The following is a 144,179-nucleotide window of genomic DNA, read 5'->3' as shown; positions in this document are numbered from 1 at the left end:
TGTATTTCAATTCTGAAGTTGAAGTCCACTCTTTGCCTATAAAAGGGTGTGGCTGCTTCTTATACAAGTAGAATCAAGAAGAAGGGTCTTATAAGTGGGCTAAGAGTATTATTTCTCTAGGTTTCTCGTAATCTCTCTACTTTTTCAAGTATTTAATAAAAGTTTTCTATTTCCATACAGACTTTGTCTATTGTCTTTTAATTTTTTGGACGATCTACGAATAGTGATATAAGCAGAAGTAATATTCATCAAGAGCAAGAAATTACGCTTTCTACTCATTGAAAGGTTTGAAAAGTATTCGCAGCAGATGAAGCAATGTGGGTATGAAAAAGTAAAATCTTAAGATAATTTTCTAAATAATCAGTATTTCTTTTATAGCAAATATTCTTATTCTAATTATTTAAAAAAAAAATTTACATCATATATAAAAAATATTATTTTATTTAATATCATCGTCATATTATCATGCCTAATTATTAGTGCGCCATTACAAGTCATAAAAATGATGAAATGTAACGTCACCCTTAAATTTAACTTTAGACTGTTTGGAAACTGTACACATTATCAACAACTCAATCACATTTTGTTCCCTTTTTAAAGAGCCTAATGTCCCTATCAATGTTGTCAAAACAAAAAGAAATGGCATAGCTTTTCAGAACATGAAGTGTTGATGACAGACGAGTTGAGTGAATGTGTACTTCACAACACTCATAACATAAGCCTTCATTAAATTCACATAATAGAGAATAGCAAATATTGGCACATGTGTCATTGTGTTGCTTCTTTTTTTTTTTTAAGAACGAAACCAGCCATGTATTATATCTTAAGTATTTGAAGTTACATTTTTGGCCAGATTATGTGTTGGCTGAATAACATGTCTATCAACTTTACAAATATGAGCATGATTCAAACATTGTGCATAAGCTAGAATATCATGAACAAGAGTACTAACATGCCAATCCTCTTGGCATTGGGGATGTTGAAACATGTGAACCAAAACCTAACAGTCAGTGTACACACATATATTTTTCAAGCCTTGTTGTACAACCCATCGGATGGCATTCAAACACACATGTGCTTCAGCTAGTAAGGCATGTGATAAGAATGGTTTCACCATAGCCTGCCTTTTAATCAACTGATGCTGGTTGTCCAAGCAAATCCACCCAATTCCTATGTGATCGGTTGGTGATTTCCATGAGCCATCTATGATAAAGTGCCAAACATCAAAAACACTGCGGGTGTCTATAACATTCTACAAAATACAAAATTTAGAGGTATTAGTGCCATGATTTTCAAAAATAGAGCAAGTGCCATTATCTTTTTTAATAAGACATGAGGACATATGAAAGAGTTTCCTGGCCTCCTCTAAGGTGTTGCCAACATTCGGGCCAATGTGCTGGAAAATCACCCGATTTCTTTGTAGCCAAATGGCCCATAGAATGGCAACCGAGTGGATAACTATTTGAGTGTCATGAACTTGTTCAATCCAATCAGAAAACCATTGAAAGAAAGATACCGGTACACAGATTCGAATATCCAGACCCAAAGGTAAGCCCCTCCATACTCGTTGTACCCACTCACATTCAAAAAATACATGTTCAATTGTCTCCTCCTCATTATGACATCGGGCGCATCTAGTACTAACATGGACTCCACGTTTTTTTAATTCCCATTGTACAGGAAGAATTTGGTGGAGACATTTCTAAATGAAGACAAACCATTATGGATGTAAGCCTATTTTCCATAACTTCTTCCATACCCCTTGAGTAGAACAAGTCCTATAAAACATAGGGTAAGTACAATCAAGGCCTATTTATACCCAGATTTTACAGAATAAACACTGTTTTTAACGGGACTCCAAACTAGTCTATCGTCACAAGGACAATTGGGTATGTGAATCGACATAATAGCACGAGAGCAAGCTACTGGGAAAAACAATCGTAGAAAGTTTTCTCTCCAACAGCCTTGATCCCTGTCAATAAGATATGCAACCCACATATCCGGAAGAAGTCTTGTGATTTCCCTTCCTCGCAAGGGGTTGAGCATAGATGGAATCCATTGATATTCGAAAGGCTGAATTTGTTGTCCATTCCCCATTACCCAATAAAGACCCGACTTCAGTAAATCCCTACCCTATATGATACTGCGCCACCCCCAAGAAGCAGTGGAACTTAAAGTAACATGAAGGAGAGATTGTCTATGACAGTACTTACTCATTAAGACCCATGTCAATAACCCATTTGGATTAGAAATCAACCGCTACGCTTGTTTTGCAAGTAGGGCTTGATTGAAACACATTAAATCCCTAAAACCTAAATGTGACAACTCTCACCACTGTTTACTGATAATACCACTGATTACTGCTAAATTGTGACTGAACATGATTAAGTAACTGATTTGACTGATATTCTGAACTAATTGATTGAGTGTATTAGTTTAAACGCATTTCTATCTGTTTGACTATTAATTGATCTATTCATGTTTTAAGTGTCGAACTGTGAATTGAAGGCCTTATCGGCGGCCGAATCCAGAACTGATTAGTGTTTTGTGTTAATTAGAATTAATGTGATTTTATGGTAAATTTAGTTGAAATTTGATTTGGTATGATTAAATTGGATTAAATAAGCTAAATTACATTAGTTGGACTTATCTACCATTTTGCCACTTAGTGGGCCACTACCTAAGACAATGTTGAAGCTTTATTACACTTGATCACACATCACTCTTCAGCCATATTGAGGCCATTTCGAGAGAGAGAGTGAGAATAGGGAGAATTGGTTTCAACTAGGAGATTACTTGGAGAATTAGAAGATTTGAAGGAACTTGCAAAATTTGAGCTTCTATACCTTGAATTAAAGACTTGAGGTAGGAGACTCACCCTTTTAATTGTGAGTTTGAGTTGTTCTTGCATGATTCATGGTAAGGTTAGTGATTTAAGGCATGAATTAGCTTAATATGTTGAATTGAGTAGGAATTCATGCATGAATGTATAAATTGTTGAGTTTTGAGGTTGATTTCATGGAAATCCTCACATGCATGTCCATGTTCTAGCTTTGGTCCATGATTTCAGCATGTTTTTGGAAGGATTGACTCATTTGTTCTTGTATTAGAAGCTTTGAAGTTGATTAAATTCATGCATGTTGCATGTACTTCATGTTCTTGAAGTTTTGTTTGGAAATAGGTTCAATTGAACTACCTTTGGGCTTTGATTTTGCAAATTGATCTTTAAAACATGTCATATTATGAGTTTTAAAGTGTTTTCCAGAAAATTAGCCCAAAAGGATCAAATTTGATGCTTTAAATGTTGAGTTTCATGCTTGGAGACAAATCTGGAAATTCCAGATTTTGGATCCACGCTTGAGCGAGGAACTCCACGCTTGAGTGTACACTCTGAGTTCATGCAGTCCGCTCGAGCAGGGAAAGTAACGCTCGAGCGTGAAATGCGTGTATCCAGTACTTTGCATGTGTTTACAGTCCGCTCGAGCGAGGGAATGCACACTCAAGCGAGGACTTGTGTCTCACGCTCGAGCGGGGTCGAGCGCCCATCGAGCGTGAATTTCATGCATCCAGTACTTTTGCAGTCCGCTCGAGCGAGGAAAGTCATGCTCGAGCGTAGCTCTTTTTTCTGCATGTCCGCTCGAGCGGAGAAAGCCACGCTCGAGCGGGACCCCTGTTTCAGCAAAAATTTGAAAAGTGTTTTAAAGTGCATCTTTGCATCCTCATTCCATCCTATGCATTTCCAGGCCTAGTTTAAGGCATCTTAATGAGGATAGTGCTATAGAACCACACCGAGTCAATATAGGGACTAAGTTATTGTTTCCCAAATGTGCAACTTAGTGTGTGTTCATCCTGTAACTGTGTAGGGTTGGCATTCGAGGACGCTCACTAGCCTATCTGTAGCCCAGAACTCTATGAGTAACAATGTTGTAAAGATATATTCAATCATGAATATTTTCTGAATGACCAACTGTACTGCTTTCTGAAATGATATTTCTTACGGAATGAATGTTTGTCCTATTTGCGAACTGTATTCGTGGCATCCATAACAATTTACTGTTACTGTACTGTTACTGCTACTGTTACAGAGATCTCTGTCGGTTCCCATGTAGGGGTGTACACGGTCCGGATTGGTTCGGTTCTGTGAAAATCCAAGAACCGAACCAATCCTAACGGTTCTGTGATTTTGAGAACCAGACCAGACCGTTACACTTGTAAAACCGGACCAGAACCAAACCGAAAAAACGGTTCGGTTTCGGTTTAGTTTACAGTTCCAAAAATTTCTATTTACAAGAATAAATTGTTAATATTAGCAAAATAATTACTCAAACTAATTACATTTAACTCATGATAAAAACTAATAATATTAAGGCATTACTTAATATTACATATCTATACCATCCTAATATCATTAAAATTATAAAAAATCAATTAATAAAAATAAAACTTGATATTATATATATATATATATATATATCTTTTAAAATTCAGTTCGGTTCGAACCGTGGTTTTTTCATAAAATCCATTAACCGAACCGTTTTTACGGTTCTCATATTTCTTAATCCGAAACCGAACCAATTCTTAATAGAACCGAACCAAACCGTACGATTCGGTCTGGTTCGGTCCGGATTACCGGTTTGAACAGATTTTCGAACAGCCCTATTCCCATGTTGGAACCACTACTGTTTACTGATATGATGGCCATCAACTGACTGTTCGGTCCGTTAAGACCTACTGTACTGTTTTGTTATGGGATGTACCACATATGACTGCTATGACTGAATGACTAATATACTATTATAACTGACTGTTTTAAATACTGAAAGGACATTCATTCTTATCCTCTTTACGCATATGTTATTCACTGGGCTTTAGCTCACTATTTATATATATATATGTAGGTGTCCAGGCATCGGATCGAAGCTAGGAGCGTTGGGTTTAACTCCCTTTTTGTCAAACCAACCACTATGCCTCACTGAGAGGTTCCAAGTCCTTCAAACTAGGGCTTTTTGGGGTGTTTTAGTTCATCCTTTCTGTCTCTGTTTTTGTATAGACTGACTGTACCTGTACTGTACTGTTCTAATAGGGATTAGGTCCCTGTCCTGGATGATTGTATATGTATGTATATACTGTTTTGGTTCTGAATGTGAATATGTATGAAAAGTCTTTTTTTGCATACAGACTGTCACAGCTCATTGGACATCTTTTATTACTATTTTGGCTTCCGCCAGCCCCTGTACTCTGTATTACTGTTATTACTGTTAAGCAGGTCTTTGGTAATCACGGATTACTGGTCGGTTACAGTGCTAATAGGGGCGGGTTTGGGTCGTGACACCAAACCACCCCAATCTTTTGGGAAGCATAAACGCATCCATTTTTTCCAGTAAATTCCCCCCTCACCATTGGACTTCCATAGGAAATTTCTGATTATGTTAGAAAGTTTGTTCAGAAAGGTGTTTGGCATTCGGAATACCGACATTAAGTATACCGATATCGAGTGCAACATATGTCTAACCAAAACCCCTCTCCCTGCAAAGTTTAACATCTTACATTTCCATCCTTGAAGTTTAGTTGTTATTTTTTCTAAAATGGAATTGAAAATAACCCCTTTGGATCGGCCCATAAAACCCAAGTTGGCTCCCAAATTGTAACAACCCTCATACTGTTTACTGATTAATGACTAAATGATTACCGTTAATCATTGATTACTGCGAAATGGAACTGATAATGACTGATAATTGAACTGACTAAAGTACTGAACTGACTGACCGAAATTGAAACTGAATTGAATGAATACATCTGTTTGAACTGCATTCTATCTGTTGATTGTTTATTCGATCTGTTCGTATTTTAGTGTTTAAACTGCTAATTGAAGGCCTTATCAGCGGCCGAATCCGAAACCGATTAGTGTTCTATGACCCTCGTAATTTATGTGATTTTATGGTATATTTATCTGAATATTGATTAGGTATGATTAAATTAGATTAAAATGAGTTAATTGCAATAGTTGCCTTATTTACCTTATTGCCATTGTTAGTGGGCCCTTATTATAACATATTAGAGCCTTGGTATGCTTGAATCAAACTTTTTGCTCAGCTCCTTTCTTGCTTTTGCCGACTAGAGGGAGAGAGTTAAGGGAGAGAGTTAGATTTCACCTCTTTTGGCTTGGTTTTGCTTGGAAATTGAAGAAATTGTTAAGGAGATTGCATATTTGAGCTCCCTTCTTGAACTACAAGACTAAAGGTAGCTCCATTGTCTTCTTGTTCATGTTTTGAGTTGATTCTTGCATGGTATAGAGCTAAGTTGAAGTCTAGAGCCACCCTATGGCTCAAATTGCTATGTTGAAGCTTAATTGTTGCATGCATGTACATATATTGAAGTTTTGAGGTGGTAGTTCATCATACCTCACATGCATGTCCATCTTTTGGTCATACTCCATGAGTTCATCTTGTTTTTGAAGGCTTGAGCTCTTTTGAAACAGCATTAAAGCTTTGAAAATGATTTAAGATCATGCATGTCATGTTTGAAGATTATTCTTGAAAATGATTTGAAATTGGGTTTGAATTAAACACCCTTGGGCTTTGATTTCTCAAATTGAGCTTTGAACCACGTTATTCTATGTGTTTATAAATGTTTTCCAGAAAATGAGCCCAAGAGGATCGGTCTTGATGCATTTAAACTTGAGTTTGAGCTTGGAGGTGCAATCTGGGTTTTCCAGATTTCGCACTTCCGCTCGAGCGGGGAAAGTTACGCTCGAGCGTGGAATCCGAGCAACCAGCATCTGTCTGCACTGTTTTGCAGTCCGCTCGAGCGGAGGATTGGGAGCTCGAGCGGAGTCATGTCTCAAGCTCGAGTGGGCGTCGAGCGGAGATTTTACCCATCCAGTACTTTTACGGTACGCTCGAGCGGAAAAGTTTACGCTCGAGCGTGTACCTTTGTTTGCCTGTACGCTCGAGCGTGGAAACCTGCGCTCGAGCGGGACTTTGTTTTTCTGAAAATCCTGAAAATGCTTTTAAATGTGCATCTTTGCATCCTCATCCCATCCTAGGCATTCTTAGGCCTAGTTTAAGGCATCTTAATGAGGATATAGATGTAGAACACACCAAGGCAAATTAGGGATTAAGTTATGATATTTCCCAACTGTGTAGCTTAGTGTGTGTTCAACCTGTGAACTGTGTAGGGTTGGCAACTGGGGAGACCCGCTCTAGCATACTGTAGCCCAGAACTCTGTGAGTAACAATTGTGTAAAGATATGTTCAACTGATTATCTTTTGAATACTGAACTGAACTGTTTACTGAACTGGTATTATTTACTGAATGAATGTATGTCCTTTATTTCTGAACTGTACTGTGGCATCCTTAGTACCTACGGTTTACTGTTACTGTTACTGTTACTGTTACTGTTACAGAGATCTCTGTCGGTTCCCTTGTGGAACCACTACTGTTTACTGACTGATGGCCATCATTACTGTTCGGTCTTTTAAGACCTACTGTTACTGTTATGCCAATGGATGTACCACATATGACTGTTTACTGTACTGAACAACTGAAATACTGATTGAATTGAACTGTTTTCATTACTGTAAGGACATTCATTCTAAACCCCTTTACGCATTATGTTATTCACTGGGCTTTAGCTCACTGTTTATATATATATATATAGGTGCTCAGCCACCAGATCGGAGCTAGGAGCGTGGGTTAGACTCCAGTTTTGTCAAGCCAGCCTTTGTGCCTCACTGCGAGGTTCCGAGCCTATCTGTTAAGGCTTAGGGGTGTTTTACAATTCCCCCTTCTGCACTGTCTTACTGTTCTGTAATAACTGAATGGATTGTATAGACTGACTGCTTACCGTACTGTTATCAGGGGATTAGGTCCCCGTACTGTGTGACTGTAAACTTTGTATAGACTGTACTGTTGTACGTGAATGCATGAAAAATCTTTTTGGCATACAGACTGTCCCAGCTCAATGGGCACTATTTATTTACTGTATTGGCTTCCGCCAGGCCCTGTACTCTGTTTTACTGTATTACTGTTCTGCAGGCCTTCGGTAATCTCGGATTACTGGCCGGTTACGGTGCTAAACCCATAGGGCCGGGTTTGGGTCGTGACAGAGTGGTATCAGAGCGATACTTACCACGAGTTATACCGCACACACGTGTCCAAATGAGCTATAGGGTGTCCTAGAAAAGTGATTAGGGCATCACATGAGCATGAAAAGCGTATGGTTATGTTATAACTGAATATCTGCTAATGTGGTAAACTGTTAAACAAATGACTGCTTATGTTTAAAAACTGTTCTAACTGCTTATAGTGAAATGGATAATGCAACCAATGCAAAGGAACCTGAATCCTCATCTACTGAGGCAAGAATGGAAAGAATGGAAAGAATGATGGAACTGATAACTGCTAGACTTGATCAACAGAACCAACAGCCTCCTCCTCCTCCGGTTCAATCGGAACCTAATGTTAATGTGAATGATGGGGATATTATTGCTCTCATCCATAAATTCAGCAAGATGAAACCGCCATCCTTTCAGGGAGGCCTCGAACCGTTAAAGGCTGAAGCTTGGGTGCTTGAGACAGAAAAATTATTTGAAGTGTTTCCGTGCTCGGAAGCGAATAAAGTATTGCTAGCTACCTTCACCCTACAAGAAGAAGCTAGAAGGTGGTGGATGTTGATCCGCGATACAAATACTGTTATGACTTGGGCTCAGTTCAAGGAGTCCTTCTTTGAAAAGTATTTCCCTCAGTGTGTCAGGGATAGAAAAGTGACTGAATTTGAGCAGCTGAAGCAGGGCACAATGTCCGTTGCAGAGTATGAAACCAAATTTACTGAACTTGCCCGTTATGCACCGTACATGGTGGATACTGAATATAAGAAGGCCAGAAAATTTGAAGGTGGCCTTAATGTGGCAATACTTGACCGAATAAATGTTTTGAAATTACCGACTTTTGTGGGTGTTCTCGACCGGGCATTGATGGCCGAGTCGAACATTGCAGCAGTGAAACAATCTGAAACACCAACAACTGAATGACATGGTAAAAGGCAGGGTTTCAAATTTAAGAAGGGCAAGCACAACCCAGCCAACAAGAAACAGAATACGGGGTCAACGACTAGCCCCAGCCAAGGGAGTGGATTTATTCCACCCTGCTCTGTATGTGGTAACAAGCATAAAGGGATTTGTCACAAATTATCTGGAGCCTGTTACAGGTGTGGCAAGGTGGGCCACATGGTTAAAGATTGTCCTTCTGCTCCTCAGGGCAATAGCAAAGCTGCAGCCAGCGGCGCAGCATCAAACGCTCCACCAAAACCGAACCCTAAAGCTACCGGGAAAGAGCCTGTGAGGCAAGGCCGAGTGTTCGCACTAGTACCGGGAGATGTGCAGAATACCGAGACCGTTGTGTCAGGTATTCTCTCTATCTGTACTCAAAATGCATATGTACTGATTGATTCGGGGTCTACGCATTCATATGTGTCGCATGCCTTTTCACGAAAATTGAATAGACCCTTGGAACCCATGAACTATCTGTTAGCTGTATCATCACCCGTAGGAGGATCTATGACCTGTGCATATATGTACCCCGCATGTGAAATCATTGTTGGGGATATGCATCTGTTTATTGATTTACTGCCATTGAACATTGATCATTTTGATGTAATACTGGGGATGGATTGGTTACAGAAATATCATGCCACTATTGACTGTGTGACGAAACAAGTAGTTTTCCGTCCACCTGGTTTACCTGAATTCGTGTTTAATGGGGTTGGAGTAGTACCTCCCCCATATCTGATTTCATCTGTGAAAGCTGGTAAACTGATTAGAAAGGGATGTAAAGGGTATCTGTGTTCTGTATTGACTGTGCCTATTGATGATAATACTAATGTGGACTGTATTCCTATAGTCAGAGAATTCCCAGACGTTTTTCCAGAAAATTTGCCAGGGGATTTGATTGACAGGGAGATCGAATTCACCGTGGATGTGATTCCCGGAACACAGCCAGTTTCGAAAGCTCCTTACAGAATGGCCCCAACTGAACTGAAAGAATTGAAAGTACAACTGCAGGAACTGCTGGATAAGAAGTTTATCAGACCTAGCACTTCGCCATGGGGTGCTCCTGTTTTGTTTGTCAAGAAGAAAGATGGCTCACTGAGACTGTGCATTGACTACCGTGAGCTGAACAAGGTAACTGTAAAGAATAAATACCCATTACCACGTATTGATGATTTATTTGACCAGTTACAGGGTGCACAAGTGTTTTCCAAAATCGATCTCAGATCGGGGTATCATCAACTGAAGGTTAAACCAGGAGACATTGATAAAACTGCTTTTAGAACGAGGTATGGCCATTATGAATTTCTAGTTATGCCTTTTGGAGTCACGAACGCACCAGCTGCTTTTATGGACCTCATGAACAGAATTTTTAAACCATACCTTGATGACTTTATTGTTGTATTTATCGATGACATATTGATTTACTCCGAAAGTGTAGAACAACATGAACATCATCTGAGACTTGCCCTGCAAACCTTAAGAGAACAGAAACTGTATGCTAAACTGTCTAAATGTGAATTTTGGCTTGACCATGTTATGTTTTTGGGGCATGTTGTTAGCAAAGATGGGATTTCTGTTGATCCGCAGAAAATTGAAGCCGTAGTGAACTGGCCTAGACCAACAAATGTGACTGAAGTCCGAAGCTTTTTGGGATTGGCTGGATATTACAGAAGATTTGTCAAAGACTTCTCCAAAATTGCCCTACCATTGACTCAGTTAACTCAAAAGGGGACATCATTTAACTGGACTGATCAAAGAGAATCTGCTTTCCAGGAGTTGAAAACTCGACTTGTGACTGCACCAGTTTTGACCTTACCATCAGGTACGGATGGTTATACTGTATATAGTGATGCTTCTCATAAGGGGTTGGGATGTGTTTTAATGCAGAATGGGAAAGTTATTGCTTATGCTTCCCGTCAACTGAGACCGCATGAAAAGAACTACCCGACCCATGATCTGGAACTTGCTGCAGTAGTATTGCACTGAAAATCTGGCGTCACTATCTGTACGGGGTGACATGTGAAGTATACACCGACCACAAGAGTTTAAAATATTTCTTCACACAGAAAGAACTGAACATGAGACAGCGGAGATGGCTAGAACTGATTAAAGATTATGACCTACAGATATTGTACCATCCGGGAAAAGCCAATACCGTTGCCGATGCATTGAGCCGGAAATCGATTAGAAACTTAGCCTGTTTGCTTACCGGACAGAAAGAGTTGCTTTGTGACCTTGAAAAATCTGAAATTGAAATTGTTTTGAGAGAACAAGGTGGAACCTTAGCTGCTATTTCTGCTCAACCGGCACTGATTGAAGAGATTAAAGAGAAACAGCAACTGGATGACTTCTTGAAGAAGATCATCGAAGAAAGAGAATCTAAACCGAGACCGGGATTCAAATTTGAGAATAATGTACTGAAATTTCAAGAAAGACTGTGTGTACCAAATGATACTGAACTGAAAAGAAGAGTTCTGCAAGAAGGCCACAATTCGAAATTGTCTATCCATCCGGGGAATACGAAAATGTACCAAGATCTGAAACAGAATTTCTGGTGGCCGGGAATGAAGAAAGAAATTGCTGATTTTGTATCCAAATGTCTTCATTGCCAACAGGTCAAAGCTGAACATCAACGACCTGCCGGATTACTGCAACCCTTACCCATACCGGAATGGAAATGGGAGCATATCACGATGGATTTCATTGTGGGATTGACTCGCTCCAGAAAAGGTATGGATTCAATTTGGGTTATTGTTGATAGACTAACCAAATCTGCTCACTTCTTACCTGTCAAGACAATCTATAATGCGGACAAATTGGCTGTTATCTATATTGATGAAATTGTTAGACTGCATGGAGTGCCTGTGTCTATTGTTTCTGACAGGGATTCGAAGTTTACATCGAGGTTTTGGCAAAGCCTACAGACTGCATTGGGTACTGAATTGAGGCTGAGTAGTGCCTATCATCCTCAGACAGATGACCAGTCAGAAAGGACCATCCAAACTCTGGAGGATTTACTGAGAATGTGTGTCCTTGATTGTCAGGGAGACTGGGAAAGTCATCTGCCATTAGTTGAATTCGCCTACAACAATAGCTACCATTCGAGTATTGGTATGGCGCCTTTCGAGGCATTGTATGGTAGAAAATGTAGATCTCCGATTTGCTGGGCAGAAGTCGGAGATGGGCCTTTGCTTGGGCCCGAAATTGTATATGAAACGACTGAGAAAGTGAAACTGATACAGCAAAGACTGAAAACTGCACAGAGTAGACAGAAAAGTTATGCAGATGTCAGAAGACGGGACAGAGAGTATGAAGTGGGTGATCACGTTTTTGTGAAAGTGACACCAATGAAAGGCCAGACTCGTTTTGGAGTCAAAGGCAAGTTAGCACCGAGATACGTCGGACCATACGAGATCATTGAGAAAATCAATCCGGTGGCGTATCAAGTTGCGCTTCCTCCTGAAATGGAGCATATGCATAACGTCTTCCACATCTCTATGTTGAGAGACTACCTTCGGGATCCTTTCCATGTAATAGAGCCTACTCGTGTAGTGCTGAGTGATGACTACACTTACGAGGAACGGCCTATACAGATTGTTAACAGACGGATCAAGAAACTGAGGAACAAAGAGATCCCGCTAGTGAAAGTTGACTGGCAGAACCATGGTGGTGTGTATGCCACTTGGGAAAGGGAAGATGACATGGCCAAAAGATATCCTGAACTGTTTCCACTGAATCCTGTTTTCTTCCAGAATGAAGGTAACTCGAGTTTAGAGGACTAAACTCTTTTTAAGGAGGGGAGACTGTAACAACCCTCATACTGTTTACTGATTAATGACTGAATGATTACCGTTAATCATTGATTACTGCGAAATGGAACTGATAATGACTGATAATTGAACTGACTAAAGTACTGAACTGACTGACCGAAATTGAAACTGAATTGAATGAATACATCTGTTTGAACTGCATTCTATCTGTTGATTGTTTATTCGATCTGTTCGTATTTTAGTGTTTAAACTGCTAATTGAAGGCCTTATCGGCGGCCGAATCCGAAACCGATTAGTGTTCTATGACCCTCGTAATTTATGTGATTTTATGGTATATTTATCTGAATATTGATTAGGTATGATTAAATTAGAATAAAATGAGTTAATTGCAATAGTTGCCTTATTTACCTTATTGCCATTGTTAGTGGGCCCTTATTATAACATATTAGAGCCTTGGTATGCTTGAATCAAACTTTTTGCTCAGCTCCTTTCTTGCTTTTGCCGACTAGAGGGAGAGAGTTAAGGGAGAGAGTTAGATTTCACCTCTTTTGGCTTGGTTTTGCTTGGAAATTGAAGAAATTGTTAAGGAGATTGCATATTTGAGCTCCCTTCTTGAACTACAAGACTAAAGGTAGCTCCATTGTCTTCTTGTTCATGTTTTGAGTTGATTCTTGCATGGTATAGAGCTAAGTTGAAGTCTAGAGCCACCCTATGGCTCAAATTGCTATGTTGAAGCTTAATTGTTGCATGCATGTACATATATTGAAGTTTTGAGGTGGTAGTTCATCATACCTCACATGCATGTCCATCTTTTGGTCATACTCCATGAGTTCATCTTGTTTTTGAAGGCTTGAGCTCTTTTGAAGCAGCATTAAAGCTTTGAAAATGATTTAAGATCATGCATGTCATGTTTGAAGATTGTTCTTGAAAATGATTTGAAATTGGGTTTGAATTAAACACCCTTGGGCTTTGATTTCTCAAATTGAGCTTTGAACCACGTTATTCTATGTGTTTATAAATGTTTTCCAGAAAATGAGCCCAAGAGGATCGGTCTTGATGCATTTAAACTTGAGTTTGAGCTTGGAGGTGCAATCTGGGTTTTCCAGATTTCGCACTTCCGCTCGAGCGGGGAAAATTACGCTCGAGCGTGGAATCCGAGCAACCAGCATCTGTCTGCACTGTTTTGCAGTCCGCTCGAGCGGAGGATTGGGAGCTCGAGCGGAGTCACGTCTCAAGCTCGAGCGGGCGTCGAGCGGAGATTTTACCCATCCGGTACTTTTACGGTACGCTCGAGCGGAAAAGTTTACGCTCAAGCGTGTACCTTTGTTTGCCTGTACGCTCGAGCGTGGAAACCTGCGCTCGAGCGAGACTTTGTTTTTCTGAAAATCCTAAAAATGCTTTTAAATGTGCATCTTTGCATCCTCATCCCATCCTAGGCATTCTTAGGCCTAGTTTAAGGCATCTTAATGAGGATATAGATGTAGAACACACCAAGGCAAATTAGGGATTAAGTTATGATATTTCCCAACTGTGTAGCTTAGTGTGTGTTCAACCTGTGAACTGTGTAGGGTTGGCAACTGGGGAGACCCGCTCTAGCATACTGTAGCCCAGAACTCTGTGAGTAACAATTGTGTAAAGATATGTTCAACTGATTATCTTTTGAATACTGAACTGAACTGTTTACTGAACTGGTATTATTTACTGAATGAATGTATGTCCTTTATTTCTGAACTGTACTGTGGCATCCTTAGTACCTACGGTTTACTGTTACTGTTACTGTTACTGTTACTGTTACAGAGATCTCTGTCGGTTCCCTTGTGGAACCACTACTGTTTACTGACTGATGGCCATCATTACTGTTCGGTCTTTTAAGACCTACTGTTACTGTTATGCCAATGGATGTACCACATATGACTGTTTACTATACTGAACAACTGAAATACTGATTGAATTGAACTGTTTTCATTACTGTAAGGACATTCATTCTAAACCCCTTTACGCATTATGTTATTCACTGGGCTTTAGCTCACTATTTATATATATATGTAGGTGCTCAGCCACCAGATCGGAGCTAGGAGCGTGGGTTAGACTCCAGTTTTGTCAAGCCAGCCTTTGTGCCTCACTGCGAGGTTCCGAGCCTATCTGTTAAGGCTTAGGGGTGTTTTACAATTCCCCCTTCTGCACTGTCTTACTGTTCTGTAATAACTGAATGGATTGTATAGACTGACTGCTTACCGTACTGTTATCAGGGGATTAGGTCCCCGTACTGTGTGACTGTAAACTTTGTATAGACTGTACTGTTGTACGTGAATGCATGAAAAATCTTTTTGGCATACAGACTGTCCCAGCTTAATGGGCACTATTTATTTACTGTATTGGCTTCCGCCAGGCCCTGTACTCTGTTTTACTGTATTACTGTTCTGCAGGCCTTCGGTAATCTCGGATTACTGGCCGGTTACGGTGCTAAACCCATAGGGCCGGGTTTGGGTCGTGACACAAATAAATGACCGAGTGAGTCCCAACTTTAACACATAAAATTGATTGTAGACTCTGTTTATCTAATTCCGTCATATTTGGGCTCGGGAAAATTTTCGACTTGTGAAAGTTAAGACGAAGCCCTGTTTGTGAGCAAAAAGCATTCAAAAACCATCTTAAACACCATACATGGGATAACTCAAAGGTTTGAAAAATGAAACAGTCATTTGCAAATAAGAGATGATTTACGGGGGGAGGGGGGGCTTGTTTACAAATAGCTATCCCTTTACATATTCCTTGATTTTCAAGGTGAGCAAAACCATCCGATAAAGCTTGCATTACCAATAAAAACAAATAAGGAGACAACGGATCCCCTTGCCCAAGGCCTGCTGATGGATGGAAAAAATCAGAGCGACTCCCATTAATTAATACAAAAAAGGAAACAGTAGAGACACATTGTTCAATCAACCTAATCCAGTGTTGAGAAAACGCCATTCTTCGCATGATCGCAAATAAAAACTCCCAACTAACTCTGTCATAGGCCTTGTTCATGTCAAGTTTCATTCCAAAAATAGACTTTCTACCCTTTTTGTTTTTTTAAATATATTCTACAAGTTCATGTGCCAATAAAATATTGTCAGAGATCAACCGCCCCTTTGAAAACACACTTTGATTAGTAGATATCAAGTCAGGCAGAATTTCTCGAAGTCTATTTGATAGAACTTTGGCCTCGATTTTATATAACACGTTGCACAGACTTATTGGACGGTAATCGTTTACAGTGAGTGGAACCTTCTTCTTGGGTATTAAACATAAAAATGTTGAATTTAAAGACCGAATTAAGTTTCCAGTATTTAGAAAATTAAGCACACACTCACCCACGGATTGACCCACTTCATCCTAGTATGATTGGTAAAAACCCGCTATAAACCCGTCAAGTCCAGGAGTCTTTAATTTTCCCATTTGAAAAACTGCGTTTTTGATCTCCACCATTGAAAACGGTTGATCAAGTGTCCCAATTTGTTCAGTATTTAAATGACTTTTGACAACATTTAAAATATTAAAATGAGGAGGGAAAAAACCTGGAGTCGGGACATCCCCACACAAAGTTAGAATATATATATCCCGTTCTACACGTATTTATATATGAATTAAATGGGAAATATTTAGGTCTATTTTGGCAATTTTAGCTTTTATAGCCTTTTTTATTTTTTGATTTTTTTAGGTCTCGTCACATCTCTATTTTTTTATATATTTTTAAAAAAAAAATAAAAAAATAAAATCAACTTTTAACATACTTCCTAAAACAACCCATCATATGTACTTTATAACTAAATAAAAAAATAATATAACTCTATACTTTTTGAGTTATAACTAAAATAAAAATAAAAATAAAAAATTATAACCAAATATTACATGAGTCATAATTAAAATAATGTCATAACTAGAAAAGAAAATTAATCATAACTAAAGAAGAAAAGAACTAGAGGTGCATGTGATACATCTCTTTCATGGAATGTGCATAGTAGAATTTCTCATAATACATACTTTTAAAAGGTGTATATCATATATCCCAATTATAATCTTTGTTGTATTTAGTTATTATCTATTATGATGTTAATTATAAATTATTGTGATGTTATAAATGTCTTAGCTATGACTTTTTATAATTAGTATTTGGCTATGACCAAATAATTCTTTGGTTATGCCTTATTTAGTTATGATATTTGATTATAACACATTATAATATTAGTTATAACTTAATTATCACGTATTCTAATTATAATTTTAATTATGACTAAAAACGTTACTTGTTAATGCATCAAAGGTATTTTTGGTTATGGTCCTTTTTATTGTAACATTATTATTGGTTGATGGGGGGTTCCGTACATGAATATTGTTTATCAAAAGCACTCAAAAGAATGAAAATAATAATAATAATAATAATAATAATAATAATAATAATGTTATATGTATCAATTAATGGATAAATTAGTGTACTAACAGATGATGTTGCATCATTTGTATGATTTTGGATATTTGTAACTTATATAATAAATATAATCAATAATAATATTATAACACTAGTTGGTATACTAGTGTGTACACTAATTGGTGCATATAGCACCACCGAAAAAAAAGTATTATATAATAAATAGTTTAAATTCATTTTAAAATAGTAAACATTGGAAATGGGATCTTTAGCACAGCAGTGATTGTCGTGTCTCAATTTAACATGTATTATGAGCTTATTTTTATGATATGAACCATTTATGTTGTAGGGTTTATTGAGTACTTCATGCCTACCAAAAATCATATTAATCGGATATCAATAAATATATGATTGATAATCAAAAAAATAAATAATAAGTTTTGCTTTTGCGAAATAGCATAAAAAATATGCATTTCGATCATATAATTATTGATATCCGATTAATATGATTTTTAGTAGGCATGAAATACTCAACAAACCTTACAAAATGAACGGTTCGAATTATAAAAATAAGCACATAATATATCTCAAATTGAAGTACAACAGTCACTGTTATGCTTTTAGCACTGCAGTGACCCATCTCCGAAAAGATTATATGAATTTGGGCCACGAAATAAATATAGGCCACGTATTAATTTTTCTATTTAACTTTTTCCATTGTTCAATCACTATATACATAGACAATTACATTTTTTTTTTTAATTTCCTATTTGCTGTGTGGGAAAAAATCTATCACACTGGATGGATGATGAACAGAAGATAATAACTGAAATTAATATCAAAATACTCTTTTGCAGACCTGCAAGTACACAGGGTGAATCCTCAGCTTTGGGTGCACACTCATATCATATGCCCAGCTCAAGAGTATATATATAGCAATGATAGCATGCTTTGAAGGCGTTTTCGTTTTCAAGGTATTTTCTTATAAAAGGTGCTTTCGGTCCGCTCCCTCCCGTTATCACCGATCAGTTATTTAGATTTCGTTGGGATAAATTTTTTAACTCTTAAGTTTTTGATTTTTTGTTTTTTTTTTCTTATTTTAGCTTGGTTAGAGTTCTACTTGGGATAAATTTTTTACATTTTTTTTAATTGATTTGATGGTTGTGAGAGAAAAAATAAAATGATTGTAATTTTAATGCGACATTTTGTCTTATTTCGACTTTTTAACCTATTTTGTTTTTTTTAAGGCTAAATTAGCTCAACCCATTTGCCAAACAATGCCTTAGGATAGGATTCTATTTGTCAATGTTGTATTATTAATTTATTACATAATCTTTGCAATTACAATAATTGGGAAAGATTGTGGTACACACCCCTCAACAAATGTGTATTATATGCACCTTATAATTAAAAAAAAATGGCAATATTTTAAGCTGTGCTTTGTGTGAGTTTCAAATCAAGTTTTCACCCTTATATTTGAATGCTATGTTTGGTTTGAGTTTTCAAATTATGATTTCAAATCAATTTCAAAACACATTTAAAAACATGTTTGGTAAATCAGGCAATTTTTAAATTTTTGGTCTATCCGGTCGTCCGTCCGTATATCCTCCTGGATGTCCAGTTGGTCGTCCGACAGGTTGATTGGAATAATATATATATATATATATATATATATATTTTGTAATTGTCAATCGCCACCTGTTATTTGCAAATATATATATATATATATATTTGTTTTTGATATTTTTTAAATATTCAAATTATTTTTTAGACCAAAATGACAAATTCTTTTTTTGAATTGAATTTTAAAAAGAGTTTGGTTATAAGTTTTGAATATTATTTTCAATATAGTTTTGAGTATTGTGTTTGGTTATGAGTTATAAGTTTTTGAATTAAGTTTTGAAAATTCTTTTCAAAACTCATGACCAAACAACTTTTTTCATTTCATATGTCACATCAAAAATTCAAAACACAATTCAAAACTCATAACCAATCAAATTTTATCTTTTCAAATCATAATTCCAAAACTCACAAACTCAAAATACAACTCTATTTTCAAATCATAATTCTAAAACTCTACCAAACACTGTAATAACCCGACCCTCTTATGTGCTTTCCATCTCTAGTTTTATGAGAAATTATATGTTTAATATGAAATTTCATGCAAAGTTATGCTTACATTTGGGAATAGTTGAATTATGGTTATCTACCTGTTGTTTATTGAAATATATTTGTTAAAATTAAATTGTTAACTTGACAATTTAAGGCCGTAGAGGCGTAATAGATTGAAATTGAGTATGGGAACATGCTAATGGGAATTTTTAGAGCCACTTGGAAAACTTAATTAAAAATCTATTTTGTCTGAATCGTTAAGGCTCATTTGGCTAGGATAGAAGCTAAACTTATATAAGTGATATATAGGCCCTTTCCTTGTACTCATTCTTTGAAATATAAGTGGAGTGGGAAATTTAGAAAACTTGGTAGAAGGAAGAAAGGAAGGGAGAAGAGGGAAGTCAACAAATTTGGGGATTAAGAAACTTGTCAGGAGTAATTGAAGAATTCAACTTCAAGTGAGTATAGATCCTTGGTACACTCTCAATTCCTCTTAAATTGACTTGAATTAAACTTTGTATAGAAGTATTCTTCCTCCATGAAAGCTAGGGTTTGTTTGGATACATGATCATGTACCTCTTGAATGTGTAAGCTAGCAACATAATCACTTGATTTCTCTATGCTTTGCCTAGTCTCACTCTTTTATGTGTTTGAATTCATATCAATGAATAGCTAAGCATTTGTACATATATATCTACATAGTGAGCGTGAGAAATCATGGAAATTTGAAGTATAAAAAGCCAAAGAGCTAGAATCACATGTTTATGTGTTGTTATGTCATGTTTTAATGCCAATCTATCTTGAGTTTGGCTATAAAACTACCCCCTTGTGCCCTAGGAGTTTTGAAGATTTGGACTGAAAAACAGGGCAAACGACCGCACGTGCGGGGCTCATGGCCGCATGTACGGGAGGCACAGCCGCACGTGCGAGGCTTACAGCCGCATGTGTGGAAAACAGGGCAGAAGGGTAAGGGCATTCTGCTAAAAAGACACGTGTGGCCCGCACGTGCGGCCCGCACGTGCGGTCAACCTTCCCGCACGTGCGGCCCAAGCTGGAAAATTTCGCGATCTTCTCTCGCTCTTCCCGACCTCTTAAAAATATGGTTATGTCCATTTAATGCTTCCATGATGCACTTAATTACGTGAAGCATAGCGAATTAAATAAGAGAAATAAGAAGAAAAGTGATGTACTAATAATTTATATGCCTTGTGTAGGGCATCCGTAGGAAGGAACCGACATCCACCCACATCACTGTGAGTGATAGTAGCTTACTAAACACTTAGTTCATGTTTTGTATTTATAAATGTTATTTACGACCCAATTCACTGGGTGAGTGCATTATGTTTTATGTAATGTCTACGAAATATATATATATATATATATATGTTTAAACCCCAGCATATGAGGTATGGACTCGAGGCCGTTCTGTTTTGTTACTATAATGGGCCCAAGGTCGTTCCGTAGTTTGTTGGGCCTAAGGCCGTTTTGTTACTATAATGGGCCCGAGGCCGTACTGTAGTTTGTTGGGCCTTAGGCCGTTTTGTTACTATAATGGGCCCGAGACCGTTCTGTAGTTTGTTGGGCCTAAGGCCGTTTTGCTACTATGATGGGCCTAAGGCCATTCTGTACTCGGTTGGGCTTGAGGCTGTTTTGTCGTATGTGAATCCAAGACCGTTCAGAAAAGGGAAATATGGCTAGGCATATGATTTGAGAAACGCACTATTAATTTATGTTCATACTTTGAATTTGTTATACTACTATCATTCATTGAGCCTTGCTCACTTTACTTTTCTGAATATATTGTAGGTGACCAGCTTGTGGATCAACCCTAGGCTAGCCCAGAAGCCTGTAGCTAAACCTATTTTGTTAGTCACTCAAAGTGACTCTTTTGTCTCATATTGGTCAATCTCTACGGTGAACTGTTTTGTTGTAAGTTTAAGGAACAATAGGCATGTGTATAAAAGTTGGTGATGCTTAACTATCAAGGTGTTTTTCTTTGCATTATGTATTATGAAATGTTCATGTAATGTTATATATACGTATGGCAAAGCAACATGATCTTGGCATTTAGACACAGGTCAATGAATGTTTGTTCTTTTATTGTTTTGCTTCCGTTTAAGCCCCGAGGTTAAGTGCTATTAAAGTAACTAAGTTTAGGCCTCATGTGAGGCTGGTCATGTCCAAACTATTAGGGGCTGGTTTGGGTCATGACAAACACTATCTTATGCTTTTTTTAAGTCATAACTATACAATAAAAATTAAAATTAAAATTAAAAAAAAAAGGTCATAACATGAGGCATAACTAACGATCTCATGAGTCATAATTAAAATAATATCATAACTAAAGAAAAAAAATAACATAATTTAGACGTGTCTATAGTAGAATTCTCCATTGTGGGAAAGCATTTTGTGAGTGACAGCACGTGGCTAAGGTAATGTCGAAGTATCATCCGAGGTGCCATATGGCTTGGTCATACTTGCTGAGATGATCTCGGCTAGGCTGAGGTTATTTGCGGAGATGCCAGAATTTGAGGTATCCGGATAAGGGACAAGAGTCCTAAAACAGGGGAGGGTCTCGGTTAAGATAAGGATAAGGGTCATGAAGAGTTTATCACTATCTAGCCGAGAGTCAAGGATGAGCATTGAGCCTGAGTGCACTGATGTGAGGCTTCTAAAGGGATCAGGTCTTTGCTGGTTATAAAAACAAGGCACCCTCGTGAGTCTAAGGTAAGTTATTTCTTGTGAGTTTAAGTACTATTTACTATCTGTGAGAAATATTGTTTACTAACTTGATCGTCGGAGTGCCTCCAGGTGGACGAACCACCGCTGGATTCTCACCTTTTTGTTACAAGTTGTTGGGCTTAATTTATTCTTCCGGTGCTCTCCAGTTGAATTCCCCTTTTAGTTATGTGGTCAAAAATCAGCACCCACAATTTGTCCTTTGGGGACATAGCATCGAATTGGTTCTATAAGTTGCCGAAAGGAACTGTGAAGAATTGGGAAGGCCTGACCGAGATGTTTGTGGCCAGGTTTGTTACGAACAAATCGTAGCCACTATAAGGGTAGATTCCTTATTGGCTTTGAAGATCAACGATGGCAAAGGCCTCAGGGCTTACGCCAAAAGATACTATGAGGTGTACAACCGGATTCCGGGTCATAACCAAGAGTTGGCGGTCATGTCTTTCAAGAACGGCCTGAATGATAAATGATCGCTTCGAAATTCATTCGCAAAGACCTTACCGAAGAACATGGAAGAGCTCATGGCACGGATTGAGAAGTATGCTAGAGTGGAAGAAGACACATAAGGAATGGCGACATCCAAGCCAGAAAGGAGAAACAGCTCACCGAAATGAGGCCGAGGGAATACCGGTGCTGATAGGCAGAAAATAGGAGCACTAGTTATGCATAGCGAATTGGTTTATCAGCCAAAGTTTTGATAAATGCAAACCATTTTTTCAATTGTTAAAGAAGGCCACAGATTTTTTGTGGACAAATAAGTGCGAAGTCGCTCTGGCTGACTTGAAAAAGTACTTGGCAACAGCTCCAGTATTGTCAAATCTGGTAGCATGAGAGGAATTGTACTTGTACCTGGCAGTTTCGGACCACACTGTGAGTGCGGTGGTAATCTGAGAAGATGAGGGAGAGTAGAAGGCAGTTTATTACATGAGCAAAACCCTGGCAAGTGCCAAAACCAGATACTTGCCTATGGAGAAGTTAACATTGGCCCTGGTAATGGCCTCGAAAAAATTAAACCACTACTTTCAAGCCCACAGGATTGTGGTACTGACAGAGCGTCCCCTAAAGTCTCTGCTGCAGAATGGGGACTTGACAGGCGGAGTAGCCAAATAGGCAATGGTGCTAGGCCAATACGACTTGGAATTCAGGCCTAGAACAGCAATCAAGGGTCAAGTTCCGGCCGACTTTGTGGTTGCGTTCACTCCAAGAGCGATCCCTAGGAAGGCTTCGGTGAGCCACAGCTTGGGATGTCCAGAAGAACAAGAAGAAACCCAACCGGGGCCAAAGAACTCCACACCAGCAGAGCAGAATGAAGAAGAGAAACCAAAACCTTGCGATATCTACATTGGAGACTCCTTCCGGCTCTTCGTCAACGGTAGCTCAAACCGACAGGGAGCGGGGCAGGAGTAGTGTTGGTATCACCGGAGGGGTGAATAATATAGTAGTCAATTTGTTTGGGGCTCAAAGCCTCAAATAATGAAGCGGAGTATGAGGAGCTGATTGCAGGATTGAAACTAGCAGCAGCTATGAAAGCCAAGGAGGCGGTAATCTTTTGTGACTCCTAACTTATTGTGAATCAAGTGATGGGCGAATATGCAGCCCAGGATAAGAGGATGATAGCCTATGTCAAGGAGGTTGTCAAGTTGTTAAGATATTTCCAGAACTGCCGGGTGTAGCAAGTTTGCCGAGATGATAACAGTCATGCCAGCGCACTTGCTAACCTCACCAGCACAATGAAGTTCGGTAAGGCAAGGACAATAATTGTGGATTATCTATCAGGCCCATGTATAGAACCCCTATTAACCGAGTATAAAGTGATGCATGTGGAGATGGGTCCAAGCTGGATAGACACCATAGTTGTGTTCCTCAGAGATGGTAGGTTGCCAGTAGATAAAAAGGAAGCACACAAGATTTGATTAAAGCCGGCCAGGTTTTGCTTGTTATCAAAAGGCCATTTCTACAGAAGGTCCTCACTAGGCCTCTTTTGAGATATGTGGATCCATCCCTGGTTCAGGACTTTCCCTATGAGATCCATGAAGGTGTATGCCGAAGCCATACAGGGGGCAAATCACTTGCTCATAGGGCAATATCTCAAGGATACTAGTGGCCCTACATGTAGAAGGATGCTAAAGCCTATATAAGGAAATGCAGAAAATGTCAGAGGTTTGCACTATTGATACACCAACTAGCCGTAGATCTGAATCCAATATCCAGTCCCTAGCCATTTGCCCAGTGGGGCATGGATCTTGTTGGGCAACTGGCCCAGGCAACTGGACAGAGGAAGTTCTTGCTGGTAGCAACTGATTATTTTACGAAGTGGGTAGAGGCTGAACCCCTGACCAAAATCCGAGATTTGGATGTGAAGAATTTCATCTGGAAGAACATAATTATTAGGTTTGGGATCCCAAGAGCCATTGTGCCAGATAATGGCACCCAGTTTGACAGTAAGCTGATCAAAAACTTCTATGCAAAATACAAGATCAAAAACTATTATTCGACTCCTAGCTTTCCCCAAAGCAATGGACAGGTAGAAACATCCAACAAGACCATCTTGGATAGGATCAAGAAGAGGCTGGAAGCTGCCAAGGGCAAGTGGGTTGAGGAATTGCCTAGTGTCTTGTGGGCATATCGAACTGTGCCAAGAAGATCAACTGGAGAGTCCCCATTTGCCATGGCATATGGCACTGAAACAGTGTAGCTCGAATTTTCATGCCCCCTTTCGGAAGACGAATAAGCCCTACAGTATCGGACTCTCGCGGTTTTGAATCTGATCTCACAAGTGCAATGTGAAATAGATAAACACCAAAGAGTCCCAATCCAACAAATCTTTTGGAAAATCGGTTTTGAATCAAATTGCCAAAAATGGACTACTTTTCCAGATACAAAGTCGTCACCTAAATATTTTTGAAAAATTTAGAAAACCCATGACTTGTGCCAAAGGCCACATGTCCGTCATCACCAAGACTGTCTCGACTCGGGAACTTACGTACGAGAGGGGAAGGTTATGAATTGAGCACCCCCACTCACCCAATCAAAGATTGGCCTCTACTAATCATGCTATGAATCTTATCTACATTATATGCTCTTGTTCTGATTATTAGGCTAGCATTACTATGTGATGCGCACACACAAAAGTATAGACTAATTTGTAAAAATTGGAACACTTTGATTTCATGTTTGTTTTGAAAAGAGTTTGTGCCACTTGACAAAGTGGGCTTAAATGTACATGAATCAAATCATTCCAATTCAAGCAATTAGCCTTCATCCACAGGCATGCAAACAGTTTATCAAGCAATTAGCCTCATGGCAAGCATGCTAAACATGGCAACAATCACATGCATGCGATACGTTAAAGCGCGTAAAGGCTTATCTAGTACTCCAAGCCAAAAGAGAAATGAGTTATAAAAATGCATGATTCCTAACTATGCAATATGACTAATGCAACGTATGCAAAAATGCAACTAATAGGTTCGGCTACTAATATGGCATATGAATCAAGTTGATAGCATGCGGTCTAAGCACGTATTAAAAGAAGTATTTAAACTAACAATGCAAGTTAGAATGATGAACCTCAGTGCATGCAATACAAATGGATGCGCAAACATGAAGTATGCTAAGCAAAACATGATGTCCCTAAACTAACCATCATAAGCTAATAAATAAAAGGAAGAAGACGTGGGGTTGGAAGGCATACATATTATTACAACATTGCACCCTCACACAAGAAGGTCCAAATGAACTAACTAGCTAACTAATTAAAGCTAAGCTAATTAAGCTAACTATTTAACTAATTATTACAATAAATTAATGAACTATTCTAGCTAATTAAAATAATTAGAACACTTTTATAAAATCAACTAGCTACAACAAATTAATTACAATAAATATCTAAGTTAAATATTTGAACTTAAACAAGCTCGGTACGTGAGGAATGCTCATACACATGCTCGGTTTCCACCTGAAAATACCACTATTTTGCTTCCAGAAAGCCTCTATTGCACAGTAGAACACTTACGCCTTTGTCCACTTCTAGAATGTCTCTGCTCTGCTCAAAAAACACACTGCTGGATTTTGCATTGGTGGCCGACCAGCTAGAAGTGATGGCCTATCGTCCACCAGCGATGGCCTACCGTCCACCAAAGGTGGCCTGCCAGCCATAGAAAGTGGCCTACCGGCCACTGCTGCATAGTTCATCTTGCTACAACAGAGAACAAACAGAGCATGCACAGGATATTCTCAAGAATTTGTTTGCACAATTCACCCCTCCTTATCATGAACAGATCAAATAAGAGACAAAACTTGGTCCACAAACCATCAACTTAAGCAATTTCATTGCATGATGGCTTATGAACCAAAGTGTGCAAGTTCAATAAATGCAACAAAATAAGACTGTAACCTCCTCCCTTTCATGAATTGATTAAAGGAAGCAGTGACCTTGGAAACTTGAATCATTTCATCACTAATGAGTATGAAATGCCTCAAGCTTCCATGTGTTCAATTAACGTCCGATTGAACACAACCAAATTCTTATCTTGTATCATTTTAATCATATTTTAATTACTTCTTTTTAATTACCAACCATCCTTTAATTCATTGAGTCCAATGGTGAGTTTAAGTCCTCTAATGGAAAAATGGCTCAAATCAAGTGTTTATTTGAGCATGAAAGAGACATCATACCGTTGGTAATGAAACTCCAAAGGGATTAAACCATTAAGCATGGCATCTCAATCCCATGTTTAAACAAACAAGTAAGTTGAAACCATTTTCAAAGCAAAACAAAAGCCAAGAAAGGAGAGAGGTTGTAGAGATGATTAAGAGTGATCACAAGTATGGAAAGCCATAAATAAATGCAATCAACTCAAATAAGATGGTGTCTAAGGCCTAAAACACCAAACCCATGAGGATAATTACACTATAAGCATGCAAAACAAAGCTCAAACAAAACTATCAACCAAAAATAGTGGTAAAACAGTCTAAAAATAGTCCTAAAACATGCTGGAATTAAGACCAAAAAAAAAAAAGAAAAGCTTGATTAATAAGCTAAAACATAGCACAACGTAAACACACAAGGAGGGGAGGCTAACCCCTTAAAATATGGACTTTAAACCATGATTTCAACCACTGAAACAACTCTGAAAATTAGTGTTTAAAATCTCAAAAAAAGATAGTGTGAGTGTGGAAAACACAAGAGTAAAGGCCTTCAAAACAAGGTGTGAAGAAGGGTGAACCACCCCTCAACCTTTATTGGTCTTAAAACCCAAGTTTCAGTCCAAAAATATAGAGTTTTTATAGCTCAAAAAAGTTGGAAAATAGCAAGAAAAAGAGTAGTTAAAGCAAGTAAAGAGGCAAAGCCTTATACCTCTTGAAGAGGAAATCAATTCCAAGCAATAAAACCAAGCAAACACACCCTCAAGAGCTCCAACAAAGCTCAAAGACACCTCAGCTCAAATATAGAGTGGTTTGGTTAAGAGTGTATAGGCAAAGGTTAAGGATATGTTGGCAAAAGTGTAGAAATTTACAAGAGAGAGAGAGAGAGAGAGAGAGAGAGAGAGAGAGAGAGAGAAAGAGCATTATAGAGAGAGAGGAAAAATATTGCTCCAAAATTTTTCTAACCTTAAAACATGAGTGGGAGGCCCTCTATATGTAGAGAACATGAATCTCCCTTAAGAAGATCCAACCATACACGTGGGAGCAGATGCAAGCATCTGTGCAAACAGCTGGCACAACTATCACAAAATATCTGCAAAAGACATTGATGACAGGCCGGCCATCACCGATGGCCAGCAGGCCACATTAGTGGCCGGCAACCAAGAGCAATGGCCGACAGCCCATAGAGGTGGCCGGCAAGCCACCAGAGGTTGCAGGCTTGAAGATCACTGGGTTTGGTCTAAAAACAAGGCAATTGGGGTGTAGAGTTTGAAAGGCTCAAAGATGTGGCATTCCACTGAGGACTTTAAGCACTTGACAAGCATACAAATTCATCATTGGGTGTGTAAGCAATGACGTCCAAGTCGTAAGGGCCGTCAAAAATGGAGTGTCTACAGTTGCCCCCCTTTGATAGATCTCAAAGTCATAAAATGACATAAGTGAATGTCAAAGCCCGAAGACGACCCATTTTGACAAGGCCTTAAGACTTGGGCAAACGAACAAAATGCAGATGCAGTTGGTTGAACCTGAGGGTTGCCTACGTATCCCGTTGCAAGAAATCAAACCAGTGTAGTTCAGGGGCAGGATACAAATGATATACAATGCAACAAAACAATGTAATGAAATCAAGGAAATGATATACAATGTAATGAAATCATCAAACCACAAGTAGTGCAAAACACACGAATACCATAAAGGAATAGAGATGCAAAGCAAACTACGTTTTATATAGAAAAGAAGTGGACACAGCCAAACGACGCCTAGCATAGGCTAAATGCCTACATCGGCTAAATGCCTACATCTTCAATACTGGCCTCAGCGCAGCATGGATGCTTACACATAATAGAACCATGTTTTAACATGAAAGGGGTGCAGACATCTCCAAAACTATGTTTTTCGTAGAAAGAGAAAGAGTACAAGTAATTGGGTGGTATGATATAAGTGAGAAATGATCTGCTGTGGAAAGATAATGATCCTAATTGTTGTATGCAACAAAATAAAGTACAATGCAATGGATGCAGTGAATAAGAGGCGTAGGTCGAACCACATCTTACCAAGAAAAGGCATGGACACAAAACAAACCATGTCTAACATAGAAAAAGTGCTGACACACTCAATAGTGACCTCAACACAGCATGGGTACTTACACATGACAGAACCATGTTTCAACAAGGGAAAGATGTGAGCACATGTCGAACTAAGCTTAACATGGAAAGGATACATGCGAGAAAATGATATTATGTAATGGATAAAATGGATAGTGTAGTAGATGCATGCAATAAGTTTTATATGTAATGCGATGGATGTAATAGATAATAAAATACGATGTAGCAGCTAGGAAGTGAAAGTACCTTATAGGGGCAATTGGCGATGACTCACCTTATGCTACTGGGGATCTTCCTCTTCTGCATCTGGCATTTCCAAACCACAAGTACTACTTTTCTCCCTAGCTATGTTGGCAACTTTCCCCATTCTCCAACAGGGTGATAGACTAGGTTGGTTCAGTATCCAGAATTGAGGCGCGTACAAGCTACCTTAACCTATGGTTGCTAGCCGAGGATACACCCTTGGGTATTTAAACCAAACTCTAGTCTCAAAAATTCCGAACCTTTGCGTTCTAGGCCTCGGCCACTCGAACTTTACTTTCCACCGTCTCAGTTGATCTCCTAGGCACTCATCGCAAACACAGTCAGATGGCTATACCAGACCGCCTGAAGTCGTTCGGGCATGACAAACACCAAAGGAATTGCACCTTTAAAGGATTTAAGGTCTCCTAGACCTTGTGAGTGCACAAGACAGTACGATACAGGGTGCACAGGATAGCGCGATACAAATGATGCGCAAGATAGCACGATACAAATGATGCACAAGATAGCACGATACAAAGGATGCACAAGATAGCACGATACAAAGGATGTGCAAAATAGCGCGATACAAAGGATGTGCAAGATAGCGTGATACAAAGGATGTGCAAGATAGCGTGATACAAAGGATGTGCAAGATAGCGTGATACAAATGATGTGCAAGATAGTGCGATGGTAGAGTTGAACTAAGTTTGTGATCTTTCCAATTGAAACATGGCGAGTAACTTAGACTTGCCATGATGGCAAAATTGAACTAAGTTTGATCTGGACAGATTGCAAAAGACATCGGGGTAGAAAACCTTGACCAAAATTGTCTAAGTCAGACTCTGGCAACAATAGTTGATATGTCCTTAATGTGAACATAAATGGTACTTAGGTTCACATTAGGGGGCATGAAGTGGGAATGAGCATAACACTTGTAAAATTTTTGAAATAATTTTGCAAGTTGAAGTTATCTGAGATCATTTATAGGTGGAACTATTCGAGATAAGTTAATCTGAGATGAGAGTACTATACTGTACCCAAAATATCTTTGTCCGAGATACCCTGCCAAGGCCCTAGACTTGGAAGGGTGAAGTCTTGCTAGAAGACAGCAAGTACAAATAAAGAAACAACACTTGTGAAAATTTGATGAAATATTTGTAAGTGTTGTTTGGTCGAGATAAATAGTAATAGTTGTTACCTGAGGTGATTAGTATGTTCAAATCCGAGGTGTAAATGTATCCAAGGTCTGGGGACTCGAGATGAGGAGCCAAGTTGCCAGACTTGAAAGGATCAGAAAAATTCTAAGTATGAAACAATATGCAAGGCATAAAGCAAAAAGGCAATGAGCACACATGGAAGGCATCTAACACTTAGAAGGAAAAAGAAGATTGGCATTCACAGAAACAACTTGTTTAAAAAACGCACATCAGCCTGGCATAAAAGATAACTTGTTCAACTACACAAGATGGTACTTCGGCTTGACAAAATAGAAAAATGTTCAACACAAAAAGATTACAATTACTGAAAAAAGGAAAGTAAAAAAGTAAAGAAAAAAAATCCTAAGCACTGGAATCAATGGCGTTGATCTCGGATTGCTCAACCTTGACTATTGGCGTTGTGTCGGCCTCGGCTGGCAATGTTGCCTCCTTCTCCGCCGCTATCTCGGCATCTATCTCAAGCAATGTTTGGTCCAAGTTCTTCTCGGCAGTCTTGACCTCGGTCTCAGGACTGGCTTTGGGAGAGGGACTTTTGGAGACCTCCACTTCCGCATCCTAAGTCAAGTCCAAGACTTGATCATTCGGAGTAAGAGACTTGGCCCCAGTAGCAACCTCTACCTCTTCATTAGCCTTTTCAGCCTCAGCTTCCTCCTCTTCAGCTTCGTCGTCAGATTGATTAGAAGAGGGAGGGAAAGGCATGTTGAGGAGCTTGTTGAGGGTTGTCGTCCAACCGAGGTAATAACCTTTATTGCAAGCTTGGTTGACTTGGGCTTTATAGGCATCGCGCACATCGACATGACCTTCGACATAGGCCTTTTCATCGGCCGCTTTAATCTCGGCTTCCTTCGATGGCCTCCTTAAGCTTGGCCTCAGCCTCTACTGCTCTGACCTCGACAGCTATAGCGTCAGCCTTGGCAGCTTCAGCAGCGACCTCGGCAACCTCGGCTTTGTTTTGAGCAACCTTAGTAGCCTTGGCCTTATCCAGCAAACTTCAATTGCTGGTCTCAACCTGGTTGAGTGAAGAGAGAAGTTTGGAAGCTTCTTCAGTCTTCTTCACCAACTCCTTTTTTATCATCTCGGTCTTGATCGCGTAAGAATGTGCATGTTGGATGGCCTGCAAGGAACAAAACGGATAAGTAAAATTTGGCTAAGTGTTGGAAAGCTAAAGTGGAAACAATAAGAAACCTACCAAGACAAAGTGTTGCATCATGAGGGCGAAGTTTTCATACTCATGAAGCTCAATCATGTGGTTCATATCGGCTGAAAGGAGCACAGCCATAGACAGAGCAGCGTCGACCTCTACGCTTTTGATCACGCTATCACCGACTCTTAGAAGTCGAAACCATCACCTCGGAGGCCCAAGTCTAATCGTAGGGGAAGCCCCTACCACCCTCTAAGCAATCAAACCTCGGCTTCTTCGATGGTGGGGCATCAAATGTTGCGGCCTCGAATGGCCTCTTCTTAGGTTTGGCCAATTTTGATATTGGCATAGAGTCCTCTGGATCCTTCTCAAATTCAGAAGGAATTTGAGTCACTGTGGCCTTAGCCTTGGCCTTCTTCATTCAATTTGGCTTGGGCTGGGATTGAGAAGGGAAGGGTTGGACCGTTATAACCCTTGGGATATCGACTAGGAGGTCCTCGGCAACAGTTGGTTTGCGCCCAATTTCTTCAGTTGTTGTAGTAACTATAACTCTCGTGCCAAAGTTGATGGCAAGAAAAACAATGAGAGGATTGGCTGGGTCGTAAGCCGATGCCTCCGAATCTCAGCGTCTTCGACTTTGTGTTCTGCCGGTAGGGCCGTTGAGAACTCGGCAACGGTGTTGGCGCTGAGATGGCGAAATAAGTTGTAATAACTGATGTGGATGGCTGGTCCACTAGATCCGATGAAAAGGCTTGATCTGGCCTTGGTGAAGAGGTAGTTGGTTGAGTGGCTACTGAAGTCTTGCTTCTTCTGAGAGTGTCGGGCAAAGAACTTTGGTAGGTTGGTATGTAGTTGAGCAGCAGTGGGGCTTTGTGTCTCTCAATTGGCAGGTTCAGAAGCCTCTTGAGATCTCGGTTGGGTGTGTAGGATTCCTGAAACGAATTGCTCGGTTGAGGAAAAACTGTAAAAACAGAAAAAATGACATTAAGCTTCAGAACAGATATACAATATAGATGCAAAGGCTCAAAAGAATTACACTCGTGCAAAGTTCTTACCCTCATCCTCTCTAAAAACTCCTTGACGCAGAGCAAAGAGGTGAAGATCATCATCAGGTGCAAATTTTCAATTGCCCGAGACAATCAGGTAGTCATCTTCCATATCTTTGTTAAAGTCTGGGAGGTCAGCTATGAGTTCGTAGGCGGTGGATCTGGGCTTGAGATAGTACATGTAGCCACTGGCTGACTTAAGGCCACACGTGGTGTAACAGAATTGGATGTTGGCTAGGGTAATCCTAGTGTTTTCTCGACGTACCAATTTGACTATGCCATTGAAAACCCTAAATGAGTTGATGGCTAATTGTATGGGGTTAAGTTTGTAGTAATGCAAGACTTCTCGAAAAAGAATGTTTAAAGGAAGCCGAAAGTCCACACTCAATAAAGGCGACTACAAGGAATGGCATGTAGTCCTTCCCAGGTATAATAAAATCTTCATTCCCAGCCAACCTGAGATGAACGTCGTCTGGGATGGAGAATTCCTGGTGAAAGTATTCTAGTTTGGTCGGGGTATCCACCCTCTGCCTAAACATGTCCATGATATCGACTTAAATTGTTTTGTGTTGGATTTCAGAGAAAAGAAACCGATATGGGTTTGAGAACCTCGACTAAACCCTAAACAAGCACTAGGGTGAGGATTTTTGAAGATTTAAGGGGAAATTTGTTTCAGTTTTCCTAAATGTATAGTTTCTAGGCAAATCCCAAACCTAATTCTATGGAAAAACAAGAATCAAATGCAAAGATCTAAAAACAAGCAAGGAAAACAGAAAAGGAACATGATTCAGAATCAAGAAAGCAACAAAGAAAAGCAACAATGTGAAAAGCATAGTGGTGAGAAATGAAGATCCAAGAGCACGAAAAGTTACAAATCTGCAAGGCAATGTGAAAGAACCACAAGCAGTACAAGTAAATAAATTCAGGAACAAGAGCTAAGTCGCGATATCTAAAGCATGAAAAATGGCAAGCAAATCAGGCGACTCGCAATTAGTGTGGAATTTGATACAAGGAACAGCGGGAGTGTGCAAATAGTTCACAACAACAACATATTCGAGAACAGTATAAGACTGAAATTAAAAAAGAAGAAATTAATAAATTACTGAATGCGGTTGACAATAGGGACGCTGGAGTGAGGTTCGCCGAACTCAGTTAAAAGGTAGAATGGCGACATTGTGTGAATCACCAGAGGAGGTAAACGTAGCAATTGCAAAACTTTGAAGGTATGAAAATGGGGGATTGAAACACTTTAGAGAGAGAAAGTCTGAGTAGAGAGAGACAATGCGAGAATGAGAAGTAAAGGGGTGAAGAGAGAGAATTTGGAGTTTTGTCAAAATTCGAAAAGGCGGCAAACCATAATGAATTGGCCTTGGGCGACGTGCTGGTCAAACGACGTGGCCAGAAGCAACGCGATTTGATAGCGCGTGTCAGGTACGAGCCAATAGGACAGGGACACGTGGAGGAAACAGTTGAAAAGACTATGCGTGACAGCTCATGCATAGTTGGAACTCTTGAAATTATTGAAGTAATGAGGCAATAACCTCGGCTTGAAGGGCGATCTCCGTCGAGACACCTAAACAACTTGATTCTTAGTTCTTGACACTTGATAAAGTGGGCAACTTACTCCTGATTACTTGAAAACCAATGAGTCATGATCTCGGTCAAAGTAATGAATGCATGTTTGATCTGACATGCTGAATGGACAGATTATGTAAGTTTCATCACCTCAGGTTGCCGAGGTAATAGAACCTAGGGGGCAGTTGTGGGGAACTATTTTGTGAGTGACAGCACGTAACTAAGGTGATGCCAAAGTGTCAGCCGAGGTGCCACGTGGCTTGGTCATGCTTGTCGAGATGATCTCGACTAAGCCGAGGTTATCTGCGAAGATGTCGGAATCCGAGGTATCCGGACAAGGGACAAAAGTCCTAGAACAGGGGAGGCTTTCACTTAGGATAAGGATAAGGCTCATGAAGAGTTTATCCCTATCTAGCTGAGAGTCTAGGATGAGCTTGAGCCTGAGTCCACTGAAGTGAGGCTTCTAAAATGATCAGGTCACTGCTGGTTATAAAAGCAAGACACCCTCATGGGTCTGAAGTAAGTTATTTCTTGTGAATTAAAGTACTATTTTCTATCTGTGAGAGATATTGTTTACTGACTTGATCATCAAAGTGCCCCCAGGTGGATGAACTACTGCCGGATTCTCACCTTCTTGTTACAAGTTGTTGGGCTTAATCTATTCTGCTAGTACTCTCTAGCTGAGTTCACATTTTGGTTGTGTGGTCAAAAACCAACATCCATATCCACAATAATGACATATATATATATATATATATATATATTCAATTTCACGTGAACAACTAGGGTTGTTAAACCAATTAAGTTACTATTCGTGTTCAACTTGTTAAAAATTCATTTGAAATTAACTCATTATATAAATAAGTCAAGCTTAAACACAATTTTAAACTCGTCAAGTTTGAACAATTTACTGCTCAGTTCGATAAGCTTATATGCACTATAAAAAAAATAAAAAAAAATAAAGTTACTCGAGCTCAACTCGTATTCGGCTCGTTATGTAAACAAGTAAAGTTTAAACACAATTTTAATTTGTTAAATTATCAAATTAAAATTGAACAACTTACAACTTGACTCGATTCCACACATAAACACAAAGACGGGTGCATCACATATATTTTACTTTCATTACATTTACATCTCTTTCCAAAAACTTAATTGAAATTCAATAGCTAAAACTTATCTAATATCACATTTGATGTAATATTATTGACTTTTTTTTCTTTTTCTTTTTCTTAATCTTTCATTTATTTATTATTATTATTATTTTGAAATTTGGACAAAACCGCTCTATTGGATTCTTCTTTGATAAAAATGACCACTCATAAATTTTTTTTCATAAACCCTCTCACCTAGAGGCCCGTACCTGATAGAGGACACATAAATATTTTTTTATTTCTTCTTGGACAATCTTTCCTTTTCATATATACGTGAGAGATTTGAGTGAGACGTTCGCCTTCTAAACCGAAATCAACCAACTTCTCAAGCTCATTATCAACACTTTCTACAGCAACAAGGTGATTTTCCTTCGTGAACTCATCAGCAACTCCTCTAATATAACTAGTCTTAATCCTCTCTCTCTCTATCTATTCTAACTCGTATGTTCTTAGAATGGGACTTAAATTTCTGACTTTCTTAATTTGATTGTGGTGTGTAGGCATTGGATAAGATTCAATTTGAGAGCTTGACAAACAAGTCCAACAAGACACTCTCTATCATCTACAGCGGTATCGAAATGACCACTCTCTAATCACACATTTGAGAGGTTTGATCTTATTACTGTTACAGGCCACTATGTACTCTTCTTTGTTGGATAACACTACACATGTATCCCTATTGTTGATTTGAATTGTTATTTATTGATTATCGTTGATTTGTTTGTAAACTTATAGGGAAAGAACTCGTAAAATTTCCTTCAGTTAATATTTTTTTTTTTTGTTAAAGGCAATAAAGTATTACTCTAATAGTCAATAATATTTTATTGTGAAACAAAATAAATTATTACTATTAAACAGAGTAAAATGTTACCTTTACATCAATTTTGACAATAAATTTAAAAAAATAATAATAATAATTTCATAGTCTACTTGGATTGTGTTTAATAAATCTTGATGAGAGGATTTTAAAAATATTAATTTTATTAAAAATTAATAACTAGATTAAAAATTATATCATTTTAAAGTTTAAAATATTAAATTAATCACTTAAGATATTTTGATAATAGTATTGTGTTAGATTTTTCAAAAAAAAAAAAAAAATTGTACTCGTCCTTAATTCATGTTTTATTATAATAGGATTTTGACTAAATCTTTCTTCTTCTTCTTTTTTTTTTTTTTTTTTTTTTTTCTTTTTTCTTTAAATTCAATTGGAAGGATATAAATTACAAACATGAATTACAATAAGCTAGCATTCAATTATCAAAGAAAGCATAATACAAGCATCTCATGAGAATTACATAAAATTGGAGATTAAATTTTTGAAACGCAAACTATTTAACAACTTATTTTTTTAAATTAATGCTTCTATTTTTCAGTTTTCCTTTTGCTAAAATACCTCGTATATCCTGTAAAATGTCAAGGGAACTCATTGTTGAACTTCAATCGATAAAACGATATCTCTAAGGTATTCATTCTTCAAATTTAACAAACTAGATTCCATATGACCATATGCATAGATTCCATAGGCTACTGAGAAATCATCACATGATAGTTTTTGTTATCTCCTTCAATTTATTCAAAATGTTTCTCTTTTCTCTTCTCCGTTATGCAAAAGCTTTGTCTAGATAATAATTTCTAGAATTCTAATATATGATATATGTCTTTATTATAGAGCTTGGATTCTTTCTAGTTGGTTGCGCAGTCAAGTTCAAAAATTGTAAGAGTGGAGCTCACTGTTGTGGAGTCCACTCCACTGTGAGATCCAAGTGCTTTTATAAAATAGATTCAAGTCATAGTTGCACAAAATCTCCCCTACCAAAGTGCTTGTATATCCGTGTGTACATGTTTCAACTCTATCATTCTAAAGAATAATATTAACTTTTCCAAAAACGAATCATTAAACATATAAATCACACTGATGCACGCTACATCACATTGGCAACAAGGATCGGAAAATGAGACTAAAACTTTTTGACTTGGACAAGTGCTCCTTGCTTCATTCCAGATTCAAGCATTGCCTCCAGAACAGCAACATCCCTAGCACCTTCCACGTAAGAGCAGCGAGGTTCTGCTTCATAGCTACCCTCCTGCAACCAAATAGTGAGTATATAGGATCAGAATATGGTACTCTCTGTAACCAGACATCAGCAAATTGCAGCCCAACAGAAGAAATCAGAGTTTTCGAGTGTTAGAAGCGCTCAAGGGTAAATAGAAATTTCATTTTGGAGATGAAATGTGACAATAAGAATAGCTAAGTCACTAAATAGAACAGATGTCTGATTAGTAGAAGAAGGTGAAACTTGGAAATCAAACCCTGGAAAGGTGCATAAAAACCTAGCAAAAAAACATATAAACGTAAAAGCAGTTGTATGGACAAGCTATTATTTATTCAAAGATTTGAGGTGGGAAAAAACCAGGAGATGAACTGCTTTGGAGCCAGTCAAGATTTCAGTTTTGTAGGTCACTAATTTATCTACGTTCACAAAATAGATATCACAAAACAATTTCATGAAATCATGCAGTTAAACAGGCAAGTTACTGAAGAAATGGCAACTAATCAATTTATCAGCACATCTATAGAAGCATTTAAAATTTGAAGTACCTTAAGAATGGCCTGGGAGACATCACTTAAAAAAGTTTTTAATTCTTCAGTCACCCCACTGAATGGAAAGAAGGAGCATTTGGTTTGCCCATCAGAAGTATAGAGTGACACCTGTAATATTATTGTGAGAGAATGGAAGGTAATGATTTCTCAATCAAATCAATGATTCAGGAAGTTCTAAATTGCCACATATATAAGTTCCTTCATAGGATAAGAGGATTACTGAGTATCCATGTTTTCCGTCTCTATTTCCTCGCTCAACTTGCAAAGTACCTTTTAAGCCAACGACTCGCCAGAATATCTACAGGTACTAAACAATATAAGTGAATAAAGCATAATAATGGCATCTTTAGAAGATATGAAGTATTATTTTAGCATGGCACATGCCTTCGGTGCTCTTGAAGATACCGCCATGACAAAAACCCCAGAGCAACCATTCTCCAGCTGACTAGAGAGGCAACAAAAATTCCAAACTATCAATTTTCAGATTTCAAATCATATCAGTATTCTTAGTAAAATGAACACCATGTTTTAGAACTTACAATACAGAGGAGATATTATCTGGTGGAGGCAAAGTCGAATCTACGTGAGAAGTGAAAGCTGACACCGACTTAACCTCACATCCAACAATCTGTTTTACATGATGAGGAAAAATCACATTATGATCCAGATTATGGCCAAAGCCATGCATGCTAATGTTATTTACTAATCAATAGTCAAGCTTGATACTGGAATTAGGTTTTGTGTCATTAAGAATTTAGAGGATTTATGTCGCAAGATTTTAATACGTCACAAATTGTTTGAAAACAGCAGAATCAGTACAGCTGCTTCAAAATCATTGGGTTGGTATCCATAAATGTTGCCAGACTTATGTTGTTTCTTTTTTGTTTTACAAGAAACTCACTTCACAAAGAAAAAAATTCAAACCCAGACCAATTTTCTGGGATGCTCGGATGCTTTTATGTTTTTTTGAAATTTGAAAAATGAAGTTGCATCTTATAGTGAATTATGATTTTTTAACTTTTACCCTATCTCATACACCAGCAATATTCAACCACTCCGAAAATAGCAGCTTATATCACCATACTGCACACTGCTTACCCCCAGTTGTAATAACAGGACCTAGTTTAAGGTTGCTAGCTGAGAGCAAAGCATTTCAATCCATGGTGTAACGTCCAGGTCTATACCCGACCCACTTAAGTTCTTTGGATCAATTGTATTTGCACCTACCATCTTAGAGGTTGAATTACTTCTCTTTATTGTTGTCATTGTTGCTACTGTCACACAAATCATCCTGAGTTTGAGATTTGTTGATTTGGGTTGTAAAGCGTGAACTTGGGGGCAAAAGGTTGAATTTTCTAGGTTGGTTGCTCCACTTCGATTAATTTGAATTCTTTAGCAGTGTCTAGCAATCGCTTCAATTGAACAAAATTTGAAATTTCAGGCAGTACCTAGTGGTTGTTAAGTGATCGATCCCCTTTGAAGTGATCAATCGCTTGGGTTAGTGTGATTGATCACTTTATCAAGAATTACTTAAGTGCTTGTTTTCTTTTTTCCCGCTCACTTTTCTTCCCTCTTTCTGATCTTTCCTCTCTTCCTTCTCTCTACTTTCTCTTTCTAAAATTAGTGTTTGTAACTCCATTAAAGCCTTGAACTAAGGTTCCTAGAGTGTAAGTTTGCCAAAAAACTCAAGAACAAAGATTGTAGAACACATCAAGAGCTTCATTTTCATCGGATTCAATTTTCAATCCAATCACTTTGGATTCTAGGGCTTTTTCTCCTCTTCACCTTTGAGGTAGGGATTTTCTTATTTAAATGAGTTGTATATGGTGTATACGTGGTACTTTCAATATATGAATTTTGAGGGTAAAAATGTAGAGATTTTGATATGGTTGTTACATTGAGATTTGAAGTCTCCATAATTGTGTGTGAGGAAATGAGGAACTTGGACACTACACAATCATATAGAGCATACACAACCATTGCTCACACAATAGTCATCAGTTGATCTAACAGGTGGAGGCATTATTGTGATTGTGGGTTCATGACGTGGTAGGGAAAGTGAATTTGTAGACATCAAGGAGACCCGACAGACTGGAAGATTGGAGCTAAGGAGCTACTCTGGGTATGAGTAGATTGGATCTGTTGGGTAATGTGGATCCAGTAAAGTACTGGACATTAACCACTGGCCCGCGATAGATATTTTTGTATTTCATAGTTCTGGCATGTTGCCCAAATACTATGTATTTATAGTTGAAGTGTCGCATCTCTTGGTATTGTATCATAACTCTTTTTGGATCACAGTGACATTCCAGCAACCGTGGACATGGTAGCATTATTTTTAGGGTGAACCCAGTAAACCTTTGAGTTCTTGTGTGCTTGATTTTGATTCTTGTTTTATTTCTATTTGTGTCTCGTGTCTCACTGATCCTAGTTAGGTGTATCACTTAACAAGATGATGGTCTGGGAGGTCTTGTAACTTGTTCTTCATTTGCCTTACTAGTGGAATCGTATGTTGGTTTTTACATTCAAGTTTGAAAGGATTTTCCACTATAAAGCCTTTGTCTCCTTTGTATGTGTGAATGCTTGGATATCATGATCACTGAATTTGTGGAACAAATCTTTTATAGAATACATCTTCAATCATAAAGTCGTGAAATTAACATTAATTGAAAAGCTCAGTCCACACTTCTCCTTAAAACCTAGGTATTAAGGAGAAGGAAATTGGAGCCTTATAACCAGCACAGATGGAGCAATTCCAGGCGATACGGGACACATTTTAACGCACCCTCCTGAATCACAACATACAGTAACCGTACAAATAGCACACCAGCCACAAGCCCAACCAAGCTCTGATACCAAGTTGAATTTTGTAACAAGGCAACAAGTTTGAATATGGAGAGATAATAGAGACCCCCCCAAAAAAAAAAAGAGTACAAAGGTTTAACGTGGTTCAGCCAATATTAGCCTACATCCACACATACAAAGCCCTATGGGCTACGTCTTTCATTCACTCAACTTAATACTCTTGTTTACATGAGAAACCATATTTATAGAATGGGAGATACAATCAAATCCCTTCAGTTAAGAAATTGAAATAAATCAAAGATACAAAAAAATCATAATAAGAACAAATTATGGGATCTCCATATATTCTGATATCTTCCATATTTTTTAATATGTTTGACAATATTATATTATCTCTAACACTCTCCCTTAAGTTGGAACATGGAATGGTTAAAGTGAAGTGTCCAACTTGAACCTGAAAATATGATGATCATTGCAAACAACGACAATGAAGTTGCCAAGAGACAATAACAATTGTAATCACTCCCTTCAATGACAACTTCAAAGAACATAGACAAGGAATCAACATCTTGCAACAAAGAAGAAACGTGCATGGAATTAGTCCCGATGGCACCAAGAGAAACCAACCGAGAGAGAGAAAGCAACAAGGCCGAAGCAACGACAAATCACAACAAACAGAAAAGCCGAAAAAATAGCGTCCCACAAAGAATGCTACTGAACACAATGGTGGCCTAAAAACAAAAAAGAACCAAATATGTACTTACCACATCAACACGAGGATCCTAAAAGGGTAGAGAAGTAGTCGGAAAACTCAGCGTATCACAGAACAATGCTACCGAACACACCGGTAGCCCCGAAACAAGTAAAAATCACAAAATTTTCTTATCACATCAGCAAACTATTGGTCGACTTAGGAAGAGAGAAAAACATCTTGATAACAAAAAAAATGTGGAATAAGAAAGCACTCTAGAGAGAAACAAGCCTAGGGTTTGGTAGGCTCTGATATCAAATTGAAAAGCCTAGCCCTCACTTCACCTTAAAACCTAGGTTAAGGATATTGGAATTAGAGCCTTATAACCACCACAGATAGGGCAACTCCAGGCAATGTGAGACACATTCCAACAACGTTCCTTGAAATAATTTGTTTTATTTTTAAAATGGAAAATGCTATCCATACATAAAATTCATACAAAAGAAATCACAAGAATGATGTGGCAATGCAATTTCAGTTAAAAGGAATAGCTTACCATCCTCAAACCAGCAATGAAATGTACCCCCATATCTAGAATGAAACCCCCCTGCCAAAATATAGGGAGAAAATATTAGCTTAAGATTATCCGAATAGGCTCTTTGAGTTGGACAACATAGTAGAAGAATTGGTTATGTAATTAGGTTAATAATCCAAACAAACAAGATTCTTTAATATTCGGACTTAAAAGAAAAACTTCACAGGAAAAAGTACACTATATTACTTATACTGACCACAATTAAATGATATAAAACCTAACTGTTTTGCCTCAATAAACATGAACATCATGATTACAGGTGGATGCATTCTCTCAGGGATGGATTCTGCTGCAACCTTAATATTGTAACATTTTAGTTCAGCACCTGGGAGTATCTCAACATAAAATATATAATCACTGTAACATCAAGAAGTAGCTTTGTATAATATTGATCCATCCAGGCATATGACAAATCTCCTTTTGCCGCTTAAAGAACAAACAAATGTGATGAGTTTTACAATGAAAGACATACAGAAAAATTGCGCCTCCAAGAGCTTGAGAAGTAAGGATTTGAACTATTCATTGATCCTTCCACAATAAGTTGGACACTCATCATTTCCCCAATCTCAGCCACTAATTTTTTGCACTGTACAAGCAAGAATCAGTTTTATAGCAAGCCCTGATAACAAAAACCATTTTAAATATAACATTAACAAGTACCTCCACTAAAGCAGGCTCAAACCGATAATTTTCTGCAACAGCCCAGATTGGTTGCGCAGGAAGATTGCCCAAAGTAGAATTATAGCTTGACAATGCAGTTTCGGCTCCACTAATGGCTGCATAATTAAATTGATAAAACGATTTTCTTAAAAACAACATCTGATGAGGATGCTATAATTATTGGATATAGTCAAGGATCAAATTTCATTTCAGTCTTGTTTTGGTTAGCTTGGAAACAGAAACATTTAAGAAACATGAGGGAAGTGACCAAATAATTTCAAAACATACAGAAATGTTTGGAAACAAATTAAAAGCTATATAAATGCTAATACATTCTCAATATCTAAATAATTGATGATGTTGAGGTCTACGAATATTATAATCTCAAAAACAAAATGTTTAAAGGCTTACTTGAGGAAGGGGGTTTTCCATTGTGTAAGGAAAGAGAGAGAGAGAGAGAGAGAGAGAGAGAGAGAGAGAAGGAAAGAAAAAAAAATACTAGTGACAAAATCTTTATAAAAAAAAGTGCTTTACGATAACAAAAATAGAGAATAAGTGACTTTCTCATCCTTGTTCTATATTCTCTTTATTTCTCCTCTTTGCCTTTCTAGTTTCTTAGATTCTCTAATAAATTTAAGAATTTTTTTTTTTTTTTTCATGAATCTTTTCTTTTGACAAAAAAGAGGCAAATAGAAATGACTATTGTTGGATATAATTTTTTTTCTTTTTTTTTTTTTTTTTTGTTCCTCTCTAACAACTTAAGTTTTTTATGAAATGATGCGGAACGTGCATGCACCCGTTTTGGCATTACAATTTTATAATTGTAATTTTATGTTTTTAATAGTTATATTTATTTATTTTAATAATTATAAATTAGTTAAAAGTTTTATTGATATTTTGTTTCTTATTTTAGGTCTTCGCTGATTTGACTTTGGTTACCATTGATATAGAAATCATGTCTAACACAATAGATAGACACTACCTGGATACAAAAAAGAATTGTAATTTGTAATTTTAAAAAATAAATAAATAAAATAAAAATAAAAATAAAAATAAATTTTTTAATATCAAATGAAATAACATTAAAAAATTTGATGGGACTGAAAAACAAGAATAATGCAAATAAAGGATTTAATCAAAGTGGTGGAGAAGAGAGGAGATGCAAGTCATTGCAATTATTTCCTTTGATAGGAAAGGAGTCGTAGTGATAATGCATATGACAAATTTGCATATGCATATATATAAACTATGTGGGTGAGAGTAGTGGTTAGAGGTAGTCCGGGAAGATGGCGGGCACTTCAATGGCCTGAGATCAGCGGAGGTGGAGAGGAGGAGATCAAGGCAAGCTTGGAGAGAAAAAGGTTGGCAGTGATAGACCTTGAACACAAATGTAAAGTGAGAGGGTGTTTAAGCATGAGACTTGGTTGTATTGTTGTTGTTGTGTCTCACTGCATATACGATACGTTAGATAGGCCACAGGAGTATTGGAGCCTAAGCAAACTGTTGGGCACGTGGCTCGTTCTCTTCAACTCTGCTAGAAGTGATACAAGCCCTTCTGCTGTCTGTGGCTTGACGGCAGGCAGAGAGCAACGTTTCATGGCAGGTGGAAAGTAACGTTTCGTATATGCATCGGATGACATGAACGTAAGGTCATTGTTGCCTCTTCTCCAAGCCTGGTCGAGATGTAGTTGTTTTAGCAAGAAGACAACCATCTCGACGATCCCATGACCTCAGCCGCCAATCCAGTATCCTCTGATGATCCCGAGCAATAGTGTCTGGGTCCTGCTCCCAACCCAGGCATCCAAGTAGGTGAATGGGCTAGGGCCCACCTTAGTGTTTAGGAGAGCCAAGGGCTCGCTTCCAAGCGACCAAGTAGGAGAATAGGCCGCGGGCTTGTCTCAATATTTAGGAGAGGGGCTCGCTTCTAAGCGACCAAGTAGGAGAATGGGCCGCGGGCTTATTTCAATGTTTAGGAGAGCCAGTGTTTATCAATCCAAGTCCAAGTGAACCGGGGGCCGATTGTATTGTTGTTTGATCTTGAAGCGAGGTATGCAGGACCATGGGCCCTGCGGGGCCATGGTGCTGCCTGTTGCAGGGCTCTTCATATCTAGATATATTTGGGCTTATATGTATGCTCCCGCTTAGGCTAAGCATATAGTCTTGGTTGCCTTGGCACATGGCACCCGTAGGGCTTGCCATGTATTGAACATACAACATGCCCGATGTAGTGCCTTATTGGTCTGCCACGTGGGTGGGGTTTTGGTGATGTGGCACCTGTAGGGCTTACCACGTATTGAGCTTGATACAAGTACCCACAAACTATTATACCAACATACATATGTTTATGTGTAATTTCAATGTCCTTGATATGCCTATCCCCTATAAGCTTAATATTTTGTGTATGAGGTCTCCAAATCATGTCATTAATGTTTTCTATTTGACGTGTCCATATCATGTCATTTCAATGACTAAATGTCCTGTGTTTGTGGTCATGTCCATGAAACACTTGGTCAGTTAAGAAACAGATGTTCACAAAAGAAGTTTAATTGTGATGAGGATATTAAGGTGGATGTGTGGTAAAATTATGAAAGATGGGATTGTTGGAATATAGAATAGATTATATTTAGGAGATCCCGTGATTTGTATAAATTATAGTTGTCTAGGAATTTGATTATGTAATTATTTATTTACTTTTTTGTCTATATTTTGTGTATCATATATTCATTATATATAGACAGTCTCACTCACATTAGGATAAGCCAATTTTGTACAAGTTTCTTCTTGATATCAGAGCCAAAGAAACCCAAGCCTCCTCCCTCACTATCCATCACCACTGCTAGCCTCTCCTTCCTTCCCTAGCAGCCGACTCACCTACCCAGCTCCCTCCCACCACCCTACACAACCTGAAACTCATTCTCTCTCCCTCGGCAGCACTTTCCAGTCACTGCCAAGGCTTCTGCAGCAGCCGACTAGGACTTTCCTGGTCCTGTGTCGTTTAGCACCATCCTAGGGTGGTCCAGGCTGGTTTCTACTCCTTTTGGGTTGTGTGTTGCTGATGTGATAAGCAACCTTTGTGTGTTCTTGTTGATTTGGGCTACCAATTTGTTCGATAGCATCTCTTGTGCTTGACGCTGCTCTTCTGGCCTCGTGGTGTTTATTGGTCACCTATTCTTTGTCACAGTGTTTTAAAAGGCTCCAACCTCCAAGCGCACCAAGGCAATAAGGTCTCCTACATCCTAAGTGCAAATAGAGAGAAACAGAGATGAAGAACAAAGGAGAAAGAAAACAGAGAGCAAGAGAAGAAGACCAGAGAATAAGAGGAGAAGAGAGATACAGAGAAGAAGAAGACTAGAGAAGAAGAAAAGAACAAAGGAGAAAAAAAATAGAGGTAGAAAAAATGAAGAAAAAAACAAAGAGAAAAAGGCCAGAAAAGAGAGAAGAAAAGAAGAGGAAAAGAGAGAGAAGAGAAGAAGACCAAAAAAATAAAGTAAAAAAAAACAAAAAAACAAAAAAAAAAAAAGGCAAAGAAGAACCAGAGAAGAGAGAGAAAAGAAGAGAAGAGAAGAACTTGACGTGTTGTGTGTCGAAAGCCAAAGAACTATATCGTCTTCTTCTTCTCCACCAACTAGGATTTTTTTTAATCCTTTTTGCTCTTCTAGACCATGTTTTGGTCATTTTATAATGTACGAGATTTTATTCATTGTGGGTATCCACACAGAAAACCATATGAGCTGTTGGAGTGGAAGACAAGTGAAGCGCAGAAGGCACTCACCTCGCGCCTCAGTGCCTCAATTGCACGCCTTACCCACGTCGCCTCACCTTGCTATGCATGAAGCACAGCCCTGCGCCTCGCCTCACCTCGCCTTGCCTTGCGCTTAGGCACGCTTTTCAAAACATTTCTATTAATTGGTATTGGGTGTGTGTTCCTTTCCTTATTTTCCAGAATGACTGAATCTATTGAACAAACCTAGTTTCCTACACAAAGTATGGATGACTCCTAGAAACTGACACGCAACCTCTAAATGGTGACCCTAAATGGTGGAACGCATTTTTACCAAGTTGAATGGGATATTGATAATTGCACCTTACTTTGTTGGATGTTCAACTCAATGGTGGAATGCATTTATAACATGTTTTTGTACTATTATATCATTCCTTGGTTGTGGAGGGCTCTTTCATAGATGTATGCACATGCCCACAATGATGCTTGTATTTTCGAGCTCTATCAAGATAGATATTTCTCATGCTTCTCAGGAAGCTTTGGGTTTTACCATTGCTGAATTTTTTGGGTATCTTCAGTCACGTTGGGAGGAGTTAGCATAGTATGAGCCGTTGAGTGATTTTTCAACTGCTGTTGCCTCTATTGTGTCTACTCACCTTGTTGGCACCTACCAGGCTCTGATGGGTTTAAAACCTAAATTTGAATCTCTTCGTATTCAAATTTTGAACACATCACATATGCCAACTCTGTATGAGGCTTTTGTTACTATTGATAGCGATGACCACCACCATATCATTGGTTGGTTCAACCTATTGCTATGATTCCTTCCTCTATCCCTGCCTCTTTAGTTTCAGATCAAATGGCCCTTGCTGCGAATTCTAGTTCTCGGGCTTCTAGTGGTAAGGTTATTTGCCACTATTGTGGTGCAACCGGGTCATGTCCAACCTCAGTGCTTCAAGCTCCATCCTGAGTTGAAGCAACATTTTGCTAAGGCACGCTCTTAAGGCTCTTCCCATACTGCTGCTATCGCCAATACATCTAGTGATGTTCAGCCCTCCAGCTTTGTTGACTTACATCAGCTTCCATCTCAAATTGGTCGTCTTCAGGAGCAGCTTGGATTATTCACTCCCCAGTCTCTGAGTGTCCCTGTGTCTTCTACTGCCACCGTTGCTACAGGTACTCCAACAACCTTTTATGTCGCATTAAACCAACTTCGGTACTGGATTCTGGTGCCAATGATCATATAACTGGTGAATTCTCTTTTTTATCCTCTCCTGTCTCTCCTACCGCTCAGACTGTTTATCTTGCTAATGGGTCTATCTCACATGTCCGACATAAGGGTGATGTGTCATTGTCGTCTGATAGTACACTTACTTATGTATTACATATGCCCTGTTTTGCATATAATCTCCCATATGTTAGTCGCCTTGCTAAAAATCTTCATTGTGCCGTCATTTTCTTACCCGCTCATTGCTTGTTACAGGTCCAGACTTCGAAGAAGATTTTTTGCCGAAGGTTTGAGCGCGATGGGCCATACTACTTCAGGGATCCACCGCATTCTCGTCCTATCACTTCTAGCCTACAAGCACCTGTGTTACCTAAGTCGTCTTCATATGTGTTTTCTTTTCAGATGTTAACTTTGTGGCATGCCCATTTAGTGTGACGACCCCCAACGTGCATATGATTTTTATATATTATTTCATTGAGCATAATTGCATAAATATGCGTTTAACTTGTTCTTATCTGTTTGTTCATGGAAAATATGCCTAAGTACTTACTTTGAATTGGAAATTGGCAGCCGAAACAGATTCAGAAACCGAAATTGATTAGTTCAATAGGCTAATAAGAATATTTAAGATCATATGGCAAGTTTGATAAAAATTTGATTCAGATCAAAATAATTAGAATAAATTAATTAGAATTGATTAGAATTAAGCCTAATCCCACTTGATTAGTCTAACCTAATCCAACTATATATATGTTATATGAACTTGATTAGCTAATTTTGACATCAACTTGGCTGAGATTTAGAGAGAGAACGAGAGAGAGACTTCCACTTTGAGAGAGAGAACTCAGAGAATTGTAAAGATTTGAAGAAGACTTGAAAAAATTAAGGTCCTAACCCTTGAATTCAAGCTATAGGTATGGAATTCACCCATAATTCTTGTAAATTATCCATGAAGAAGTTGAATTCACTTAGTTTATAAGAACATTTGCATGAATTTGAAAGGAAAGAGTTAGAATCACCATGAATTTAATGAGTTTGAGCTAATTGAGTACATGCATGCATAATTCAACATTTTCAAGCTTAATTCTTAACAAAATCCTTCCATGCATGATGTTTTACTAGCTATCCTTGAAGGTTCTTCATGATTTCACACTAAACATCTCATATGAACATGATTTGAAAAGAAAAGAGTTGAATTTAAACCATGCATGGCAAGAACTTTGAATTTGGAGGCTTGTTTTGAAGAATTGAAAGAGAATTTGAGATAATGGTTGCTTAATTTTCATGAATTCATGTTTTATAAAGAGTTTCTTCATATTCCCTTGAGTCATGCAAACTTGGTAGTTGAAACTCATGTTTTTGAACTTCAAATTCAATTCTGGAGAACCCAGAATTTGTGCACTTCGCTTGAGCGATGAAGTTGTCGCTCAAGCGCACTTTGCATGCATCTAGTATTTTTGAAGACACGTTGCACATGACTTGAGTGACCTAATTATTGTTCGAGCGAACCCATCCTTTTATACCATATAGCTCAAGCGACCATCGAGCGCACATATCAATCATCCAGTACTTTTGCAGACAGATCACACCATTCAAGCAACCAAAGATGCGCTCGAGCAAACTACCCTATTCTCAGCATTTTTGAAACACACCCCCATGTGCATGCTTTCATCCTTGGGCATTGTTTAGGCATCCTTAATAGGGAAATGAATTAGAAAAACATTAAAAGGGAATCGAATTATAGAACATCTGATTGAGATTTGTGTTTCAATATGTGTATTGTGTAGGTGGACGCTAGAGGCCTAATATCAATTTAACCCACTGTGATTAATGTCTTTATAAAGCTATCTTCGAAATGTATTTTGAAATTCAAGATTGGTATTTTGAATTCTATTTTGTTATCTATGAATGAATGTCCCTTTTAAATTGTAATCGTGGCATCCATTAGTGAAGCCCTCACCAGGGGGAAACAATACTGTGGCCCATTGATTAATAGGCCCTTGCCTGAGGGAAACAATACCATGTCCCATTAGATTAATTGAAACACAAAGATCTCTGATGTTAGAACTTGATGGTTCACATTGAATTCTAAATTATTGAATGACCTATCATGGTCCCATTGGATTGACCCTTGTGGTGCTATTGGCTTCAGCACATTGTCTCTTTGATACTTTATTGCATGTACCATGTAAATTGAATGATTGATTATTGTTATCATAAAGAAAAGACTGATATGATTGTGTACTCTAATGGTTTGGTTATTGACATGAATTGTTTCGGAAACGAAAGACATATTTTGTAACATGTTGGACTTCATACATATAAAACCTTTATATTGATATTACTCACTCGGCGTCAGCTCACCCTTCTCCCTTATATATATGTAGGTGAGGAAGCAGGACGTCAAGTTTAAGGCTGCCTTGGTGTCTATCCCTGTGAAGCCGTTTTGAAGTGCCTCCATGAAGGGGTATGCTTGGACTCGAGAGGAGTTAAACTTTATCAACCCATCCTTCGTCTTTTTTTTTTTTTTTTGATGTTTTGGAAATTGTTATGAATGATGATGTATGAGAAGTCCAACTTTGATGCATTATATGTAAGTTTGAATGAAGTTTAAAGTTTTTAACATTTATGATTTTGGCATGTATGCACTACTCAATGGACTCAATTATATTTCTTTATTGCTTCCGCTTTGCCCTGTTATTATATTATGGTTGTTTTGTCATTGAGGCCGAAGGTAATCTGGGATTATTGGCTGGTCATGGCCTAAACTTATAGGGGCAGATTTGGGTCGTGACAGAGTGGTATTAGAGCACAAGTTATATCTCACTCACTTGTCTATTGAGCAATATGGTGTTTGGAAAAGGCTTAAGGATTGCATTCATATGCAGTTAAATATCATAATGACATGACTTTTGTACATATATATGCGTGCATTCATGTATCATAATACAAGTTTTATATAGATAATGGTAAAAACAAGAGGGGATGAACTGGAGGAGTCAACCTCCTCAAGACTTGATAGAATGGAGAGAATGATACATGACATGACTGAAAGCTTAAGGCAACAACAACAATCGCCACCCCCACCTCCAATGCCCGTGCCACCACCAGTACAAGACCAACAATCAGATGACAAAACTATTGCCCTCACCAACAAATTCAAAATGATGAAGTCACCCTTGTTTCATGGGAGAGTTGATCCACTAAAGGCTATGGCCTGGGTATTGGGAATTGAAAAGCTATTTAAGGCGTTTCCATGTACAGAGGCACAAAAGGCTCTATTAGCTGCATTCACTTTAGAAGATGAAGCGAGGAGGCGGTGGATGTTAGTTCGCGATGATAATAAGGGAATTGATTGGGCTCAATTTCTAGAGATTTTCTATGAGAAGTACCTCCCGCAATGCGTCCGAGATAGAAAAGTATCTGAGTTTGAGCAACTGAAGTAGGGGAACAAGACAGTGGTCGAATATGAAGCCTAATTTACAGAATTAGCACGCTTTGCACCGCACATGGTTGATACAGATTACAAGAAGGCTAGGAAGTTTGAGGGAGGTCTTCGTGCTTCAATCTTGGAAAGAATTAACGTATAAATTGCCAAAGTATGTTGATGTACTGGACAGAGCGTTGATGTCAGAAGCAAACATGGTCGCTCACAACAAGAATTTTGAATGGAGAGATAAGAGACAAAATTTCAATAAGGAAGTAACGTCTTTAATGAGCAAGAAATCAAAATCCTGTAACTCAGGTTCAAATCATAGTGGCAATTTGGTACCCACTTGCAATATATGTGGAAAGAAGCATCGAGGTGTTTGTTACCGTACTACGGGAGCTTGCTATCAGTGTGGTAATGTTGGTCACATGGCAAGAGATTGTACACAACCTCGAAGAGATGGTAACCGAAGCGCTACAAGTTCGACAGGGTCAATCCCAACAGTGAGACCAAATGCAACACCGGCTACAACAAGAAATGATGTCAGGCAAGGAAGAGTCTTCACACTTATTCCAGGGGATACTTAGAACACTAAGGCTATGGTTTCAGGTACACTTCTGTTTGTGGCCAATTTGCATATGTATTGATTGATTCGGATTCCACAAGCGCTACAAGTTTGACCGGGTCAATCCCAACAGCAAGACCAAATGCAACACCAACTACAATAAGAAATGATGTCAAACAAGGAAGAGTCTTCGCACTTATTCCAGGGGATATTCAGAACACTAAGGGCGTGTTTGATTGGGGGGATTGGAGGGGGGGACTATCCACTATTTGGATTACAATCCAAATAGTGTTCCTTATTCACCGTTTGATTTTTTTTTAGTCCGCCGGACATGGAATCCGGCCGGACTCCATGTCCCCCATATGGGGGACTATTGTGTCCTAGGGGGGGGGATAGAATGTGGGGGACTATTCACTGTTGGGATTAGATGCGGAAATGACCATTTTGACCCTCTACTATTTAATTATGTATTATATTTAATAAAATTCAATAAAATTTAAATGTCTCAATTTAAAAATAAAACAATTTTATTTAACTTTTTATTGATGTTTTATTTATTTAAATTTTTAAAATAATTTTTTATAGATATTTTATTGATTTTTTATTTTAAAATTTTGTTTATAATTTATTTAATTTCATTATTTAAATTTTAATATGTGTTTTATTTAAAATTTTAATTAAAAAAATAATAAATTTTTTATACAGGTTATACAGCATTTTATTAAATCAAATTTAGTGGTTATTTATTTATTTAATTGTGTAAAAAAATAAATTTATTTAATTGTGTAAATAAACAAACACAGTAAAGTTTTGCATGTAAAAAAAATAATGATTTTTTATACAATAATGATTTAAACCAAATTTTATTGATATTTTATTTATTTATTTATTTAATTTAAAAAAAAAACGAATTTATTTAATTAAAAATAATTAAAATATTAAAGATATGTTTAATATTGCTATTACTTAGTAAACAATTGAAAAAGGGTAAAATAGTCTTTTGTTCATTTATCTTATCCAGTCCGTCCAACCAAACGTTGGATTCACTGAAAATAGTCCTATCCAGACATCTAATCCCATGAAAAAACAAACACAGGATACATATCCAATCCGACCAAATAGTCCGGGGGATTCACAGTCCCAGGACTCAAGTCCGATGGATTCTAATCCCCCATTTTCCAGTCCGTCCAATCAAACACACCCTAAGGCTATGGTTTCAGGTACACTTTCTGTTTGTGGCCAATCTGCATATGTATTGATTGATTTGGGTTCCACACATTCTTTTGTTTCCATGATATTTGCTGGTAAATTGAATAGACCTATGGAATCCTTAAGGTACATATTATGTGTTGCATCACCAACGGGAGGATCTATTTTATGTTCATCTGTTTACTCTGCATGGAAACTAATACTTGGAAATGCCACCTTATATGCTGATTTGTTACCCCTTGATATGAGACACTTTCATGTTATTTTGGATATGGACTGGCTATCTAAGTATCATGCAACTATTGATTGTGCATCTAAACGAGTGATATTTCAACCTCCGGGTCAGGATGAATTTTATTTTGAGAGTAAGGGTGCAATTTCTCCACCTAATCTAATATCTGCAATGAAAACCCGTAAACTAATTAGTAAGGGATGTCAAGGGTACTTGTGTAGTGTGATAAATGATCAAACCATGGACATCACCTTGGAAAACATTCCTATAGTAAGAGATTTTCGTGATGTGTTTCCAGATGAGCTACCAGGACAACTAATTGATAGGGAAATTGAATTTGTAATTGATGTGATGCTTGGTACTCAACCTATATCAAAAACTACATATCGTATGTCTACTACTGAAATGAAAGAATTGAAAGTTCAGTTATAGGAATTACTCGATAAGGGGTTTATTCGGCCGAGTACATCGCCATGGGGCGCACCGGTCCTCTTCGTAAAGAAGAAAGATGGCACACTCCGATTGTGTATTGATTACCGGGAACTCAACAAAGTAACCGTTAAAAATAAATATCCTTTGTCTCAGATTGACGATTTGTTTGATCAGTTACAGGGGACTCAAGTATTTTCAAAGATTGATTTGAGATCAAGATATCATCAGTTGAAGGTTAAAGCCGAAGATATTGAGAAAAGTGTTTTCCAAACCGGTATGGACATTATGAATTCTTAGTCATGCCTTTCGGAGTCACTAATGCACCTACAACATTCATGGATTTAATGAATAGTCCTTAAACCTTTCTTGGATGACTTCATTGTTGCATTTATTGATGACATTCTGATCTATTCAAGAAGTAAAGATGACCATGAACAACCCTTGAGAATAATCCTTCAAACACTTAGAGAGAAACATATGTATGGGAAATTTAAAAAGTGTGAATTCTGGTTAGATAAAATCATATTTTTGGGGCATGTTATTAACAAAGATGGCATTTCAGTTGACCCGCAAAAGATTGAAGCAATTATAGATTGGCCTATTCCGACTAATGTAAAGGAGGTTCGAAGTTTTATGGGATTGGCAGGTTACTATCAGAGATTTGTCAAAGATTTTTCAAAGATTGTTGTGCTGTTTACACAATTAACCCGAAAAGGAGAACCATTTGTATGGACAAACCAAAGGGAATCTGCATTCCAAGAGTTGAAAACAAGACTGACCACAACTCCAATCCTTACTCTACCGTCAGATACCAAGAGATTTGTAATTTTTAGTGATGCTTCTTACAGAGGGTTGGATTGTGTGTTAATGCAGAATGGCAAGGTGATTGCTTATGCATCCCGACAGTTGAAATCACATGAAAAGAACTATCCGACACATGATCTAGAACTCGCCGTTGTTGTCTTTGCATTGAAAATCTGGTGCCATTAGTTATGCGGGGCAAAATGTGAGGTATATATAGATCATAAAGAGTTTGAAATATTTTTTTACACAGAAAGAGTTGAATATGCGACAGAGGAGATGGCTTGAATTAATCAAAGACTATGACCTGCAAATTCATTATCATCCAGGCAAGGCTAACACTGTAGCTGATGCACTCAGTAGAAAAAATGTGGGAAATTTGGCTTGTTTGCTTACTGATCAAGAAGAGCTTCTGCAAGAATTTGAAAAGCTTGAATTAGAAGTGGTACCTTATGAGCAAGATCATTTATTAGCTGCAATTTTAGCACAGCCAGCAATCATAGAAGAGATCAAACAGAAGCAAGTGAATGATGACTCTTTTAAGAAGATTTGTGATGAGTTTGAAACCAAGCCCAGACCAGGGTTCACAATTAAAGATCAAGTATTGAAGTTTCAAGGATGGCTTTGTGTTCCTAATGATGCGGAATTGAAGAGAAGGATTTTCAAAGAGGCCCATAAGTCAACGTTTGCTATGCATCCGGGAAATACTAAGATGTACCAAGACTTGAAACAAGTATACTGGTGGCCAAACATGAAGAGAGAAATTGCCAACAACAACTCCAAATGTCTCTAATGCCAACAAGCAAAAGCTGAGTATCAGAAACCGGTAAGCTTACTTCAATCCCTCTCTATTCTAGAATGGAAATGAGAACATATAACCATAGACTTCATCGTCGGTCTACCTCGAACGTCTAGAGGTATGAATGCTATTTGGGTTATAGCAGATAGATTGACAATGTTTGCTCATTTCCTTGCTGTGAAAACTTCCTTCAATGCTTATAGATTTGCTACAATCTATATTGATGAAATTATTCAATTGCATAGAGTTCCGGTATCTATAGTTTCAGATAGAGATCCTAAATTCGTTTCTAGATTTTGGAACAGTTTGCAATAGGCTATGGGCACAGAGTTGAGATTTAGCACTGCCTTTAACCCACAAACTGATGGGTAGACCGAGAGGACTATCCAAACATTGGAAGATATGCTTCGTATGTGTGTCTTGAAATTTCAAGGTAGTTACCGTTGGCAAAGTTTGCATATAACAACAATTTCCATACTACTATCGGTATGGCACCATATGAAGCGTTGTATGAAAGAAAATGCAGGTCTCCAATTTGTTGGACTGAGGTTGGTGATAGAGCATTATATGAGTCTGAACTTGTGCAAGAAACAACCGAGAAGATCAAAATCATCCAACAGAGGCTCAAGGTTGCTCAGAGCCGAAAGAAAAGCTATGCTAATCAGATAAGGAGGGATTTGGAATACGAAGTGGGAGATCACGTGTTCATCAAAGTAACACCGATGAAAAGGCAAACAAGGTTTGGCAAAAAAGAGAAATTGACACCACATTACATCGGGCCGTTCCAGATTATAGAAAGACTTGGCCATGTTGCTTATCGTATTGCTTTACCACCGGGAATAGGAACAAATGCATAATGTGTTTCACGTGTCAATGCTCCGTGGGTATCTCAGGGATCCATTCCATGTCATTGACTACCACCAAATAGCCTTAGACGAAGATATGAAGTACGAGGAATGGCCAATACAGATGGGTCTCTCTCAGATGTCCGACATAAGGGTGATGTGTCATTGTCGTCTGATATTACACTTACTTCTGTATTACATGTGCCATGTTTTGCTTATAATCTCCTATATGTTAGTTGTGTTACTAAAAATCTTCATTGTGTTGTCATTTTCTTACCCACTCATTGCTTATTATAGGACTTGACTTCGAAGAAGATTTTTTGCAAGGGGTTAGGGGTTTGAGCGCGATGGGCCATACTACTTCGAGGATCCACCGCATTCTCGTCCTATCACTTCTAGCCTACAAGCACCTGTGTTACCTAAGTCGTCTTCATATGTGTTTTCTTTTCAGATTTTTAACTTTGTGGCATGCCCATTTAGTGTGACGACCCCCAACGTGCATATTATTCTTATATATTATTTCATTGAGCATAATTGCATAATTATGCGTTTAACCTGTTCTTATATGTCTGTTTATGGAAAATCTATCTAAGTGCTTACTTTGAATTGGAAATTGGCAGCCGAAACAGATTCAGAAACCGAAATTGATTAGTTCAATAGGCTAATTAGAATATTTAGGATCATATGGCAAGTTTGATAAAAATTTGATTCGAATCAATATAATTAGAATAAATTAATTAGAATTGATTAGAATTAAGCCTAATCCCACTTGATTAGTCTAACCTAATCCAACTATATATATGTTATATGAACTTGATTAGCTAATTTTGACATCAACTTGGCTGAGATTTAGAGAGAGAACGAGAGAGAGACTTCCACTTTGAGAGAGAGAACTCAGAGAATTGTAAAGATTTGAAGAAGACTTGAAAAAATTAAGGTCCTAACCCTTGAATTCAAGCTATAGGTATGGAATTCACCCATAATTCTTGTAAATTATCCATGAAGAAGTTGAATTCACTTAGTTTATAAGAACATTTGCATGAATTTGAAAGGAAAGAGTTAGAATCACCATGAATTTAACGAGTCTGAGCTAATTGAGTACATGCATGCATAATTCAATATTTTCAAGCTTAATTCTCAACAAAATCCTTACATGCATGATGTTTTACTAGCTATCTTTGAAGGTTCTTCATGATTTCACACTAAACATCTCATATGAACATGATTTGAAAAGAAAAGAGTTGAATTTAACCCATGCATGGAAAGAACTTTGAATTTGGAGCCTTGTTTTGAAGAATTGAAAGAGAATTTGAGATCATGGTTGCTTAATTTTCATGAATTCACGTTTTAAAAACTGTTTCTTCATATTCTCTTGAGCCATGCAAACTTGGGAGTTGAAACTCATGTTTTTAAACTTCAAATTCAATTATGGAAAACCCAAAATTTGTGCACTTCGCTCGAGCGATGAAGTTGTCGCTCGAGCGCACTTTGCGTGTATCCATTATTTTTGCAGACACGTTGCACATGGCTCGATAATTACTGCTCAAGCGAACCCACCCTTTTATACCATATGGCTCGAGCGCACAGTTCGATCATCCAGTACTTTTGTAGACAAGCCACACCGTTTAAGCGACCAAAGGTGTGCTCAAGTGAACTGCCCTGTTCTCAGCATTTTTGAAACACACCCCCATGTGCATGCTTTCATCCTTGGGCATTGTTTAGGCATCTTTGGGCATTGTTTAGGCATCCTTAATAGGGAAATGAATTAGAAACACATTAAAAGGGAATCAAATTATAGAACATTTGATTGAGATTTGTGTTTCAATATGTGTATTGTGTAGTTGGACGCCCGAGGCCTAATATTGATTTAACCCATTGTGAGTAATATCTTTATAAAGCTATCTTCAAAATGTATTTTGAAATTGTTCAAGATTGGTATTTTGAATTCTATTTTGTTATCTATGAATGAGTGTCCCTTTTGAATTGTAATCGTGGTATCCATTAGTGAAGCCCTTGCCCGGGAAAAACAATACCGTGGCCCTTGCCTGGAAAAAACAATACCATGGCCCATTGGATTAATTGAATTACAGATATCTCTGATGTTAGACCTTGATGGTTCAAATTGAATTATGAATTATGAATTATTGAATGACCTATCATGGTCCCACTGGATTGACCCTTGTGGTCCTTTTGGCTTCGACACATTGTCTCTTATCACTCTATTGGATGTACTACGTAAATTGAATGGTTGATTATTGTTATCATAAAGAAGAGACTGATATGATTGTGTATTCTAATGGTTTGCTTATTGACATGAATTGTTCCGAAAACGAAAGATATGTTTTGTAACATGCTGGACTTCATTCATATAAAACCTTTATACTGATATTACTCACTGGACTTCAGCTCACCCATCTCCCTTATATATATATATATATATAGGTGAGCAAACGGGACATCAAGTTTAAGGCCGCCTCGGTGTCTACCCCTGTGAAACCATTTTGAAGTGCCTCTGTGAAGGGGCATGCTTGGAGTCAAGCTTTGTCAACCCATCCTTCGTTTTGTTTTGTTTCTTTTTGATGTTTTGGAAATTTTTATGAATAGTGATGTATGAGAAGTCCAACTTTGATATATTATATGCAAGTTTGAATGAACTTCAAAGTTTTTAACATTTATGATTTTGGCATGTATGCACCGCTCAATGGACTCAGTTATATTTCTTTATTACTTCCGCTAAGCCCCATTATTATATTATGGTTGTTTTTTCATTGAGGCCGAAGGTAATCTGGGATTACTGGCCAGTCATGACCTAAGCCTATAGGGGCAGGTTTGGGTCGTGACATTTAGGACATGCAAACTATAACTATTTATGTGTAATAACCCGACCCTCCTATATGCTTTCTGGTATACTTTCTATCTCTTACTATGTGCACTTATCTGGTTAATGTGAAATTTCATGGGAAATTAAGTTTAATTATGTGAATTACGCCGAAGGTAATCTGGGATTACTGGCCAGTCATGACCTAAGCCTATAGGGGCAGGTTTGGGTCGTGACATTTAGGACATGCAAACTATAACTATTTATGTGCAATAACCCGACCCTCCTATATGCTTTCTGGTATACTTTCTATCTCTTACTATGTGCACTTATCTGGTTAATGTGAAATTTCATGGGAAATTAAGTTTAATTATGTGAATTACATGGTTATGGTTTTATATCTGTCAACTATGAAAAATATCTATTACAATTGTGACGTTTGGATCAGTGATTGAGAGCCTTCGAGGCTTAATAATCTAAAATTGACTTTATAATTGTGATCAACATGAATTTTAGATCATAATACGAATTTTTGTAAAAATTTGATTCGGAACGATTAAATTGATTAATTTTGGTCAAGTCCTATAAAACCCTCTTAAGCTCCTCACTGAGCCACTTGATCTATCATAAGAAAAATATCTCTTGAGAGAAGGAGAGAGTGTAGAGAAGAAGAGCTAAGGGAGAAGAAGTTCAACAAGGAAGAAGCTTGAGAAATTGAGAGGAAGTATAGAAATTTAAGCTCAAGTTAGGTTCAATCCACCTAGAACAACTCCCCACTCGAACTTGAATAAGAATTTCTTTTGTGTTCTTGTAAATTAGGGTTGTGAAATAGATCAAGTGTGTAGGAATCAATTAGTTGAAGAATACCTCTTGTATTTAGTTGATTTGGAATTATTTGAGCTTTTTGGAGGGGGGATTACACTTTATTTATAGTCTTGCATGTTGAAATTCATCCATGTGTTTAGATGGTGATATATATATATATATATGTGGAAGACCAAATATAGCTACAAATTTAAAGGAATTGAATTGTGTTTATGAGTTTGAAGGAATTAAAGACTTAATTAAGCTTATGATTCATGTTAGTGTAGCATTATATCATTATATTGTGCTAAATTCCTCTATTTTGTGCCTTGAAATGTTGTAACCTAGTTGGGTGTGTGCCTTGAATCGGATTGCACAAAACAGGGGTTCCGACCGCACGTGCAGGGCTCACAGCCGCACGTGTGGAAAACAGGGCAAACCAAAGTTGAGGTACTGAAATAAAAGCATGTGCGGGGGAGGATTGCCGCACGTGCAGCCCACCTTTCCGCACGTGCGGTGGACTACCGCACGTGCAGCCCATGTGGAAGAATTCTATCTACTCCGTTTCCTTTGTTTGACCCCTCTGAGATTGCTAAAATGTGTGTTTGAAGCTTTTAAATGCTTATAATTAATTGAATGTCGAACGAATCGAATATTGATTAAAAAGGAAAATAGACTAATTTCTGAACTGCATGTGTGTGTAGGTCACATACAGGACCGTCACAGCACTGTGAGTAATAGTAGTGTAGTGCTATGATTCGTTTACTGCTACTAGTTATCATTGGCGTTCTGTTATGCATAAGTAAACTATGTTTCCTAATGGCGAACAATTGGAAAACTTATATACGTTATTGAGCGATGATATCATATCGTTAAGGACCAGAGGTCGTTCTGTTTTGTTATTGCTAGGCCTGAGGCCGTTCAAATATGATTTACAACTCAATGGTAGCCCTAAGGCTAAGGGAGGTGGTGACATGCCGATGTCTCACCGACCTTAATATGATTCGAATTGATTCTGATTCATGGCCTAAGGCCAAGGGAAGTAGTGTACATGTCAATGTTCTACCTACCCTCCAGTGCTCTAGACAGCTGTTGATATGTGGGCTCGAGGCTGTTCTGTATAATAGTGGGCCTGAGGCTGTTCTGCATTAACATTGGGCCCAAGGCCATTTTGGAAATGACCACAGAACAGGATCTGATATGTGAACCATGTACTCATATACGGTGTAATTTATGTTTATTCACTTGAATTACCTACATACTATTATTCACTGAGCTTTGCACACTCCGTGTTATGTCTATCTCTGTAGGTAACTAGCTCGGACGTCAATCCTAGTCCAGCCTTAGCAACTTTCTTTTGTCAACCCCCGCTGTGTCCAAGCAGTTAAAGCTCATTCTTTTTGCGGAGTTCCTTTCATAGCTTTTGACTTTGGCCACTAGCCTTTTGTCAAATGTAGTTAATCATATACATCCTTCACTCCCGATGCTTAAGTTATGCCCCCAGTTGCGGGGTTGAGACTATGTATATATGTCTGTATATAGTTGTCACTTTTGAATATGTCTGTATATAGTTGTCGCTTTTGTATATGTCTCTTTATGCGTTAAGTTATATGTTGAAATGTTTGTGATCCTGGCATGTAACATTAGCTCAATGGATGTCATCTTAAGTTAGCAATTGCTTTCGTTCAGGCCCCATATTGTATATTTATGGAATTCTGAATCCGTTATCAGGTTGGTCATACCCAAACTTTTAGGGGCGAGTTTAGGGTGTGACATTATGTTTACTTTTTTCATTACTTAATAAAGCTTGCAAGGACGATCAATTTCATTGTGTTGTTTGTGAATTGTCTAAACATACTCGTACTACTTATATTTCTCACATATATCATGCCTCTTATATGTTTGACCTTGTCCACTCTAATATTTGGGGTTACCCTGTTTTGGCTTTTTGTGGGAATAGGTATTATTATGTGGTATATGATGACCTATACACTAGGCTAGATAGTAAGGAGGGAGAGAAGAGGGTTTACAAATTTGCTAAGATACGGGAGAGGAAAACAAGAGATTTTAATCACGTAAAGTGCATCAAGAGTGAGGATTCTAAGGTATTGGTGAAGGGTGATGAGATTAAGGAAAGATGGAAGAATTATTTTGAGAAACTATTAAATGAGGAACATGGAGGTATGACAATAAGGAAAGAAATAGCCAGTAATACGATAAACCAAGACTATAGGTTCTATCGCAGGATTAGGAACTTTGAAGTAGAAATTGCACTTAAGAAGATGAAATCAAATAAGGCTTTAGGACCTGATGATATCCCTATTGAAGCTTGGAAGTGTTTGGGTAAAAAGGGAGTTGGTTGGTTGACTAGGTTGTTTAGCAAAATTTTGTTGACTAGGAACATGCCAGATGAGTGGAGGAAGAGTATTTTAGTGCCAATCTATAAGAATAAAGGTGATGTCCAGAATTGTAACAACTATAGAGGAATCAAGCTAATGTGTCATATAATGAAAGTGTGGGAGAGGGTGATGGAACGCTGATTGCGAGATATAACAGAGGTGTCAGAGAATCAATTTGGGCTTATGCCTGGTAGGTCAACAATGGAAGCGATCTATCTTTTGAGGAGAGTAATAGAAAAGTATAAAGAAAAGCAAAGACACATTCATATGGTGTTTATCGGACCTTGAGAAAGCATATGACAGAGTGTCCCGGGATATAATATTGTGGGTGTTAGAGAAGAAAGGGGTGACAAAAGGATACATTGACGTGATTAAGGACATGTATGAAGCGGTGATGACCACTATTAGATCGCCAGCTGGAGAGACAAATGAATTTCCTATCACTGTAGGGTTGCACCAAGGATCTACCTTAAGTCCTTATCTTTTTGCTTTAGTTATGGACGAGTTGACGATAAATATTCAGGATGACGTGCCATGGTGCATGCTTTTTGCAGACGATATTGTGGATGAGACTAGAGAAGGAGTTAACACAAAGTTAGAGATTTGGAGAAAAGCTCTTGAATCTAAAGGACTCCGAATAAGCAGAACTAAGACAGAATACATGGAGTGTAAATTTAGTAACAGTAACAATGAAAGCAGAGGATAAGTGAAGATTGAGAACCAAGAATTGCTTAAGAGTGAACATTTTCGTTATTTAGGGTCGATTATCACAACAACGGGAGAAATTGATGCAGATGTGGCCCATAGGATTAAGGTGGGATGGTGTAAGTAGAGAAGTGCGTCTGGGGTATTGTGCAATAAACGAATACCCACTAGACTAAAAGGTAAGTTTTACAGAACAGCTATTAGACCAGCTATGTTGTATGGGACGGAGTGTTGGGCAACCAAGAAACAACATGTAGATAAGATGAGTGTGGCTGAGATGAGGATGCTAAGGTGGATGTGTGGTAAGACTAGACAAGACAGTATTAGGAATGAGTGTATTCGGGAATGGGTAGGAGTAGCACCGATAGAAGATAAGTTGAGAGAGAATCGTTTGAGATGGTTTGGTCATATTCAACGGAGACCAATAGAGGCAGTAGTGAAGAGATGCGATGCTGTAACGGTAGATGGAAGTGTTAGGGGACGGGATAGGCCTAGATTAACGTTGACTAGCGTTTTAAATAGAGATATAAATCTACTTAATTTGACTAATGAAATGGCCTTTGATAGGGTCGCGTGGAGAAGAAGGATTCATGTAGCCGACCCCATTTGATAGGACTTAAGGCTTGGTTTGGTTTGGATAGGTATTATTATGTGACTTTCATACATGATCACTCTCGGTGTACGTGGGTTTATTTCCTTAAAAAGAAATCTGATGTGCTTTGACTTTTTATTCAATTTCTTGAAATGGTCAAAACCCAATTTCACACTGTTGTGCACAACATTCGTTCTGATAACGTGGGGGGGGGAGGAGGAGGAGTACATCTTTGATGCATTCCGCTCCTAACTTAATCAGCAAAGAACTTTGCAACAACTTATTTATACCTATACTCCTAAACAAAATGGGATCATTGAACATAAAAATCGTCATATTTTGTCTATAGTCCAGTGTCTTCTTTGTGGGATCAATGTTCCCAAATCTTACTGGCATATGGTTGTACTTACTGCTGTTCTGTTTACCCAATTAATCGGACACCTAGTTGGGTTCTACACGGGTTGGCTCCTTTTCAATTACTTCAAACAACCACCTTGTTATTTCCCTTAGTCCCCCGTGTATTTGGTTGTACTTGTTTTATTCAAGATCGTAGTCCTACTTGAACCAAGTTAGCTAACTAGTCTCTTAAGTGTATCTTCTTGGGCTATTTAGCCCTCTCTAAAGGCTATAGGCATTATGATCCCTTGTCTCGTTGCTTTTACATGCCGTTTTAAAGGCTATAGGTGCTATGATCCCTTGTCTCGTCGCTTTTATCATTCTATGGATGTCACATTTTGTGAAGATATGCTGTTTTTTGGTTCTAGCCCCTTTATTGCAGGATTCTGCCTCATGCACACCGCCTCCTACTACGTCACCGAGTGCTCATCCTATTCCTATCTTTGATTCGGCTACGAACCTCACCTCAGCTTGTATTTGCACCTTCAAGTCCTACACGATTATAGACACTCTCTCGTCGCCCTCGTGCTCCCCCCCTCCCCCTCCCCCTCCAGTATATTCTTCGCGCTCAGGCCCAGGTACTTCCTCTCCTCTTCGCTCAAGTACTTCCTCCCCTTTTCGCTCCCCAACCCCTTCCCGTTATTCAACCCATGAACGTCATCCCCCAGATCATTTTGATTGGCTTAATAGCACTAATTACCCAATTTCCCAATTTTATGTTATTATGGACTTTCAGCTTGGCATAGGTCTTTTCTTGGAAAACTTGAGTCAGTTTCCATTCCTCGGTCTGTGTCTAAGGCTCTCCAGAATCTCCAATGGGTTGCGGCTATGCAAACTAAAATGGCTACTTTGGAGCATAATCACACCTTGGCACTTGTCTCTTTACAGTGAGAAAACTGTTGGGTGCAAGTGGATTTTCAATGTGAAGTACTAGGCTGATGGTACAGTGGAATGCTACAAGGCTCATCTTGTTGCTAAGGGATTTACACAAGTTCCTAGCAAGGATTTTGGGGCTACTTTTGCACCTGTTGCTAAATTGACCACTGTTCATTTGTTTATTTCCTTGGATGCCTCTTATTCTTGGCCCCTTTATCAACTTGATGTCAAGAATAATTTTCTGCATGGAGACTTACTTGAGGCGATCTACATGGATCCTCCTCCCAAGTTTCAGGCTGAGAGGGAGTATGCTGGGAAGGTATGTCGTCTGCGTAAGTCTCTCTATGGCTTGAAGCAATCTCATGGTTCCATCGTTTCAACTCTATTATCTTACCCATGGATTTTGTTCAATGTGCTTCATTCGCCATCTGCCTAATGGTCGATGTATTATCTTGTTGGTTTATGTGAATGATATAATTCTTACAGAAGATGGCACCTTCAATATTGCTCTGGTAAAACAGGAGCTTAGTCAAGCCTTTGACATCAAGGACTTGGGTCCTCTCAAGTATTTCTTAGGGATTGAAGTAGCTCGTTCTCAAAATGGAATATCATTGTCTCAACACAAGTACCTTCTAGATACCAGTATGATGGGATGCAAGCCTCCTTCTACTCCTATGGATCCAAATTTGAAACTTTCGACTGAGTATGGTGAGTTGCTTTCTGACACATTTCGATACCATAGATTGGTAGGATGTTTAATCTATTTGACTAATACCCAACCAGATTTGACATTTGCTGCAAGTGTGGTTAATCAGTTCATGCATGCACCTCGTACTGCTCACCTCGATGTTGTTCACCGCATCTTGAGATATCTCAAGTCTTGTCCTGGTTTGGGTTTATTCTTCACTACTAGGATTTAGACAGGGTTGTCCTACTTTACTGATGCAAACTACGCAGGGTCATTGACTGACAAACGTTGGACCTCTAGGGTCATTGATTACTTTCTATGGTACTCATCTTTTGTCATGGAAAACAAAAAGCAAGCTATCATTTCTCGGTCTTCTGCTAAAGCTGAGTACTGAGCCATGGCTCATGGGACATGTGAGTTACTATGGCTTCAATCCTTTCTTACTGAGTTAGGCTTTGAAGAAAATATTCCCTCCAAATTGTTTTGTGACAACAAGTCTGCCATATTACTTGCTTCTGACTCTGTGCTTCATCGGCATACTAAGCATATTGAAGTTGACATTCATTTCATTCGGGAAATAGTTAAAGCAAGTATTGTTTGTCCCTCTTTCCTTCCATCTTCTGATCATACTGCGGACATCTTCACCAAATCTATAGGACCATCTCTACTTGAGTCTTCCATTGGCAAGCTGGGTTTGGTCGATATTTTTGACCCAGCTTGAGGAGGAGTGTTGAAATATAGAATAGATTATATTTAGGAGATCCTGTGATTTGTATAAATTACGGTTATTTAGGAATTTATTATGTAATTAATTATTTCCTTTTCTGTCTATATTTTGTATATCATATATTCATTATATATAGACATGGCCTCACCCACATTAGGGTACGCCAATTTTGTACAAGTTTGAAGTTTCTTCTGGGATTAGGAATGAACAAATTCTTAAGATGGTAGGGTTAGCATGTATTGAGGAGAAAATGAGGAAAATTTGATTAAGATGCTTAGGGAATGCACAACAAAGACGGACAATTACATCCGTTAAAAAAAGTGGTTACCTATATTGAGTAATGTTAGGAGACAAGGGAAGCTAAAAACACAAGGGTTAAGATGATAAAGAGAGATTTGTTACCTTGATCGAGCAAAATGGTGAATAAGATTCATGTAGCATGTATTGAGGATAAAATGAGGAAAAATTGATTAAGATGCTTTGATCAAAATGTGTCAATTCAGTTCGTGGAACTGTTGGGAACTAAAAGTTAGCTGAACTTTAATAGGGCTTTTGACCACTTCATATTTTCAGAATTGTGAATATACTCTGCTCACTAAATAATTGGGCTTCTGCTTTATTTTCTATCCTGTTATATTTAAAGTTTGAACAGACAGTTCAGGTAGCTGCTCCACTATATCTGATTTCCCTTATTTATCTATCATTCCCTCATTTCCTGCATGGTCAATTGAATTTGGCTTATGTAGATCATCACTACTGGTGTTCTATTGTGGAGCTATTGAGTTGTCTCATGCCTCTAAATACCTTTGGGATTTTTTTCTTTTCACATTTAAACTTTCCATTCTTGATTGATGCATATGTATGGGTTTTTGCCCCCCTTGGATGTCCATTTCTGGTTTAGATGGTTTCCTTCTATTTATTTGGAGGTTTTTCCCATAGATAGGTTCTATACTTGAATACCTGATTTTACTTCTTTAATATACATAAGGAGGGGCTGATACGAGACAAGAGTGTACGAAGTTTATCATCATAATACCGTGCTCAACCTGAAGTCCTTGGCAGCATGCTTAAAACCAATTACGTACTTTAAAAAGATGGGAATTGAAAGAAAATAATAGAATGAGAAGTCTTTAAAGAAGTAACAGAAAGAATGTACTAAATGGAGGCAAAATAGATACCATACTAAAGAAGTAACTGAAATGTTTCAATACTTTCTATTATAATATTTTCCAATGGAAACAGTGAGGAAAAAAGATTGGGAACGATGTGGCAAATATGAAATAACCCTTTGACAAGACTTCCAAAATTGTTTTCCCTCAGCTGTTAATAAAGATGCCACCATTGAGGATGGGATGCTGACTCTGTGGGGCTCACATCCAGTGGTGTCTATTGTACTTCATCATTGAGATCAGAAAAAGACAACACGAAGTATTTATCAAAAACAAAATAAAAAATAAATAAAATAAAATAAAAACACGGAGCAATCTTTCGAACAGCTTGTTGCATTGTGTAATATAGATAGGATTGAGATGCAAGACAAAACATGCTTAACACATTCCTCAAACTCAATAATGTCTCGTGAGGCTGATTTAGAAATCATGATCACTTTTTACCATGTTTAATTGCTTCCCTAGAAATGGAAGTATACTTCTTCAAATATTCAACAACGTGAACAGAATATTTGGAACAATTTCCAGTTCTGGACATCATAGGTTGGCAGTGAAGAAATTATACCAAAAAAAAATACAATTAAATTGAAGGTGTCCAACTTACAAGCTGCAGCTGGTTTCTCTTCAGATCCACAATGTTGGCCGAGCAATATTGAAGGCATGCCCCCAACATGAAGAAAAAAAGTGTTAGTTTACTGCACAAGAAATACTGTCTAAATAGCAAAAACTGTATCTTATATATATACACAGACACACTAAAACATGCATGTGCACACACATAACACCATAAAATTCAAAATCCAACCATCATTACAATCTCAGGTGTAACTGCTACAGGGAATATTATCTTTCTTTAAAGAAAATTCAACATTGATCTAACTCATAGAAGAATATTTGAGTCCAAATGAAAAAATAAGACCTTTGGTTTATTGTTAGCTAAAAATCAAATCACCTTGAAGGACATGCTTCCCTGCCTTTAGCATCCTCAATGACATATCCACCTGCATGAATTGGTTCACATGCAATAGACAGTGTTAATAATTAAACTCATGATTTTATGACTGTTCAAAGCATCTTAAAACTCATGGACCAGCATAAAGTATAGAGGCTGGAAATGGAAGGCAGAGTGCTGGAACTAAAGCATGCTCTCTCTCTCACACTCACACACACACACACATTTATTTATTTATTTATTTATGTAATTTCTGTTGGTTTCAATTCATAGTTAGAACTTACGCACTTCAGACAGAATGATCAAGGAGTACTTCACCTTCAAAATGACAGGACCAGTTTGAGAACTGCCTCCACTGATCATGTAGCCAGCTTCATTTGCGTGGTACACAAGGTTTAGATTGGTTTGATTTATCATTGCAAAGAAAAATTCTTACAAAAATTTTCATTGGACAAATAAAATACAAAAAGGAGAAAGAAGCAAAAAAGTTATCACTCTATGTCCACTGGAATATCTAAAGTAGTAGGTTTGGCCAGCAGTTTTCCAGTTTTGCATCATACATACTATAAGAAACAGAACCAGCAAGGAAAAGATATCATAGGAATCTTGTTCATCGAACTCTGTGAATTTGGTGGATTGGCAAAGGTTTACTGAAACACTAATTTTATTTTATTTTATTTATTTTTAAACAGCTGAAGCACTAGTTTTATTACAAAGCCAAAATTCTTAAGAGAACTTGTAGTGGGTATTAAGATGAGCACTATTATGGGATATTTTAGTGCTTACAACACACACATCTTTGCTCAACTTCAGCAACTTAAGCCTAATAAGCACAGACACTGCTGAGGAGGAGCCATGTCTGTCACTGTGTCAAAGTCTCATGTGCCCAACACCAACACTTCTAGGAAACTTCTAGAAACATGTTCGACTCTTGGTGAACTTGTTTATAATCCAAAAATAAAATTTACAATATTAGAAATCCCTAGCAAACATGTGACAATGAACAGGCAATATGGTGTGGAAAAACCTATAATTGAAGACTATGCTACAGGGACTCGCATACAATTGTCTGGTGAGAGCGTGAGTCAGGGTATTTGAATTCAAAAATGTTTAAGACCCCTTTTCTCCCTACCCCCTTTGACCCCCTTTCTTTTTTGATTGGTCACTTTTTCTTTTTTTTTTCTTCTCCTCCAATCACCACCCGCCACGTGTGTGTGGGGATAGTGGGGGTAGAAGTTTGAAGGGGTCTAAATCACTGCTGATTTGAATTATGTGATCTTCAAATCCAGGGACAAAACCAACTGTTCATATTTTCAATATGCTTCATTCATGAAATAGTATTAATGTGGCTACTTCACTCATCAAAGAACAACTGCATCATGAAATGAACATCATGAGGTAGTCTTACAAACAATTACACAGTAAATTTGGAACTAGATATTCTTGTTGTTTCAAGCAAGACGTGTAGAACCAGAGCCAAAGACACAAAAACTAGCGCTCTGAAGAATTATCAATCAATATTCATTTTTCATACACAATCCTTACATACACGTAAGTATGTATTCCATAACCAATAAGGAAATTAACAAATAAATAAAGATACAAGCAAAATCCTAATAAAACTAAATCTCATAAAAATTCTAATATTTTGGTTGATGCCTCTTGCACCTAACCATATGTCTTTATTCTTCTCCTTCATTGATCCCCATCAACATGCCGAACAACATATTAATACATAAATGTTAAAATTTACCATCACCTACCACCAATTTACCATCACCTACCACCACCTACTCCTCACCTACTACACTCACCCTCTCCTATATAATGAGCCACTCACCATTTGTAATAAATATATCAATCAATATACATCAATCAATAATAATACATCAATTTATTTTACATGGTATCAGAGCTAGGTTAAGAACCTAATATTTTCGTTCCACCGGCGGGCGGCAATCTCGCCTTGGCCGCCCGCTGGACAAACCCAACACAGACCAGCCACACATAGACACCATTCTCTCTTCTCTCTCTAACACAAACCCAGCAGCTCACACACACACCCATCACCTCTCTCTCTCGGCAACTCTCTCTTCCGGAAAACACACAGACAGCGTCACTCACCTTGACTGCTTCATGTTCTTCTTAGGCCGAACCTTCCACCAACAAAAAGCTTCCTCCTCCGGCTGTTCCTCCACCTGCACTGCTGCTGCTCCACCTGTTCAGGTTCCGGCCCCAGCTCCGCGCAAGAAGCCAAAATCTCCGTCGTCGTCGCCGTTGGCAGTGAGTCCTCCGGCACCGCCAACGGCAGCACCAGCGCCGACCAACGGGGGGGCTACATCGCCTTCACCGTCTGCTCCCGAAACGAGTGGGGTGGAGAAGTCGTGGTCCATGGAGAAGATGGTCAGGAGCTTGATCTTTGGATGGTCTCTCCTTTGTTTGCTATTCTGAGATGACAACACACAAAGTTCCAGTATCAGAGATATTTTTCTATCTTCTGTTTCATTTACTTTTTCTCATCAGCTACCCACGTGATCCCACTAACCAACACTTTAAACTCTCTCTCCACTCAAGCACACCCACTATTTTGCCAACTTTCTTTCTTTTCTATATATATATATTATATCTCTTTTTCTTGATTGATATTATCCACACATTCCACGACAACATTTTCCACCCACCACATAACCTTTGCATCTTCCCTTTTCTTTTTTTTTCTTTTTTTTTATTACTTTAACCGTGGCCAACACACCCACGTGACCCACTCTTTCCCTTTATTTTTCCTCTTTTTTTATTTTTTTTTTCATTATTATGTCTTTAACACAAAAAAAAAAAAAAAAAAAAAAAACCAAAACAAAAAAAAAAACCCAACGACGCAGATGAACTGCCAACCAAACTCAACCTCATTTTATTCATGTCGGGGCTCACCCCGATCACCATACAAAAAAAAAAAAAAAAAAAAAAAAAAAAAAAAAAAAACACACACCAAAACAAACACATCCACAGGCGGGATTTTTCTCTACTCTGCCGCCGGTCTCTTCTTCTTGCCTCCGTCCTGGCCGGCCCTTGACAGTGTTGCCTCTGTGTTTCCCACTCCACTGGGCATGATCACTACTCCCTGCTCCTCCACTGCAGCATATGGCGGCCCTCCAAATCGGAACATAACGGTGGCCTTCCGCTTCAGCTTCTTATTTTCCGCCTTTAGCACACTTATCTCTGCTCGCGCATCCTTATACATGCGTTGGAGCAGAGCCAGTTGGGCGTTTAACTGTTGCACCTCATTTGTCCTGCTCTGCAGCCGGTGCGACAAGTTTGTGACCGCAGTCATGGTTTCCACACATGACTTCAGAGTATACTGATTGGCCTCAATATCAGTTTGCACCGCCATTTTTTGCTCCACCGACCGCATCGGAAAGTTCAACGGAGCAAAACCAGAGGTGTTTGGTTGAGGTTCACTGGCCACCGCACCAGTTATTTCTCTTGTGGACTCGTTCAGTTCTGGAAAGAGCGTGAGCAGACCACGGGACGAGGAGGCCATGTTCTGGGTAGCTGGACGGGAAGAAGAGGCCATGTTGCTGAGTGTTTCAGAGACGGGTTGGTTACAGAGTATTACAGCGTTTCTCCCTCAGCAAAGGAAGAGTTTTTTCAGAGGATTTTCAGAAGTTTTTTGTCTGCCTCAGCCTCAGCATCAACCTTGGTTAAATAGCCAAGGCAGCCACGCGCATCATGCGCCGCTCGGCGCTCGACGCCAACCTGGACACACCTTTTGATGGCACGCCTTTTGATGGCACGCCTTTTGATGAATTGGGCACGCCTTTTGATGGCACGCCTTTTGATAGATTGGGCACACCTTTTGAGGGTGCGACTTTTTATGGGTCCGACAAGACTCTGTAAACTGTCCCGACATTAATTCCGGTTAGCTCCTTCATGGGTCCGACAAGACTCTGTAAACTGTCCCGACATTGATTCCGGTTAGCTCCTTTATGGGTCCGACAAGACTCTGTAAACTGTCCCGACATTGATTCCAGTTAGTTTCTACAAGGGTCCAGCAAGACTCTGTAAACTATCACAACAACTGTCACCACATTGTCTGCTACAACGGTCCGACATGACCCCATAAACTGTCTTCTACATCGGTCTGACACCGCCATCCAGTGTCCTCTACACCGTTATGACAAACCCATACAGTGTCCTCTACAACGTTATGACACCACCATCCAGTGTCTTCACCAATGGTCTGACACGACCATACAGTGTCTCCTATCCTCTTTTATTTTTATGTATTTTCTTGTTTTGTTACTCTCTCCAAACTCAAGTTGGTTAGTTTCTATCCTCCTTGAGTTTGCGGGGGGCTGTTAAAATTTACCATCACCTACCACCAATTTACCATCACCTACCACCACCTACTCCTCACCTACTACACTCACCCTCTCCTATATAATGAGCCACTCACCATTTGTAATAAATATATCAATCAATAATAATACATCAATTTATTTTACAATAAATACTCCATGCATTTACAAGTGTCCATGTAAAACAGATTGAAATTGAAAACAACATTGAGGATTCATAACTTCATATTAAAATAAGCATAAAACTTGACCACAGGTAACATCAAAGCAAGATGCATAAAGGGTTTATCAAAGGACTGGAGATGAGAGGACAGAAGGGAATTGTCAATGGATGTGTGCACACATTTCATGTCGTCGTAGTGTATTTCTCTACACACAATAGGTGCTTAGCAATTATTATGGATCATAAATTAAAAGTTTTATTCTGCAAGTTACATTCATAGAATATTAGTTTTTTCAATCATAAGGTTTTCCATGGCCTTGTTTTACTTTTTTAAGACTCATCAAATTGGCTTATTAGTATTATGTCATTGCTTGGGTTTGTGTTCCATGTATGTCTTCGTGTTTCAACAGCTGAGCTATATAAGTTCTGGATATATGAGAGAGAGAGAGAGAGATTAATCTTGTGGAGCTCAATATAAAGATGCAACATTATACAAACAGAGCAGGAGATGAGCAAGATTGTTTTTCCTATTATAACATCAAGCCTATCCCAATAACCCGGACAAACTGCACAAGCTGCCAATGGTTTTAAAGTACCAACAAAAACTCATGTCCATCATTTATTCACACAAATTAATTTCCTCAATTATATATCGATAACTAAACTAACCTTAAAAGCATTCCATTATTTTGTCACTTCTGGTATGCACTTTCTAAGAACAATACAAATAACAAGCTTAAATTGACATCACAATTTGAACTCAGTATGCAAACTTATGCCATTCAATGGCAAAAGTCTTTCAAGTGCTTTGATATTGTCCGTACCAAAAATGACACACCAATGTGGAAGTTGAATGGTCACAAAAGAGATGCCACACGCGACTAGAATAGAGAGTTTTTTATTGGCACCGGGTGTTCGGGTCAAAGCCCAAGTAATACCCAGGGGTGCACAGGCTCTTGGCAAAGAGTTTCCCGCAAGTGTACCACGGTTAATTCAATGGTTTTCCTTCAGTCCGAGGGCCCCAAGGAATTGTTGGCACCTAAGAAGTTTCGATCCCTGAACCTTAAATATGAATTAGAAAAGAGAGATTTTGCCACACTAAAGTCTTCATACACAAGAATTAATGCATTGCAGAAAATTGAATAGACCTTGCAACAGTTTGATAGACCTAATAGTTAATTTGGGAGGTCTTTTAGTGAGTACAATAGGCCTTCAGAGTCCAAGGGGAAGTCCTTCGTGCTAGGCCTCATAACAGCTTGGAGTGGGTCTTAGGTAGTGTCATGGGGTGATACAGAGGTGCAACAGTAACACATGTCATTACGATGTCGGTCATGATCAGTGGATAATTACAATATGGGTCAAGTAGCTGGCATGTAAAAAAAATAAGATGGAAACCCCACTAACTAACCACTTCAACAGGAAATGGGAGCACAAAATATGAAAGTTAGGTTATGGGTAGATATCAACAATGAAGCACAGGTACGGGTATGAGTACTGATACTGGTACTGGTGCGATACGGGTACGTCGATATGGTAAAATTTTAAAAAAATAAGGTATGGGTACGGCTTAGTACACTTGTAAAAAAAAAAATTATTTTTAATTTAGATAATGCAAAAATTAATTAAATGGTTTAATTTGTTAAGGTCCAACTTATAATTAACATTTAATGCCAAAAGTAAAGGTATAATCAAAATTAAATGTCAATATATTAAATAACTTACAAACCATAGTTTAATTTTAAAATCATACTAAGCATAAAACAAAAAATAAAAAAGAAAGTCTAGTGAAAGGAGTTTTATCTTTGTGGTAGAAGAAAATATTGTTTCAATTGAGGTATGGTATGGCTTGGGTGTATACTAGGTACGCCTGGGTACGTCAAAAATTAAGAGAAAAAACTTGTGGGTACGTGTTTCGTGTACCCAGTATGTATGAAGAAGTACCATACAAGGTACCATATGCCGGTAAATACCCGGCACGGGTACGGCATGTTTTTCGAAGTACCCATGCTTCATAGGATAGCAACCACTATCTCCTAGCAACTATATTTATAGGATATATATCCATGCTCCCCAGTCAACAACATTTAGGAAAATTTATCATTATTTTAAGGGTAAATTGCAAATACTTCCCCTAAGATTTACGAAAAATTATAGACTTTCCCCTTTAGTTTGAAAAATTACCGCTACGAGAGTTTGTCTTTTAACTGAGTTTAACAAAAAAAGAAACTTTACCTAATTACCCTCTAATAACAAAACAAAATTACCTAACTACCCTCATCTCCTTCCTCTCACCCAAACCCACTCTCTCCATCACCACCATTGTGATAGCCAGCATGCATAGCACATTCATGCATTCATTTATGCTAGGAAATTCTTTTATTTCATGGACATAATGCATATGATATGTTTGCTATGTTAGGACTTGGGCTTTGTTGAGTTTGAGTAGGAAACCTTAGTAAATTTGAAGAACTTGAATAAGAAACCTAAGGATGGAAAATTAAGCAACCATGAAAAGTTAGGGAAGTTGTTTGAATTGAAATATTGAATGCCTAGGTAACTTAGAAGACCTTAAGCAAGGAGTTTAATGAACTTAGTCTAATGAGTAGAGCCTAATGAGTACTTCATCAAAAATTAAGTAGTATTAGCAAAAGTAAAACAAGATTACCTTAAGCCTAAGTAGGGTTAATTAGGCTAACCAAGATTAGGACTTAAACGAGGTTAATTAGAACTAAGCCTAGTTAACTAACCTAATGAGATAATTAGTAGATTAACCTAATCTACCCTACAAATTAGGAAGTTGGAGAAGGTTGGAGAGAATTTGAGAGAGTTAGAGTTCATGAGGGATTGCAAGAAGAACAAGGGAGAAAAGAAGGGAAAATCAAAGAAAAATTCAAGGGAGATAAGATTTGATCCTAGAAAACCAAAGAAAATCACTACAAGGTAAGAAACTCAATCCTCTTCCCTAGTTTGATATCAAAACCTAGCTAGAAATTCATTAGCAACAAGTTTTGGAAAGATTAAAATGAAAAGAAATGGGAAAGTTTGAAAACAAGAAAAAGGTTTGAAGATTTGATTGAAAAATTGTGTTTTGAGTTGTTTTTGTCATAGGTTTGAGTTATACAAGTACTATACCATAAACCTACACCATTTTCTTATACTTAGGAGCCTTCAAATATTGTCCTAAGATGTTGAAAAAAAGGAATAAAGAGAAGTATTGAAAAGATAAGAAATAGGAATTGAATCCTATCTTTTGTTTGTTGTAATCCTAGAATTACGTATACAAATGAGTTTTTATTGATTCTACATCATATATATGCATGTTCAGATGTTAAGAACCATGTTTTGGACCTTAGAAGTGTGAAAAATGAATTGAGAACCTCAAGAACCGCAAAGAACAAGCAGCAGCACCTTACCCAGATTTTCCCGCAGGTGCGGCACCCCAAACCCAGAACCAAAGTTGCAGACTGCATTAATTGCACATGCAGCCAGGGTTCCGCACATGCGGCCCTGTGCCCCGCACGTGCGGATTTCAGGGCTTTTGCCCGTTTCGTTTTCTTTTCGATTTCTTCGACCCTCAGACACCCTTTTTTGAACCTAATTAGAAGTTGAATACAACTAGAAACCAATCAAAATTAAGATTAAATATAAATGGAAAACCCAATTAAAGTAATTTGGTTGTTATAGCTTTATTTCATCGGTATTTGTATTCTATTGTGTAGGTCAAGACCATTAAAGAGTTTTGTCAAGCACGAGTCATCTGTGGGTAATACTTCAATAAAGTTATGTTTGAAAAAGTGTTTTATAAAAGTGAAAAGTGCTTTGCTTATGAAATGTTTATTTTATTCAGAATGAATGAATGTTCCATATTTCTATGAATCTAGTAGTGGCATCCTTTAGTGAGGCCCCGCAATTGGGGGATATAATACCATGGCCCTTTGATTATATAATTTGCAGAGATCTCCCTTTGACAACCATGTATGGTTGGATAGTTACTCTATTAGATGTACCATGTTATCTTGTTTTTTATTATAAGCTATTCGTATGAATTATTCGAATGCTTTGAAGTTATGAACTGGAATAGATCTTTTACAAATGTTTGGAACTCATTCATCCACCACTACCACTTTACTTTGGTATTATTCACTGAGCTTGGCTCATTCTATTATATATATATATATATATATATGTAGGTGATTAGGAGGAGGAACATTAATAGAGGTCTTGGACCCGTTTCGAGTCTCTTTTATTTTCTTCTTTTGTTCTTTTGTCTTTTCTTTTTGGAGATCGAGTTTGGAAGGACGAATTTTGTATGTAACGAGGTTTGTACTTTGGAATATGAATGTTGTACTTATATTTTTGTCTATGTACATTGGTGTAAATTATTAAAAAGATAAGCAATAAAGGTTGTTTGTTTCATTTCATATTACTTATGCACTGCTCTATGGACTTAATAATAAATGTTCCGTTGTTTAGCCCTATATATATGTTAGTCCATTTGAGATTTGTTAAGCAGATTTGTTAAACCAGGCCTTTGGTAATCATAAATTACTGGCCGGTCAGCACCCTAACCTCTAGGGGCAGGTTGGGGTCATGACAACCATACTCCCCACCATCAGCCGCCACACGATCACTATCGCCTACCTTCCACAACCACTCCCTCACCCACTTCCCCACCTTTCCCATCACACCCCCCTGCCCACCCATATACTCCTTAGCCATTCCCCACCCTCTAAATTTATATATATGTACAATGAAAATAGGCAAACCCCATCCTAATCTCCCTATTTCTTTGATCTCGGCCACCATCACCATCTTCAGTCAATGCTTTTGTTACAAAAACCACAGCCAACTATTCTATAGACCCAATGATGTAGTGATTGTGGGTTGGCAACAATTTCTTCAATCTTTTCTCATTCTCTTCCTTTACAAGTTGTGGTAGTGGCGTTTGGTGGTGGTTATGAAATTACTTGGTTGATCATGGATGGCATAGTGGTGTTGAAGAGAGGCCAGGAACAAATTTGAATTTGGATCCTGACATATCGGTGGTTTTTAACCATAGGCATCTTCCCAGGAAGTTGGTGGGATCATTGTGAATTAGGTTGGGGTGGCTGGTGGTTTTACGATCCCATAGAAAATGCTTCTTTTATACCTTGAGTATTAGCCACATCTCGTATTCAATCAGTAATTATACCCCTTCTTCATTCTTGGACCTCTCTTTTTAATAATGTGACTCTTCCATGTTGCATCTCAGGAACCTCTTCAATACAGTCCTAATTACCAACTCCCGTTCATAGTTTTGGTAGAAATGATACAAGAGGAATCATTCTATAGCGATTCGTCATTCTAATGACTAACATATCTATGATTCCTTTCTCCTAAATGAAGCAATAGGCATTGGTCCATAGAACCTATAAAAAAGAGATGGTTGTGGATGAGTGAAAAGGTACCATGACATGGAGTGGGGAATATCTCGAATCTCATGTAAGAAAATTAAATGGACCTCAAGGTTTTGCCAACGAACTGAAGGACCTCCTCGAGCACAGGATAGGTAATTGAGTAATAGAGCTAGCTTGACCTCCTCGAGCACAGGATAGGTAATTGAGAAATTAATGCTCCGGGTCAAATAGAGCTTACTTACGACCATCTGCCTTCTGTAGTGCATATTAGCTTGGCTACACTTAATAGGCCGGTTTGGCTTCCTTTGATGGTCACTTTCCTTACCTTACCCCCACTACATTCCCACTCCAAGCTATGCTTGCTACGCAAGAGGCATTCGCAATTTCCTTCTACATGGACGCTCTAGAGTATGACCCGAGATGGGAAAAGAAAGACTCTTTTCTCTAGCGGGCTTTCTCGTAAAGCCAAAGACGCCACAAGCCAATTTACAACTGTTGGGAAGGAGACATGATCAACAGAACCTAGTTGGATCCAGACTTGGATAGTGGCGCCTGCCGCCCATTCCTAACCAGTTTCGGAAAGGTTCGCTCATGGACATCTATCTTTAGTGGTTCATAGGTGCCGTATTGGATCAAGTAAGGGGAGCTAGAGCTAGAGCTAGAGCTAGAGTAGCCCCAAGCCCATATAAAGTAGTCAATCTACTAATAACAAAGGTTGCAAATACATGTCCACCTGTTTATCTATTACCATAAGGGGGAGCAATTGCAAGTATCAAGTGTTGTGAGAGCTTTCATTTAATTTTTTATTTCTCCATATATAAATTCTGACCATCTACCCATGTCACCACCAATTCTCTACTTTTATCTTCCTTACTGAGTAATTGGATCAAAAAATACCAAAGAAGCATAAGATTCCTGCATGGACCTACCAATGCCATGGCAGCCTTCTCTATATCCATAATTTGAACACCTTTGATTTTGGGTTTTATCAACACGAGAATGTGTGGTTTTGGGGGGTGGAAGTGATGGAAGTGGGTAGGGTGTTGCTTGGTGGTAGTGGCGGAGGCGAGAGCATCGAAAAGGTAGGGAGAGCGGGGGGGGAGAGAAAGGGGTGGTAGTGGTTGTAACGAGGCAATTAGGTGGATGTGGAACGGTTTGAATGATTGCCTGAATGTAACAAAAGACAAAAAGAAAAAGGTCAAAATCTACTTTACCCCACTAGCATTTTACCCTTTATAAAGGCCACGTACCCACCATGTGATTTTGAACTAAAGTGCTACCATTACAATTTCCTTCTAAATAGACGAAGATTGTGCTACACACGCTTGTTTAGAGAGTAGGGAAGATTATTTCTTTAGTTAAAGTCAAATATCAATGTGTAAAGACGTGTACCATTTTTTTCATCTTTTACCTTCAAACTTCAACCCAAATCCTAAACCTAACTCCCCTACCAATCCCACCACCCCCTCCAGCCACCTCTCCCACCACTTCCCCACCATTGCCTCCTTCCCCCCTTGCCACCCTTGGCCCCCACCCCCTATAGTATGGAAATGATCAAATAAAAGTTGGCTCTATGCCAAGCCGCACAAAATCACCTTCTACAAACACCAACAATATCATTGGTTCTTCAAAACTATTGTCCCGCTAATCCCAATGTAATAGGATCTTGCGTTGATAATTCTATTTCATTGATTAGTATGATGAATACTTGATATCTAGTAGGAAAACGGTGGCCAAACTTCATTGCCATTGATTTTTACCAAATGAGTGACGATGGGGAGACCCGGAAGATGTGGATGAAGCAAATGGACATCTAACTTGTAGATGTCATAATATTGCTTATTAGGTAAATACGACATTTTACACATGTGATGCACCTATTCTCACCTCCACCACCAATCGAAATATCAACCACAAGCGGATGAATATCTGAAGGAGAACCAACCAATGATTCTGTGATAACAAGCCAATTCATCAGTGTTGGTTGAACTATTTTGAGCACAATTCTCTTACTATGTAATTTTTCCAAAAAAAAGTGTGATCAATTGGAATGTAAGCCATCTGTACACTCAAGCTTGATTGTTAATGGAATGCCTATTGTTTGGAATTACAATATATTCACACAAATTATTTTTATAGATATTAAATCCTTAGATGCATGCATAGGTACATATGTACTTTCCAATTCCATTCCTTAGACTAAGATATAATAGTCTTCATTGAAATTCGCTCATTCTTGAAACCACTAAACTATTTCTTGTTTCCAACCTATGTATATATTGTGTGTATGTATATATTATGCGTATAATTAAATAAAGTACATAAATTAGAAATTATGTTAAAAAGTTAAAAATTAGATTATAAAATTAAGGGTATTTGGGTTAACATGCAATTTAATTAGTAAATATGGGATTAAGTTAGAAAATAATGTGTAAACAGAAGAGAGAGAAGAGAAAATAGCTTAGGAGTATTAAGGTCATTTTCCAACTATCATTACCAAAGTTAGCATTGCATTTTAGACCAAAACCACATGGGGGATGTGTGGCTTTTTTTAAAATACAGGCATACCACAGAGGGATACATGGATATTAATTGTAATATTAATTGTACTGATAAGGAGAAAAAGAAAAAAAAAATGAAGAAAAAGAAAAAGAAAAAAAAAAAGTATTGATGCTAATTAAATCATTAATTGACACTAATTAATTTATAATGAAAAAATGACATAATTTTATACTAATTGATACTATTAATGAAAATAATAATTTTTGTAATACTAATTATATTAACTTTTATTAATGAAATAACTTTTTTAAAATTAAACTTGAAAAAAATGACAAATAATCATTTTTATTTCATATAAGGGCAAAAAGAACGATTACACAGCAAAAAGTTAATTTACAGCTTATTAACCAAACACTACTCTACTGCTTAAATCCATAATCTCACAGCTGCACCAAACAGGTTAACAGCTTATGTTTACAGCTATAAGTTATAATCTGTTAAGCTATAATCTATAATCACTTTTTCACAGCTCTACCAAACAGGGCCAAAGTAGATTTTGCCACAAAAAAATTTATAAGACACATTAGGAAATCCCATTGAAAAGCTTGCTGATGCAGAAAGCTTAAAATATTTCACAATGAATTAAATCTAACATATCATAAATTGGAAAGTGTTAGAATGTAGAAATATTTCATATTTCATCCTTTTGTATATTTAGTATCTTTATTTATGCCTTGGAGTGCTCCTGTAATTATGCGAATGAGTTAATATAAAAGAAGATGAGATATCACTCATACCTTTAACCTTTCTCTTCTCAAAAATTACATGGTATCAGAGCCACTATGAAACCCTAGAGACCACAGGATCATCACACCAGCTGCCGCCACCAGTCGCACCACTACAGCCTCTGTCTCTCCACCATAGCACCAATAGCAGCCTCCGAGGGTTCTGACTCTTCCCATCGTAGTCAGCTTGTCTGTCGGGGGGCCTAGCCGCAGCATCCTAGGGCTTCGACAGCACCCTAGGGCTCATCGGGGCCTCCTTATTCTCAGCCATGGTTTGTCGGCAAGTTGGAGGACCAGTCGTGGGTGTCTTTCCTCTCTTCTCCGACTGTCGATAAACGCCAAGGAGTTGTCGGTGGCTGGTCTTTCACTCTCGTCAGTCTGGGTTGCTGTAAAGACTTTAATCTCTCTCTCTCTCTCTCTCTCTGTGTTTCTCAGTTTCGCATCATATAAATTATTTTTCCTCTGTATCTCTTTTCTTTCTTCTTAAAAAAACAAAAAAAAAACAAAACAAAACAAAACAAAACAAAAACAAAAACAAAACAAAAAATGTCCTCTTAAATTCTTTTTACTTTTTGGTTCTAGTTGTTTTGTTCTCGCCTCTTCCAAGTTAGTGATTAGACCAGTGTTTGTTTGTGAGGGTTCCTTAGTAGAGTATTCATGGCAGAATTGACTAGTGAGTCTACTACTTCGCCGTCTGCTCCTCATGGAGCGAGTCCTGTTTTGCCTCCTACTATGAGTGATTCTCTCCACTCTGGCCAGAAAATCACCACCTCTCTCTTTAATGGTTAGAATTATCTAGTGTGGTCGCAGAGTTTGACTATTTTTCTGAAGAACAAAGGGAAAATGGGACATATTGATGGGCGTGTTCAGCCCCCCAGTATCACAGATCCGGGTTATGATTAGTGGGAGATTACCAATTCTCTTATCATGGGTTGGCTCATACATTCCATGGTTTCGGAGATTGGTGAGGGATACTTGTCTATGGACACAACACAGGATATTTAGGAGGCTGTGGCCACTACGTATTCTAGCAAAGGCAATTTTTCCCACACTTTTGAGTTGCGTCGCTCCATTGACCAGTCTGTCTAGGGTGAGAGGCCTATCCTCCAATATTTTACTTTTCTTAGCAATGGGTGGAAGAGACTTGATCATCTTTAGGACTACAAGCCTGTTTGTCCCGCTAATTCTGCTAGTTACCGGAAACTTGTTGAACAAGTGCGGGTCTTCAAGTTTTTGGAAGGTCTGAATGTGGAGTTTGATCTTGTTCAGAATCGTGCGCTTGGTATGGATGTGCTTCCTTCTCTACAAGAGGCGCTTGCTTATGTGCAGAATGAGGAGAGTCGTCGTTCTGCTATGCTTCCGACTACCTCTTCTGACTGATCTGCCCTAGTTTTTGCACCCTCTAGAGATGAGGATCGTGGTTCCTATCCTCCTTTTGAGAAGGATACACTCTTTTGTGACTATTGTCATCGATCTCGCCATACCCGTGCGACTTGTTGGAAGTTGCATAGGCCGCCATCTGGGGGTCGTGGAGATTGTTCTAGTTCTCATGGGGGTCGCTCCAGTCAGTCTAGAGGCCGAGGGCCCAATGCTTGAGCTCATCATTCTGATACAGTTGAGCCACAGTCCCCAACTCCAGATATTTCTTCTGCTAATATCTCTGATTTTTCTACTTCTGAGTTAGAGGTTGCTCTTCGCCACTTGCTAGACCGTCAGGCATTTAGTTCTTCTTCAGGTAACTTTGCCCATTCAAGTAATTTAGCATCTTCTCCAAGTGCTTTCCTATCTCATCAAATATTGCCTTGTATTATCGATTCTGGTACTTCAGACCATATGTCTAGGTCTTCTGATTTGTTCTCAGCATATACCCCTTCTTCAAGCCAGGATAAAGTTCGCATTGCTGATGGTACCATTTCTTCGGTGTTTGGGAAAGGTTTAATTCATGCCACTGCTTCCCTTCCTTTGTCTTCTATACTACATGTTCCCAATTTTATTATTAATCTTTTATCTTTAAGTCGTATTACTCGGGACTTAAATTGTAGTGTGACCTTTTTTCCTGATCATTGTCTGTTTCAGGACCTTATCACGAGGAAGATGATTGGCAGTGGTAGAAATGAGAATGGTCTCTATACCCTAGATCAAGCAGACAAGCCTGCTCATTCATCCATTCAGTTACCATCTACCAAGGAAGACTTATGGCTATGGCACTATCGTCTTGGACATTCATCTTTTTTGTTTCTTAAGCATCTTTTTCCTTTAATTTTTTTGAAAAATAATTTTTTTGAGTTTCATTGTGAGTCGTGTCAACTTGACAAACAACACAGAGCTTCTTTTGCTCCTTCTATTAATAAAAGTTTAGTTTCTTTTTCATTGATTCATTCTGATGTATGGGGTTCCTCCCGTTTTGTATCTTTAACCTGGATATATCTTATGAAGGATAAATGTGAGGTTTTTTTTGTGTTTCAAAATTTTCATAAAATGATTTGCACTCAATTTGGGGTAGTTGTCAAAATTCTGCGTTCTGATAATGGGGGGAATACATTGACTCTAGCCTTGTCAGCTATTTTGCCACTCATGGTATTATTCACCAAACTTCTTGTACCAATACCCCTCAACAGAATGGTATTGCAGAGCGTAAAAACTGCCATCTTCTTGATATTACGCGTTGTCTGACCTTTGAAATGCATGTTCCTCGCTCATATTGGGGGGGAAGCTGTTCTCACGGCAGCCTTCCTCATCAATCGTCTGCCTACCCAAGTTCTTCACAAACACACTCCTCTTCAGGTTTTGTTCGCGTCCCACTCTTCTAGTTTCTCTATTCCTCCCAAAACCTTTGGGTGTGTGTGCTTTGTTCATAACCATTCTCCTACCCATGGTAAGTTGGATCCTAGGTCTCTTCGCTGTGTCTTCCTGGGTTACTCTGCCACACAAAAGGGCTACAGGTGTTATCATCCACCCTCTTATAAGTGGTCTATCTCTATGGATGTGTCTTTCTTTGAGTCTCAGTCATATTTCATGTCCTCACTGGTGCCCCAGTCATCCCTTCAAGGGGAGCCTTGGTGTGAAGCGATTCCTTCGATTCCTGTATCCCTACTTGTATCACTCCCATCATTGATTGAGCAAGATGTTAAGGGTGACTCAGCTATTGAGACTGTTGGGTCTGAATCTGAAACAACAGTGAAGGATGGCAAAGTTTATGTCAGCAACAAGGATAGAAAACAAGTTACTTGGGTACAAGAGACCAATTTGGATTCTCCATTGCTGTCTTCTCCTTCTGATGAGTGTCCAGAATCCTCTTCCGCTTATGAAACTCCTAGTAACTCTACTCTTTCTGATCTAGATGTTCCCATTGCTAATAAGAAAAGGGTTAGGCCGTGTACTCAAAATCCTATTTCTCATTTTGTCTCATGTACTAATTTATCTTCTTCCTATAAGGCTTTCGTGTCTAAAGTTTCTACTGTGAGTCTTCCTTCTAATTTTCAAGATGCTCTTTCTACTCCTGAGTGGATGCATGCCATGATGGAGGAGATGAGAGCTCTTACTAAAAATGGCACTTGGGAATTGGCTGAGTTACCTAAGGGCAAACGACCTGTTGGATGTAAATGGGTGTACACTGTGAAGCACAAAGCCGATGGTTCAATTGAACGTTACAAGGCAATATTGGTGGCCAAGAGCTTTCCGTAAACTTATGGAGTAGACTACCAGGAGACATTTGCACCTGTTGTTAAGATGAACTCTGTCAAAGTCCTTCTCTCCCTTGCCTCCAATCTCGACTGGCCTCTCCATCAATTTGATGTGAAGAATGCTTTCCTCCATGGTGATTTGGAAGAAGAAGTGTACACGGACATTCCTCCACACTTTGAGGATGTTAAAACCAAAGGAAAAGTGTGCCGACTATGCAAGTCACTTTATGGACTTAAAACAGTCTCATAGGGCTTGGTTTGAGAGATTTACTTAGGCCATGCTGCGATATGGTTTCAAACAGAGTCAAGTTGACCATACTTTGTTTGTGAAACACTCCTCCCATTGTAAGACGACAACTCTTATTGTCTATATTGATGATATTGTACTCACAAGAGATGATGTTGAGGAGGTTCCTCGGTTAAAGGAATATTTGGCCAATAAGTTTGAAATTAAAGACTTAGGCAGCTTGAAGTACTTTCTAGGTATTAAGGTTGCTCGGTCTAAAGATGGCATCTTCATATGTCAAAGAAAGTATGTGCTTGATTTGCTAAGAGAAACTGGAATGCTTGGCAGTAAAACGTGTGATACACCACTAAAGCTTGGGCTGAAGCTTAGTGAGGATCAAGGAGGCGAGCTTGTAGACAGGGGGAGGTACCAGAGGCTAGTGAGTAAGCTTATTTACTTATCTCATTTGTGTCCTGACATTGCTATCGCCGTGAGTATGGTTAGTCAGTTTATGCATGCTCCACGTGCAAGTCACTTAGAGGCAGTTATGCGGATTCTGCGGTACTTGAAGTCTTCTCCGGGAAAGGGTCTCTATATCTCCAAACATGGTCATCTGAGTGTGGAGGCATATACAAATGCTAATTGAGTTGGCTCAGTCACTGATAGATGGTCAACCTCTTGCTATTGTACCTTTGTTGGAAGAAATGCAGTAACTTGGAGAAGCAAGAAACAAAATGTAGTTGCGCGATCCAGTGCAGAGGCTGAATTCAGAGCTATGGCTCAGGGTGTGTGTGAGCTCTTCTGGATTCGTTTATTTTTTAGAGATTTGGGGATTCATAAGATAGATTCAATGAAGCTATATTGTGACAACAAGGCAACCATCAATATAGCTCACAATCCGGTCCGACATGACAGGACCAAGCATGTAGAGGTTGATAGGCATTTTATCAAGGAAAAGCTCACTAGTGGCACTATCTATACTCTATTTGTGAGGTCTAAGGACCAACTGGCTGATGTTCTCATCAAAGGATTAGGGAATAAATCATTTTGTGACATTCTCAACAAGCTGGGCATAAGAGATATCTTCACACCAGCTTGAGGGAGAGTTTTAGAATGTTGAAATATTTCCTATTTCATCATTTTGTATATTTAGTATCTTTATTTATGCCTTGAGTGCTCATGTAATTATGCGAATGAGTTAATATAAAAGAGGGTGAGATATCACTCATTTTCTCTTCTCAAAAATTACAGAAAGCACTAAAAATGATCATAAAGTTGTTGGGATGAAAGAATCTTTACCTAGTGATACTGGCTGAAACTCCAATAAGCAATTACAAATCTCTATCAATATGTCTTTGCTTCTTTACTTACTATAAATACATATATATGTTTATATATGTGTATAATTATAGCTAACCTTTATTATTTATATATGAATGTGTTTTTCCCACTTTTTTTTTGGGTGGTTATGTTTTTCCCACTCTCTCACTATGTTCTTTGATTTTCTTTTTATCATTTTCATTGGCAAAATTATTGTGGTGGGTCAATAGTAGTGAGGGTGCCATTGGTCTTGGTTTGGTAGAGAGAAAAAGAGAGAGTGTATATTGAGGGTAAATTGAGTATTTCAGAAGAAAAAATTGCTTACATCAACCAAATCAATTAGTTGACCTAAGAGAGTCAAATGTATTTTTAATAAATCTCAAGGGATATTTTTGTAATTTACTCTAATCTTCTTCGTTGTCATTGTAGTATTGTTAGATTATTTACAATATCTTTATCTTTCATTTCTTATCCTTTAATATAATTCCCTTTCTAAACCCCAGGATCTTGGATCTTGTTATCTATTGTTCTCTTTATTAATCTCATTTTTGTCTTAACTGCAAGTTAATTCCAACACTTTTCATTACGTGCTCTAGAACTTTCCTATCATAAATGTCAAATTTTCTCTTCATCAAATGGGAACATTGTGAAATTCCACACACAGTCTGCCTAATCAGAATCCGATTCTTAAGTTCCACCCTTTGACTAAGTTTGATCTCAGCATGTCGACAAATTACATAATGACGTATTCGGAATATGTATTTATGGAATTAGGGCCATGGCCTAGTGGTTGTGTAGAGGTTGCGGGTTCAAACTCTTATGGATACAAGAGTCTGATGTTTATTTGTCCCCCATTAATGGGATCGGAAGTCATTGTGTTGTGGTGATTGTTGGACTTAATTGATAGGGCCCTAGACCCTGAATTTGATCCTTTTACAATAAGCTTCTTTATATAAGAAAAATAACATAAACTTCCTAACATAATTAGACTTTCTAAATAGTAATTGAAAAGAACTTCCTAATATAATTGGTTTCCTAACATTAATTGTCCAGTTTGTTTGATATAATGTTTCTCATTTTGTAATTACTCTTCTACTTATTATTGACAAAAAAATAAAAAATAAAAAAAAACATTATGAATTTATGAATGGAAAGAAAAAGATAAGTTATAATTCGTTAACTTTTTCCCTTCCCTTTTCCTTTTCGCATACAAAACAAGCATATACAAACATTTATCTATTCCAGGTACATGCACATTAATATCTAAATGTGGACATGTTTATATATATATATATATATATATATATTACAAAATAGAACACATAGAATGGTATATGAGAAGTATATATGTGTGTGACAACATTCCTATAAAGAATAACAACTATTTAAAAAAATCAACTGAGAGAGAGAAATATATAGATGCCTGAGTTTGTCCAGCAAGAACCACTGCAACAGCAACGATGGAAGTATTCTGAATAATCTCATCAAGACCCGTGTCACCCCACTTACATTCCACTTCTGGGAAAAACTTGCGGGCAATTTCAACAGCACCTCTAGCCGATTCCTGAATACAAAGCACACATTCATAATCCATAACCCCGTTCTATTTACCTGTTTGGTTACCAAGAAAATTGCAAAAAGAAAAAAGAAAGCGAAAACATGGGTACCTCAGTACGGCTCCAAATTGCTTTGAGAACAACAAGGTCGGAGATCTCAGTTAATCTTGGGATGTATTGAGTTCTGACGAAAATGCCAGCGCCAAGAATGGCGATCTGAGGTGGCTTCGTCATCTTCCCCAGATCACTGAGTAAATCGATATGATCGAATCAACAATGAGATAGATATGTACATATGTATATGGGTAGGCAATCAGAATCACTGTTTGGAATTAAATCTATGTAAAACGAAAGGAATTTATGGTTTGATGTGGGGTGATTTGGAGAAATAGCGACTCATACTAGTCACGCAGTGAGGCGAAGGGGCAAGGGAAGAGGCAAAGGGGGCAAGGGAAGGGAAGGGATAATTTTGTTTGATTAACGGTAAATCCTATTTTCACATACTTTAACGACTCAGTCTACATTTTTCTTAGTATACATTTTATTATTATAAACAATTCACACATTAAAAATTATAATTATACTCTTACTCATAATTATTATATAAATGGCATTCAATTTTCTTTTTTATCTACTTGTTGAGTGATTTTACTTTTAAATTTATAGATTTACGTGAAGATCATGTAAGTCCATAGTGTGAAATGAAATGAAGTGAAACAAAATACTCTATTGAAGACTTTTATTGATTTATGTGAAGATCATGTAAGACCAACAGTGTGAGATGAAATGAAGTGAAAACAAAGTACTCTATTGAAAACCTTTATTAAAAACCCTATTGAACCTCTATTAAAAATACCATTAAAAACTCTTCAAAATATTGTTGAAGATATGACATCTTTTCATTTGTTATTGCATTTACCGTTCCCAGATTTCTGTGCACTTCATCGTCATAAAACTCTCTTCTTCATTTTTTATGTTTTTCAGTTTAGGGATTTCAGCATTGGTTTTTTGAAATTATACATTTAATTCGAAACTTAACTTCCGAATAAAAGTAATTAGTTCAACAAATTTGTTCCGAAAAAAATAAAAATAAAATTTTTTGGCAGCTGATGTCCAAATATAATGAAAGAGATGTCTAAATATAATGAAATAATTCGGCACTGGTTGTTCGACTGAAATCCGGAAAAAAAAAAAAAAAAAAAAAAAAAAAAAAAAAAGAAGCACTGCACGAAAAAACTAACATTTCAACACTAATAGAGTATAAAATCTAGAGATTAAAGCAATATCAGAGTTGTTATGAGAGTATTACTTTGCAAGGAATAGAGGAGCATAAAATGTGTAGTAAGCAAAATGACAACAATGGAAAAACTAGGGTTCAGTTTTTTTTTAACTCAAAATGTGTACAATGCGATTTTTTTGTTTTTAAAAGATGTGTACAAAGAATATTTTCATATAATATTATGCGTGTTAGTAGATGTCCATTATAATCATTTTAGTTTAGGATATAATTGTCATTAAAATAATATTTTATTAAGTTTGTGTATTGAGATAATTAGGTGTATAGAAATAGAATTTCCCTTGATTAACCCATGGTTAAATGATGAAAATGAACCCATTTGACCTTTTAATTGTGATATATTTAATTTTAAATTTTGAATTTTATTTTAAATAAAAATAATTGAAGATATTATTGCTTCATTTCAAGAGCAAAGCCATCAATTTCATAAAATATAAAACTAGTTTGATAAAAATAAATGTCCAAAAATTATTTTTGAATTTTTAAAAATTATTTCTACTCACAAAAAGATAAAATTATATAAAAATAATTAATCTTTTACATTTTTATTTTCTTACCAAATTAATTTTTAGTATGTGTTTGGATGATAATCCTGTAATTGGTGGTTTTTTTGTTAATATTTTTAGATAGTTATTATGTAATAGATGAATATATTTGTTGTTAACAGGTTTTTTGGATGGTTATTATGTAATGAATGGTTTATTATGTTTTTAGTTTGTAATCTATATGTTTAATATACGAAATTTTTTAGTTTTGAATTTTTTTAATTTAATGGATTGGTTTAATATTTATATCAAGGTTGTTGCCATGCTTGAGTTTTGAAAAAATAAAAACTAATTTAACAAAAATAAATATCCAAAAAAATTATTTTAAAATATTTTTCTACCCTCCCAAAAGATAAAATTATATAAAAATGATATTTTTTTAAAAAAAATTTCACAAATTTAATTTTAAGTTTCTTAGAAAAGATTTATGAAAATGGTTCTTAAAAACCAAACCAAATAAAATTTTATAACCAAGAAAGTTCCGGCATTATTTATTAAAAAAAAATTACATTTCAAATAATATAAAGTTAAGCATCATAAAATAAGTTGTATGACGATTTTACCCTTCAAATGAACCGTTTGCAAATGAAACATCTTTGATTGTTTTTATTTGGAACAAGATTCAAAATTCAAGATCAAATATATCATAATTGAAAAGTTAAGGATTAAAGTGACACAAGCCCCAAATTACAAGGACTGTTAGTGTAATTTATCCCAAAAACAAGGGTTGAACATCTAAATATTTTGCATATCTTATATTAAAATTTAAATTATTTTAAATAGTTATATTTGGAAAGTTGGTTATGCTAAATTAGCTCATTAAAAGATAAAATATGCTAATTCAATCAACAAGATAAAATGTCACATTCAAATTATAATTATTTCATTTTTTTCTCTCACAATCATCACATTCAAATTAAGAAAAGTCAAAAATTTATCCTAAACAAAACTTTTTTAGTCAAGCTAAATTAATTCTTCTCAAACAACGGCTCGAAATCTTAGAGAGATACATAGCACACCTCGCAAATCGATTCAGTCTCAATTCTCTCCACTCAACTTCTCACAGAGAGCAGCACAACAAATTTAACCTCTCTCATCGGAGGCCACTGTGAAATCCTGTATTTTTAAGGTATTAAATATTTTAATAAAAGATAAGTTTGGTTTTGAATTTTTAAAAATAATTTTCTTCGTGTTCAATTCATATTTTTTTTAAATTATTTTATAAAATATTTTAATCAATTTTTTTTATTTTTAAATCCACGTAAAAAATAAAAAATTTCTCCAAAAACTTTTTAAAATTCATTGAATATAACAAAATATGAAAATATATTGAATTCTCAATTTTTTTATATTTTTTGTATTTAGTGAATTTTTTTAATTTTTTTTACAAATATTATACTTTTTAAACGTATTTAGATTAAGTGTACTTAAAAAATAAAAAATTTGCCCTAAAAACAATATATATATATATATATATATATGAAAAATAAAAAACTCAATCTTTTGAAAAGTTGACTTAATTTTCTAGAACCAAACATGATAATCTGCGTTTTATTTCATATAGTAGTTTGGTGGTGAAATTTTTAAATGAGAATTTAACTTATTTTGTCTCTTTTTGTCTTTACTTCGTTGTTATTTTATTCATCTCTTTTGTTTTCTTTTCTTTTTTTTTTTTTATTTTTTATTTCCATCATCCATTCATCAATTTTTTCATCAAGGTCATGCCTTGCCATACCATCACATCTTTCATTTTCTGTCTTTTGCTTTTTATTTATTTAATTTTTGTTCCCCTCCAAGTTTTCTTGGGGCCACTAATCTTTTCCATTATTCAAGCTTGGAATTGGAAACAACTAATTTAACTTTTTCTTTTTTTTTCACTAATTTAACCTAATTAAATTAGTTTCATTTAGGATATGATAGTTGTGAGATAAAAAGTAAAATAATTATGATTTAGATGTGACATTTTGTCTTATTAACTAAATTAGCATATTTTATTTTTTTATGCTTATTTAGTCACTTTAGCTCTTGTCAAATGAGGCCTAAGTCACAAATTGAAAAAACAATCACGTACACTTTTCTCTCTCTCTCTCTCCCTCTCTCTGTTTGTAATACTAATTTTAAAATTAGATTGGGAGTGTTTAGAGTGAGATTTAGTGATCTTAAAATGAGAGTTGTTGATCTTGCCAAACCTTACATACCTTATACCTTAAAATTTTTAATTTATCAAATTTTGAGATATATGGAGAAATCTCAAATGATTAAAGTATTGGTGATGAAGGAATTTAGCATCAAGTGACCATGGAATTGTTTTGATGTAACTGGGTGGTATACAATATGGTTTCTTTAAATATCTTTGCAAAAAGTTTTTATTTTAATTACCTTTAATTTGTATTGCTCTGAATTATTCTGATCATTTGATAAATTCTGTGAAATTATTCTATGTTCATACTGTAGACATCTTATTTTGACTGGCCCTAAAACTTGAGCGCTTCACTCTAGGCACTCGATGATGAAAACCAAAACGCGCAATCCTTCGATTTCTGCAGTAGAAAAGTTATATCTAAGAGTAGATTCCAACCTTACTTTCATTTTGGCCAACTATTTTTAGATCGTTAAAACCATTTTCTAAATGTTTTTAGCCATGTATAATCCAATCATTTCTATAATGTTCAAGCTCACTTTTCAAATCAAAACATTGCACTTTTCGATAACTGGTTAAAGACAGAGTGGAAATGAATGGAAATGAGGAGAATCCTCTAGAAAAACCCAATTTTCCCTTCATTTTTGCCCTAGTCGTACAGAACTTGCGAAGTCGTACAAAATTTTTGTTTGGCCATACAATTTTGTACAGGCCAAACAAGAATTAATGGCCGAATAAGGTTTGTCTGGCTAGGCAATTTTGTTGAGAAATAGAGCAATTTCTAGAAAATGGTCCCCCCATACAAGTGGAGGTGTCACCTCCGCAATTCTCAGGGGAATTGCAGAGCAAGCAACCTCTTGGCTTATAAAAGCACCCTTGTTTCAAGAAGACAAAAGGTTGGAAGGTTTTGTAAGGTTTACAAGAGTATAGAGACGCCCATTTTGATTTCAAAGCTTTTGGAACTTCAATTTCTCTCTTTATACATACACCTATAGATACACCTCCATTAGAGCTTAGATTGAAGCTTTTCTTGGTAGAGATTCAAAGAAGATTTCAGAAGTTTGAGGGTGTCTAGAGTGGAGCCTGCTAATCAATGAGATCTTCCCCTTTGCTTGAGGTAAGGTAAACTCTTGAACTTTCTCTCCTATTTTCTTTCTTTCTTTTTTTTTCCTCTCTTGCCAAACACTCTAAATTTATGAATTATTTTGTTCAAGATGTGATTGGGCCTTGTGGATAGTTGAGGGATTAGCCACCCCTACCTAGGATTGTTGGAGTTGATTTAATTATAGTTTTCTTGCACTTTCTCTCTCATTTTCTCACCTCCCAAATGTAGACACTCCATTTTGACTGACTCTAAGACTTCAGGAGCTTGCAAGTCTCCTGATGATGAAATGGTAAAATACTTCAATTTTAGAATGTTCGAGGATGTTTGGAGTTGTAATATGAACCTTTTTTTAGCCAAAAATCAACTTTTTACAAAAATGACCATTACCACTGGACCCATTTTTAGCTGAAAACCAACCTTTTAACCCTGAGAATGAGGAGAAAGCCCGGTTGTCCTTTGATCAAAAGTATTTTTCAAAATTAGTGGCCTATTTTATCAAAAACATTTATCAAAATACAATTCGGCCTTACTTGTACCACAAGCAAGCGAAGGGTATGAGACCCCGCACTTGTGTATGCATGCATGTGCACGTTAGATGAGAGTGCTCATTTGTTCATAATCATTGCACGTGCGCACGAAGTTGGTGTGTGTGCACATTGTAGTATTGCAGACCTAGGTATGAAAACTTAATCTGGGTGTATTTTTTGTGGGTATGGCAGAAGGGAAAGCGATGAAACCCTAGAAGGGTTCCAGAGCCTCCCCCCTAGCTATATAAATAGAGCCTCTCCCTCTCTCTTTGAAGGAGGTTAAGAAATTGAGCCACTTTTTGAGATTTCAAGAGAGAAACACCACCCGACTCCCTCGTTTTGCCTTAGCTTCGAATTCCCACACCTCAAAGTAACTCTAAACCTCTGAAAAATATCTAAGGACTGAAGAACTTAACCCTAACTCCGAAACCAAGCTTGAAAGAGGCTTGCATGCAAGGAACTCGATTTTTCTCGCTTTCTTTCGTGTTTTCTCTTCGGTTTACATAAACGAGCAGGTAAATCCTCATGTTCTTTTAATTTCAGTACCTCTCTTAGCCTATTTTTAGTGATTAATCTTAGCTAGGGTGTTCATTCATCATTACATCATGTAGTTTGTTAGTTTTTCTACCATTTTTTGGTTATTTTCATGTCTTTTCTCTCTACCTTGTTAGGACAACATGTTTAAGATCATTTAATCATGTAAAAATCATGTGGTAGGCCCGGTTTGAATCATCATGTAAACAACTTATATTATTGTTTTTCTTTCCATTATGTGCTATTTGCTTTTCTTGCATAATCATTATGTTAATAGCCTCAAACCGAGCCTAGGTTCATATTTTGTATGTATTAGTTGCTTTTGGGTCATGTTTATTTCGTGCATGCATATAAGATACTGAAAGTAGGCGATTGGTTAAGTCCTTTTTTCCTTCTTAGAATGTGCCTGATATTTGCATTGTTTTTCAATTATGCAAGTTTATATGCTCTTTATATGTAAAATTGGTTGTTTTGGATGTTTTACAAGTGTTATTCATCTTAGTTCAAGTTGATAGCCACGTTTTATTTAAAACCCATTTTTTTGTGGAAAATCTTTATTTTACTAAAAAATATGGCTTTATTCTTGTAACTAAATGAATGATACTTAGGCACTATCTGGCATAAACTAAGTGCACTTATTTGGCTCACATCACCTCGCCATTTTTCTACACATCTTTTTGTAAAAAATCAAAAAGTATACTTATTTAGATCATTCCAAACAATCCCTTATTTTTTCTTAAATCACGTAGTTATAGGTTAGTTAAGGGTTTTATGGTTTAAATTGAATTTGTATGAATAATTAACCACTAAAATCATAAAATAGAAAATGAGTAGAGGCCAATCTTCGGATTGGGAAAAAAGGGAGTGCGTCCATGAAAATGGCCTTCTCCTTTTGTATTGAAGCTCTCGAACCTAGAATTTTCTTGGTGGTGACAGATTGGGCCTTAACTTAGTTTTCATTGTTAAATGTTTCTTAAGTCTTCTTTAAAAATTACGTGGCGACTCTTTGTTGGTCAAAACAAGTCGATGTGGAATGCATGCCTTGGACTAGAAAAAGGCACGACACCCATGGTTGGTGACTCTATTGGAGAATTAAGTTAGCTTGACTTAAAAAAATTTATTTTATGAAATTAGTGGTTAATTGTTAATTGCATTGCATCATTTTAGAACTAAGGAAACTTACTTTGTTGCATAATATCCCAAACACTATTCGCGGGCTATGCTATGTCAATAAAGCAAGCGTTAGATTATGCTATTAGTACTGTTTGATCATGCCCTTGTGGTATGAGAGGTATATTGATAGTAATAACTAATGTACTTTTTTGTGACCGAACCTACTTTTTGCATATAGAAAGCATTAGCGCTTTCCAAACGAGGACAGGATACCTTCTTTTCTAGGATTGTGTTGTTGCCTTTTTGTATGATTTAGTGAATCCTATATCTCATTTCCAAATTAGGATAGAGCAAACTTATCCCCAAATAAGCATGAATGCAAATTATATGCTTATGTGGTATCTTGTCTTGAATGGAAATGGTTTGATTTGATTTCAAATATCAACGGTCAAAAAAGGTAGTGATTTCACTACAAGAAAAAGAAAATTTGGGAAATATGATATGGCAATGATTTGATTCTGGGCAATTTGAGTTATTCTAAGCAGTAATTCAATTCCAAATTTTTGAGAGGTCATATTTGGCAGTGATTTGATTTGATTTTGATTTTGTCAATCAATGGTAAATTAGGGGGTAGTTTCCCAATTTAAAGGATTTGAGTCTGAATTTGAAATCTTACCCTAGTGATCAACTGAAAATGATTGCCTCTTCAAAATTTAAAACCCCAAGCAAATATGTGATCAAAAGACAACTTCTAAAAAGAAAAAAAAAAAAAAAAAAAAAAACTTTCCAAATTAAGTAGATCCTTGGAGATTATGAAGGGTGTTTGAGATACATTCCGTCACTCGGAGTACGAAATGCACCTCGTTTCCCGTGCCCGGGCTAACTCCTATTCCGAACACGATGCAATATGCATGACATGCATGAAATGCAACTAAGATACAATCCTAACATACACAATGCTATGGAATGACATGCCTCGAAATACGTGCACACGGGCACGCAAACCGAGAAAATGACAGAATGCGATCTAAGATACAACCTAGTATACACTATGCTGTAAAAATGAGATGCCTCGAAATGCGTGCACACGGGCACGCAAACCGAGAAAATGACAGAATGCGATCTAAGATACAACCTAGTATGCACTATGCTGTAAAAATGAGATGCCTCAAAATGCATGCACACAGGCACGCAAACTGAGAAAATGACAGAATGCGATCTAAGATACAACCTAGTATGCACTATGCTGTAAAAATGAGATGCCTCGAAATGCGTGCACACAGGCACGCAAACTGAGAAAATGACAGACGCAATGTAAATGACATGGAAATATGATATGGGCTTACACTAACATGAGAGCGCCTCAGCCACACTCACATGAGAGGCCGATGGATGAAAATGAAGTGCCTCGAAATGCGTGCACACGGGCACGCAAACCGAGGCGATGACATACGCAATGCAATATGGCTAAAATGGCATGGAAAATGCAACATGGACTTATACTAACATGAGAGAGCCTCAGCCACACTCATATAAGAGGCCGGTGGATGAAAATGAAGTGCCTCGAAATGCGTGCACACGGGCACGCAAACCGAGGCAATGACATATGCAATGCAATGGCATGGAAATGATATGCAAACATGCTAATGGATTTTCAGCAATGAAATGTGGGGGAAAACAGTCCCGAAATGAGGCGAAAACACACCCGATGCATGAAATAGTCCCGAAATATGAATTTTGGCACCCGAAATGGCCTATAGCCATACCAAACATGCACAATATGGACATGCAATGAAAATACAGAAGCAAGGCAACCCCAAGATAAGCATTTTTCCAGTTCAAAACATGGCCAAATAACAAGCAAAAACAGTGCAAAACTAGCATGCAAGAAATGGCCCTAAACATGGGATTAAGAAGCAACTCACAGCTGCTGTCCTCAAACAGGTTAGGACCCTTCAACAAAGTTGAAGAGGGGCCCAAAATATGATGTTTTTCCAGAACTGTAAAAACCCCAAAAACAAACACAGGTATGGCTGCACTCCCATGCAAGAAAAAGGGTCAAAAAGTGGCCAAAGAGGCAAGTGGTATATGAAAAGCCCAAACTGAAAAATTCCCTTCTACAACATTGAAGAGGGACCAAAAATATGACTATTCACAGAACTGTAAAAACTCCAAAACAGTATACAAACATGCTAGAAATGCAATGCAAAATGAGGCTCAAAAGTGGCTATAACACAAAGTATGCAAAATACTCATCAAACAGCCAAATACCCTCGATTAAACATGAATAATGGGCCAAAATAAGACTATTTTTAGTACTGTAAAAAGGCCACAAACCGGAGCAAGATAGGCTAACAAATCATGCAAAAATGGGGATTAAAAGAGAGATATAACATGAAGTGCATAAAATATACCTCAAACCATGAAAGGCCCTTAATGAAACATGAAGAATGGGCCAAAATAAGAACTTTTCTAGCTCTGTAAAATGACCAAAAATGGAACCAAGATAGGCTTCCAAGTCATACAAGAATAGGGGACCAAAGATGGATATAAAGACAAGTGGTACATGGAGGTCCCAAACAAAGATGAGCCCTTCTTCAATGTTGAAGAGGGGCTCAAAATAAACCTACTTACAGTTCATGAGAAACTCCAAAATAGATCACACGTAGGTTAGAAAAAGCATGCAAAATATTGACATACAAAGTGGGTATTGAAGCAAGTGCAAGATGGAGGGCTCAAACAGGGTTGAGCCCTTAATGAGACATGATAATGAGCTCAAAAAAAATGACCTTTTCAGTTTTGGTCTGAGCTCAAAACAGTAAGCATAATGGCTAGAGGAATGGTGCAAAAATGAACTAGAAAAGAGGGAAAATGGACTCACCCTTGAAGATCAATACTTTTGTTGCTTCTTGGACCAAATTTGTTGCCTCTTAGCTCTTGGAATTCCTCCCCTTGCTGCTGGAATGGAGTGGTGGTGGTAGAGCTTGGTGGTGATGAAGAAAATGAGGTGAAACTTGGGTGTTTTTGAGAAAATGAGAGAGATAGAGGGATATTAGTGTATCAAGGCTTGAAGACAATTTTTCTAACCCTTGTATGCAATGTTGCCAGCTGATTATATGGACAAAAAAGGGGGAGTAAAGGAGGGGCAAAAGGTGGGGGAAAATAGGCAAGTTTTCCCCCCACAAAATATCCCCCGGATTGGGATATTTTCTGGGGGATAAAGCTATACAGCTGTAAAGTGAACAGTGTGAGGATCATGGCCGGCCAGGTATTTTTGTTTCAGGTGGCCGGCCGGCCACACCCCCTAGCCGGCCGGCTAGGGGTCAAAAGGGTCAAGTTGGTTTAGTGGCCGGCCACCACATAATGGTGTCCTCTCATGTGCCCTCAACACAACCCTGTGGTTAAAAGTCCAAGAAAGTGGCTCAAGGGTGTTCAACATTGGCCCGGAAGGAGGGGTTCAAAAGGGTCAAGCAATATTAGTGGCTGGCCACCAACTTTTAGGGTCCTCCCATGTGTGTACATCACAAATATGTGGTTCAAAGTTCAAGAAAGTGGGCCCAAGATGTTCAACATTAGCCCGGAAGGAGGGGTTCAAAAAGGTCAAGTGACATTAGTGGCCGGCCACCAACTTTTAGGGTCCTCCCATGTGTGTACATCACAAATATGTGGTTCAAAGTTCAAGAAAGTGGGCCCAAGGTGTTCAACATTAGCCCGGAAGTGTGGAAAACGGGCATCGGAGGGCGTCGAGGGATATATAACTGGTTGCTGCAACAATTACTGGCCTCCCACCCTTCTACAGCCTTCCCAGTGATAAAACAGAGGTACCTGCCAAAAATGAACGAAAACCGTTGCAAAACGAATGTTCGGGGGCCAAAACGCGCAGTTCGGGGTCCCGAAAATGGGCTGTTAAGCACCGAAAGTGGCATTCGGCCACGAAGTGGGTTTCTCAGACCCCAGTGTCCCTCAAAAGGGAGAAAATAAGATGTATGCCAAAATCAGAGCAAATGGAGATGGTTAAGCGGTCCCGAACCGAGGCACACGGCCAACGGTCCTGAAAAACCGGAAACCGGACTCCGAAATGGGCAAAATGGCCTGCGGCCACAAAATGTAGCCCACGGCCACTGAAAGATGGTCTACTGGACCTCTCCCTCCCCTCAGGAAAAGAAACAAAGAAAACCGAGCCTGGTTCACAAACCGAGGCAAAGCACAAAAGAGGGTTCGGAAGTCCGGAGGCAGGGCTCACGGCCGCAACTCTGAAACTTCTGAACGAGCACATCATGCAACATCACCAAGCGCTCAATCAGTGACGTCTGAGTCTTAAGGTCGGTCAAAAATGGGGTGTCTACAGTTGCCCCTCTTTGACAGAACTCGAAAGTCACAAGTGACGGGAGTGCATGTCAAAGCCCAGAGACGACCCATTTTTTGACAAGGCCGAAGACTTAGACAAACGTACAAAGTAAACAGAGATGTGCCCGCAGGCAGGGGGGGCAAAATGCAAAGCGATATGCAAGAAGCCGAACATAACTCAATGATCATGCAAATGCAGCAAGCTGTAATGAAGCAAGTATTCGCAAATAGATGCAACAGTTTTAAGCAAGAATGCAAAGCAACAACTACATTTCATGCAGTTAAGAATGCGAAGGATTGTTCAATCCTCGCCACGTCTCACACGGAGAAGATACGATACCTGCGCGATTCGTCTGGTCGCACCAGCCTCAAATGAACCGTACATACAATATCGTGCCTGCAAAAGAGAGAAATTGCAACAAGTACAATATGCTACCAACATATATTCAATGTGATTCTGGAAGTTTGACACACGCAGTGCCGGTGAGTGAATGCATCGCAATGCAAGAGTGGAACATGCGTGACAACGCATGCTCAAGCATAGAGGTATGCCAATATCAAGAAATGTGCATAAAAATGTAAGTATGCTCATGAGAATGCAAGTTATGTGCATGATAGTGCAAAACGAGCATAAATCAGGGTGCCCGTTTGTCATGAAATAACGAGCACGGAAATGCGTGTTTCGGCGAAGGCAACTCGATCACGGCCTCCGATCCGCTTCCTGGAAAGGCTACAACTCATTCAAAAAGGATACACTTTGATTTTGATGAATGATGATGAGACACATGTCAAATCCTGAAGCTGAAGTTCCGGAGGAGCAATTTCGCGACCGGAAGTGTACTTTTCTTGAACTTTTTCAGGTCCCGGGAACTCCAATCTTCCTCAAAATTTACAGGGAGCTAGGTGAGCCTGTGAGGGACATGGCCGGCCAGTTTTATGAGGGATGGGAGGTGGCCGGCTGGTTTTACAAAAAGTGAATGGCTGGCCGGCCGGTTTTCCAAAAAGGAAATGGCCGGCCGGCTGGAAAAGGTGGCCGGCCGGCTATATGACCAAATCCGAGGGTATTTTGGTCCTTTCACCTCCTTTCTTCATGCTCCTTTATCCCAAGACTTGGAGCCTATAAATGCAGCCGAGATCTTCTCTTCCCTTGCCTTCTACACCACTTTCTTCTCCAGATCTGAGTTCCATACGCGTTTTCCAACGCCCCACGCAAGTTGTTTCCGCAAAAATATTCAGTTTCAAGCACTTTGAACTGATTAAATTTTGGTTTCGGAGCTTCTTTTCTCATTTCCGCCACTTGAGGTGAGTTTGTCTCAATATTTGGAAGATTTTCTCGGGAGTTGACTTTTGTTGACTTTTTCATTTCCCGAGAGTTGACTTTTGTTGACTTTTTCCAATTTTGGCTCATTTTCGCTCATTTTTGCTCCTTTTGCAGATTTTCTGAAAATGGCGGGTCATTCTCCTCATGGTGGAGGCTTTCCAGGTGCCAGAGACGATTTTGATCCTATGACTTTGCCCCCGAGGGTCCGACCTTTTATTCTCGGGAGGTACGCCCCGCCAGCACATGTCCTTCCTCGTGCCGTTTTCCGTCATTTCACTGATTTTGATGAGCGAGCACCTGGGGATCTGCTTCTCCGAGAGCCAGAGCATCACCTCTCCCATGAGGCCCGAGAGGTATTTACTTCATTTTCTGCATTTTTCGTACATTTCGTACCTTGGCCATGCTTGAACACGCAGTTTAGCTTATGACATAGTACTTTGCTTGCATCCTGAACATGTAGTTTAAACACTAGAATTTCTGAACACTCGGCTCATTAATTAATTGCGAGCACACAGTATACATTAGTTAAGAGGTGAACACGCGGCTCAAACACTGATTTGCCGAACACACAGCCCGAATTCGAAAGTGAACACACAGCCCACACTGACTTAGAGTAGAACGCACAGCCCAAACTCCGATTTTTCTGAACACGCAGCCCAGATTTGATAGTGAACACGCAGCCCACACTAATTGAGAGTTGAACACGCAGCCCAAACTTTAAATTTCCTGAACACACAGCCCAGATTAGAATAGTGAACACGCAGCCCACATTGATTGAAAGTTGAACACGCAGCCCAAACTTCAAATTTTCTGAACACGCAGCCCAGATTAGAATAGTGAACACGCAGCCCACACTGATTGAAAGTTGAACACGCAGCCCAAACTTAAATTTCCTGAACACGCAGCCCAGATTCATAGTGAACACGCAGCCCACACTGATTGAAAGTTGAACACGCAGCCCAAACTTAAATTTCCTGAACACGCAGCCCAGATTCATAGTGAACATGCAGCCCACACTGATTGAAAGTTGAACACGCAGCCCAAACTTTAAATTTTCTGAACACGCAGCCCAGATTCATAGTGAACACGCAGTTCATTCATTTTAAATTTTCTGAACACGCAGCCCAGATTGATTTGAAAGTTGAACACACAGCCCAAACTTCGATTTTCTGAACACGCAGCCCAGATTAGTAGTGAACACGCAGTTCATTCATTTTAAATTTTCTGAACACGCAGCCCAGATTGATTTGAAAGTTGAACACGCAGCCCAAACTTCGATTTTCTGAACGCGCAGCCCAGATTAGAATAGTGAACACGCAGCCCACACTTAAATTTCCTGAACACGCAGCCCAGATTCATAGTGAACACGCAGCCCACACTGATTGAAAGTTGAACACGCAGCCCAAACTTAAATTTCCTGAACACGCAGCCCAGATTCATAGTGAACACGCAGCCCACACTGATTGAAAGTAGCTTATACTGAACACACAGTTCGTACACTTCACTTCTGAACACACGGCTCATTCATTTTATTTGCATGCAGCTTATTTCACTTCAACGGCACACAGCCCATTTCATTTCATCGGCACACAGCCTATTTCATTTCATTAGCACGCAGCCCATTTCATTTCATTAGCACGCAGCCTAAACTTTCCATTATTGACACATGTATTCATTCTGAATGCAGGTTGGTTCTCGCAGTGTACGGGGGTATGGTTCCACCGCCGCGCGGGACTGGTACGCTGAGCTCCCGGAGGGTGTCCGAGATTTAGTAGACTTGGCAGGGTTCGGGGCCTTCTGCATTGGGTTGTCACGTTGTTCTGCCAGGAGGACACTGATGGCGGCATTGGTAGAGAGATGGTGGGACACCACCAACTCCTTTCATTTCTCTACCACCGGGGACATGACTATGACCCCTCTAGACTTCGCTGTGTTGACCGGCCTAGACATAGGAGGTTGGTCCATCCCCTATGACGAGGACATGGGCGAGTGGGAGGCCGCTTGGACATATCTGCTGGGGGCTCGCCCGCCTGTTGACAGGGTTTCTGGGAGAGTCCGATATACTTGGTTCTCTTCCCACTTCCGGCGGGCGGAGATGGTGCCCGAGACTCCTAAGGAGACGGAGCAGTATGCTCGTGGTTTCCTTATGTTCCTCTTCGGGACTACCCTGTTCGCCGATAGAGGAAACACAGTCGGGTTATACTTACTGAGCGCTCTGGTTGACCTATCAAAGGTCAGTCGATACGACTGGGGTGGCGCCGGCCTGGCTACCCTTTACTATTATATGAGCGCCACCTCCCGCGGGCGGGGAGACTTACTTGGCGGTTACTGGCGAGCCTGGGAGGTACTTTTCTGTCCCCTTGATTTACATTTATGCTCTTCATTACTTGTACATTGCACACACACAGCGCACTCTACAGTCTGTATTTTGTTCTCAGCACTTTGTACTTACATTCTGCACTGCTTTTCTCAGCTATGGGTCTATGTATACTTCCCAGCATTAGCCCCAGAGTTGGAGGTGGCAGGGCCTCCCATGACCCCATATTCATTGGTATTCGAGGGCCCGCACCGGCCGAGACCCCGAGAGACTCTTATTTATCTACGATAGTATTTTGACACTGTGCGCCCATCGGAGGTACTTCAGAACTTTCAGTTCTTTTCATTTTCATCTTTGATTTGCTCTGTGTATTCCCGATTTCTGATTGGCTTATGTATTTGTTATCCGCAGATCACATGGCAGCCTTGGGCACCCTTGGGCGATGGTCTTCGATTTCAGTATCCCGGAGGATCGGGCACCTCCCAGTACAGGTTCCTGCTCGAAGGACCTGTTGGCAGGGCATGGTTTCTGGGGGAACGCTTTCTGCGTCAGGTATGGGGGTATCTTTCTCAGGATCCTCCCGCAGTACCCCCCAGTCAGTATGCGGACTGCTGACAGGCTCTCTTTCTCGGAGGTAGTCGGCGCCATGCTGGGTAGTGATGCTTTACTATATCTTGAGGAGGGGGACTACGCCACTTACCGTCACACATATTTGATGCCTCCATTGACGGGAGCTCGCACCCCGATGATGAGGTCTGCCGGTATGTCATCCTCGGGCCAGGCCCGGGCTCGGGCTGCAGACGCCCCTTCTACTAGTAGGGCTGGTACATCGAGAGGTGGGGGTAGATCGGTTCCTCCGACTCCTTCGACTTATCCTCATCCTGGATGGCCGGACATGCCGTCCGAGTTGACGGGATGGCGTTTTGGGACTCCTTACCAGATTCCGCTAGAGCCTCCGCTTCCTGACCATAGATATGTCAGGGATCCTGATTCACCACCGGTATGATTTATAGCTTTGATTTATCAGTCGAGTACTTAGACATTCATTCCTTTACTGATAGTTTTGCCTTTGTATCTGCAGCCTCCGGCTGAGTATGTGGACGAGATTCTCGGGGTGATGGCCGCACTTGAGGGCATGGTCCTTCGGAGAGAGACACACCTATCCGTTATGGGTGTGCAGGTACCGTTCATTTTTCTTGTATTTATCACACTTCTGATGACACACTGGTTTTGAGCATTCTTCTGTATTGTAGAGCACATCTGACACACACCCCACTCACATACTGTACTCGTATCTGATTTTCATATTTGAACTGATGTATTGAACTTTTCATTTTTAGATGCCTCCTGTATATGCTCCGCCGCGGGCCAGGCCACCTGGGCCTCCTTGGGGAGCTGGGCCATCTGGGCCTTCTTACGGAGCTGGGCCATCTGGGCCTTCTCAGGGTGCTGGGCCATCTAGGCCTTTCCGAGGAGCTGGGCCATCCAGGCCTTTTCGAGGAGCTCGAGGAGGGTCCTCCCGCAGACGTAGGGCACGCGTTGTGGAGGCGGAGCCCGAGGAGGAGGAGGAGGAGGTTACCGACCGCCAGTCAGAGACATCTGCCGAGGAGGGGGGCTCCGGTCTTGGTTCAGGGAACAGAGGCGAGGCTGAGGGGGATTCTGAGGATGACGGCTCCGACCCGGATGATGATGATGGTGCAGAGGTTGTCCCGCAGAAGAGGTTGAGGAGTGCTTCTCGTTCCCGCTCCCGAGGACATTGATGCTGCTATTTCCTGCTTTACTTTTCTTTTTGCTAGTAATTTGTAGCACTTTGCACATTGTTAGGCAGTTTTATTTTTTGTAAAACTTGTACCTTTATTCGTTGTAAAACATGATGAAATGAAACAGCTTTTGAAAAGGTGTTTGCATTTTAAGCCTTTAGCATCGTATCGCATCATTTTATTTTGCACAAAAATGAAATTGAATGGGAATGTGCATTGTGTAATCACCAAGTCAGGTAGTGAACCGACGCAACAAACTAAGCAACTCAACTTACTAAGATATAACAGAACCTTAGGAAGTTTACAACTCGATAAGCAAAAACAACAGTGTTGACAACGTAAATAAACAAGACTTAAACAAAGATTGTTTAAACAGAGAGCAATGACTCGAAAACACGAAACACGTCCGCTCGACAAACAACTCGATAAGCAAAACAACAACTCGATAATCAAAACAACAACTCGATAATCAAAACAACAACAACAGAGTGTACTTCGGACGATCTGGGCACCGGAACGCATCCGAAACAGAGGGAAATGAAGGCCTTTGACTCTCCCGTTGCATGGAAATGCTGGAAACTTTCTCTCGAAGGGTAAAACAAGGCCAAGGAGGTACACTGGAGCATTGCCGGTTTGGGAGTCGGCTGGCCAATTTTATGGAGAGTGGGAGCCGGCCGGCCAGTTTTTGAAAAAGAGAATGGCCGACCAGCCAGAAATGGTGGCCGGCCGGCCACTTATTCCTGCAGCCACCTAGTTTTGACACGTGTCCCCGTGAATAGTGTTTTTCCCTCTATAAAAGCCTCAACTTCGGGAACATTCATTTCATCTTAGTTTTACACAAAGATGGAGGCGTTTCTCGCGGAAAATCTCACATCTTGGATCTCTTCTCTAGATGGCTCGGAAAAGCTGAACTTCCGGGGTTTCGGCTTGAATGCACTATTCACGCTGAGCCGTACTCCGCTACATCTCCCTTTTCTCCATGCCGCGGCAAGGTTCTGGAACCCAGTGACGCACGTTTTTAGCTTCGGCGGCCAAGAGATATGTCCCACTTTCGAAGATTTTCAGGTTTTGATGGAGTCTGAATGCTCTGAAGTGATCTTGCCCCAGCTCCGTTTTGGCCATGCCCAAGCTTTAGGGCGGATGTGTGGGCTCACGGCGCATGATGCTCGATCTCTGATCTACAGTGGGGAACTGGACATCCTCGGCTTGATCCATCATTTTTTCCGACGCCGGTGACCGCAGCAACCATTATTGGCAGGGTTTTCGGCAACACGCCCTCTGCTTGTGTTTGTTGTCTCACTTTCTGCTTTCCTCGGGCTTTGGCGGAGCTAGCATTCGCCTGATTGAAGTTGCCCAAGGCTTGAGAGAGGGAAAGAGCTGCGTCGCTATGACCTTAGCCGAGACGCTGATGGGTTTAGATTCTGTCTATCGCTGGGAGGCGAGTAGGTTTGCTGGGAGTCCACTGCTGCTGCAGGTAATGTTTCCCACCCAACCTTACATATATATTTGCTCACATCACTCGACCCTGAGGCTCGATTTTTTTTCTCACAAAACCCTTGTCTTACTTTTCTCTCATCGTACATCTCTCTGTTCTTTATTCTCTCATTTTCCATCCCTCCCCCAGGTATGGTTAATGGACAAGTTGCAGGTTGTGGACTCTTGCCTGGCCTATTCAGCTCGAGGCTACTTCTTTCGGCAGCGCCTAGTCAATGCTCTTGACGAAAGGTGGTGGTTCGATTGGATGTGCAATTTGTCCGCAGACGGCATTGCTTGGCGTTGTCCTTGGCTCAACCTCCTGGCAATGAGCTATAGTATGTCCCGGCTGATTGGGATCCAATTGATTGGTCTAACCCATTGCGTATTCTATTTTCCGTTCCGGTTCCTGCGTCAGTTTGGTCATGATCAGACCTGCCCACCGGAGGGGATTGAGTACCCAGCTGCTTTCCCGGTCCGGGGTGCACAGCTTGCCCGATATGCCACAGCATGGAGGACTAGAGAACTTCTGGCCCCTGCTTCTACTTTCAGTTGCACTTTGTCCGATGAGTGCTTGGATTGGCTCAACGAGGAGGCACAGGTTGGGCCTAGCTTGGCATCAGATGCTTCGTCCAGCTCTGGGAGGGGACGCAGAGATACTTGATTCAACTATGCCTCAAATTTATTGCTTACTTAGCATTTTCAAGTTTTCTTTATGAATGTACTAAAAAGCAACCTCGATTATATATAAGAGCAAGAGAACTCTGTTTTGAAATCAATGAAATTGAAGGTTGTGGTACTGAAAATTTTCCGCTTTGGTCCAAAAATGGTCTTAGTCGTAAAAAGATTAATTTGAACAAAGTCGACTTTTATTAAAACTTTTCAAAACTATTTTCGATGTGGATCAGAACTGGACACGCCGAAGATCTGTCACTGAGATGCACAACCCCAGATCCCTGTAGCTGGGAAGTTGCCCCTAGTCTGAAGAACAATGCGGCACTTCATGGCAACGGAAAGTTGCCCCTAGTCTGAGTAACTTTGCACCGTCGCGGCAACGGAAAGTTGCCCCTAGTTTGAACAGCACTGTACCGGAGATCGCGATAAATGCTGATGGATAAAGATGACTGAGATGATCAAAATGGACAAGGTTGATCGGGGAAAAGTTTATGGCTGAACTTCAAGGTGAAGTTGCCTACGTATCCCAAAGATGGGAATCAAGCCTTACGTAGTTCAGGCCGAGGTTCACTCGAGTATTTTCACTCTCCTTTTGCGCTCTAACTTTTGCCAAGGCCGCCCTTTGCGGGTTTTCAACCTTGCGAGCTCAGTTTTTATATTTTCTAATTTTTGTGCTCTGACTTTTGCCTAGGTCGCCCTTTCGGGTTTTCGGCCTAGCGAGCCTCTCAAGGATAATATTTCTTCAACTTGTCCATATTGATCGGTTGTGAGAACTCCAAGCCATCTAGATCCATCAGAACCACAGCTCCGCCTGACCAGATAGCTTTGATGATGTAAGGACCAGTCCAATTGGGTTTGAACTTGCCCCTTGGGTCGTGGATGGGAGCTCGGTTGTCTTTGAGCACCAAATCTCCTTCTTTCAGATTCCTGGACTTAACCTTCTTGTTGAAAGCCCGGGCAATTCTGCGTTGATAGCCTTGGATGTGGTACAGTGCTTTCAGTCTTCTTTCATCAAAGAGCATGAGTTCTTCGAATCTGCTTTGCTGCCAATCTGCTTCGGCTATTTGGCATTCAGCCAATACTCGTAATGACGGAACCTCAATCTCGATGGGTAGAACAGCCTCTATTCCATAGACCAATGAATATGGAGTTGCTCCAGTAGAAGTTCTGATTGAAGTCCTGTAGCCCCATAGAGCAAATGGCAGCTTGTCTGGCCAATCCCGGTAGGTTCCCACCATCTTCTGCAGTATATGCTTGATATTCTTGTTGGCGGCCTCAACCGCTCCGTTGGTCTGCGGCCGGTATGTAGATGACTTATGGAAAGCCACATTGTATTTTTCAACAAGTCTATCACTTCTTTCTTGAAGTGGGAACCATTATCTGAAATTATCTCGTTTGGCACCCCGTAGCGACAGATGATGTTGTTTCTGATGAACTTTGCGACGTGCGACGCCTTCAACACCGCGTATGATTGGGCCTCGACCCACTTTGTGAAATAATCTATCGCTACTAGGATAAACTCATGCCCGTTTGACCCCTTCGGGGTAACAGCTCCGATCACATCAATTCCCCAAACTGAAAAAGGCCATGGTGAAGTCATGTTGTACAGCTTTGACGGCGGGATGTTCATGCGGTTTGCATGAATTTGACACTTGTGGCATCGCCGAACAAAACTAATACAATCCTCCTCCATGGTTGACCAGTAGTAGCCCTGTCTGAGGATCTTTCTGGCCAGCATTACTCCATTCATGTGTGCACCGCACTTCCCCCCATGGATGGCCTCCATCAGGCGCTTTGACTCTTCAGCTTCTACACAGAACTTATGCATTCCTAGATGACCCCTTTTGTACAGCTTTCCCCCGCAGATAATGAACTGAGCAGCCATTCTTCTGATGGCCCTCTTATCCTTGGCATTTGCCCCTAGTGGATACGTCTCCTTTTCCAAGAAGTTCCAGATGTCGTAATACCAAGGGTTGCCGTCTTGAGCCTCATCTATGGCGGAAATCGACTCGTATGCTGGCGCAAACCTTTGATCAATAATGACTGGACGCATCCGGACTCCGGACGGGATGTCTATCATAGAAGATAGAGTTGCTAGTGAATCTGCGAACCTGTTGTTCTCCCTTACGAGGTGGGTGAAATTTAGCTTCTTAAACCGAGGAATTAACAAATCCAAGGTTTGGTGGTAAATTATCATTCTTTCCTCCTTGACTTTCCAGTCTCCTTTTGCTTGAGACACAACAAGGTTCGAGTCCCCAATGACGTCCAACCGTCTTGCCCCTAGTTCTAGGGCTGCTTCCAGGCCAGCAATACATGCCTCATACTCTGCCTCATTGTTCGAGACTTTGAACTGGAGCTTGAATGCTAAAGGGATACGGGAATCGTCAGGCGCTATCAGCAACACCCCTATCCCATACCCATATTGGTTTGACGCTCCGTCAAAGTACATCGTCCAAGTTTCATCTTCGACGTGCAGAATGGCTTCATCTGGGAATAGGTACTCAACCACTTCATCCCCCTCAACCGGGTGGTCGGCAAGGAACTCTGCTACCGCTCTTCCTTTTACTGACTTGCGCGTTACATACTTCAAATCAAATTCGGAGAGCAACAGCAGCCAACGAGCTAGCCTACCCATAAGTGCTGGTTTCTCGAAAAGATATTTGATGGGATCCAAACGCGAAACCAACATTACAGAGTGAGCTAACAGGTAGTGCCGCAGCTTCCTGGTTGCCCATACCAAGGCCAAACAAGCCTTCTCCAGCGGTGTATAGCGGGTCTCGTAATCCAGCATCTTTTTGCTCAGATAGTAGATGGCCCTTTCCACTTTGTCTTCTGATTCCTGCGCGAGCATGCAGCCCATGGTAGTCTCAGTTACCGAAAGGTACAATATCAACGGTCTCCCCAGCTCTGGTGGTGACAACACGGGCGGGTTCTGTAGATATTCTTTGATCTGCTCAAAAGCTGCTTGACATCGGCCGTCCCATTGGAATTTCTTTCCTTTCTTCAGGAGACCAAAAAGTGGTTCACAAGTCAAGGTTAATTTAGAAATAAACCGTCTTATGAATTGCACTTTACCCAGAAAGCCTCGCACCTCCTTTTCAGTCCTTGGTGGTGGCATTTCTAGGATAGCCTTGATTTTGGAAGGGTCGACCTCGATGCCCCTTTGTGTAATCAGAAACCCTAGCATCTTCTCTGCTGTAACACCAAACGTGCATTTCTGGGGATTCAATCGCAGCCGAAACTCTCTGATCCTTTGAAAGAATTTTTGTAAGGCGGTGTAGTGGCCCTCTCTTTCTTTGGATTTGACAATCATGTTGTCTACATACACCTCGACCTCTTTATGGATCATATCATGCAATATTGTAGTTGCTGCCCGTTGATAAGTAGCTCCAGCATTTTTCAACCCGAATGGCATCACTCTATAACAATATGTACCCCACGGGGTAGTGAACGCAGTCTTCTCCCGGTCTTCGGGTGCCATTACTATCTGATTATAGCCTGAGAAACCATCCATAAACGAAAGCAAGCCGTGTCCTGCCGTGAAATCCACCAATTCATCAATGTGTGGCAAGGGAAAGTCGTCCTTCGGACTGGCCCTGTTCAAATCTCTGAAGTCTACACAGACCCGAATTCTGCCATCCTTTTTTGGCACCGGAACAATGTTGGCCAACCAAGTTGGGTATTCAGATACCAGCAGGAACCCTGCGTCAATTTGCTTGGTGACTTCTTCCTTAATCTTGAGGGCCCAGTCCGGGCGGATCCTTCTGAGTTTCTGTTTGACAGGGCGGGCCTCGGGATCAAGAGGGATCCGGTGCTGTACAATCTCAGGATCGATTCCAGGCATGTCTTCGTAGGACCACGCGAAAACATCTTTGAAATCTTTTAATAAAGCGACTAAGCGCTCGCGCTCCTCCGAAGACAACGTGGACCCGATCTGGACCAGCCGCGGGTCCTTCTCAGTACCAACATTCACAGTAGTGATTTCATCCATTAAAGGTTTAACGAATCTTTCCTGCTCTTGATCAATTAACCGTTGCAAAACTGGAGGAATTTCTCCCTCGTTGTTTTCATCAAAATTTTGAAAATCCTGATTTAAGCAATAAATCAAAGGCACAGAGAAATACTCAGAAACCACATCCACATCATTCTCATTAAATATTTCCAAGCCGCCAGATTTCTCTGTTACAACAGACTCAAAAGAAAATGAAAATGACGACCTAGACAGGAATACTGGACTCAGACTCAGTCGAGCTGGAATCTGATTCCGACGCACAAGATTCGGTGGAATCAGATTCCGGCTCACTACCTGACCCGGAGCTGCTAGATAAAAAGCCTTCTTCATATTGCCAGATAAGAGAAGGTGTGATAGATGCATCCAAGATTGGCGCTGGAAAGCCCGCAGCTATTTCATCTCCAATCATAGAAACCGAAGAGTTATCCCCCAAGCACTCTTGGTCGATCGGAGGATCTGAAAGTAGACACGCCAGTGCTACCCCCATTTCAAGCTCTGTGCTCTCAGGATCCACTGCTCTACACTGCTCAACCTCAGTTGGTAGGTCTGTCTGCGCTTCGGCAACGTCATCCCCAGGCAATTGTAAATCGAAGAAGATTTCGAAACCAGGCACGCGCTTCTTCTCCGCGTTCAGCCATGGTTCTGGGAAGCCGCAGAATGGAAAGTCCTCCCCCTCCCGGACGAAGCGTCCGTTTAGGGTACCCCAGATGGGCCTATGCATTAACTCAAATGGCTTCCCAGCCTTCTTCGCTCTGGCCCTTCCGGCCATTTCTTTCCCTTTCCTCACCCAGTCCTCTTTGGTGGGTAGATAACCCAATCCAAAGGTGTGAGGGTTGTGTGGCACTTCGGCCGATACCGCGACGCCCTTCCGGCCGCTTCTTCCTAATCCCATTCCGGGGATATGTTGTAGCTTGTTCATGAGGTAGACAGATTGAGCACTGACGTACATACCCTCATTCACAGCCATGACATTCTGCACCACTCGAGCCTCGGCCAAAGTGAACCCTGATAAAAACACATCCTCCGTCCCGTGCTCGATCTCCAAGACAGGTGTGGACACTTCCGGCGGCGGATGGATTGATGAATTCCCAAAAACGATCGCTACCCCTTTCCCGTGAGGGTACTTTAGCATCTGATGTAGAGTAGAAGAGACTGCTTTGACCTGGTGCAACCACGGTCGCCCCAAAAGTAGGTTAAAGGTTGCGGGAACGTCCAAGATATGAAATTCAATGCTGTGTTGTCCTGGACCAACCTTGGTTTGAATTTTAACAGTCCCCATCACTTCTCTGCTGGTATTGTCGTATGCTCTGATCACTTGGGTAGTTGGGACGAAGTCCGCGGGCTTTAACCCGATTGCATATGCCGTTCTGGTCGGGCAGACATTAATCGCAGACTCGGTATCAACAAGTACCACCGGTATCCACTTATCTCTACATTCCACAGAAATATAGAGAGGTTTGTTATGATTTGTGCCCTCAGGCGGTAGTTCCTTGTCCGAAAAGGTTAATGCCGGGGAACCTCCTCCCAGAAAAACCAGGCCAACCAGCTGTTCAGGCGTGGTGTCTATGGAGAGTTTGGACTTGTCCATAGCAGATAGGACAGCTTCCCTATGTACTCGTGATGCCATTAGCAGTCCCCAGATGGAGATGTCTGCTTGTATCTTTTTTAACTGTTTCAGCACAGCTTCCTCTTCAATCTGCTTCTCCTTCTGTTTCTCCGCTTCTCTATCCTTCCCGGATGCCTCGGGTTGGTCCAGGTGTGGGGGTTTGAAGTACCGCCCACTTCTCGTCATATGGTCAACCTCATCGAGGTACCAAGTGTCATCCGGTTGATTATTTCCCCAGTCTTCATCTGTGTGGGCAAGACATAAGTCATCATCTTCCCACCACATTCCGTCGGCAGCCAACAGACACCTGTCTGGCTCCGGTTTAGTTGCACTCGCAGTACTTCCTGTCCACATGCTCGCAGCATTCTCTATCTTCGTGCACACAGCACTTTCAGTCCCCTCAGGGCCCTTAGCTTTCCTAATTCTCTCGGCATCCTCAAACTTTTCTCGTTCCAGCTGCATCAGTACAGCTGTTTGTTCAACAATTCCCGTATCCATAATGCCCATGTCTCGAGCGGAATTCTTAGCACCGGCGCTCTCCGGCAATACAACTTGACTTCTGGCCATTCCGGCCACAGCTGATACCTCTGCCCCTGCCGGGCTCTGTTCTGGTTGGGCTTCCCCCACTTCATCTGGTTGATCCTCGAGCCATCCAGTGGCCTCTGCCGATTCCTCATAGTCGAACCAGTTGATTGCCGAATCCCCCGGTTCCTGGTCATTGAAAATTTGCAGGTTGGCAAAGTCCTCCTCTACGGCTGTCAGATTATCTGCCCTTAGCCCAGATCCATCTCCCTGGATCATGCGCAGCTCTCCTGTCTCTGGCAATTCTACACCTAGCCCAATTCGGCTCGTTGATAGGATGTACTCGCTTGGATCATAGGCTCCCCCAGCAAAACTCTGTCCAGCCCCAGATTCAACAATCTCATTCTCTCCCGAAATTTGCCCTGCCCCATCTTCGACGGTTACCACCACCGGCTTTGGTTGGGCTTTGGAGATGTCCACCATGCACAAGAAGTCAGTGCAATCGGGGAGGAACACCTCCGGCTTGGGTAGGTGGATGGGAGTAATATAGATGCTAGGATCGTAAGACACGACCCCAGTCTGGATAAAATTGATTCTATTGGGAGGGGGAGCTTGGTTATGTGGTGGGAGAGGGTTGGTTGTGACATTGGGTTTATTAGGAGGTGCGATCACCTGTTTGTCAATAAGATCTTGGATCTCATGACGCAGTCTGAAACAACGGTCGGTGTCGTGACCGTGTTGTTGGTGATACGCGCAGTACTTTGCTGGGTCATGAGAGGGAGGGAGTGGATTCGGTAGTGGCTTCGGCTCCAGGGGTTTCAAATGCTTTTTCCTCATCAATACCCCTAGAGCTTTGGACAGGGGCATATATAGTGGGGTAAAGGTTCTTTGGCCTCGCGGTTGGAATCTGTTGGTTTGTGTGTTGCTTCCGGACGCGTCGGAGAAGGGTATGGCGGCCATGGGCCTTGGAGGGGGAGGGGGAGTGGTGGTGACCATACTGATTTCCGAGGCTCTTGTATTTGCAGCGCCACTCGGGCCCGCATTGTTGTTACGGTTGAAAGTCCTCCTCGGTTGTTCCCTGTCGTGGTCAAACAGACCTTGTTTCATTGCATCTTCGATTTGCACCCCCATCTCGTGTAAATCCGCGAAAGTAGGAAAGGGGACTACAATCATTCTCTGCATCAACTTTGGATGGAGATTGCGCACAATCATCCGGATTTGATCTTTGTCGGTGGGCCTTAAAGTCATCATTGGCGCCTTTGCCCTCCATCGGATTACAAAGTCCGAGAAAGTTTCCTTGGGCTCTTGCCTTGTCGTTTCGAGATCACGAGTTGTGATCTCGATCTGAGTGTTGTACGAATATTGCGCGACAAAGGCCTCAGCCATTTCATCCCAATTCTTTTTCACTTCATCTTGTAACTTTGCGTACCAGTGGGCGGCCACACCCGACAAGGTTCAGCCGAATAGTGAAAGCTTCTGTGGTCGTGTTAGGCCCATTGGCCGCAAGATGTCTGCAAACAGTCGGAGATGGACCATGGGGTTGCCGGACCTGTCAAAGCGGTCGATTTGTGGCATTTTCAACCTATCGGGGAGTGTCACGGCCTCCTCGGTATATCCGTCTTCGATATCCGGCATAGCCTTGACCCCTTGGGATTTCTTGAAGAGCTTCTCAAGTTTGCTCAATTTCAGAGCTGTATGATCAACCTCGAACTCGAAGGGAGAGTCGGGGCGATTGGGTGCATGGACCTTGGACAGTTGTGGTGGAAGCGGGGGCGGAGCTGGCCCCGTTGGAAGATTCGTGTCCTCTTGTAAGTTTTGGATATTTGGCAGGGTATTCTGGGCATTTGGTGGGGTGTTTTGAACAGTAGGTGCCTGCTCAGGTAATGGAGCCCCTGCCGGAGGAGGGACTTGATGTGAAGCAGATGCAGCATTCTGCTGTTGCAGTCGGGTAATTAGCTCAGCCTGCTGGGTCATAATCTCGGCCTGTTGCTTGGCGAGTTCATCTCGGCGAACGGCATCCTACTGCATGGCCCGCATGGTTTCTTGCATTTGGCGCACCATCTCCTCAACTCCTGTTGGCGTTGCCATACTGTTTTGATCTATCTGAACTACTGGCAGGTCTGTCTCAATGGGGATCTCAATCCGACTGTCCACTGATGGGGGAAACCACTGTTTTGGTGATCTCTGTTCAGATACACTGCGCTTTTCCTGCTTTCTTCTGGTAACAGGGGGTAGAGAATGGAACACTGGCTGTCCGTCGATTAGATCCTCAGATCGATTGAGTCGACGACCTCGTGTCCAAAGTGCTTGGGGAATGCCTGCTGGGTTGGAAGCAATTGTGCTAGAACTGACCCTAGCAAAAGATAAATAAAGCGAAAAGGAAATAAATAAACAGATAAACGGACAGCATAACAGCTTAAAATAAAATGCATGACACACAGCCGGGCATAACAACACACAGTCAATAAGCTGAATACACACTGTCCTCAAACACTGATTATTATCCCTGTATTACTGTCCCCTAAAACAGAATCTGATACCCGCAGATAACTAATTCTCAAATACTGGCTAATGCCCGCAGGCCTGATACCCATAATACTGAACTGATGCCCGCAGGCCTGATGCCCAAACTCATATACTGAACTGATGCCCGCAGGCCTGATACTGACAATAATGAACTGATGCCCGCAGGCTTGATGCCTAAACTCATATACCGATATATGCATTCCTGTAGAGACGCACTCTAAAGCACATAACAGATAAGTGAGAGCCAAAACACCCCTATGTTGGGGTAGGGTTTCCCTGTCCTATTTTATCAGGAGCTAGGGTTTCACTACGCACGCAGCGGTTTCAAACAACCTAACGGGTAAGCAACCTGTCCTAGTTTGGAATGGTCACTATGGATCCGAATATGCACTAGGTCGAATGGTCAAAGAGGGTACCCCGGTAAAACCGGGGTTTGTGTTCCCATACTGGCAGAGCCCACAACCGGTCAGCCTTATGGTCATGCCTTGACAAGACAAGCCTCCGGCAAACCGTTCAGGAATAGCAGATGGCAAACACGGTGTCCTAGGCGCACCAATGCAAATGCAATGCAAAGAAAGACACAAGTGTAGTCAAAAACAGATATCATGAGTTCGAGTCAAGTTCTCTAAATCCCCAGCAGAGTCGCCAGAAACTGTAAAAAGCCCGCGGGGGACCTCGCTACAGCTCAGACTCGATTTGTAGTCACGGTTCTAAATCTGAACCAAAGAGTCCAAATCCGGCAAATCGTTTTGAGAAAACAGATTTTTGAAAGAAGTGCCAAACATGGACTGCTTTGCCAGATACAGAGTCGCCACCTAAATATTTTATTTTGGGAAATTTAGGAAACCCTGACTCAGTGCCAAAGGCCACATGTCCGTCATCACCAAAGTTGCCTCGGCTCGGGAACTTGGGTACGATTGGGGAAGGTCACTTCGTGAGCACCCCCGCTCGCCCGATCAAAGATCGGCCTCTACTAACCATGATATCTATTTTTGAAAACATTGTGTGTTCTTATTCCGGTTATTAGCCTAGGTTACTATGTGATGCGCACAGCATACAAGTATAGACTGAGTCGCCTGAATTGGAACAAAACATTTCATGTTCGCTTTTTTGAAAATGGTTTGCTACCCGCAGGTAGGCTTAAAATGCAGATTTTGCCACCCGCAGGTGGGCTTAGAAAAGATGGTTTTGCCACTATCTAGTGGGCTTAAAACTCACACTCAATGATTTATTCCAATCCAAGTAACCCAACCTTCACCCACAGGCATTCAGGCAGTTATATCATATAAGCACATAGCCTCATGGTAAGCATGCTATTCATGGCAGTCACTCACACGCATGTAAGGATGCTAAAGCATAAGGCTTACCGAGTACTCCAAGCCAAAAAAGAAGCTAATTAGAAATCTATGCATGAATCCTAAGTATACAGAAATGCCTAATGCAACACATGCAAAAATGCAACTATGGCAGGCTCGGCTATTCTAAACATGGCATATGAGATGCTACAACTATCATGTATTCAATTTAGATTTGAAAAATACAATGCAGTTAGTATGATGCGCCGAGCCCGGTGCATGCAATACAGATGAATGATGCAAACATGCTGTCATACTGTATGCTAATTAAAATATGCCCTAATCTAACCATCATAAGCAGATAAATAAAAGGGAAGAAAGACGTGGGGTTGGAAGACATACAACACACACACGCACACTTATTACAGTTGTGCCCTCGCGCAGAGGGTCTGAATAAATAATACAGTCCCGAATAAAAGAATATTACAGTCCAAATATTATACAAATTCCTAATTAATTAATGAATTAACTAAGAAAACTGTAAAACTGGCATGCAAGCCAGGGACTGCCTTGCTTCTGATGGATGATGCCTGTCCGGGTTGTCTTGCGCGGAAATCCACCGGGATGCCCCAATTAGCCTCTGTTTAGCAGTTATCCTTGGAAAACGCGCCAAATCCCGAAAAATTACTGATTTTTCATTTTGCTGCAACAGAGAGCAAGAAAGGGGCATAGCAATGTATTTTCACAGATATATGCATGTCTCGATCCTCGTGCCACCAATCACGCATACCGAGGCATGATGGCCGAGGAGTCGAAATGCACAATTCAATATAGGATGAATGCACATGAAAACACAGCTAAAACCTAACTCCATCATGGATAATCCGGAGTGTCGGTGACTGGGGAATTGAGATACATTCCGTCACTCGGAGTACGAAATGCACCTCGTTTCCCGTGCCCGGGCTAACTCCTATTCCGAACACGATGCAATATGCATGACATGCATGAAATGCAACTAAGATACAATCCTAACATACACAATGCTATGGAATGACATGCCTCGAAATACGTGCACACGGCCACGTAAACTGAGAAAATGACAGAATGCGATCTAAGATACAACCTAGTATACACTATGCTGTAAAAATGAGATGCCTCGAAATGCGTGCACACGGGTACGCAAACCGAGAAAATGACAGAATGCGATCTAAGATACAACCTAGTATGCACTATGCTGTAAAAATGAGATGCCTCAAAATGCGTGCACACAGGCACGCAAACCGAGAAAATGACAGAATGCGATCTAAGATACAACCTAGTATGCACTATGTTGTAAAAATGAGATGCCTCGAAATGCGTGCACACAGGCACGCAAACTGAGAAAATGATAGACGCAATGTAAATGACATGGAAATATGATATGGGCTTACACTAACATGAGAGCGCCTCAGCCACACTCACATGAGAGGCCGATGGATGAAAATGAAGTGCCTCGAAATGCGTGCACACGGGCACGCAAACCGAGGCGATGACATACGCAATGCAATATGGCTAAAATGGCATGGAAAATGCAACATGGACTTATACTAACATGAGAGAGCCTCAGCCACACTCATATAAGAGGCCGGTGGATGAAAATGAAGTGCCTCGAAATGCGTGCACACGGGCACGCAAACCGAGGCGATGACATATGCAATGCAATGGCATGGAAATGATATGCAAACATGCTAATGGATTTTCAGCAATGAAATGTGGGGAAAAACAGTCCCGAAATGAGGCGAAAACACACCCGATGCATGAAATAGTCCCGAAATATGAATTTTGGCACCCGAAATGGCCTATAGCCATACCAAACATGCACAATATGGACATGCAATGAAAATATAGAAGCAAGGCAACCCCAAGATAAGCATTTTTCCAGTTCAAAACATGGCCAAATAACAAGCAAAAACAGTGCAAAACTAGCATGCAAGAAATGGCCCTAAACATGGGATTAAGAAGCAACTCACAGCTGCTGTCCTCAAACAGGTTAGGACCCTTCAACAAAGTTGAAGAGGGGCCCAAAATATGATGTTTTTCCAGAACTGTAAAAACCCCAAAAACAAACACAGGTATGGCTGCACTCCCATGCAAGAAAAAGGGTCAAAAAGTGGCCAAAGAGGCAAGTGGTATATGAAAAGCCCAAACTGAAAAATTCCCTTCTACAACATTGAAGAGGGACCAAAAATATGACTATTCACAGAACTGTAAAAACTCCAAAACAGTATACAAACATGCTAGAAATGCAATGCAAAATGAGGCTCAAAAGTGGCTATAACACAAAGTATGCAAAATACTCATCAAACAGCCAAATACCCTCGATTAAACATGAATAATGGGCCAAAATAAGACTATTTTTAGTACTGTAAAAAGGCCACAAACCGGAGCAAGATAGGCTAACAAATCATGCAAAAATGGGGATTAAAAGAGAGATATAACATGAAGTGCATAAAATATACCTCAAACCATGAAAGGCCCTTAATGAAACATGAAGAATGGGCCAAAATAAGAACTTTTCTAGCTCTGTAAAATGACCAAAAATGGAACCAAGATAGGCTGCCAAGTCATACAAGAATAGGGGACCAAAGATGGATATAAAGACAAGTGGTACATGGAGGTCCCAAACAAAGATGAGCCCTTCTTCAATGTTGAAGAGGGGCTCAAAATAAACCTACTTACAGTTCATGAGAAACTCCAAAATAGATCACACGTAGGTTAGAAAAAGCATGCAAAATATTGACATACAAAGAGGGTATTGAAGCAAGTGCAAGATGGAGGGCTCAAACAGGGTTGAGCCCTTAATGAGACATGATAATAAGCTCAAAAAAATGACCTTTTCAGTTTTGGTCGGAGCTCAAAACAGTAAGTATAATGGCTAGACGAATGGTGCAAAAATGAACTAGAAAAGAGGGAAAATGGACTCACCCTTGAAGATCAATACTTTTGTTGCTTCTTGGACCAAATTTGTTGCCTCTTAGCTCCTAGAATTCCTCCCCTTGCTGCTGGAATGGAGTGGTGGTGGTAGAGCTTGGTGGTGATAAAGAAAATGACGTGAAACTTGGGTGTTTTTGAGAAAATGAGAGAGATAGAGGGATATTAGTGTATCAAGGCTTGAAGACAATTTTTCTAACCCTTGTATGCAATGTTGCCAACTGATTATATGGACAAAAAAGGGGGAGTAAAGGAGGGGCAAAAGGTGGGGGAAAATAGGCAAGTTTTCCCCCCACAAAATATCCCCCGGATTGGGATATTTTCTGGGGGATAAAGCTATACAGCTGTAAAGTGAACAGTGTGAGGATCATGGCCGGCCAGGTATTTTTGTTTCAGGTGGCCGGCCGGCCACACCCCCTAGCCGGCCGGCTAGGGGTCAAAAGGGTCAAGTTGGTTTAGTGGCCGGCCACCACATAATGGTGTCCTCCCATGTGCCCTCAACACAACCCTGTGGTTAAAAGTCCAAGAAAGTGGCTCAAGGGTGTTCAACATTGGCCCGGAAGGAGGGGTTCAAAAGGGTCAAGCAACATTAGTGGCCGGCCACCAACTTTTAGGGTCCTCCCATGTGTGTACATCACAAATATGTGGTTCAAAGTTCAAGAAAGTGGGCCCAAGGTGTTCAACATTAGCCCGGAAGGAGGGGTTCAAAAGGGTCAAGTGACATTAGTGGCCGGCCACCAACTTTTAGGGTCCTCCCATGTGTGTACATCACAAATATGTGGTTCAAAGTTCAAGAAAGTGGGCCCAAGGTGTTCAACATTAGCCCGGAAGTGTGAAAAACGGGCATCGGAGGGCGTCGGGGGATATATAACTGGTTGCTGCAACAATTACTGGCCTCCCACCCTTCTACGGCCTTCCCAGTGATAAAACAGAGGTACCTGCCAAAAATGAACGAAAATCGTTGCAAAACGAATGTTCGGGGGCCAAAACGCACAGTTCGGGGTCCCGAAAATGAGCTGTTAAGCACCGAAAGTGGCATTCGGCCACTAAGTGGGTTTCTCAGACCCCAGTGTCCCTCAAAAGGGAGAAAATAAGATGTATGCCAAAATCAGAGCAAATGGAGATGGTTAAGCGGTCCCGAACCGAGGCACACGGCTAACGGTCCCGAAAAATCGAAAACCAGACTCCGAAATGGGCAAAATGGCCTATGGCCACAAAATGTAGCCCACGGCCACTGAGAGATGGTCTACTGGACCTCTGCCTCCCCTCAGGAAAAGAAACAAAGAAAACCGAGCCTGGTTCGCAAACCGAGGCAAAGCACAAAAGAGGGTTCGGAAGTCCGGAGGCAGGGCTCACGGCCGCAACTCTGAAACTTCTGAATGAGCACATCATGCAACATCACCAAGCGCTCAATCAGTGACGTCTGAGTCTTAAGGTCGGTCAAAAATGGGGTGTCTACACCTAGCTGGTCCTCTCCAATAGCATTAATGCTGAGGAAGTCCGGTAATATGTCTACCGGCTTTGGCTAATCCACAACCACGAGATATAAGCTGGGGTCGTACTCCTTTGCAAGAGAGACCCCTTTCTCTATGACTCGGGTGTCAGATAAGCCCTTCTTTAGTGCACTCTCTTTCTTCTCCGTTTTTACTGCCACAGGTTTGGGTTGGGTTCGTGGTGTTAAATCCATCATGCACATGTCCATGCCTTTTGGAATAATCACCTTTGGCTTGGGTAGATGGGATGGGGTAATGTATACGCTAGGGTTAAATGATGGCGGTAGTGTATGTATTTGGTTAATGTTTCTAGATGGGAGGACTTTGTGTAGACACCCCATTTTTGACCGTCCTCGAGACTTGGACATCATCATTTGAACACTCAATGAATTTGTATGCTCGTGTTCGTTTTGAGTGCCCGAAGGTCTTGGCCGGGCGCCTCGTCTTTGAGCCTTCAAACCTTATATGCTTTGTGCTTGGTTGTGGACCAGGAGCTTGTTGTTTCAAGTCTAGAGGAGAGGGTGGCTTGTCGGCTAGCCCCATAGCCTATCGGCCATGACTTGTGCCTGCCGGCCATCAGTGATGGCCGGTCGGGTATGTTGTTGGCCAGTTGGCCACCAGTGGTGGCCGACAACCATTTTTCTCATTTTTTAGATATTTGTTTGCCTTGTTCACTGAAGTGCATCTCTATACACGTGTATGGTAGGATGATTTCAAGCTTCAACCTTGATTTTGTATATATGGGGGGTGCTCTCCCCAATTTGGAGGGGTTAGAAAATTTGGATCAAAATTCTCCCTCTCTCTCTAGAATTCTCTCTCTCTCTCTCTCTCTCTCTCTCTCTCTCTTCTTGTTTTGTGCTTTGTAGTTAGTTTTCTCTACACTTTTGCACACTAACCCTTAACCAAACTTGACCACTGTAGAGCTGAGGTCCCTTGGAGCTTAGTTTGACCTTTGGAAGGAGATTTGAGCTTAAAATTGTGGTTGTTTTGTGCTGTGCTTCAAAGGTAGAGAGGCATTCTCCACTCTATCCTCAAATTCCTGCGCAAGCATGCAGCCGATTGTCGTGTCGGTTACTGACAGATATAAAATCAATGGCTTCCTCGGCTCTGGTAGTGACAACACGGGCGGGTTCTGAAGGTATTGTTTGATTTGCTTAAAAGTAACCTGGCATCGGTCATCCCATTGGAATTTCGTTCCTTTCTTCAGGAGACCAAAAAGTGGTTCACAAGTCAAGGTTAATTTTGCAATAAACCATCTTATGAATTACACTTTACCTAGAAAGCGGCGCACCTCATTTTCAGTCCTTGGTGGTGGCATTTCTAAAATGACCTTAATCTTGGAAGGATCAACCTCAATTGTGACAACCCTCACCTCTGATTAGCGCTAAATTGTGATTAAGCATGATAAGCAATTGATCGAGATGAAATCCAGAATTGATTGCATGAGTGTGTTGTTTTAAATGCATTTCTATCTGTTTGATTACTGAATGATCTGTTCGTGTTTTAATTTCGAATTGCGAATTGAAAACCTTATCGGCGACCGATTCAGAAATTGATTAGTGTTATATGCTAATTAGGATTTATAGGATTTTATGGTAGGTTTAATTAAAATTTAATTTGGAATGATTAAATTAGAATAAATAAAGTTAAATTACATTAGCTTGAGTTATTACGATTTCGCCATTGAGTGGGTTTATACCTTGTTGCACACCTCATTCACAAATTGACTTATCTTTTCATCTTTTTGACCCAAAAATGTGAGAGAGTTAGAGAGTTGGAAGAAAAGTTGATTCAAAAAGAGATTAGCTTGGAAAATTAGAGGAAGTGAAGAGAATTTGCAAAATTGAGCTAACATACTTGGAATTCAAGACTTAAGGTAGGAATCTCACCCTCTTAATCAAGAATTTGAGATGTTACATGCATGGTTCATGGAAAATTGGTGATTAGAATCAAAATGTAACGCCCCAACTTCCAGGCCGTTAATAAATCAAATCAACCTCAAATTTATAATCGCAGATAACTCGTAATCCCAAATATACAAATCGTCTCCATAAATAATTAACTCAAATGTCTCCAAAACATAAATAATACAAATCTCCAAAATAATATATAGTTGTGGACTAAAAAAAAAAAAAACTCCAACTCAAATAATCTCTTTAGATGCTGCAACTCCAATCGCCACTAAATTTGCTCCACGCCTGAAAAATAAATTAATTCGGGAAGTATACAATACAACAGGAATAATAAGGCTCGGATAGAAAATAAATCAACAGAGATCCAACAATTACACAACCGACTAGATTCGATAATCAAACAATTTACCAAATTGCACAAACAAGTCAACTCGACATATAATAATTTATCTAGAACCAAATACCGGGTCCTACTCGGTACATGACCAGTGACTGGCCTCACCCCCCTCACCCAAGCACAACCGCTTATCCGGGCTATTGGTACGGAGCATATTGGCAAAGTCCACTCGATCCATGTACGGAGCATTTCCACGTCATTTAGCCAAACAAATCAACATTTCCAACACAGAATAACTACACAGAGTTCATCAAATGACTAGGGTAATCAAATGAATCAACAACAAATAATTCCACAGGATTTGTCAAACGATCAGAATAATCAAGAGGAGTACAAATTTATGGGAATTAAAAATAAACTCTTTGCAAAGAGAATTTAGGGAAGCATATTGTATACCACCGAATTACCTCAAATCAATCTCCTCCGTCTCCAACACTTGAATCTCGATCTTTCTCCATGAATCTCCAAAGTGGCATAAGGTATGTAAGATTCTACAACTCTCTTCCTTTACGAAAATGCTTACACTCACTCTATGCACTCTTAATCTAAACTCAAAATTTCTATAATTTAAGAGAGAACAAAATGAGAGAGATAGAGATATGGATGGACCAAGAAGAAGAATGATAGAAATCAATTTATAGGCAAGGATGCTTGGGACAAAAGAAAAGGAAAAATAATAAAATAAAGTTTACTTGGTGGGCAAGAAAGGGGTGTACGTGGTACTTTTGCTTCTACAATGCCATGATTACAAGCCTTGAGAATTGATCCCTCATGCTCTCCTACGTTTGCCAGCTATGGGGAAGAGAAATGGAGAACATTTTATTCAATATATGTGTACTATGGACATATTCCCAATGTATATATATAGAATTGGTACGTACCAAGGCCATCATTGCTCCAAGATTTCAAGGGATTTGTTTGTACTAAAGCACAATGATTATAGCCTAGGAGCTATGATAGCTAGCCATGTGCTCAAGATTTGGGGAGATTTTCCTATTTATTTTGTGTACAAATTTCATAGATATTGTGTACAAAAAGATTTGAGGAATAAGAGGTACAAATATATATATATACAATGGTACTAACTTGGGGTCAAAGAAAAGAAATTTACTTGGTGCCCAAGAATAATGAAAAAAAAAATAATAGAAAACAAAGGAGATGAATAATAATGAGGTGGAGAGAAAAAGAGATAAAATAAATGGAGAAAATAAGTTAGATTCTCATCTAAATATCTCACCACCAAACTACCACCAATACCTCTCACTAAAATATTTATACCTCAAAAATACGGGGTTTCACACAAGAATTAGCTCAAATTGTTGATTTATGAGTGAATTCATGCATGCATGTCCATATCATAGAGTTTGAAGTAATTTTTTCATGAAATTCTTACATGCATGTTTATATTCTAGTTGTGATCCAAGAATTCACCATGTTTTAGAGTTCAATCTTGCATTTGATCATGTTTTAGAGCATTAGAGTTCTTGAGAACTCATGCATGTTATGTTCTTGCATTGTTCTTCAAGTTTCATTCAAAATTGTGTTCTATTGTCACACATTTGGGCTTGATTTTATAAAATGATCTTTGAAACATGTTGTATTATGGGTTTCTAAGTGTTTTCCAGAAAATTGGCCCAGAAAAATCGAGTTTGAAGCTTTAAGAGTTGAGTTTTGTGCTTGAGAATCAATCTAGAAATTCCAGATTTTTGATCCACACTCGAGCGAAGGACTTTATGCTCGAGCGTACACTCTGAGTACATGCACTTCCGCTCGAGCGTCGATAGTCACGCTCGAGCGTGAAATGCATATGCCCAGAAGTTCATGTGTTTTGTAGTCCGCTCGAGCGAGGTAATCCGCGCTCGAGCGAGGGTTTGAGTCTCACGCTCAATCGTGGGTCGAGCGTCCATCGAGTGTGAATAGCGTGCAACCAGTACTTTTCTTGAGTTTGTAGTCCACTCGAGCAAGAGAAGTCACGCTCGAGGGGAGCTTCTTTGTCTGCATGTCCGCTCAAGTGGCGAAAGCCACGCTCGAGCGAGACCCCTGTTTTCAGCAAATTTTGAAAAGTGTTTTAAAGTGCAATTTTTGCATCCTCATTCCATCCTAGGCATTTCTAGGCCATGTTTAAGGCATCTTATTGAGGATAATGTTATAGAACCACACCAAGCCATATAGGGACTAAGTTATTAATCCCAAGTGTGTAACTTAGTGTGTGTTCATTCTGCAACTGTGTAGGGTTGGCACCCGAGGACACTGACTAGCCTGTCTATAGCCTAGTAATCTGTGAGTAACAATGTTGTAAAGATACGTTCAACTATAATTACTTCTAAACAACTAACTGTACTGCTTTCTGAAATGATATTGTTTACTGAATGAATGTTTGTCCTATTTGTAAACTGTACTCGTGGCATCCATAGCAACTTACTATTACTGTACTGTTACTGCTACTGCTAGAGAGATCTTTGTCAGTTCCAATGTTTGGAACTACTACTGTTTACTATTTACTGTTTGATGGCCATCAACTGACTGCTCGGTCTATTAAGAACTACTGTACTGTTTTGCTATTGGACGTACCATGTATGACTGTTATGATTCCTAAATGACTGATATGGCATGAAATATGAGCCACTGATTGAATAACTGATTTACTGATGCAAACGACTGTTTTAATTAATGAAAGGATATTCATTCTTAACCCCTTTACACAGTTGTTATTCACTGGGCTTTAGCTCACTGTTTATATATGTATGTAGGTGGCCAGGCACCGGACTGAAGCTAGGAGTGTCAAGTTAAGCTCTCGTTTTGTCAAGCCAGCCGTTGTGCCTCACTTCGAGGTTCCAAGTCTGTTCAAGCCAAAGCTTTTTGCGGTGTCTCAGATTCACCCTTTTGTCTCTGTTTTGTAACAAATGTTTAAGATTTTTGACTGTACAGTTGTGGTGAAGGGATTGGATCCCTAACCTGTATGTTACGCATATCCGATATGTATATATGTTTTGGTTATGAATGTGGCTTTGTTCATAAAAGTCTTTTTGCATTCAAATTTTCACAGCTCATTAGACATCTTTTATTTACTGATTTGCTTCCGCCAGCCCCTTACTCTGTATTGTTGTTGTTACTGTTAAGCAGGCCTTTGGTAATCACGGATTACTGGCCGGTTACGATGCTAAACCCTTAGGGGCGGGTTTGGGTCGTTACATCAATACCCCTCTGTGTAATCAAGAACCCCAGCATTTTCCCTATTGTAACACCAAAAGTGCATTTCTGTGGGTTTAGCCTCAACCGATATTCTCTAATCCGTTGGAAAAATTTCTTCAAGACGGTGTAGTGGCCCTCTCTTTCCTTGGACTTGATAATCAGGCGAAGAAGAATAAAGAAAGGAAAAAAAGACCTTGGAAGAGGGAGGCTAGAGAGAGAAGAAGACAAGAATATAAGTTTTGGTGGAAGTGGGGGACCAGTGGACCCAGAGGGGGCTTATTTATAAAGAAATTAGTGAAAGGGTGCCAATGCGTCTCCCCAGGACCATTATGACCCATCACTCAAACACACTTTTTCAGAGTCATCATGACCTTACAAAGAGCCGACACAACTTTTGACCCAACCGATGTAACCCCAGGGTTACTTGCTGACATCATGCGCGCACGGGAAACAAGGGGCGTATCTCTCACACATGCAGGGGGCAAATGTAGAGGGTTAGAAATTAAGGTCTAAATTAAGTATGGGCCTAAGTGTTGAGGTCCCCCCTATTAGGCGACCAAGAATGAGTAAAGGAGCATGGGCTAAAGCCCAAGGGAAGTAGGCCAACAGTAGGCTGAAGAAGGTCCAACCCGCCGAAGATCCGAACAGACCCCACAAAGGAAAGTGTCTAAGTGAAGTTGCAGAGGCAACACTTACAGCGGTAAAGTTGCTGAGGCACTTTGCCTCAGCGCCACCATTCCTAGTATTATCGGTCCACCGCCATCTGAAGTTGCTGAGGGAAAGAGAAAATCAAAACAACTAAGTTGCAGAGGCAATACTTGCAGCAGTCAAGTTGTTGAGGCACTTTGCTAAGGCACTTTGCTGAGGCGCCGTCATTCCCAATATTGTCGGTTCCGTTGCCATCTGAAGTTGTTGAGGGAAAGAGAAAACCGAAGCAACTAAGTTACAGAGGCAACACTTGCAACGACCAAGTAACGGAGGTATTTTTTCAGTGTCGCCATCTCTAATACTATCGGTACTGCCATCTAAACTTGTCGCGGGAAATGACTGCCGCAGCAACTAACTTGCGGAGGGAACACCCCGCCAAGGTGATAGCAACCTTTGAGAGAAGCTTTCCATTCACAAGTAGAGGCTGATGTTTGGTGCTGATAACAGGCCCCAAGGCATTACTGGCCTACGACTGATGGCAAGCCCCCAAAGTCATTTCTAACTCAACGCTGATAGTAGGCCCCGAGGCTCACTAGCTTGGAGCTGATAGCTAGCCCCAAAGCTTACTGGTTGAGACCGATAACAGGCCTAGAGATACTAGTATACTACGGTGATCCCGTGAAGATAGGAGCAGGGTAACCCAAGTGTAAGGCACTCCCTTTCTATTACCCAGGTCATGGACTTGCCTTAGTTGCATAGGCAGGACTAAGGAAGCCCCCTTAGGCTTTGTACTAAGGCACATCATGGCTGATAACAAGCTTGGTTGTAGCCTTTGCCCTAGAAACTAGGAGAGTTTGTGGTTAGGTGGCTAAGGGTGGAGGCTTCGCTGATGTGAACACGAAAATATGGCTGATAGCAAGCTATGAAGTCCTGAGAAAGCATGTATTGGCTAAATAGAACTGAGAAGACAAGTGCAGCAGCAAAGCTTACCGTTGCAAGTGCACTTGCTGAGGTTCGAGTTGAGAAGGAAAGGTGCAGTGGCAAACACTACCGCCGTAAGTGCACTTGCTGAGGCTCAAAAAGTAGTTACAACACCAAACACTCCCACGCAAGTGCACTTGCTGAGGCATCTGTGCCAAACAGATAGTACACAGTACATGCAGAAGGACACGTAACACCTTCAGCCTAATGGCTCAAGGAAGAATATTCCATGTGATCCTTAGGGACACATGTCTTCTCTCTATTTAGCCACTTGGTGTCCCTCTGGTACCAAGGAAAAGCCTATATATAGGACCCAATTTCTCAAGGTCCAGAGGAGGATTATTGGGGATTTGGGGGAGATAATGCCTATCTAATCATTGTTGGACCAGTAACATAGTTTTGCCTATCTAATCATTATTTGCCTATCTAATCATTATTTGTGCACTGCCATTCATCTCTTCTTGAGCTACCTGCTTCATCCTCACCTAGCTACTCATCCTCTAGTCATTCCACTACTGTTAGACCATTAACATAGTTTTGTCTATCTACTCACTACCCACATCGAACCTTCCCCTACAATCACTATTATAGATCATTTTTAATTTTTAATTTTTGAGTTTTTATATTGTTAATTGGTTTATATTAAAAAAAAATTAGAACTAATATACTAAACAAATAAATTAAACTAAATATGTATATAAAACAACTTTTTTTGGGTGAATATATATAAAACAACTTAACTCTAGCCCATAGGCCTAAGTTTTTTTATTGTGTTTTTGATTGAAAATGTATTAGACCATTTAATGGCTAGTACCTAAATCGCGATATTTGTACAATGGATAGCTTGAGCCAGAATGATTGCTTGGCCTATAGTTAGCATGGTTCAAATAAAAGGTAATGTATGTACTATATGTGAATTTAAAATTTTTTTTCCTCATTTGTTAATAGATTTATGCATAATCTACATTTCAAATAAGAATTTTACAAATTTTTAAGAGTTAATCACAAACTTTAGGAAGAAAAAAAAAAGGGCATGATACATTATAAATATGTATGACATAACCTTATTAATAAACTATTTTTATTAAAAATTATGTACTTAATTAAATAGCTTTTCTAGCATTTGAAAATTTAATATTTTCAAATAATTCTAGCATTTTTCACATTTAATATTTATGAATAAATTTATGTAATTTAAAATTTTTATACTTTATTAAAACTTTTAGCATTATAAAATCTAATCATTAGCCTATTTTTTAAGCAAAATTTTTTCATTCAAAATTTTAGCAAATGTTTATTTAGGAAAATTATCCACATGTTAGTGCACCATGTTCACGGTCATTATTAAATTTATGTAACTTAAGCCCTAACGTTAATGCGTCTTGTATTTCTTAAACTTTGTTTAATATTTGGCATGACCATATAATGGTCATAAATTGTAAGTAAAATTTTAAATTATTAACTTAAAATAAGTTGTAAATTTATTTGGTGCAGTGTATCTTTTGATAATCTATGTAACATTTTTATTGTGTAAATATTCATAATGCTTCAAAAGTTATTAGTAAGACGAAATATATGAGACTCTTATGTTCATATATATTCAAGGGTTTCAAATAAGTTTTAAAAAAATGTTACAAATTGTAGTTTAAAAAACCTCTATTTTTTAGTCAAATAAGCTATAAAAACATCAAATAAATTATAATTTAAAATTACAACCAAATAAACTTAGTCATACAATATAATATAATATAGTATAAAATATAATAAGTATAACATTATTCAAGAAAAAATGCACCAACTATAAAATCTAAAAATTTTAAAAATTAAAAAATAAAAATTTTGAAATATAAAATCATAGAAATTACAAAACATAAATGCATAAGTAATATTATAACCATATGCATTCTCTAGAAGAAGCAGAAACTTACAATGAAAATTTGTTACTGGCTATATTGCAAAATATGCATATTTCTCAATAGTTTCTGTCATCCATATTAATGCACTTGATAAATATGGATTTTAAACCATTGAACCACGACCGAAAAGATTGGAGATTTATTTTATAAAAATACACTTAGATTAAATAAGCATGCAATAAAATTTTAAAATTTAACATAATTGTTAGATGCATAATAAAAATAAGGATACGGGAGACTAAAGATTAAAAATTGATCTTTATAAAAAAAAATAAAAAATAAACTTACAGTAAAAAAATTTATCAATTAAATTCTTCACAATTACTCCCATCGCCAACACTTACAACACTTGATGAACTCCGACTCTAATTTGACTTGAATCTAATGAGTGCAAGAGAGAAGATTTTATGGGAGATGTGAATTACTTCTCATAATTTGTGATACACAATTTTAAATTTTTAAAATTTATCTAGTGTTCTTTCCTTTTCAAAGTTATAAATTATGAGAAAATTAGATTTTTTTTTTAATGGTTAAATGGCGCACTTTTGAATTTTGAAAATGGTTTTTCCTTTTAAATTTCATAAATCATTAGATAGTTATATTTTTATTGTTGAAAAAGTGTTACCCAATAGAATGTTTTTTAATTTTTAATAATAAATAAAAATTAATCAAGAAATTAAGTATGTGGGTTTGGAAATAAATAAAAATATAAATAATTTTGATTTTTTTAAATGTAATTTTAAAAGTTTACTATATTGAATTTTGAAAGGAGCATCATTATAATTTTTGAAAAAGATTTCTACGGCTTTATTTGGGATATGGGTTGACTTTTTGGCTTTTTTGTTATTAGCTTAGGGCTAAAAAATCTCGTTTGGGATAGGATTTTTGGCTTTTTTAACTTTTGTGAGAAAACAAATAAAATGATTATGGTTTAAACATGACATTTTGTTTTATTAGGCTAAAAAGCTTATTTTATCTTTTTGTGACTATTTTAACCCCAACCCACCCCCAAAACTTCTCAAACGACTGCTATATTAGTTGTAGCATAGATAACGTGACCATTGAAAATATTTTTATAATTTTTAGATTTTATTGAATTGTTTATCATATTACATAATTTTAAATCTTGAAATGAAAAAAATATATATTTAAAAATCATAAATTATGGAATAATTAGAGTTTTTTTATGATTATAATTAGATTTAGTGAATTGCTTCCATAATAGTGGCATACAAATTTAAATTTTAAAATAATTAAGCATACTTTGTTTTTAGAAGTCGTAATTTATGGAATATTAGAGTTTAATTTTTATGGTTAAATTTAGGGATGGCAATGGGGGTTCATGGGGTGGATATTAATTTCCCATCCCCATTCCTCTATAATAAATTTTTCCCATTCTCCATTCCCCATTCCCCATGGGTACCACCCTCCCCATATCTTAATGGGTTTGGATTTTCCCCAACCCACTTTAATCCCCATTTTTATTTTATTTTTATTTTTTATATTTAATGTTAACAATCACTTTTATTTATTTATTTATTTATTTAAGGTTCACAACAAAAGCTAAATATACATTCAAAATTTTTTTTTAATATATTTAATGTTAACAACTTTTTTTTTTTTTAAAGGTTTACAACAAAAACTAATTATACATTCAATCTTTTTTCTTTCTTTTTTAATATATTTAATGTTAACAACATTTTTTTTTTAAGGTTCACAACAAAAGCTAAATATACCTTCAATTTTTTTTTCTTTTTTTTTAATATATTTAATGTTAAAAACTTTTTTTTTTTTAAGGTTCACAACAAAAGCTAAATATACCTTCAATCTTTTTTCTTTCTTTTTTAATATATTTAATGTTAACAACTTTTTTTTTTTTAAGGTTCACAACAAAAGCTAAATATACCTTCAATCTTTTTTCTTTCTTTTTTAATATATTTAATGTTAACAACTTATTTTTTATATTTTTTTTAAGGTTCACAACAAAAGCTAAATATACATTCAATCTTATTTTATTTTATTTGGTTCAACAACAAAATCAAATACACATTAATTAATTAATTAAAAAAGTTTGTTTTATAATAATCAAATATATAATTTTGAGACAATCAACTAAGTTTTAGTAATTAAAAAAAATGTGGAAGAACGTGGAAGATTAAAAAAAAAATTACAACCATCTCTCTCTCTCTCACTCTCACTCTCTCCCCTACATGTTATAAGAACATGTTTACAATGTTATAAGAGCCTGTTTGAAGAAATAAAATGTGAAAGAACCTGTTTGAAGAAAGTGTTATAAGACCCACGTCAAATTGCATCAGGGCATAAACAAGGAATTGTTTGTTGATCTCTTAGCCACGGACATTTTAGACATTAAACCATCTTTCTCTTAGCAAATTTGAGCCATTCATTTTAATTTATCCAAAATCTAATTATACCTTTTAACAAATCTGAACCATTCATTTTAAGATATCTATGCCTTACCACACCCAATCCATTCTCCATCTTCTTCCTTTAGTCCCCCACGAATTTTGTTGGTTGTTACTTTTACAAAACAAAAAATGTTTTTTCAATTAAATTTTTATTTATTTCACAACACCATCACCACTATTCTCACCTTCACTATCACGCTACCATCACCATAGCCACTACTATCATCACTACCGCCATCACCCCACCACTATGTCACAATCTCTACTTTCACCTTCGTTCCATCACCACCACCACCACCACCAAATATAAAAAAAAATATTTTTAATTTTTTTTTATAAAAAATATTTTTCATTAAAAAATATTTTCTATCTAAATAAATGAAGCATAACATTGGGAAACAAGCTGATTTCAGTTAAATCTGTTCATAACTAAGAAAAATACTTTTATTTTTAAAAAAAATTATTTAGTAAGATTTTGTATCCCCTTTTTGTTTTTCCAGCAAATAAATCTTTGTATCCATCATTTCTAACCAATCACGACTCATGCTTGTTTCGATTCTCTACAATTTCCTTATTTTCAAATATATTTATATATATATATATATATATATGTACATATTGTATAAATTGTGTGATAACATGAAACAAATAGATTCATACTCGTTAATTGAAATTTCAGAACAAGCAAACCATTCTGAAAAGTACAATACATAACAAAATAAAATAACATAGAAAAGTAAACCGAAACCTACACTAGACAGTGTCCTTAATTTTTTTAAATAAATTAAAAAAATTCTAGATATGCATAAAATTTGACAAGAATAATGTGATAATGTTAATTAATGTGTATTTAATTTTAATGTTGAGCCAAATAAAATAAAATAAGATTGTATACTTAGCTTTGGTTGTGAATCTTAAAAAAAAAAAAAAAAGGTTGTGAACCTTAAAAAATTAAAAAAATAAAACAAAAGAAAAAAGATTGAATGTATATTTAGTTTTGGTTGTGAATCTTAAAAATTAAAAAAAAATGGTTGTGAACCTTAAAAATAAAAATAATAATAAAAAAAGATTGGAGGCATATTTAGTTTTGGTTATGGATCTTAAAAAAAAAAAAAAAGAGTTTTTTGTGAACCTGAAAAAAAAAATAAATAAAAGAAAAAAGATTAAATGTATATTTAGTTTTGATTGTGAATCTTAAAAAAAAAATTAAAAAAAAAGTTTTTTGTGAACCTGAAAAAAAAATAAATAAAAGAAAAAAAATTGAATGTATATTTAGTTTTGATTGTGAATCTTAAAAAAATAAATAAATAAAACATATGAGGAAATTAGTGGGTACCCATCCCCAACCCATCCCCAGTGGATATTTAAAGAATATCACCTACCCTACCTAATGGATAAGAAAAAAGAGAAAAACTCATGTATTTGGGTTGGGTCTCCATGAATACCCACACGATAGGTTATCCATTGCCATCCCTAGTTAAATTAGAGTTAATTTTTTTTAAAATAAAAAATAATTAGATTTTAGTGAATTGCTTTCATATATAGTGGCAAATAAATTTAAATTAATGAATAGTTGAGCATACCTTTCTTTTAAAAATCATAATTTATAGAATATTTAGAGTTTTATTATTATGATTAAATGAGAGTTTAACCAATAATTTTTTTTATTATTTAAGAATGAAAAAAACATAAAATTTAATTTAAGAGTTGAAACACCCAGTAACCTTCTCATTAAAAACCTCTGTTTTACGTACATAATATATAGATAGATTCATCTGGAAGATGTGAACTTGCAAACCCATGTAATCACCAGAGGAGAGAGTAGATCGAGTCGGTAACTTGTGCACACAATTGTCAATGTTGACTCGGTTGCAGCAATCAATTTGGTTCCATGTTTCCATCCCATAATCACTCATTCATCCCCAAATACCATAAAATTATAATTATATAAAATTATCAATAAATTTTAATAATTAAATTTAAATCTTATCACATCCTATTAAAAATAAATTTTAATAAAATCGTCGCTACAAATAATTTTTTGTGACTATTTTTTTTACGGATGTATCTAAAAATTGACAATTAATAACTCTTTTTTATCACGATTTTTATAAATTGTCACTAAAACTTACAGTTAGTGACGTTTTTCTGTGAGAAATTTTTTAAACTGTCGTTGAAAGTTAAAAATTGATGACTTTTTTATGACGATTTTTTTAAACTGTCACTAAAACTTGTAATTAGTAACATTTTTTATGATAAAATTTTTAAATTATCACTAAAATTTAACAATTAGTAGTATTTTTTAATAGTATTTAATAAAAAAACATTATTAATTTTTAGGGAATTTTTTTTTAAGGTCCCTAGTATTAAGATTTTATAGCATAAAAGACACTAAATATTTTCATAATGTCTATGGTCCCTCAACTTTGATCTAGAGAAAATTCGATCGAGAGAATTTTTCTGGACAAATCACAGAGAAAATTTCAAATTTCTCTGGACACATTACAGAGAAAATCTCACCAGATAATTTCTCTGGATTCAACCTAGAGAAATTTTCCTCTCCACCCCGGAGACATTTACACAATCCCAAAGAAAATCTCCTCCAACCAGAGAAATTCACTTGTGTTGTCTGCAGTTTGATGGCTTCAGTGATTTGATTCAACATTATTCTTATACTACAAAAAGAGACTTACTCTAATAACCATGTTTATGTCTATATTCATAATAAATTCAACATACAAAGCAATTCTTGGAATTTCTTTGGGTTCAAGACTTTGAACATTCAAATTTCTCTGGACTAATATCAATTTTTTTTGAATCTCTAAACTAAAATCAAAAACCCTTGAACCTTTTTCAAATTTCTCTGGACTAATATTCAAATTTCTCTAGATCTCTGGACTAATATCAAAAACCCTTGAATCTTTCACAAATTTCTCTGGATTAATATTCAAATTTCTCTGGACTAATATCAAATTTCTCTAGATCAATATTCAAATCTCTCTATCTATCTAGAGAAAATTGAACACCACAGAAAAACTTAAACAAGGCAGAGAAAATTAACCAAACTAGAGAAATTTTAGCACAAATTTCTCACATAGAGTATTGAAAAAGGTTTAACAGCAAGGTGGTTTTGTTTTCACTACCCTGAGATTATAAGGAAGGGTTCCTAATAACAAAAAGTTAAATAAGGAAGAATTTCTGTAAACTTGCACTTTTAGTAGCTTATGATCATAATAAACAAATTGAAAAACTAGCGAAACTACCTTGTTATTTCTTACATCTTCAATGATATCCTCAAGCAGATCAATTCTACAAACTTGCCCAGATCATACTTGAACATGGATCTGAAAGTACAACATTCCACTTGGATTTGGATCCAAACTTCTTTTAAAAGTTTTCTTTTTTTGAACATTAAGGAAATAGCAATAGATAAATAACTTAATACACTAATTTAGAAAAAGTCTCTCTAAATGTATTTCTCTTTTCAAAACCAGAGGCATTTTTCATAGAAGCCACTGCCTTAGCCCATTCCTGAGTTTTTGCTCTCGTCACAACTCACCATTGATGAAGATCAACTTATCATCAATAGTGCCTTTTTTTTACATTCTGATGACTGTTTGAATGCTTTTCTGCTAGAAGATATGAAGGTGGTTGTTATTGTTCGCATCGCTCCCAAGCCTCGAGATCGATATCACATTCCAGGTAATCTACACCTGCTATTGCCAGAGCTTCAATAGACATTGTTTATAGTTACAGAGTTACACTGTATTTGTAAGAATTAATGTATGAAAATATCAAAGACACCATAAAGGGGGGAGATTTATATCTGGATTTAATATCTAATCGTGATTGTTCTTAATGGCTTTCTTCATGGACCATAGTAAGGAGAAGGAGATGTGATGGGATCGAGGGATCAACGCTCTGAAGAAGCTTCAAGAGTGGTCGAAGATCGTCACCGAGCGACGGTGGACGATCTTCATACGGCGGTTCAATCGGAGCAAGAGTGGCCAAGGAGTTATTGGCATAGGGCTTCTTGGATTGATCGAGCTGGATCGATGAGAGAGATAGAAAGAGAAGAGCAGCGAAGAAAGAGAAGAGATGAGGCGTGAGTCTGAGTAAGAGAAGAGAGAGAGAGAGGTGAAGGTTTGAAGCCATAAGGTATACCAAATTTCTCTGTAATACAAGGGTGTGGGGTTGAGGGATCTTAGACATCATAAAATAATATTTTGGATCTCTTCCATTACTAAAAATGGAACAGAGACCTTAGACTAATTTTCCCTAATTTTTACAAAACCTATTAAATAATAAATTCAACTATTAAGACTTGCGTATAAGCTCTCAAATAAAAACAAAGAAACCATGACTAATTCCTCTCAGCTCAAAACAAAATTATCCACTCTCACTAGCCACGGAATTTATTCGGTGCTGTTGTAGCACAATGTGAAGTAAATCATGTAATATTCCACACCACTTATGTATACAGTTAACCCAGACAACTCTTCTTACTCTACCATCAAGTAATTTATGTAAGAAAAATGCCTTATAACTTGAGAAATGAGGGTTCGAATGGCCTGAATTAGTATTTACTGTACGACCGACTGGACGATCACTCAGACAATTGGGTGAAACACTTGTCTATCGCGGTTGTTACCTTGTCGATCGCGGCTGTCAATTTTCTCGCCGGATGACCGACAAGATAAATTTCGAGTCATTCGAGCCAAACTTAAATTCAAGCTACGGAACAGTGTTATTTACGTAACCTGTAATATTCTAGTTCTCGAATTCAGAGTTCAGGCTTTAAGCCAATTGCTCATTCGATGCTGATTATTAACACAATACATTATCAACAATAATAATAGCACAAATTACATCAGTAATTCTTATAATTTGATTCTTGTATTATTTTGACTCTTATATTTTTAATTAGCTTAATTTTGACATTTAATTTTAAATTTGGTATGAATTAAGTCCAATTAAACATAATCACTGAGTTAGTTGACATTAACTTACTAAATTAATCAAATTTACAAGTTTAATTTATCCATAATAATTAGGAGCATTTACACATAAGTTATAATTTATAAATTTATACTCCATTAAGTCTTAACTAAGATTGTTTGGATCTTCAAGTCCTATTAAATTTTTGATAGTCAGAATTACCCTTTAAGCAATGATTGTTTCTTCAATTATTATTATCTATAAAGGAAGATGATAATTTGACATTTATTTTGATTTTCAAAACTTTAAAACATCAATTTTCAAATTGAAAAAACTAAAAGAAAAAAAAATAAGGAGCACGATGATGGAACATTGATTTGCAAAACTGGAAAAAAAAAAAAAAAGAAGAAGAAGAAGTTCAAAAATGAAAATAATAATAATAATAATAATAATAATGTTTTCAGTTTTAAAACTAGAAAAAAAAATGATAATATTCTCAATTTTATTACATTGTTGAATCAAACCAATAAGTAGAAAGGCAAAAACCAGGCCCGACCCTGGCCATAGGCCCACAAGGCCATGGCTTAGGGCCCCTCAAAATAGGCCCAAAATGGGGCCTCCTCCTATTATAAGTTAGTATAATATGTTAGGTGTGTTTTGAATCCAAAAAAAATTAAAAAAAAGGCCCAAACCAACTTAATTTTTTTTGACCCATTAAAAGGCCAACAATTTAAGGCCCAGCCCAACAATCTAAAAGGCCCATTTTTTTTTCTAATTCCTAACCCTATCATCTCTTAATCTAACCTTCCCTTTGATAGCACACACCTGCAAGGAGAAGAAGCTGTGCAGCCCAGACGAAGCAGCGACCAAGCACAGGTAATTTTTTTTTTTTTTCTATTCAATTAATTAAATATTTATCTTGTCTTTTGCACAATTAATTACTATTATAATATTGGTGTTTACATCATCAAGAAAAATTTATTTAAGTTTAATAGTTCACATCACATAATTTAAAAATTTTGTGTTTTGTTAAGTGGTAGTGCTCTTGTTTTGAATTTTGATTTAAAAAAATATTTTGATCTCAGCACAGCAAGCATAGGTAAATATTTTTTTTCCTATTTAATTAATTAAATATTTATTTTGTCTTTTGCACAATTAATTGTTATTATAATATTGGTATTTACATTATCAAGAAAAATTTATTTAAGTATAATAGTTCACATCACATAATTTAAAAGTTTTGTGTTTTGTTAAGTGGTGGTGCTTTTGTTTTGAATTTTGATTTAAACAAATATTTTGATCTCAACATAGTAAGCACAGGTAAATATTTTTTTTTCTATTCAATTAATTAAATATTTGTCTTGTCTTTTGCCCAATTAATTGCTATTATAATATTGGTGTTTACATCATCAAGAAGAATTCATTTAAATTTAATAGTTCACATCACATAATTTAAAAGTTTTATGTTTTGTTAAGTGGTGGTGCTCTTGTTTTGAATTTTGATCTAAAAAAATATTTTGATCTCAGCTCATCATGACTCTTAAAAGAAATTATTTGTCTGGATTCGCAAAAAGGAAAAAGAAGCAAAGAGTCGAAAAATTAGTCGAGTGTCAAAGAGGAGCTATTGATAAATTCTTTACGAGTGACAAACAAATAGAACAATCAGTTGAAGGCTTGAATAGTGAAGAATTTGCAACTTTGGTGAATAATGAGAATGAAAATTTGGTGGATAATGAGAATGAAAATTTGGTGGCTGAAGAAGGAAATGGGGAATTTGGGAGTGCAGATGCCAATCAAGATGATGAGATGAATACGGAATGTGAGCATTCAAATATAGATGATCCAGGGACTTGGAAAATAATTAATCAGAACTTACGAGATCTTTTAGTCGAAAGAGGTCCCGTGAGAAGAAATTGTGAGTTCAACTTCCCTAAGGATGATTCTTCTAGGCATAGGCATTTCTTACTTGTTCATTATATTCGGCATTTACCAAATGGAGAAAAATTTGATAGGACATGGCTGGTATACTCGGAACTTTTGGATAGAGTATTTTGCTTTTGTTGTAAGTTGTTTAAGCAAGAGGGAAATAAGACTCAATTGGCTACCGAAGGATTTAAAGACTGGAGAAATATTGGTGAGAGACATAAAGGCCATGAAAGTGGTAACGAACACATCACTTGCATGAGCAAATGGATTGAGTTGGAGGAAAGATTGGGAAAGCATCAAACAATAGATAAAAGTATACAAGAACAAGTTAACAAAGAAAAAGAGCACTTGAGACGAGTTTTATTGACGATAATTGCAGTTGTGAAAACACTTGCCAAGAATAATTTGCCTTTTCGTGGAAGCCATGAGAAGATTTATGAAGAGAGCAATGAACTTTTTTTAAGCATAATTGAAATGATTGGCGAGTTTGATCCAACGATGGAACAACACTTGCGGCGGATAGAAAAGGGTGAGATTCATTACCATTATCTGAGTCATAAAATTCAAAATGTGGTGATACAAATGTTGGCCGGGGAAGTCAAAAGTGTAGTTTTGTCGATAATCAAACTAGAAAAATACTTTTCTGTGACAACCTTCACCTCTGATTACTACTAAACTATGACTGAATATGATAAGTAACTGATAAGGAGGAAATCCTAAACTGATTGCATGAGTGTATTGTCTGTAAATGCATTTGTATTTGTTTGACTACTAAATGATCTGTTCGTGTTTTAATTTCGAACTGTAAATTGAAGGCCTTATCGGCGGCCGAATCTAAAATTGACTGGTATTTTGTGATAATTAGAATCTATGTGAGTTTATGGTAGATTTAATTGAAATGTGATTTGGTATGATTAAATTAGATTAAATAAAGTTAAAATACATCAACTTGAGTTATTTGCATTTATGCCATTGAGTGGGTGATTCTAGGCTAACTCCTCTTCACTTCATACACAAGTGACATAACATTTCTTCAGCCACTTCCTAGAGCAAACGTGAGAGAGAGCTAGAGAGTTGGAAGAAAAGTTGAGTTCACCTAGAATTGGCTTGGAAAATTAGAAGACTTGAAGAGAGGTTTCATATTTGAGCTTGTGTACCTTGAATTCAAGACCTAAGGTAGAGATTTCATCCTCTCATTTGTACATTTGAGTTGTTCTTGCATGGTTCATGGGATTATTGGAGGTTAGAGTCAAATTATGGTTTAAAGTGTTGAATTGAGGCTTAATCCATGCATGCATGTACATATTCTTGAATTTTGAGGTTGTTCTTTATGAATTTCCACATACATGTCCATTTTCTAGTTGTAGTCCATGAATTCGTCATGTTCCTGAGCTAAAACTTGCATTTGGTCATACGTTAGTAGCTTTGAATTCAATTGAACACATGCATGTTAAATGTACATCATGTTCTTGAAGTTTATTTGAAATTGGTGTTCAATTGGTTTACCTTTGGGCTTGATTTTACAAAATTGATCTTTGAAACATGTTGTATTATGGGTTTTTAGGTGTTTTCCAAAAAATTAGCCCAAAAGGATAGAGTTTGAGGCTTAAATGCTTGAGTTTTGTACTTGAGGATGAATCTGGAAATTCCAGATTTTGGACCCATGCTCGAGCGTAGGATTTCACGCTCAAGCGTACCCTCTGAGTCGTGCACTTCCGCTCGTGCGTGGAAAGTTGCGCTTGAGGGTAAAATGCATGTACCCATAAGTTCTTGTGTTTTACAGTCCGCCCGAGCGAGAGAGTTTACGCTCGAGCGAGAACTTGAGTCTCACGCCCGAGCGGAGGTCGAGCGTCCATCAAGCGTAAATTGCATGCATCCAGTACTTTTCTTGAAGTTTACAGTCCGCTCGAGCGAAGGAAGTCACGCTCGAGCGGAGATCCTTTGTCTGCATGTCCGCTCGAGCGTAGAAAGCCACGCTCGAGCGAGACCCCTGTTTTCTGAAAATTTTGAAAAGTGTTTTAAAGTGCATCTTTGTATCCTTTTTCCATCCTAGGCATTCCTAGGCCATGTTTAAGGCATCTTAATGAGGATATTGATGTAGAACCACACCGAGTCAAGATAGGGATTAAGTTGTTGATTCCTAAGTGTGTAACTTAGTGTGTGTTCGTTCTGTAACTGTGTATGGTTGACATCCGAGGACGCTCATTAGCTACTTATAGCCCAGTGCTCTGTGAGTAACAATGTTGTAAAGATATGTTCAATTATGAATATTTTCTGAATGATCAACTGTTCTATTTACTGAAACATTATTGTTTAATGAACGAATGTTTGTCCTATTTGTAAACTGTATTTGTGGCATCCTTAGCAACTTACTATTACTGTACTGTTACTACTACTGTCACAGAGATCTCTATTGGTTCCCAAGTTTGGAACCACTATTGTTACTGTTATGATGGCCATCAACTGACTGTTTGGTCTGTTAAGACCTACTGTACTGTTTTGCTATAGGATGTACCACACATAACTGCTATGGTTTCTAAACGACTGATATGACTGGTTAATTACTGAAAGGACGTTCATTCTTAACCTCTTTACGTAACTATTATTCACTGGGCTTCAGCTCACTGTTTATATATATATGTAGGTGTCTAGGCACCGGACCGATGCTAGGAGCATCAGGCTAAGCTCCCGTTTTGTCAAAGCCAACCATTGTGTCTCACTTCGAGGTTTCGAGTGCGTCAAAGCCAAGGCTGGTTTGAGGTGTTTTAGATTTCCCCTTTTGCCTCTGTTCTGTAATAAATGTTGAGACTTGCGCTGTACTGTTATATTATGGATTTGGTCCCTAATCTGAATGCCTATATATGATGTATGTATATACTGTTTTGGTTTTGAATGTGAATATGTTCAGGAAAGAGAATTTTCTGAGTAATTGTAACCGGTGTACACTCAGATTAAACACATGCTACATAATTTGGTGGTAAGCCTGTTCAACTAATAATCCCAATGCTTTCTGTGAGGCTTTAGGAGGTTGATTTGAAGAACCCAATGTGGTTCAAAGCTGTAGACCTCTCCAGACTGGGCAATCAGGGGGTGTACAAGATAGAATGCCTGTTCAACTACAACCTCCAGAAAGCATTGGGAATCCGGACGTTTACAGCGACAATGTATACATGGCTGACATCCCATGGTCGCAGAAGCCTCACAGAGACTGTATTTACCCAGCTTATTGCACGCAGGATGACGAACAAATTATCCAGCTTTGGGATTATTAGTGTAGTTAATTATTGTCTCGCACTGACCATTGTACTCGACGAAATTTCATACTATGTAAAAGACTGGCGATGGGAAAATATTTATGTACATTTTTATGATTAAATAAAATGCAAGTTTATGGAATTTATATTGTCTTCATAAATTCGATTTCTGAGCAGGTTTAATGTTTAATGTTTAATGGGCTGTAATTGGTAGATAGACCAATGGACCAATTACAATAATAAGGCCTATATAATGTTTTACATGAACAGTTCAAATAGGCCCATTAAACTATGAAAGAAGTGGATACTCGAGGCCCATTAGACATAAACCATCATTAATTGAGGCGCGGCCCAGAGGCCCATTAGACATAGGCCCATCAGTAATTGAGGCGCGGCCCAGTAATGAAATACCGTTTTATAAAATAATTTTATTACATATTCCAAAGCAACACAAATTATGAAAAAAAATAATAATTTACAATTTTTTTTTATTACACCCAAATCCAGTGCTAGACCACACAGGCACATCTGGTTCAAGCGCCGTGACGTAATAATAATCAGCGACGGAATATGTGTCTGATGTCGCTTGGGTTTATAGTTCGGAAACCACTTTCATACCGGCGAATAGAGCATCTTGTTGCCGCTGACAGGCGTTGATGAGCTGGATTAACTTTTCGGCGTTGTTTTCGCCGATGACCAACAAGGACCAGTGCACCAATAATAGATCCAGCTCGTATTTTAAAATCAACCGCCTAAATTGGCCTAGATCTCCGCGATCCATTTCCAAAATAATTCAAACTCCCCCATTATTTTGGCTTATATAACAAATTCCCGCTTGCGCTTGCCTTTTTAGATTTTTAATCCTGGCCGCAGATCTGGGCGCGAAGCGGAGCCCCTAGACGACAACACGCCACGAATTGCGGAAGGGAGCACTAATCGGGGGATGACACGTGGCACGGGGGGAGCGTCATAGGTAATATTAGTGGGATGCTCCTGGGCACCTATATAACTCACTCCTTAACTCCCTTCCACCAGTAAAGTTTTCAAAGAGTGACTTGCGACATCCGAGAGAG

General features: G+C 38.7%; 3 protein-coding genes across 3 annotated transcripts; 2 read left to right on the top strand and 1 right to left on the bottom strand.

The window, feature by feature from the left end:
- Positions 1-36,911: 36,911 nt before the first annotated feature.
- Positions 36,912-88,764, bottom strand: LOC114268615 (NAD(P)-binding Rossmann-fold superfamily protein). Its single transcript, XM_028209811.2, has 12 exons — positions 88,046-88,764; positions 87,802-87,942; positions 67,949-67,997; positions 67,601-67,618; positions 42,561-42,676; positions 42,373-42,486; positions 41,862-41,912; positions 38,349-38,437; positions 38,194-38,254; positions 38,030-38,107; positions 37,807-37,917; positions 36,912-37,291 (listed from the first exon to the last, which is right to left on the bottom strand). The coding sequence occupies exons 1-12, from the start codon at positions 88,166-88,168 to the stop codon at positions 37,166-37,168; spliced, it is 1,077 nt and encodes a 358-aa protein (XP_028065612.1). The 5' UTR covers positions 88,169-88,764; the 3' UTR covers positions 36,912-37,165.
- An 11,927-nt stretch (positions 88,765-100,691) lies between these two features.
- Positions 100,692-137,097, top strand: LOC145807212 (uncharacterized). Its single transcript, XM_082905156.1, has 4 exons — positions 100,692-101,216; positions 102,551-103,001; positions 136,625-136,690; positions 136,874-137,097. The coding sequence occupies exons 1-4, from the start codon at positions 100,989-100,991 to the stop codon at positions 137,095-137,097; spliced, it is 969 nt and encodes a 322-aa protein (XP_082761282.1). The 5' UTR covers positions 100,692-100,988.
- Positions 137,098-139,459: 2,362 nt separating this feature from the next.
- On the top strand, positions 139,460-140,527 carry LOC145807211 (uncharacterized). The gene has a single exon (XM_082905155.1). The coding sequence runs from the start codon at positions 139,460-139,462 to the stop codon at positions 140,525-140,527; it is 1,068 nt and encodes a 355-aa protein (XP_082761281.1).
- Positions 140,528-144,179: the final 3,652 nt, after the last annotated feature.

The sequence above is a fragment of the Camellia sinensis genome, chromosome 14 (assembly GCF_055761805.1).
Source record: "Camellia sinensis isolate YWXY chromosome 14, ASM5576180v1, whole genome shotgun sequence".
NCBI classification, from domain to species: domain Eukaryota; kingdom Viridiplantae; phylum Streptophyta; class Magnoliopsida; order Ericales; family Theaceae; genus Camellia; species Camellia sinensis.
Note: the sequence above shows the minus strand (reverse complement) of the source record. Positions and strands in the feature narration are given on the sequence as shown.

What these genes read in the sequence shown, in the direction of transcription:
- LOC145807211 (XM_082905155.1), top strand. Translation starts at nt 139,460, where the DNA reads ATGACTCTTAAAAGAAATTATTTGTCTGGATTCGCAAAAAGGAAAAAG.
- LOC114268615 (XM_028209811.2), bottom strand. Translation starts at nt 88,168, where the DNA reads ATGACGAAGCCACCTCAGATCGCCATTCTTGGCGCTGGCATTTTCGTC. An exon ending in CAATTTGGAGCCGTACTGAG is followed by an intron (nt 87,943 to 88,045) that starts GTACCCATGTTT and finishes CTTTGTATTCAG; the next exon opens with GAATCGGCTAGAGGTGCTGT. An exon ending in TTCTTGCTGGACAAACTCAG is followed by an intron (nt 67,998 to 87,801) that starts GCATCTATATAT and finishes CAATTCATGCAG; the next exon opens with GTGGATATGTCATTGAGGAT.
- LOC145807212 (XM_082905156.1), top strand. Translation starts at nt 100,989, where the DNA reads ATGGCGGGTCATTCTCCTCATGGTGGAGGCTTTCCAGGTGCCAGAGAC. An exon ending in TCTCCCATGAGGCCCGAGAG is followed by an intron (nt 101,217 to 102,550) that starts GTATTTACTTCA and finishes TTCTGAATGCAG; the next exon opens with GTTGGTTCTCGCAGTGTACG. An exon ending in GACGGAGCAGTATGCTCGTG is followed by an intron (nt 103,002 to 136,624) that starts GTTTCCTTATGT and finishes CTTTTCTGCTAG; the next exon opens with AAGATATGAAGGTGGTTGTT.